Source organism: Myodes glareolus, chromosome 22 (genome assembly GCF_982192425.1).
Source record: "Myodes glareolus chromosome 22, mMyoGla1.1, whole genome shotgun sequence".
NCBI classification, from domain to species: Eukaryota; Metazoa; Chordata; class Mammalia; order Rodentia; family Cricetidae; genus Myodes; species Myodes glareolus.
Window position 1 is genome coordinate 2,203,117 of NC_142047.1, and position 144,179 is coordinate 2,347,295.

Consider the following 144,179-nt stretch of genomic DNA (forward strand, 5'->3'; position numbering starts at 1 on the left):
ACTCAACACTGAAGGCAGATTATACAGCTGTCCAGAGGCTTTTACCCTGAAGATAATAAATAACTTCTCAGTTTTAAGAAAGGTTATAATGATCACATCAGACTCTCCCTGGCCTCATTAGCTGTCTTGATGGGGGAATGGTTTGAAGGAATCAAGACCCAAGATAAGAAAATTGTGAGAAGTTGATGTGATGGCCCACAGGGTGGTCTTCATTTGAATAATGGCTGTAGGAGTGACTTGGTGAGATGTAAAGGGTAGAACTGATAATGTGTAATTGACTGAGTTAGAGGCGAGGCTAAGGGATGATGCTCTGTTTTGTGACTTGAGCAAGTGTCTGGGGGTAGAATTAAGGGACAATAGGAAAGGTCTGTCAAGGAAGTAGGACAAGGGGATGAATGAAGCTTTGGACATGTTAAGCTTGTTTGAGCTGCCTGTAAGATGTTCAAGCAGAAGGTTCACAATCAATTATGTCTGAAGTTTAAGAAAGACCCAGCCTGACAACACAGACTAGGGGATCAATAATTAGCTCATGATTATTAAAGCCAGGAGTAGACCATGCAAGCAGAAGTTTTAAGGAGGACCTTGCCACACCCCTTCGGGGACATTCTGAAGGTGCAGTGAAGTGTTTTTCCGTTGTCATTGGATTAGCAGTAGTAGACGGGTAGGAGACAGGGACTCTGGATGCACAGCCATACTAAAGATATTCCTACATAAAGAATAATTTTCTCATCCCAAAAGACTTTCTCACTGTTTATAGTCATTTGAGATGAATTGTTACATAACTTCATTGTGCAAATACCAGAGACAGTGAACTGAGATCGCAACAACATAACAAGACAACAGCACCTGATGGGACAGCCACTGTCACCGACCCATATTTAATTTTTCAATGTTCAACTCTTCATCAGATTCTCTAGAACTACAACTCCTGGGACAGAGATTTCTCTGTAAACATAGCTCACACTTAGTAATTCCAGGTGCTGAAATCTTGGCTTCCACTTCCTCATCTTCTCTTTTTGATATCTCACAAGCTGCTCAAAATTAAATTGTTTCATTAAAGTCCCTTTCCCTAATATCTAAATGCTCAGTGGTTCCCACCTATAAGAATAACAATTTGATGACACAACTTCCCTACCATCCTCAAATTTTCTTTTATTCTCACACTATATACTCAGATCATCCGGAAGTCCTCATGGCTGTTTCATCAAATACCTAAAGAATCAGACCACATCTCTCCAACTCAAGTCATCACCTATTCTGAGCCAAACCAACTCTCTGGAAGCTTAACACATATCTACAATAATAATAAATATTGTTTCATTCAAGATCTTGTCTCTCCCAGGACTTTAGATCAGTTCAGAATTTCAACTGTGACCATATTTCTAGGTCAAGTTTGTAATAAGAAGGGGAAGTAATCCAGAAAGTGCACAATGAGTAGAGAGATCCAAAAAAGTAACCTTCACTAAAGTCTCCAAACACCTGTGCCCTTCTAAGAGCATCTCTGAACTTTGGAACAGTCTCTGTTTAAGCCCCAGTCTTACTCCTGTTAACTTTTGACACTTGGCCTTGGTTTTATCTTCTAAACTAAAAAAGAACAGTGTTTCCCTTCCTTGCACACATGGTCTAAAGGTTGAGTTTAAACCCTAAACCTCCGTACTTCCTCCTGCTGTCTCATCTCTTCATCTTCTCATTGGAAAATATCCTTGTCCTTCATCTCTTCCTTCTGTGATATAGGCTTGACCTCTTTATGTAACCTCAGGGTACTCTTACAGCACAGACCCCAAAAGGCACATAAACTTCTGGGTGCTGCATGATGGTGCATGCCTGAGTGGGAGTGAAACCTGCTGGAGTCTTAGTCATTTGTCTGTCACCTCGTGCTCCTACAAAGGTTCAAGTGCTGGCCTAACAGCAATGTGTTCACAGAGCTCTGCAGAGAGGAGACTGAGCTAGCAGAAAAGGAAATGCAGGGAGCCATGGAGGAGACTGGAGGAGGAAGCTGTTACAGTGAGTGGAGGGGAGTTCATTGGAAACCTAGACTCAAAGCCCTGTAACCCATGTTCAGTTGAGGCCTCCTTACTTCTTACACATTTGAACTTAACCCAGGTTAGGAAATAAAGCACATTTCCTCCTATGTCCTTTACCATTAATTTGGATTAAACCAAAATCCTCTTTGTTCATATATAACATCCTTACATTTTTTTAATTTAAAAAAAAAATGTTTTCAGAAAATATGTTTGGATTATGTTTTCCCCTCCCTCAACTCCTTCCAGAACAACCCCCTCTTCATCCAACTTTATCTATGTTCACTATGTTCATTCTTTCCCCTCCTCTCTCTCTCTTTCTCTCTCTCTCTCTCTCTCTCTCTCTCTCTCTCTCTTTCTCTCTCTCTCTCTCTCTCTCTCACACACACACACACACACACACACACACACACACACACACACACACCAAAAACAAAACAAGATTCAGAACAAATAAACAATAAACCAATGAGACAAAAATGCTGTTTTGTTTACAAATTTTTACTTGACCTTGTTTTTTATTTGTCTGTGTTCCACTTGATTGTTTAGGTTTTCTCCTACTCCTACCCAACAGCCTTCAGGCAGGCTTCATAGCAACACTCCACGCTTGTTTCATTGTGTATCCACCATAGTACTGAACTAAGTGTCCCCAACATCCTCACCTCTTCTAATCAGTTGTAATAAGCTGAGATGAGGAGTACTGAACTGAAAGGTGCTGTTAAAATGCTCATTAGATGTCTGGGCTCCACAAAACATTAAGATATTCATTAAAACCTTGGCCCAGTGTAATTTACTGGATCAGTTAAGAACCACTCAGTATGTAAAGAAGGGCTAAAACGTGGGGCACACATTGTAGACTCCAGAAAGTCTCAAGAGAGAAGAAAGAGAGTGAGGATCGGGAATCTACACAAAAATTCACTGAGCTAAGACCTTGGCAGTGTGGCCCCTGATCTAATAATAATAAGGGAATGTGGGCTTGGATGCCAAATAAACTGAATTCTACTTCCAGTGCTGCCTGTTATTGATTCTGTGAGCTCTGGGGGGTGAATAACCCCAGGACCTCTGCTTCTACCAAAGGGTGTGTGTAGCTTACCTTTCACTAACCCAGGACCTTAGACATTATACAGCCTCACATGCTGCTAAATGGTTTAGAGACTGTGCCATGGAGAAAGGAGACTCTTTGAGCCTTAGACCCTGAATGAGAGAACCTGTGAGATACTAGCCTAACAGAGGCATGAAAGTAGGCTGAATTATTCTCTATCATATTTTAATATAGTTATAGATATATAGATAGATATGTGTGTGTGTGTGTGTGTGTAACATATATATATACATTTTAGTTAAAATCACCTGCCATTCAGCCTTCACCTAGAAGTTCTTTTCTAGATGGCACTCTCATAGAGTGAGAGTCATGGATTGCTGTAGGTAAGCTCTCCCTCACTCTGCATGGTAACCTGAAGGGAAGGTTATTTTACACACTCAAGCACCTTCATCTGGTTCCTTTTTCCAAGTAAACCAATAAAATGCCTGCATTTACTCACACACACCCTTCTGAGCAGCAGCAGTAAACAATTCATTGACTGCAGGAGCCAAGCACTGACTCTGGGAAGTGTGAATTTCTAGAAGACCTCACTTGCATGTGTCCTGCACTGAAACAGAGAATTTACAGCTCATGAGAGTACAAACAGTTTTTCAATTAGGCATAATTCTTTTTTCATCATGTTTAACTGGAGGCGTTTGGAAGAAGGAGCTCTGACTAGGTGGGAACGCAACATAGCAGTTACCGTTCAAGCAGTGAGATATGTTTGTTGTGTGTTCCCAAAAGCTTCTGAGTGCATAGTTTTACAATGCAAATGTCCTCGCTGATGACTAGTAGATGATTCCTCTTGCTTGAATAAATGGGCAGATTTTATGGCACCTTCTAAATGATCACTGTATATCTGCACTCACTGTTGTGTGTGAGAAGTCTGACAGTCTATGGCTCAATTGCCAGCCTCTGAATCCTCTTGATTCTCTCATTTAATGAAATTAAAATTTAATTTAATTTGATCCACCTCACCCTTTTAAAACAAGCTTTCACTCCTACTAGCTGGAACAAACAGATCTAGAAGCACAGCTTGTCTTCCACCTTAAACCAAAGAGTGGGGAAGGATAGAGCAGAGACAGACAGGAAGGCATTCCAGACCAGAAGCATGGTGTGGGAGCGTATCTGCTTGGAGAAAAGAGAAGAAACCAGAATGCATGGTGCCAAGGACTGGCTGGAATGCAGAGGGAGATAACATTAGAAATACAGGTTGTTGTCGAGTTGTTAAGAAACACATTTGCCCATCTATGTGGATTTTCCTTTCCTTTTTTCTTCATTTATTATGAGATCTATGGAGAACTATAGAAGATTTTGGAGGAAAGAAACTTATCACCTTGTGGTTTCTGTGCAAAAGACAGACAGAAGCACACACTAAAAGCTGTGGGAGTGCTTAGATGTGATCAGTTTCTTACTGAAAGGAATAGAAAGAATGTAACTCAGCCCAACATGGTTTGTGCCTTCCTGGGTGATGGGCATTGTATTGATGGCAAGTGTAGACAGGTGAATTGTATTGAGTTCTTACCCCTTGGAATCATAGTACAATAGAGATTCAAATTCAGCAAACACAAGTAGACATTTACACTCTCCATTAAAAGTGCTTTTACCACAAAGGACAGAACTCACAAATGACAATGCTGTAAAACAGATTCTCCCACTTCAGTTGCTACATAGAGCCAAGCAAAGACTTTCACATGCACCCCACTGGTCTTTTCCTAGTTCCATGGGCAGCTCCATTTGTTAGTATACCTAGGGAATGAATATCAAGTTTACCTAGCATACAGATCAAAATGAATTACAAGAAAAAAAACATAGGGGAAGGGTCTCCTCTACAGTCTTGCCTGTAAGCACTTTCATGCCCAATATTGCCTCGTGATATTCATCAGCTGGAATGCAGAATGCTTGCCTAGAATACAAAAGGCTGTGGGTTTGACCCCAGAATGACATAAACTGATGTGAACACAATTATAATCTCAGCATTCATGAGAGGAAGGAGGGAAGATCAGAAGGTCAAGGCCATCCTAGCTACAGGGTGAATTCAAGGCCAGTCTGAGGCACATGAGATCCTGCCTCAAGTTAAATCAGATTCTGTGCTATGAAGTAGAGATCATTTCCAAATTTATGGACAAAGACTGAACCATGGAATTGCAAAACTTATGCAATGAGTTTTGTACTTGTACTTGAGAAATAGACATAAATACACCCCTAACTAACTATATTTTGCATTAGAATGTATTTGTCTGAAGCTAAAGAGGCAGAAAAATAGCTGTAGAAACCTAGAGGAAGGATTCAAGCAGGGTTGTAAATGAGGTTCTACAATCAGAGAATGGAGCAAGGACCTGCTAAACAAACAGCAGAGCCTTTGACTCAGAGTCCTGAAATGTGAGCAGTTGTATTTTGGGGGAAAACAAGGAGCAGTTGGAAAATGCAGAGTAAGTTTCGAGAAACTAAGATCACAGCACTTATTACTCCTGATGTGTGTTTCAAGACCATCTACTTTTACATGTTTTGGGGGTCGCTTATGTGCACTATCATATCATCTGCAAATAATGAAAGTTTAACTTCATCCTTTTCAATTCGAATCCCCTTGATCCCCTTATGTTGTCTTATTGCTATTGCTAGAATTTCAAGCACTATATTGAAGAGGTATGGAGAGAGTGGACAACCTTGTCGTTTTCCTGATTTTAGTGGAAAGGCTTTGAGTTTCTCTTCATTCAATTTGATGGATAATTTTTCTAATGTGTTCTTGGATTCCGTTTGCCAGTATTTTATTGAGAATTTTCACGTCGATGTTCATGAGTGAGATTGGCCTGTAATTCTCTTTCTTGGTTGTGTCTTTGTGTGGTTTTGGTATCTAAGTAAGTTACAGTTACAGCTAAGTAACTGTAGCTTCATAAAAATAGTTTGGCAATGACTCTTCTGTTTCTATATTGTGGAATACATTAAGGAGTATAGGTATTAGCTCTTCCTGGAAGTTCTGGTAGAATTCTGCATTGAAACCATCTGGTCCTGGGCTTTTTTTGGTAGGGAGATTTTTGATAACAGCTTCTAATTCTTCGCAACTAACAGGTCTATTTTTAGAATGTTCACCTGTTCTTGGTTCAACTTTGGTATATGGTACTTATCTAAAAAAATGTCCATTTCTTTTACATTTTCCAACTTTGTGGCAAATAAACTTTCGTAGTAAGATCTAATGATTCTCTGAATTTCCTCTGTGTCTGTGGTTATGTCCCCCTTTTCATTTCTGATCCTACTAATGTGCAAGTTCTCTCTCCGCCATTTGATTAGTTTGGATAGGGATTTGTCGATCTTGTTGATTTTCTCCAAGAACCAGCTTTTTGTTTCATTGATTCTTTGGATTGTTTTCTGTGTTTCTATTTTGTTGATTTCAGCCCTCAGTTTGATTATTTCCAGTCTTCTACTCCTCCTGGGTAAATCAGATTCTTTTTTTTTCTAGAGCTTACAGGTGTGCTGTTAAGTCTCCAATGTGTGCTTTCTCCGTTTTCTTTAATTGGGCACTTAGTGCTATGAACTTTCCTCTTAGCACTGCTTTCATAGTGTCCCATAGGTTTGAATACGTTGTGTCTTTGTTTTCATTAAATTCAAGGAAGAGTTTAATTTCTTTCTTTATTTCTTCCTTGACCCAGGGGTGATTTAGTAGTTGACTGTTCAACTTCCATGAGTTTGTTGGCTTCCTGGGGGTGCCATTGTTGTTGAATTCTAATTTTAATCCATGGTGATCTGACAAGACACAGGTGGTTACTAATATTTTTTTTGTATCTGTGGAAGTTTGCTTTGTTACCGAGTATGTGGTCAATTTTCGAGAAGGTTCCATGAGCTTCAGAGAAGAAGGTATATTCTTTCCTATTTGGGTGGAGTGTCCTATAGATGTCTGTTAAGTCCATTTGATTCAGTACCTCCAATAAATCTCTTATTTCTCTGTTAGGTTTCTGTCTGATTGACCTGTCCATTGGTGAGAGAGGTGTGTTGAAGTCTCCTACTATTAGTGTGTGTGGTTTGATGACTGCCTTGAGTTCTAGAAGAGTTTCTTTTACATATGTGGGTGCCTTTATATTAGGGGCATAGATATTCAAGATTGAGACTTCTTCCTGATGAATTGTTCCTGTTATGAGTATGAAATGTCCATCTCCATCTCTTTTGATTGATTTTAGTTTGAAGTTGATTTTGTTAGATATTAGAATGGCCACACCCGCTTGTTTCTTAGATCCATTTGCTTGGAAAACCTTTTCCCAACCCTTTACTCTGAGTAGGTGTCTGTCTTTGTGGTTGAGGTGTGTTTCTTGTAAACAGCAGAATGTTGGATCTTGTTTTCATATCCAATCTCTAAGTTTGTGCCTCTTTATAGGTGAGTTGAGTCCATTGATATTAAGTGATATTAATGACCAGTGATTGATGACTCCGGTCATTTTTTTGGGTAGTAGAGTGTATGTGTTTTCCTTCTTTGAGTTGTGCTTGTGAAGGGTCGCTAGATGTCTGAGTTACTGTAGGCAGTGTTGGGAATGTTGGATTCCTTGGGTTGTGATTTTCCTTCTAATATTCTCTGTAAGGCTGGATTAGTAGCTACGTATTGCTTAAATTTGTTTTTATCATGGAATATTTTGTTTTCTCCGTTGATAGTGAACAATAGCTTGGCTGGGTATAGTAGTCTGGGCTTGCATCCATGGTCTCTTAGTTTCTGCAGTACCTCTATCCAGGAACTTCTGGCTTTCATGGTTTCCATAGAGAAGTCTGGTGTAAGTCTGATAGGTTTACCTTTATAAGTTACTTGACCTTTTTCCTTTGCAGCTCTCAATATCCTTTCTTTAGTCTGAATGCTTTGTGTTTTGATTATTATACGGCGAGGGGATTTTTTTTCTGATCCAGTCTATTCGGTGTTCTGTATGCTTCTTGAACCTTCATAGGAATATCGTTCTTTAGGATGGGAAAGTTTTCTTCTATAATTTTTTTGAGTATATTTTCTGGACCTTTGAATCGCAATTCTTCTCCTTCTTCTACTCCTATTATTCTTAGATTTGGTTTTTTATTGTGTTCCACAGTTCCTGAATGTTTTGTGATGAGAATTTGTTGGTTTTGCTGTTTTCTTTGGTCAGAGGGTTTAATTTCTCTATGGTGTCCTCAGAGTCTGAGATTCTTTCTTCTATCTCTTGTATTCTGTTGGTTATGCTTGTTTCTGAAATCTCTGTTCGTTTACCTAGATTTTCCATAGCCAGCCGGCCCTCGGATTGTGATTTCTTCATTGACACCATTTCAGTTTTCAAATCTTGAACTGTTTCTATTACCTGTTTGATTGTTTTTTCTTGGTTTCCCAGAATTTCATTTACAGATTTACTCATTTCTTCAAACTTTTTGGTATATTTCTCTTCCATTTCTTTATTCATTTTCTCAATCTTTTTGTTATACTTATCTTCCATTTCTTTATGGCAGATTTTCACCTCTTTTTAAGTTCCTCTATTATTTTCATAAAGATCTGCTTAGAGTCGATTTCTTCTATTTCTCCTGGAGTAGGGTGTTCAATTCTTCTAGTTTCGAGCTCCCTGGATTCTGGAGCTCGAAATTCTGGATTCTGGAGATGTCATGTTGCCTCTCAGGTTATTGGAGGAATTTTTGCATTGGTGCCTGCCCATCTCCTCCACTCTGGATGAAATTCCTCAGCACTTTCTGGATAGAACTCCTCAACACTCTCTGGGTAGGATTTCTCAGCACTCTCTGGATAGAGCTCCTCAGCACTCTCTGGGAAGAGCTCCTCAGCAGTGCAACAGGGATAGCTGGTCTTCCCAGGACCCAGGAGACAAAGGGCCAGCAGCAGTGGGGGGAGGGAGGGGTCCCGTGGAACACCGAAGACCCTGCAGCAGAAGCTGAGGGGGGAGGGGCTGTATTCTCTTCCCGGACAGGCAGGCCGCCCAGGCGAGCACCCACTCACCTCTCTGGGAAGAGCTCCTCAGCAGTGCAACAGGGCTAGCTGGTCTTCCCAGGACGTGGGAGACAAAGGGCCCCATGACAACTTTTATAAGTGAAAATATTTTATTGGGGTTGGCTAATGGTTTAGCTGTTTAGTTCATTATTATTGTGGGCAGGCAAATATGGTGCTGGAGAAGTAGCTAGAAGTTCTACATCTTGATCTACAGGCACCAGTAAGTGAATTGTCCAAATAGGCATGGCTTGAGCATATATGAGGCCAAAGATCACCTCCACAGTGACACATTTCCTCCAACAAGGCCATACCTACCCACATCTCCTAATAGTGTCATTCCATACACACTTAGCCTTCAAACACATGAATCTATGGTGACTATTACTATTCAAACCACCACAGGTATAATCATTATTTTCTTGCTGTGGCAAAAGAAACTTCGAGTAGGAAGAGTTTGGGGCTTTTGTTTTGAGGAGATATGGTCCATCATGGTAGAGCAGGCCTGATCACAGGGACTTGAGACAGCTGTTCATATAACATCTACAATTAGGAAGCAGACAAAGATGGAGGTTGGTTCATCAAGAAATTCCTCCTTTACATTCATCTTAGGACAGTAGTCAGAGGGGTGGTACTACCTACATTTAGGGTATGTCTTCCTTTCTCAGTTAAATCTCTATAGATCCCTCACAGGTGAAGCCAAAAGTTTATTTCCTAGGTGATACTAAATCCACCAGACTGAAAGCCAAGGTTAAGCATAATGTGATGGCAACTTCAATGAGTAGAAAGATTGTCACCTCTGATGTGTTAGCTATCTTCGCACTGTAATTGTTGCAAACTTGGAGCCAGTTGTAAACCTGTCACTGTCTCTTTTGTTATGATTTTCATGCTGACAACTTTTGTAGCCTTCATAAGTCCCATCTATAAACCTAGACAATATCTTCAAGAGGGAAATACTCAGTTCTACAAGCATTTCAGAAACCTAAATGGATACCCGTATTTTCTGACACCTTTCATATCTGGACATTGTTTCCTGTAGTTGCACATACAAATGCTCCTTCATAACCTAAAAAAAATAAAATAAAATGAGGCTCATCCCTCATAATAGATTGCTGTGTCTTTAATATTTTTTGAACAGGTGTGTAGTGACAAAAATTCATGGTGTGTTTAGAAATGCTTTAAAAGTCACACTGTTCAAAACAACATGTAACATATGAGCTGGTGAGTGTACATAGGTGGCGAAATGACAACCATGAATTTGTGAAAAAATATATCTATATGTTCTACAAATAATTCTAGAGCACCCAAGCTTATGAGAACCATTTTTTTAATAAAAGTTTTGTTGGTTCCAAATAGTGATTGACCACTGGGTTAAATATTTTACCTTTACAACCCTAGAGTGAAGGGTTTTCCCTAATTTTTGTGATGACACTCATGCTGTAAAGTTGAATGGACCTTCAGAGTAAGAGGACTTTATTTACAGAGTCCTCAAAGAGGAAACCACGACCTGTGTCTAATAAATAGGAAGAGCAGAGAAGCTCAAGCACAGACTGGAACACTGAGCAAATTTTTATCCAAGCCCTGCCCTGTGACTATCATGGTTTGGGAATTATTTTCTTCAAGAAGCTGAACCCTTACTCCTCTGCCTGAATGAAGCTAACTCCTACTGTTTTACTTCTGATCCTTTCCCAGTCCATATGCTCCACTTGGCACAAGATTCCTGCTTCCAATGTACAGGGTGATTTGTCTTTCTACAAAACAAATACAGTCAGAGAGGGAAGAGAACCAAGTGATAAATAATCTCAAACTGGAAAGCAACTGTGGAAGTTTGGAGCCAAGAGAGGAAAACAAAAACAAACCCCCAAGAAAACATAAAAGCTCAGGATGATTTATTTCATAATTTAAAACTCAAAATCGCCTTCGGGTGGTAGGACTTGTTTGCTCAGTTTTACCCTGGAGTGAGTCATATATAGCTAAGTTATATGCCCTCAGAAAAACCAGGGCTTTTCTAGTGGGAGCACTAAGATGCCGTTAAGCCCAGCACTGTGTGCTTGTGCCAAAATCAAATGTTCTTTGAAATTGAGAACAGCAGCAAGAAAGCCTCAGGGCTATACTAAGGTCCCCACAATCTCATCCAGGAGGTGGCAGAGAAAAAATAGCAGGAAGGAGAAAATCACTTTGGCCTTAGGAGCAGGGCACAAGAGAGATAAAGACAAAGTTCATAAATTGAAGGTTGGGTGGGCAATGGGGCAAAGGAGAAAGAAGATTCTTATGACACTGAATAGATTGAATTTTGTTTTCCAAGGGTCACAGACTGGGAGCAACCACAACAAACCTAAACATAAATCAGTTATTCACAGACACAACAGCACAGCATAACAAACAACCCCAAACATTAGGAACAAAGATATACTAGACAGCATTAATTTCTCTCTGTCTCTCTGTCTCTCTGACTCTCTGTCTCTGTCTCTGTGTGTGTGGGGGTGTGGATGTGGGTGTGTGTGTATGTGTGTGTTTACTTACAAATATTAAAGTCTATTTGGCTATTCTCAGCTGGTTTTTTTTATTATATCTTGGTAAGATAATGAGTCACTGGGGATTGCTGATTGACAAATCTTTTATTATCATCATTTGGAAGTTGTTTGCTATCAATGAAACAGAAGAGGTAAGAGGTTCCTGTGTCTGCTACTATCCAGCAGTGTTTCCTGGCCTTGTTCAGGCAGTGATGGCAAAATTCCCAGAAAATAGTGGAAACACAAAAAGTTGAGTCTGAAGGCTAGCCCAGACTCAAACAATGGAAAAATAGATCCTACCTCCTGACAAGAGAAGATGGGAAAATCAGTAGCAACAGACACAGGTGCAGAGAGAAATACAAAACTTGGGAGAAACGGAGCATTTTGCCATAAATCTCCCAGAACATCCCAACTGGAAATGTCTCAGAGAGGCAGATACCTTATCATTGGATCACAGGCTGGGGATGAAGAAGACAGGACCAACCATCTCACAAGAAAAGAATGAAAGAGTCCAAGTTGTCCGGTGATAAAGTGGACTGCCTCAGGAACCAATATTTTGATATAACAACTACTACTAATGTTCATTGAGCACTTGTTATATGAATCAGATAATGCTCCAGGGGTCCACGGAAACCCATCATCACAAGAATGAACTGTCAAGTAGGCATGCTGTGCTAAGAAGAGCCTGCCTAGCTGAGAACAAGGTATGCCGAACAGTCCAGGTGGGCCACCACTACCAGCTGCAGCGGGAAAATGTTTTTCTAATTCACATCAATCCAGGTGATGTAAAAACTAGCATTAACTGTCTACTTATGAGATTAGCATTATTCTGACTTTCATAGGAAAGAACACTATAAAGACAGAGAGTTTCTCTCAAAGATCCTGGAATACTCATGTTTTGAGTAAAACATAAATTTGCACTAAGGCCACTTAGTTCACAGGCCACACCATGGACCATGATGATCTGGCCTCATTTGATCCATAAGAGACCTATTTAAAAAAAGATGGCACTTCTATCTCCCAGATGAGAGATACACAGCTCAAAAGAAGTTGGAATTTGGTGAGAGAATTTAATGTACAAGCACAAATGGAAATTTAGTGTCCATTCACCTCAAAGGTGAAATAAGACAGGTAAGATCAGTCCTTGGTGTGCCAATCCCCAGTGGTTAAAAGTAAGAAAAAGCACACACATGGTTTCCCACATGAAAATAAAACAGGGAATGATCCAGACAGAACATTTTCTTTCCCCTTTTATTGTTCCCAATATCCAGGCTGGAGGCTTTTGAAGAGCTGCCATCTCACCAGGATGTTGTTCACTGACTATTGTATACACGGTCTCTGAACTGTAATCTCCTTCAGGACTTTTCAACCTGCTGTACTATTCTGTTGACCACCAATGGAATCCTATATAACAGCAGTTCTCAACCTTCCTGATGCTGTGACCCTTTGAAACAGTTTCTCGTGTTTGTGGTGACCCCAACTACACAATTATTTTCATTGCTACATCATAACTGTAATTTTGCTACTGTTGTGGTTTGTAATGCAAATACCCATGTTTTAAATAGTCTTAGGGGACCCCTGTGAAAGGGTCATTCAACCTCAAAGGGGTTATGAGCCACAACTTGAGAACCACTGCTGTAGAGAACAATTTAAAACAAAGTCCCTGGACCGTGAAGTAGCCTCCCCATGTGTGCAACCATCCCCCACAGCATCTGTGCCCAAAAAAACCATTACCCAGACTGTCTCTGGAGAGGTGAGTGTCTGGGTTCCCAGTTAGAGGGCTCTAATCTCTAGGCCCTAGCCCTGGCAGGCACATTCCATGACCCACCACTGCCCACCAAACACCGGAGACTCTGGGGCAGACTCTACACACATTCAATGGTTCTCCCACTGCATCTGTGATCACCAGAGTTGTATCTCTGACTGGTCCTAGAAAGAGCTTTTGCCCCGCCTACACCTGGAGGAAGCCTAGGACCATCAGTGTCTGCAAGAAACATGGACCTGACTGCACCTGGAGGAAGAGAAACCACCTGAGACACAGATCCCACCTTAATCAACCACAGGAAGAGGGAACCCCTGAAGCACAGGACCCACCTACATCCACTAGAGAAAGAGATGAGCAGATGGCAGTGTAAGAACACATTCAACAACATAAAGAGTAATATGGCACCACAGAACCTAGCATCCCTACAACAGGAAGACCAGAACACCCTAACCCAGAAGAAGAATAAAATGACTTTAAATATAACTTTATGAAAATGAAAGAAAATTTAAATTTTCTTTAAAAGAAAATTTTTAAGAATTTTCTTAAAAAGGAGATGAAAGATTCCCTTAAAGAAATGGGGGAAAAGAAATTAATAATTTCTTAATGGAAATGGAAGAAATTAATAATCTCTTAAAGCCAAGAAAACTATGACAAAACAGTCAAATAGGTGAAGTAAACAGTTCCAATAGTTCAAGACTTGAAAACTGAAATAGAGAAAATAAAGAAAACAAACTGAGGGAATTCTGGAAATGGAAAATCTGGGTAAACGAACGGGAACCTCAGATACAATCAAAACCAACAGATTACATGAGATGAAAAAAAGAATCTCAGGAGTGGAAGATTTGATAAAGTAAATCAAAGAAAATTTTAAATCCAGCAAATCCTTAACACAAAACATCCAGAAAATCTGGGATACCATGAAAGACCAAACCCAAGAATATCAGGGATGAAAGAAGAAGTTCATCTTAAAGGTAGAGAAAATATATTCAACAAAACCCTAGAAGAAAACTTTTCCAACCTAAAGAAGGATATGCCTAAGAAGGTACAAGAAGCTTAAAGAACACCAAATAGACTGGACCATAAAAAAGACCCCTTACCATATAATAATCAAAATGCTGAACATATAGAATAAAGAAAGATTATTAAGAGCTACAAAGAAAAATGGTAAAGTAACATATAAAAGCAGACCCATCAGAATAACACCTGATTTCTCAATAGAAACTGAAATCCAGACACTCCTGGTTGGATGTGTTACAGGCGCTAAGAAACACTGAGTAAATCCAAAGAATAAAAAAAACTGTACTCCACAAAATTTGACAATCTAAAAGAAATGGACAATTTTCTGGATAGATACCACACACCAAAACTAAACTAAAAACAGATAAACAATTTAAATATACATATAATCCCTAAGGAAAAAGTCATCCAAAGTCTCTCAATTTAAAAAAGCCAAAGGGTCCAAAGGTTTCAGCACAGGATTCTATCAGAACTTCAAAGAAAAACTAAGATCTATGGTCCTCAAATTATTCCACACAATAGAAGGAACACTGACAAACTTTTTATGAGGCTACAGTTACCCTGATACCCAAACCACATAAAAACTCAACTAAGAAAGAGAATTACAGACCAATCTTCCTCATGAACATTGATGCAAAAATACTCAATAAAATACTGGCAAACAGAGCCCAAGAATACATCAAAAAAATCATCTACCACAATCAAGTTGGTTTAATTCCAGAGATACAGAGATGGTTCAACATATGAAAATCTGTCAATATAATACACCATATAAATAAACTGAAAGAAAAAATAACATATGATCATCTCAGTAGATGCTGAAAAAGCCTTTGACAAAATCCAACACACCTTCATCATAAAGGTTTTAGAGAGATCAGGGATACAAAGAACATAACTAAGATATATATATATCCAACAGTCAATATTAAATCCAGTGGGGAGAAACCCAATGTGATTCCACAAAAATCAGGAACAAGAAAAGGTTGTCCACTCTCTCTATATCTATTCTATGTAGTACTCAAAGTTATAGCTAGAACAATAAAAACAACAAAAGGAAATCAAGGGGATACAAATTGAAAAGAAAGAAGTCAAACTTTCACTATTTGCAGATGATTTTGGACAGTATACATAAGTGACCCCAAAACTTCTACCTCAGAACTCCTACAACTGATAAACATCTTTAGCAATGAGGCAGGATACAAAATCAACTCAAAAAATCAGTAGCCCTCCTATATATAAATGATAAAAGGGCTGAGAAAGACATCGGAGAAGCATCACACTTTACAATAGCCACAAATAACATAAAATATCTTGGGGGTTATGCTAACCAAAGAAGTGAAAGACCTTGCAAAAAGAACTTTAAGTCTGTGAAGAAAGAAATTGTAGAAGATATCAGAAGATGGAGAGGTCTCCTATGATCTTGGATAGGTAGAACCAACATAATAAAAATGGCAATCCTACCTAAAGCAATTTACAGATTCAATGCAATCCCCATCAAAATCCCAACACAATTCTTCACAGACCTTGAAAGAACAATAATCAATTTCATAGGAAAAACAACAAAAAAAAAATTCAGGATAGCCAAAACAATCCTGTACAAGAAAGAAATCTTCAGAGATATCACCATCCCTGACTTCAATCTCTATTATAGAGGTATAGTAATAAAAACAGATTGATATTGGCGTAAAAACAGACAGATGAACCAATGGAATTGAACTGAAGACCCTAATAGTAATACAAATACCTATCAGCATCTGATTTTTGACAAAAAACCTGAAATTATACAATGGAAAAAAGCAAACATCTTCAACAAATGGTGTTGGCATAACTGGATATCAACATGTAGAAGAATGCAAATAGATCCATATCTATCCCTACTTACATAACTCAAGTCCAGATGGATCGAAGACCTCAATATAAATCTAATCACCTGAACCTAATTAAAGAGAAAGTGGGAAGTACTCTTGAACACAGGAGACCATTTCCTAAATATAACACCAGTCACACACACAGTGAGAACATCAACCAATAAATGGGACCTCTTGAAACTGAGAAGCTCCTATAAGACAAAAGACACAGTCAACAAGACAAAATGGCAGATACAGAATGGGAAAAGGTCTTCATTAACTACACATCAAACTGATCTCTAAACTAAAGAACTCAAGATACTAGGCATCAAAGTACCAAATAATTCAATAAAAAGGGAGGTATAGATCTAAACAGAGAATTCTCAACAGAAGAACTGAAAATGGCCAAAAGACACTTAAGGAATTGCTCAACATCCTTAGCCATTAGGGAAATGCAAATCAAAATGATTCTGAGATACCATCTTACACTTGTTAGCATGTCTAGGATCAAAAATACCAATGATAGTTTATGTTGGAGAGGACACAGAGTAAGGAGAACAATCCTCCATTGCTAGTGCAAGCTTGTACAGCCACTTTGGAAATCAGTATGATGGTTTCTCAGAAAATTAGGAATCAATCTACCTCAAGGTACAGCACTACCACTCTTGGGAATATATCCAAAAGAAGTACACTCATGCCCCAAGGACATTTGCTCAACTGTGTTCATAGGAGCATTATTTGTAATAGCCAGAACCTGGAAATAACCTAGATGCCCCACAACTGAAGAATGAATAAAGAAAATGTGTTCCACTTACACAATGAATTACTACTCAGAGGTAAAAATCAATGACATCTTGAAATTTGCATACAATTGGATAGAACTAGAAAAAAAGCATCCTAAATGAGGCAACCAGACCCAGAAGACAAACATGGTATTACTCTCACAGAAGTGGATATTAGACATAAAGCAAATGATAATCAGCCTTTACTCTATGACCCAGAGAAGCTAGGTAACAAGGACTTAAGAGAGACATACATGGATCCCTCCAGGAATGGGAATTAGACAAGAACTCCTAAGAAAACTGGGATTATGTAGAGGCAGAAGGAGATGGGGAGGGAGAAAGGGAAGGGAGGAGCAGAACATGAGGAAATGGGATGGTTGAAGTAGGGATAGGACAGAGAGGGAGAGCAAGGAAAACATATCGTGATTGAGGGAGCCATTATGGAGCTAGCAAGAAAACTGGCACTAAGAAAATTACCAGGAATCCACAAGAATGACCCCAGCTAAGACCCTAAGCAATAGTGGAGAGGTATCTAAACTGGCCTTCCCCTATAATCAAATTAATAACTACCTTAATTTTCATCTTAGAACCTTCATCCAGCAACTGATGGAAGCAGATGCTAAGCAATGGGCCGATATTCCAGAGGCCAGTCCAAGAGAAGGAGAAGCAATAATATGAGCAAAGGGGTCAAGACCTTAATGGGGACACCCATAGAAACCGCTAACCTGAGCTAGTGAGAGCTCACTGACTCTGGACTGACAGTGGGGAAAACTGCATAGGACCAAACTAAACCCACTGAATGCGGGTGACAGTTGTGTGACTTGAGCATTCTGTGAGGCCACTGACAGTGGAACCAGGATTTATTCCTAGTGCTTGAACTGGCTTTTTAGAGCCCATTCTTCTTGGATCAATACCTTGCTTAGCCTAGATATAGAGGAGAGGACCTCGGTCCTGCCTCAAAGTGACTTGTCAGACTGTGTTGACTCCCCTTTGGAAGCTTTACCCTCTCTGAAAAGTGGATGGGGCTGGGGTGGGGGAATGTTGGGTAGAGTGGGAGGAGGGATGGAGTGGGAACTGAGATCGTTATGTAAAATTAGAAAAGAATGCTTTTACAAAATTTAATTTATTTAAAAAAATGCCCATTTGACATGATGGCTCAGGTCATTAGGCTTCAGAGTAAGGGAAAAGGGACTTGCCCTAAAGCCTAATGACCTGAGCTCAATCCTCAGAATATATGTAAAGGTGGAAGGAGTGAACCAGAGCCACAATTTGTTGCCTGACCTCTACACAAGCACACTAAAAATGCCCTCCCACATCTCAATAGATAGATAGATAGATAGATAGATAGATAGATAGATAGATAGATAGATAGATAGATAGATAGATAGACAGATAGACAGACAGATAGATAGATAAATGTAGATATAGATTCCTCCCTTCTTCTCTCCTCCCTCCCCCCTCTCACCCATACACACACACACACACACACACACATCACATCACATACATAGACTAATAAAAATAAATAAACAAATGTTTCTACATGATGGAGTCTCCAACATGGACTTAGAAGGATCACTAGTAGAAAAGCAGGAAAGAGAATGAGTCACCAGAGGAAAATGCAGCTTGGAGGCACACACCACCCTGATTCTACTTCCAATCCTTCTTAAATCTGATACAACAGCCTAAAACTCTTGTGGATTTGGGTGTGTAACTCATTCCTCCTTAATCCTAGCAGAATACCCTGTTTTGCTTCCGCATATTTTAGCTGATCTACTCTGCCAAATACCTGCTTCTACACTAGGAGACATCACCCAGTGTAACCACCGACATTGCAGATCCCAGGCTGTCAACCAACTGCAACAGTGGTCGCTGTGCAGGCCAGGTGATTGCTGAGTTTGAGACCTTTATCTATAACTGGTTTTCTCAGTCAAAAAAATAGGAAAATTCCATCTCTCAGGACCATATTAAGAATCTAGTGACCCAGCTAAGCACTGGGATGAGTTCCCAGAGTCCACTAGAAGAGACAGAGGAACAATAATATGAGCAAAAGAGTCAAGACCATTATGGAGAAACCACAGAAACAGTTGACCTGAGCCAGTGTGAGCTGGAAAACATGCATAGGACAAAGTTAGTCTCTCTAAATATCGGTGACAGATGTGTGGCTTGGGCAGTTTGTGGGTCACTGACAGGACTTATCCCTAATTCATGGATTGGTTTTTGAAGCCCATCCCTGTGTAAGGATACCTTGGTCAGCCTAGGTACTGGGAAGGGAGGGCTTGGTCCTGTCTCAAATGATGTGATAGACTTTGTTGATTTCCCACGAGGGGTTTTACCCTCTCTGAGGAGCAGATGGGAGGAGGAAGAATATAGTGGGGTGGATGGGAGAAGGGGAGGGAGGCAAACTGCGATTGGTATGTAAAATAATAAAAGATTGTTTTAATAATAAAAGGAAGTTAACTGTCAAAAAAGAGAGAAAGAAAAGAATCTAGTGACCAAAATCAAAAAGCACAAAGTTTCATTTAAAAGAAATGTATTTTGAATGATGATGTTGATGACTATAGCTAATAATGATGCAGCTTACATTTCAAAATAGCTAAGAGATATTTAAACTGTTTACACCACAAAAAATAAGCATGTGAAGTGAAACTTGATTTAATTACTAGATAATCTGTGCATATATCAAAACACATTGTAAACACATAAATATATATAATTATTATTTGTCACTTAAAATTTAAGGAAATTTAAGGAATATCAGATGATATATTTAAAATGTGCTGGCGATTAGCAAACACTCTATTAATTTACATATGCAGTCTAGGCCCTCTCCAACCCCCAAACTGTCTATATCCACACTGAGATCTAGGCTTGTACCAACCATACACTCATTTTTTTTTTACTGGATGCTGAATGAACAGCTTCAAAATAATGTGTAAACCAAACAGGATGGCACACATGTGAGGTCTTAGCAGTGGGAGACAAAGACATAAAGGACAAGAGCTCAAGGCCAACCCTGTCACACAGTGAATTTGAGATTACCATGGAGATCCTGTCTTTAAAAAAAGAAAACCACAACTAAATACTAGTTCCCTGTTGCTGTGACACATTTTTCCCAGTCTCAATGGGTAACAAGGCCAAGTTTTCATAGTCTCTCTCTCTCTTAGGCTCGGGTATGACTCAGTAGGTAAGGGTGCCTACTCCAAAAGCATGAAGACCTGAATTCAAATCCACATCTCCCATATAAAATGCCATATAATATTAAGGCTGGGCATGCCTTAATATTAATGTCAGCATTGATGAGGTGGAGACAGGGGGATCCCAAGAACTCATGGGCCAGACAGTCTGTCTGAAACAGTAAGCTTCCAGTTCAGTGAGAAGCCCTGTCTCAAGGGAGTCAGACAAAGGGTGAGTAATATCATTCAACTCCTAATACACTATTCTGACTACCACATATGCACACACTGGTGTGTCCTCCTGCACACTCATAAGCATACACCAAACCTATCACACACACGCTCACGTGCGTGCGCGCGCGCACACACACACACATACCATTCCACACAAAGTAAATAAATTAAATGAAATCCTGACTCTTAATGCCATCTGGTCCACCAGGACATTTCATTGGTTCTGTTTTCAGAGTCTAACCAAACATCTCTCAGTCCTCCAAGGACCTCAAAATGACTAGCTCACCAGTGTATCTTCCCCAGGTTGACTGTGTCCCTCCAAAGATCTTATTTGTGAAACCTCATCTCCCATGCTACACTATCAGGAAGTATGTGTGGGTTCATAATTATACTGCAGCTGCAGGATCATTAATGATGAGAGTAGGTTTGTTATGAAAGTGAGTTCAGCCTTCTCTGCTTCCCTGCTGTCTTCTACCCTTCCTTCTTCCACCATGATAAAACAAAAAGTCTTCACCAGCTGCAAGTCTTTACTATGGGCTTTCTAGTTTCAAAATGGCAGAAAAAGTACTTCTATTCCTTATAAATTATCAAATATCTGTAATTTTATTACAATAATTTAAAACAGGCCAAGATATCTGGATTATTCAACAACCCTATCAACTGTCTCCCTTATTCCATGACTGCTGATATTTGAGAGAGAACCTCTCCAATTACAAATACTACCAGGGTCTGTCAGCTTCTCAAAAACATCTAGCAATCCATTTCACTCTGCATCAAAGCCAAGGTTCTGGCGATAGCCTTTCAGGTCCCATGTGCTGTGCCCACTCCTACTTTCTATCTCCAGCTCCCCTTTTTCTTTATTCCTCCCCAGCCACAGGAGTCTTGTTGCATCCCATGTGCACTCCACCTAAAAGCATTTACACGACCTGTTCTTTGGTTGCAAATATACATTCCCAGTTCACTTCCCCCTTCACCCGTTCATCACATGCCTTCTGAAGAAACAATCTTCCCCACATTCCATTTGCAACTATTGCTCTTACCTTCAGACCATACAACTGATTTTTGCTGTTGTTGTTGGTTTGGTTTGATTTTGGTTTTGAGATTTTGAAGATAGGGTTTCTCTGTGTATCTTTGGAACCTGTCCTAGAACTCACTCCATAGACTAGGCTTGCCTTGAACTCACAGAAATCCTCCCACCTCAGCCTCCCTAGTGCTGAGATTAAAGGCATGTACACCACAACTTGGCTTATAAAAAACTTGGGGGTTGTTTGGTTTTTAGAGACAGAATTTTTCTTTGGCCCTGCCTGACCTGAAACTTCTCTGTAGATCAGGCTGATCTTGGGCTCACAGAGATCTGAGCACTGGGATTAAAGCCTTGTGTTATCACACAGGGCTCCACCCAGCCTCTTTTATTATCTCTTGGAGGCCTATTATTTTCTGAAGAGGAAATGGATCTGAGGAAAAGAAAAGATAGGAAAGAGCTGCAAAGAGGAGAGGAAGGCAAAACTGTGATCAGGATGCAGTGTGTGAGAGAAGAATCTATTTATAATAAAAATAAAGCTTTTTGAAATATTTATCCCTGTCTAGCACATTACATAGTCACGTGTTATGCTTGTTATGTACTGTCCCTCTTGGGGATCTGTCTAGCCTTTTTCCTGATAAATCCCAAGTACTGGACACAGTGCTTATCATGAAACAGAGACAACACACACAGTTGCAGAAGGAAGGAAGGAACCGATGGAAATTATCAGCAATGTTCTGCTGAGCCCCTTACACTCAGGAAACAAGTTTCATTGTGTCTGGATCCACAATCCTTACCTCAGGTCTTAATATTGCTGAAATGCTCAGTGTAGGTTCACTGAGTGAAAAAAACTAAGAATCTTCATTCTTTGAAGGAGAGAGATGCTGAACATTGAGCTAATATAGGCTGCCTTAAAAGAAAAGGCCCCCAGTCATGTCTAGAAAGCAAAATTGCCTCAGACATGTAATTTAAAACCTGAGACACCTGGATATAATGTCTTCCTCAGGTAAATGGGGTCAAACATCAGGGCATTTTCACTCTACCAAATGGATATTCTGGGTCTGATGCTGATTCACAGACCCTTCTAGTCCTCTCAGATAGCCACCCTAGGGGAACAGGCCTAGTTCATATACATGCCTAGGGGAACAAGCTGACACAGTTGCCATCCAGAAGCTGATGACCTTACTTCAGGCAGGTAATCACCAACCACATCAGGGCCTCTCTTGAATCAGAGTTACCTTCCAAAATTCTATGCTAAATCACTTCCAGCGAAAGAAGCTACAATCTTATGACGTCCCTGAACCACATTCAGTCCTGTCGAATGTGGGTTCCATCTGAGCTCACAGGACCATCAGACTCCTCACACCACTTTACTGTGGTTAATTATGTTCACAACACAATGGGAAAGGACTGGCTTTGGTGTGAACTTCCAGTTAGCTAATTACTTACCATGTGGCCTTGAGCATGTCTGTTAGCCTGCTGCAGCTTGAATGTGGTATACTCCTTGTAGGCTCAGGTGTTCACCCACATAGTTCTCAGTTGGAGGTGCTACTTGGGGAAATCATGGAAATTTGTGGGTAGGAGGCAAGGTTGGTGAAGGTAGGTGACAGAGGATAGGGCCACTGACCTTTACACCCTATCCTAGATCCATCTCAAACTTTCTTCTTCCTGGTCAGCACCATGGAGGAACTCACCCCTGAAAATTGCTGCCAGCATGGACTGAGCTTCCCCAATCATCTACCTGACGGACTATATCTCCTAAAACATAAGTCAAAACAAAGCCCTCCCTCTACTAGGTATTCTATCACAGCAAAGAGAAAAGTAATTAAAACAACCTTTGCACAGGTCTAATTCCCTCTATAAACCAAGTATTGTAGTGTGAAGGAGCCTGCTTGTTCATCCCGGCCATCTAGTTAGCTTAAACCCAAAATAATCACACAGAAACTATATTAATTAAATCACTGCTTTGGCCCATCAGCTCTAGTTTCTTATTGGCTAACTCTTACAAATGAATTTAACACGTCTCCATTAATTTGTGTATCGCTATGTGGCAGTGGTTTACCAACAAAGTTTCAGCATTTCTGACTCTTGTTGTGGCTCTATGGCATCTCTCTGACTCCACCTTCCTCCTCCCAGCATTTATTTTAGTTTTCCCCATGTAACATGAAGGGGTCTGTTTGTTTGGGTATCTGTCCCACCCGGCCCCCCAGCTGTTTAGTCCCAGAGAAAAATCACGCAAGAGATCTCTGTAAGTTATAATGCTGATTGGCCCATTAGGTCAGGCTTCTTACTGGCTAACTCTCACATCTTGATTAGCACATTTTTCTGATCTATTTTAGCCATGTGGCTCAGTACCTTTTTCAGTGGGGCAGCTCACATCCTGCGGCTTCGATGATCTGGGCAGGAGTGGGAGGAATCAACTTCCTCCTCCCCAGAATTCTCCTGCTCTCCTTGCATCATTTCCACTTCCTATCTGGTTTTCCCACCTATACCTCCTGCCTGGCCAATCAGCATTTATTTAAAACATGATTGACAGAATACAGAGAATTCTCCTGTATCACTTCCCCCTCTTTTTTAAAAAAAACAAAGGAAAATATCCATAGTCCATTTTTGGGGGGAATGTGGGCATAGTATTCTAGGCTTCTTCCAGCTGGTTGGGGATGCTGATAATCTTATGGGGACCTAAAGAAAATTTAGAGTTATGATCAAGTCCTGACTGAAGCATCCTGTGAGTCTTGATCATCTCAGGCAGCAGTCTTGAACCTGTTCTGGATGAAGAACTCAGACATCTGGGCCATTTGTTTCTACCAGAGATTTCTCAGGTAGTCTCCCTTGGTCAAAGATGATTTTTCTTAACTCTGAATAAATCCAGAGCCTCTCATTTTCTGTGGAAACAAAAGCAAAATCTCTTCTCCAAAGTAACATACCTTTTGACTTCAACTTTGAAGCCAAGGTATTTTCAAAATACCTTTCTTGGATTGATTCTGCAGCATTTATAAGCAAGTATCTTTTAGCAGCTGTTGCTCCTTCCTCAGCATTTAAACAATTCAAAGAGAACATAATAGCATACAGTATCAAGATTCCTTGTGTATTTTCCATCTTTACGTGGCTCTATTTTAACCTCTATTTCTTTCATTTTTACTTTTAATTTTTGGCTCTTTGAGACAGGTTCTCTGCATTATCTTTGTCCTGGAACTCCCTCTGTAGACCAAGCTATCCTTGAACTCCCAGAGATCCGTCTGTCTCTGCCTCCCCAGTGCTGGGATTAAAGGTGTCTGCCACCACACCTTGAATTTACAGAGGTCTGTCTGCCTCTGCCTCCCAAGCCTTGGGATTAAAGGTATGTACCACCACATCCAACTACTCTCTTTCTTTCTTTCTTTTTTAAGGACTTTAAACCATTTAGAGGTTTTTTTTTCTTTGAATCTCTCTTTACTGTCTCTCTCCCTCTCTCTTTCTGACCACGTGTGTCTTTAATTTGCTAAGGAATATGGAGAAGACAACACTCAAAAGCTCCTATGGTGTTTCAAGGTCCTTGCCAGGAAGCAAGCTGCAACATTGTATCCATTGGGACGCCCGCTTGAAATAGTCAGAGTTTTCCCTGGCAGGACTGCCCAGAAAGCCGGCATTTTAAAACAGCGCAGCTTTGTTCCTGCTACGGCTGAAAACTGAAGTGCTTTAGTCTAGTCTTTCCCAAGCTTTCTCAGGCTTTTTGTAGATGCAGTTATCCATGTGGGCGCCATTCTGTAATATGAGGGGGCCTACTTGTTGGGGGTTTTCTGTCCCGTCTGGCCCCCCAGATGTTTAGTCCCAGAGAAAAATCACACTGAGATCTCTATAAGTTATAATGCTGATTGGCCCTTTAGGTTAGGTTTCTTATTAGTTAACTCTCACATCTTGATTAACACATTTTTCTGATCTATTTTAGCCATGTGGCTCAGTACCTTTTTCAGTGGGGCAGCTCACATCCTGCGGCTTCAGTGATCTGGGCAGGAGTGGGAGGAATCAACTTTCTCCTCCCCAGAATTCTCCTGCTCTCCTTGCATCATTTCCACTTCCTATCTGGTTTTCCCACCTATACCTCCTGCCTGGCCAATCAGTGTTTATTTAAAACATGATTGACAGAATACAGAGAATTCTCCCGTACCATCCCCACCTAGTTCTGTTCCTGTACAGCTCTGCTATAGGTCCAAAGCAGTTCCTTTATTAACCAATGAAAAAAACACATAGACAGAAGGACCTCCGACACCAAAGTATGATAAAATCTGGCATACATCATATCTACACATAGTAGGTAGATCGATGCACTTTGACTAGTAAACCTGGAGTTCTCCAGTATGAAGGCTTTCTCTATATTCTTTCAATTATGCTTTTTTTGAGATCTCCAGGATCTCAAAACACAAGCATTTAAGCACTATACCTAGCCTAGAATACAAGAGTTCACAGTTCATTAATAAACCATCATGAGGTCATGCAATGAGGGAGTGAATAAGCACTCTGAGAACACAAAACAGGAAATTACTATACTTAGGGACTGGGAAGATGACAAGCAGAATGTGACTTATGTATAGTTTTGATTGGTAATTTTGTTGGTGGTCAGATGAGGGGGCCAGGAAGAAGGATATCCAAGGTGTCCTGAGATAATATGATGTTTTATAGCCTTCATGATTATAACTCTTCAACCTTCAGCACTGAAATCCAATAAAGATTCTAAGTAAATAAGTGTTAAGTAAATAAATATGTTTTAAGGGGTCCACATTCTCATCATGGTCTTTCTATCTCCAGCATTTCAGAAGTTTGTTTTGATTCACAACCAACTTTTTGATACTAACGAGAGTCTTGAATGGGAGTTCCTTATGACTGTTTTCTCAAGTGTGTGGAACAACTGATAAGATTTAGGAAGACTCACTGCAAACCAGAGATGATGTGTTTGCATGAACAATGAGTTCCATGGTTTCTGGGACGATGGTGCTGTTTTATCCACACATATGGCCTCAAAACCTTGCTGCTTTAATGTCTCCTTCTCTGACCAACCCAATCTGGAAAGGTAAAGTTTAAGAGTTAGAGAGAAAAGCTAGAGAAACACATAAACTGACTTTAATGGGAGAGAGGCTAAAAGGAACACTCCCTGGCCTCCAATATCACAAGGACCTCCAGTTAAATAAGCTGGCCTTTGGAGGAGATGTGCCTGTGACCAGTAAGTGGCAGAACTAGAGCTTTAAATAATAGGCCAAATTATAAAATCCCTAAAATTTTTATGTTGAAGTTTTAACCCTCAAAATAATGACATTTCGGTACCGTCATGAGAGTTGAGTCCCTAGGCCACAAGTGAGGCCTCTATAATAAGACCAGAACACAGCTTTTGCATTACAAACATAGACACACACACAAATGCACATACGCACACACACACTAGCACACATGCAGCACATGCTCTAGAGTTTCTTAATTTGATTAAACTTGTTTTCCCACTAAAATCAAGAATGTACTGAAACCCGTGCTGGAGATGTAAAAGCTGTCTACTGAATACAACACAGGCCTCCTGTATATACATAACCAACCAACAAATAAAATCATCATCTTGGTAATGCCATTTTCAAGGTCAAGCTACATTTCCTGGTATTGAAAATGCCACTCTTCATGTACATAGACTAATCCTAGATTGGAGATAAGTTATGCAATATGTGACCTGCCAGTGTTGGGGTTTGTAGATGACAAATTTAAGTTTATTATTCTTTAGATGCTGTCTGTCAGAACTTCTTCTGCCACTCAAATGTCATCCAGGGAGAACTATCAGACGAAAGAATCAGGAGAGGACAGGACTAGACTTAATTTTTATTCATTGATAAATTGTGAAAAGAGGGAGTGGTTTGCATAGCTAGAGGTTAAGGAAAGAATCATCATTTAATAGCCACCTATGAGTCTTTGGGATGACATCATGAGGCACAAACGTCTATGTATGAAATGCCAACTGCCTCTCCATGCTGACCGTCTACACATGATGATGACTGTTCACACTGATCATCTACACATGACATGATGACTGTCCACGCTGACCATCTACACATGAAATGATGACTGTCCACGCTGACCATCTACACATGATGATGACTCTCCACGCTGACGGTCTACACATGAAATGATGACTGTACACTCTGAACATCTACACATGAAATGATGACTGTCCATGCTGACCATCTACACATGAAATGATGACTGTCCATGCTGACCATCTACACATGAAATGATGACTGTCCACACTGACCATCTACACAAGATGATGACTGTCCACGCTGATGGTCTACACATGAAATGATGACTGTCCATGCTGACCATCTACACATGAAATGATGACTGTCCACGCTGACCATCTACACATGATGATGACTCTCCACGCTGACGGTCTACACATGAAATGATGACTGTACACTCTGACCATCTACACATGATGATGACTGTCCGCGCTGGTCATCTGCACATGAAATGATGACTGTCTACGCTGACCAAAAGCAGTAAATGATGACAGAAGGAAAGTCAAAGTCCTGTCCTCCTAGGGGTGAACATTTTCATCTGGATTAAGAGGGCGAGGAACCTCATACAACTATGTTTGTAGGAAATAAATTATATTTAAATGACTTTTACTTCATGTCATTGTTCCTTGGATGTCATACACAGGTATCCTTTTCAGGAATGGTCAAGGAGCACCTTAATCATAAATGTTCTGTTTACAATATTCCCATTCTGAAAGTCATGTACCACTGACCCCAGCCTTTGAAAAACAGTTGGGTGTTGGGTACAGCTTGGAAAGAGAGCACATATCTCAGATGCTGAGGTCTTTGGTTCAGTCCTCAGCACCAACACATAGCAACAAAAGTCAATCAGAACTCTATTGGTATCTGGTACCAAAGAGCAAAAGATGCCAAACAAGGAGGGCAAAGGCCACACACTACCATCTACAAACAACAGTCAAAGAGGGATACTGATGCCTGTGATTTCACTGTTACATTATGTGATACCTCAAAAGACATCAGCTCTGATGCCTCAATCTTATGACTTCACCCTAACAATTCTAGGACTCAAACAGGTAATGATCTTCATTTCCTTTAGTCTGGTTCATTTATTTACAACTATCAGGTCTATCAATACACATAAATAAATAAATAAATAAATAAATAAATAAATAATCTTAAATATTGATGAAAGCCAGGCCTGGGGTAAAAGGAATGGGATAGCTTTTCCCCCAACATGATCTTCTCAAGGCATCTCCAGTCAACAGACTTTCAATCAGAGGGGAAAAAAATGATAAAGTTAAGAAGATGTAGTCATTTTTTAAATAAACTTTAATCACTTTTATTATTTTTATAGGATAAAGGCATGTGTAGTATGTGGCGCTCAGAGGACAATTAAGGTCACCAGGCTTGTGGTGGTTTCCATTCCCCACTGGGCCATCTCTCTGGCTCTCAATCTTATTATTACCTAAGAAGTATAAAAGGAACACCCATGAATTCTAGTCTAGTCTAGCCTTTCAGTGTAACTGTCCACATGCCTACACTTTGCTGCAAAAAGTACTGGGAGAACACCAGCACATGTGTTGGCTACAATGACCGTCTTCTACTTTGGTTACCTGTTAATTAATATTTTAACTTAGTAATACATTAATCATTGTTTGTGCTCCATTATATTAACATACAATTATTAAAATGCTGCTTTGGGGCAAGTCTGACTGAATATGCTCTAGCATTTATTCTTGGACCCTGGGCAAGTTAACCTCTGTAGAATCTGGAAATAGTAAGACTACTCACCTTTTAAGAATGTTACAAGAATTCCAGGAAGTAGTTGAGTTCAGTGCCCAGGATTGCTGTCTGTTACTACATAATTATAGGAAGGAGAAAATGTTCTCCACATTAGAGCTGGAGATAGAGATTCCTCTAACTGTGCAAGCAGAGTCTGACGTGTTTCCATGGTCTGCAAACAAAAGGAATGAATCAGCTTTTCTTTCTTTCAGAAGCTAGCTGTGCCTATCTTCTGGTTTCCATTTATTTATCAACTGCAGTGAGATGGCTGCTGTGTAACATTTCCATCCCCTCCACTTTTCTGAGTGCTTTGGAAGGAAAACAGACAAAAAACTGCAAGGTGCAACCCCTGACTGTTCTGCACTGTAACTAGATTCTAAGTAAACAAGCATACCCCACTTGCTGGATGGGTGCCAAAGAGCCATTGGAAGAAAGACAGAAGTATCACCAAAAGAATAAACACCAACCCACAACTAAATAAATAAATAAGACTGTCAACCCTTCATGAGCACCAGCTTGCATCAGCAAATGCATAATCAGAGTGTTCAAATGAAAACATTTTTTGTCATCTCATTTTGGATTTTTATGATGAATTTTATGATACCTGAGGCTGCCTACAGGAGACCAGGATGACACCCCTCTGATTAATGGAGCTAAGGATCTTCTTTGAGAGGTTCAAATTGCTTGAAAATTCAATCCATTAATTAACAAAAAACCCTAGCTGCCTGGGCTGGTCTAGGCCTTATGGAAAACTGTGGAGTTAGCCTCATAGGAAGATCCATACTGGAACCTGTGGAACTTTAACCTGTGGATAAGGTTATGAGTGGGAATTGTTCGAGAGAGGAGGCTCTGGTTGTTTTGAGCACCTCTCCTTGCTAAGCACTTTAAATGGAATTTTATTTGTTTAAGCCTCAAGAAACTGTACAAGATAGTTTTCTTCCCTATTTTAGAGAGGACACTGAGGTCCTGAAAAGTGAAGTGAAATACCCAAATGCTTAGTTGGCGATAGGGTAGAGGCAGAAATAAGATTCACCTCTGCTTGCCTTCCAAACCTAAGACAGGTTTTTTAATTGCCTTTATGCAATTTTGATATGAATTGGACTCAGTCCTGGAGAAGCTTATGAGAGATCAAACAAATCACCTGAAACACTGAGACAATCCCAGGAAGCACCGTGGCAATAGATAGTGCAGGCAATAGAGACCAGCTAATCCCTGAGAAGGGACACTACAAGGCACCTCAGGAAGTAGGTACCAAAGGCAAAGTTAAAGACAATTTATGTTATTCTGAGGCACGAGACTGTTGAGAAGGTGAGGATTTGACTGAGTTGAGGTGAGTAGAGAAGGAGGAATGCATGAGCTGAATGGAAGAGACCCAAGAAAATCACATGAGGAAGTGACACTTTCTCTCCACATACAAGAATGTTTCTTTACCTTACCATGGCCGCTGACTTTCTGTCCTTCCTCCTTCCATCATCCTTTACCTCCTGGCTTTCCCTCCACTTCTGCTCCATGCTTTTGCCTACCCCAAAGCTTTCTTTTGGAAAGTCTACCCAACTCATACCATCCTTTATTCAAGGTCAGTAGAAGGAACTGACCTTGACAGTAGCTTGGAACCCTCTGTACCATTCATTCATTCATTGAACAGGTATCCATATACCAGTTGGTCTATAAATGACAGGTAATCTTGGAGATACTGGGGGCTTAGTGTTGGTCAATTTCTAAGCCTTCCCTGTTGGATCTTACAATATAGCTGGAGAAGACAGAAAGCAAACAAGTGTATAAACAAATAGTCTCCTATGACACATGGTAGTACAGACAACAAAGAGGAATTAAGCCAGGGAATAGAGGCTGGAGTGAATAAGTGGGACAACTTTAGACCCAGTGTCCAGGGAAGACTTCTCTAATGAGAAGTGAAGTAGTGACCTATGTGGACATTACAGAAATTTACCCCACCAGATCACTAACCCTACATCAGACACAGGTATGATCTCCAAAATATACAAAGAACTCAAGAAATTGGTCATCAAAAGAACAACTAATCCAATAAAAAATTGGAGTACAGACCTAAACAGAGAACTCTTGACAGAAGAATCTAAAATGGATGAAAGACACTTAAGGAAATGTTCAACATCCTTTGCCAGCAGAGAAAAGCAAATCAAAACAACGCTGAGATTCCATCTTACACCTGTAAGAATGGTCAAGATCAAAAACACTGATGACAACTTAGGCTGGAGAGGTTTGGGGTAAAGGGAACACTCCTACATTGCTGGTGGGAATACAAGCTGGTACAACCCCTTTGAATATCAGTGTGGCGATTTCTCAGAAAATTAGGAAACAACCTTCCCCAAGACCCAGCAATACCACCTTTGGGTATATATCCAAAGGATGCTCAATATTGTCACAAAGACATGAGCTCAACTATGTTCATAGCAGCATCGTTTGTCATAGCCAGAAACTGAAAACAACATAAATGCCCTTTGACCAAAGAATGAATAAGGAAAATGTAGCATTACACAGCAGAAAAAAAATGACATCTTGAATTTTTCAAGCAAATGGATGGAACTAGTAAACATCATTTTGAGTGAGGTAACCCAGACCCAGAAAGACAATTATCACATGTACTCACTCATAAGTAGTTTTTAAACATAAAACAAAGAAAACCAGCTCACAAATCACAATCCTAGAGAACCTAGACAACAATGAGGACTCTAGGAGAGACTTACATAGATCTAATTTACATGGGAAATAAAAAAAGACAAGATCTCCAGAGTAAATCAGGAGCATGGGAACTTTGGAAGAGGGTTGAAGAGGGGAGGGGAGAGGCATAAAGGGGAGCAGAGAAAAAATGTAGACCTCAGGAAGCAGAGGCAGGTGGATCTCTGTGAGTTCGAGGCCAGCCTGATCTACAAGAGCCAGTTCCAGGACAGAGTCAAAGGTATAGAGAAACCTTGTCTCAAAAAACAAAACAATCAAAAAAACAAAAATAATTTTAAAAGGAATTCTACAAAAAATATATATATAAAAGAAACAGTAAGGAGGTGGCACACCTGGAGGAAGTGGGGAAAAATGATGGCTGGAAGCACAAGGGCTTTGCTGTCCTGAATCAGAATGTATAAGTCTCTGCTTTTCATATCATCTCAACACTCTTCAGGGAGTTTGTCTTGCATGCCCTACTGTGCACCAAGTCGTACTCTAATCTAAAGTAAATAGTTCTATCCTCAACCAGCCTGCAACCCAATAAGGCTAAGGGTCTCAGTTTCTTCAGCAATGTCTCATTAGTGTTCACTCACCCAATGGCCCTCTCAAGAGACAAATTTGGAGGACTCTGGTGCAAAGCATGTGAGACACTTAATAGTGTCCTCCTGTGGTTATAAGAAGAAGAGACAGTCTTGGTGGGTGTAGGGCATAGTATCAGGTATCCATCACCACATCCTGTAGTTCAGTCTGCAGGAGTCAGCCATCACAGTATCCTGTACCCATCAGACCTAATCTACAGGATTTCAGCAGTCTCCTGTAAGGGGCTGGACCCTGTGTGTATGCCATATTCAGATTCTAATCATATTCCACTACTTCAAAGTGCCTGTTAATCATGAGGAAGAGTACCTGCATTGGGGCCTGGACTCCAGGAAATTGCTAAGATACAGGTAAGAAGTTAAGAAGCTAAGATTAGGGAAAGTGGTGTGCTAAACAGAAGTGAGTTTCCCATCCCAACAGGCAGATGAAGGAAAAACTGACTCAGTGTCCTGGTTTGCTCCTTATCTCAGGTACATCTTATCCAAAATGTGAGGGTGTTACAATGACAGAGATATTGTTCTTTCCAGATTTATTCAGGTCTAAGAAGAACATCTGCCCATCAGGGATTTAGACTATGTTGGGTTCTGGCTCCTTTAGAAATTTAGGGACTATACTATAGCCTCAGACCAAAAGTTTGTTTAGGCAAGACTAAGATACCACTCCCTTGTCAACTGGATCTTTCACATAATCTATTCCTGTTTATCTCTATGAGTTGTTAGAAGACCCTGTTCAGCAGATCTGGGAAGTGGTAGTGGGCTATCCCTCATATTCAACCAATTCTGAGCCTGCAAAGCAATGTGAAACTTCCCTCATGATCCCAGTCCTCACCTCAGTCTCCCAGTCTCCCAATCACAAAGCTCATTTTTGTGCCTTCTTGGCTCTCAGATTGCTGCCAAGTCCCAGAGAAAGCAAGAGTGAATGTGGATTCTGGCAGGAATCAGGGGTCTCTCCTCCATGTCTTCTGGTAGCAGTCACCCCAGAACTATGCAGAACTGCTCTGGCTCCCAACCCCTAGCCTCTGTGTGCTTAGAAAGCAAGATAGAGAAGACACCACTGGACTCCTAACTTAGTTGTCTCATTTTCAGACTGGAAAATTGAGGTTTAAGGAAGGTCATGGGGGGGTTGTGGCATTTTACTTGGTTTGACCTTTAGAAAACCAAAGTTGATTGTATTTGCAGTTATCTCCTGACTTCCAGAATTTATTTTAATCACCATGTTGATACTTTCTTCTTTGGTAAATTTTTCAATAATAATATTCTGGATCATTGCCATGAAGATGGTTCTGCACAGTTCTAAATTGGCAAGAGCTTAGAATAGGTGGTGATAGCAGAGGTGTCCCTGGTAGTTGTCCTTCTTTTCAGGAAGTACTCATTTGACTCCCTGTCCTCTAAAGGCCAAGTTCCTACTAGGGCATCTCATGAAACAGAGAACTATCATCAGAAATGAAACAGTAAGGTAGTCTAGGAGCCCTCATGCACAGGAGATGCCATGTGAGTTGAGTCCTGAATGATATAAATGAGGCAGCCAAGAGGAGACCTGTGACAAAAAGACACTAAGAAGATGGCCCTTCAAATACAAAAGTCCTGGGTCAGAAGCAGATCATACACATTCAAGAATACAATAAAGGTATCCAATATAAGTGTCATTGTTGTAACCCAATAGTGGTTATTTTTCACTGCAACCTGTCCTGTGACCTTCATAAATGACCACTGAAAATTCCTCAAGGACGTGGTTCTTCACTGATCCATGATTATATGTGTTGTCCCATGAATCCCAATGTAAAGTTAAATCATACTCTAAGTATAAAAATAAATATATGGAGGAGTCAGCAGAAGAGCTCTTTGACCATATTTGCATCTGGCGCCCATCACTCTGAAGCACACAGAGTACACAATTGAGTGCAGTGGGCATGTGAGAGAAAGCAGGGCCTTGCATGAATTTCAGGTACACAAGTAGAAATGTGTGAATGGATTCAGGATTGATTTTCATGGCCTAAAGAATGAGAGAAGACAGAAATGGAGTAGTTGAGTGCACCTTCTCTGAGTCTGCACCTCCAGGACAGAAGGTTTCCCCAAACTCATATCTTCAGCATCCCTCTGGGTTTGCTATTTGGATCTCCTGTGACAAACCTGATTTCCTGACTTGTGAACAGAAGTTCCCTCTCTAGTTACTTAAAGCTGCAGAAATGAGTCTGGTTGGTTCATTTTGATTACATGGAACTGTAATGTCTTTAGCTTAGGTTATGTGATTAGCTAGCTCCCAGAAACTTATGGAATTAAAAGATTTTAGCAAAGGAAGGATGAATGCTTAGCAACAACAGATGCCAACTGTTAATGGCACATCATTGCAATTAAGATGAAATACAAGCCCTTTCACATGAAAGACAATAGCCCTTACCATCAGGCACTGGTACTGCCCTGCTGTATCCTGTGCAATTGTCACAAACTGGTCCCTGGTGGTACTGAACATCCTGCTGTCTGCATCCTGCCTTGCTTGATGCTTCCAGTGTGTATCTCTAACAAGTGCTTCTACAAGCTTCTTAACCCAAACACTACTGCAGTCAGCTCAAAGTTGACTTTTGATGAGAAAGTTCTTCCTGATGCTCTGGCATCCATGTACACGACACTTCCACTTCTCATCCATCAGAAGCATCTTTCATCTGTGTAACCAACATGAGAACCTCAAGAACATGATCATGCCACTTCCTAAATACAAACCCAGTAGCACAGACACTGAGAGAAACAATTGATAATTGGGAACCCCCCCAAAACTGAAAAGTTTCTGTAAACCAAAGGGCATGTTCAACAAAACCAAAAAAAGGAGTCTACAGAATGGGAAAATGTCTTCACCAACCCCACATCAGACAGAGTGCTGATCTTCAAAATATACAAAGAACTCAAGAAATTGGACACCAAAAAAACACATAATCCAGTAAAAAAAATGGGGTACAGACCTAAACAGAGAACTCTCAACAGAGGAATCTAAAATGGCTGAAAGACACTTAAGGAAATATTCACCATCCTTAGTCATCAGAGAAATGAAAATCAAAACAACTCTGAGATTCCATTTTACACCTATAAGGATGGCCAAGATCAAAAACACTGATAACAATTTATGCTGGAGAAGATGTGGGTAAAAGGAATACTCCTCCATTGCTGGTGGAAGTGCAAGCTGGTACAGCCCCTTTGGCAATCAGTATTGCAAGTGTTCAGAAAAGTATAAAACAATCTTCTTCCGGTAATACCACTTTTGGGTATATACCCAAAGAATGCTCAATTATACCAAAGGACATGTGCTCAACTGTCCCGCGCTACCGTCTCGCCAGCAAGAACCACACGGAACACTAGGATCCTTCTGCAGAATAGCTTTATGTCTCTTGGGAGCAGAGCATAAGCCAACACGGCCGTGGGGACCCAGATAAGATGGAACCCATCCCTTATAAAGGAAACAGACCCTGCCCTGGATGTGTCATTCCCGGATTGGCTGACTGCTCCCAGTCCCAGGTGAAACCTCGGGAGTAGGCAGGGACGCAGCGGTAGAGAGTTACAAAGCACGTGCGCTGAGATTAAAGGCGTGTGCCGCCACACCTTGGGGTCACAGAGGTCAATCTCTACCTTTGTTCCTAGAAGCAATGGAGAATGTGGTCCGGCCCTCCACATATCCCCCTTTTTTTACTTCTTTGCAGAAAGGCAACTCCCTAGGAAGGTAAAGATAGAGGTCGCACTTCCCAAAATGAAAACATAAAAATGGGCTTACACGGAATCTGTCCCTAGGCTCATGACACCTGGAACCTATCCGGCCTGCCCTCTGCCATTTTTCTGGGAAAGGGAATATACAGCAGAAAACCCTTAAGCAGAGCGACTTATCTCTCAGAGAGGGCCATTCTCTGTGCGATGCTCTTCAGCTCGACAACCTTCAGGGCTAGCTAAGCCAAGCACTCCACCCTGTGCAATGGACCACAGTCCTAGGGGTGCAGGAGCTGGTTGGCCTAAACCCTACTGCTTTAGATAACCACACATCAGTAGAGGCCCCCTGTTTCAGGGCAGCCAGCGCTTGTGCAATAACCACTTTGTCCCTACAATTTTAGGATTTGAGTCAGCAGACCATCCATAGGAAAAACACTAATCCATAGCATAGGACTGTTCCAAAACATTTCCACCCCCACCCATTCTTTGAAGTAGGGGAATGAGAGACACGGCCCAGGACTGAAGTCCTACGGCCAAGCTTATAAATCATCTCTAGGACAGTAGGGAGGGGGCCCAAAATCTTATTGGTTGTAAAAAATCGGGGAGACACAGCCATCCTATGGTTGACTAGTAACAACTTCAGGAAGGCTGAGAGTGTCCTCCATCGGTGCTCTGTCATCCATCCGCAAAATGGCAGGAGGAACAGCAGCCAGGTCCTCAGGCGAATCCGTGTGTTGTGGATCACTCTTCACTGTTCGGGTCAATCGCTCTGGCAGCCAGAATGGGCTTTCTTGATCCTGTGGGAAAACACAAACAGCTCCCCTGGATCTCAATAAGATGGGATCCGGGCCTTTCCATTCATTAGAAAGCACACTTACAGCTGTATTGGCTATCTGGCGGTAGGCACCGTAAGGGTAGTTTGTCTGGGCAGCGGCATAGTGCCCTCGCCCAGTCAAGAGGTCAAATGTCCATTGCTGTTGTTCTGGAGTTAAGGCCTGAGCGTTAGCTCTGGCCTGTTCCTGGGCTGCCTCGTGCCACAGCGCTTTCCATTCCAAATATTGACCCATGCTGATGAGCGATGCTTTTGCAACTGCTTCCCAGTCCGCTGGAGTCATGGCAGACAAGGCCAATCTATCCAACTGGGCTAAGGTAAAATTAGCAGTCACTCCATACTTTCTGACTGACTCTGCTAATTCTTTGATTTGATTGTACTCCACAGGTGCATGTAATCGCCCGTTTTCCCCTTCATAAACGGGGAAAGCCAAGTGTAGCTTTCTCTTGACCTTATCAGGGATAAATGAAAAGGTCTTTGGCCCAAGGCTTTCCTCATAAGGAGGCGCCGAAGGGGCAATTGAGGGAAGATGTAGCCTATAATGAGGCGGATGGACCGTTTGGGATAACCTCATGGCCCTGCCGTTGGCTAATTCTACTTCCTCCTCTGTATCCATTTCTCCTTCCTCTTCTCCTGCAGAAGACTTTTGGCCTTGTGGGCCAATATTCTCCCCCATTTCTACTTCCTTAGAATTCTTGGAGGGTCCTTTTTCCTTAATTTTTTCTCTCACGCGCGCGTCTAACCTCCCACTGCATTCAGTTTCTGATATTCTGTCCTGAATTTCCTCCGCCCTTGCAACAACCGCTTGGCAAGATTCATCTTTTAAGCAATTTTTGATGGAAAATAAGAGAATTGCTAAGATAAGCATCAAGGCCTGTATGAAACCTTCCCAATGCGGAGACAAGTCGAGCTCAAAACCGAAAAATCCAGGAACAGACATTACCTCTCTGATATGCAGACCCTGCAGTTCTGAATCCTTCCTGAATCCAAAGTGAATCCAAGAGATCCCCGTCGGTGCGGTGGTCAAGATTCCTCGGCGTCCCGGGTTTCGGCACCAGATGTCCCGCGCTACCGTCTCGCCAGCAAGAACCACACGGAACACTAGGATCCTTCTGCAGAATAGCTTTATGTCTCTTGGGAGCAGAGCATAAGCCAACACGGCCGTGGGGACCCAGATAAGATGGAACCCATCCCTTATAAAGGAAACAGACCCTGCCCTGGACGTGTCATTCCCGGATTGGCTGACTGCTCCCAGTCCCAGGTGAAACCTCGGGAGTAGGCAGGGACGCAGCGGTAGAGAGTTACAAAGCACGTGCGCTGAGATTAAAGGCGTGTGCCGCCACACCTTGGGGTCACAGAGGTCAATCTCTACCTTTGTTCCTAGAAGCAATGGAGAATGTGGTCCGGCCCTCCACACTCAACTATGTTCATCGAAGCATTGTTTGTCATAGCCAGAACCTGGAATCAACCTAAATGCCTTTTGACCAAAGAATGGATAAGAAAAATGTGGTACATTTACACAATGAAGTACTACACAGCAGAAAAAATAATGACATCTTGAGATTTGCAGGCAAATAGATGGATGTAGAAAACATCATTTTGAATGTGAGGTAACCCAGATACAGAAAGACAAATATCATATTTACTCACTCATAAGTGGCTTTTAGACATAAAGCAATGAAAACCAGTCTAGAAATCACAATCCCAGAGTACCTAGACAACAATGAGGACCCTAAAAGAAACATACATGGATCCAATTTACATGGGAAGTAGAAAAAGATAAGATCTCCTGAGTAAATTGGGAGCATGGAAACTTTAGGAGAGGGTAGAAGGGAAGGAGAGAGGAAGGAAGGGGAGCAGAATAAAAATGTATAACTCAATAGAATCAATAAAAAAACTTTAAGAAAAAGAAAATGGTCATGCCTTTCATCTCTGTTCCCACCAATATTTTATGTAGCTTTATTGCCACAATAGTAAATAGGAAAAATTAGAGCCTGGTCAAATTTCTATTTACAGGAAAAAGGGTAAATAAATCTTGAAATATTCATTAAAGGGAATGGAACACCAGAGGCCAAAACAGTAAGATGGCAGTACCTTTGTGAAAGGAATGCATCTCAAAAACATATAAGGGCACAATCTGTAGAAAGTTACATAAAACACAATGTTAACCACCTTTGAAAACAACATCTTGCTTATGGATGCATAAATATAGAGTGCAAGTCTATAAATGTTCATGGAAAAGTTGAACTATGCTCAAAAGAGTGGTTATGCCTGGTGCAGAAAGGAGACTTCAGATGGAGAAGGCATACAGTGTGGTAGGGTGTCCCGTGCCACCGTCTCGCCTGTAAGAACCACGTGGGACACAGGATCCTTCTGCAGAAAAGCTTTATGTCTCTTGGGAGCTAGAGCATAAGCCACATGGCGGAGACCCAGATAAGATGGAACCCATCCCTTATATAGGAAACAGACCCTGCTTCGGACGTGTCATTCTTGGATTGGTCAACTGCTCCCAGTCCCAGGTGATACCTTGGGAGTAGTGGAAAAATACCAACACGTGTGAGCTTTCTAGCTCACCTGGCGGTGCAGCGCCATCTAAGGTGGAGAGTGTGGTTGCAGCCTTCTACATCTCCCCCTAATTTACTTCTTTGCAGAAAGGCAACTCCCTAGGAAGGTAAAGATAGAGGTCGCACTTCCCAAAGTAGAAACATTAAAATGGGCTTACACGGAATCTGTCCCTAGGCTCATGACACCTGGAACCTATCCGGCCTGCCCTCTGCCAATTTTCTGGGAAAGGGAACATACGGCAGGAAACCCTTATGCAGAGCAACTTATCTCTCAGAGAGGGCCATTCTCTGTGCGATGCTCTTCAGCTCGACAACCTTTAGGGCTAGCTAAGCCAAGCACTCCACCCTGTGCAATGGACCACAGTCCTAGGGGTGCAGGAGCTGGTTGGCTTAAACCTTACTGCTTTAACATAGATAACCACATATCAAAAGAGGCTCCCTGTTTTAGGGCAGCCAGCGCTGTGCAAAAACCACTTTGTCCCTAAGACTTTGGGATTTGAGTCAGCAGACCATCCAGAGGAGGAACACTATTCCATAGCGTAGGACCGTTCCAAAACATTTCCACCCCCACCCATTCTTTGAAGTAGGGGATGAAGGACACAATCCAGGACTGGAATCCTTTGGCCAGGCTTATGTCCACTCACGTGGAGTTGATTGTCATGATGGACCATCTCAAGGAGGACAGCAAATCATCAAAATTCTCCTGTAAGATACAAAGACAATTCTCGGGACAAGTTAGCCACTTTTATAAAGTTCTCATATGGTACACTGGTCACACATAAGGCTGGAGTTTTCCATTCACAGCCCAATTGGGCAAGCTGCCATAAGCTATCCACCTGTTCTTGCATTAGGTCAATTATTTGATTAAGAACCATTATTTCACCTCTAATAGATGTATCTATGGTAGCCTGCTGATCTAGGGCTGTAGCCACTGTGGTCGATAACTGATTGAGGGTCTTTGTTTTTTATGATATAGGCCGTGCTGCCCCAGTGGCACCTAGGAAAAACCCAGGCCCTGTTTGTTGATATAAGGTTTAAGATTTATTGGCTCCCATATTTCTTGCCGGTATGGTGGCCTTGGGTTCCAGAGCCCGCCCGCCATCCAAGGGCTGTGTGCGGCTGCACGGCTCCCATGTGTCCCAGGCCAGGAAGTGGCGGCTCCACCCCCAGGCGCCCCTGCCTTCCCCGCGGGGCTAGCCTAGTTCTCTGAGGCTGTGTTGGTGGCGGAGTGTGGCGGGAGCCGACACCCAGACCGAGGCGGCACAGGCAGGTCCGCGCCAGAGCCGCTGCGGCTCAAGGGGCCGATGGGAGAGGAGGCGAACAGGGCCGCTTTCCTACTAGCCAACTCTCAACACCTGTGCCACAGCAAAAGCGGCTGTAAACTCTCACAGATCCAGCCAACGACCCAATCACCCCGAAATCCAAGGGCCCTTCGCATCCATCTCCCTGTGGAACCCGAAACACCAGACAAGCCAAGCGTACACATAGCAATCTTTCAGGAGGACTTGAGTTCTTGAAAATGTTAAGCAGTTCTTAAAAACTTAAGTCGCACTATGTAGATATAATACGGTACTGCCTGTTTACTGCGTCTAAACCTTAATTGCGCTTTTATTATGATAAATACGACCAGCCCTGCCTGAAGTCAGCATCGTTTAGCATAGCCAAATGGAATCAGAGCCATTTTTGCCTCAGAGACCCTCACAGTTTTAGGTACATTGTAAGTCTTCTGGCCCGGCTGCCTGTGGCACCGCTGTGACATCCTCCAGGCCAGGCACCAACCGAGCCGCACCAATTGAGCCCGCGCAACGTGCTCCCCACCATAGCCACAGAGCAAAGCTCTGCTCCAGCCGCCCTCCAGCCCCAGCTGCACCCACTCTGCGCCCAAACCTGTGTACGGAGCAAAGCGGAACTCAGAGAAGCAGGCTTGCAGATCTGCGATCACTGAAAGGACCTCATTTAATCTTTTAGGGAATTTGGGCGTCGTTAGTCTCTTTGGCTGCTTCCTGCTGTTATTGGGCCGCTGAATTTCAGGGGTATACACTACAACATTTCAGGAGGTCTCGGTGATTCAAACCACGTGGATCTCAAGCACATACTTAGGCTCCCATCCTCTGTGGAGGCGAAAACAGAACCTCTCCTCCAAAACATCATATTCTTAAGCCCATGTTTTAAATTTAAACTACCTTTTTTAGCAGTTCCTAAATTCAAATATCTTTCTCCTGTCCAGTACATAAAAAACAACATGAACAACATAACATAAAGCTTTTGACCTAGTAAATCAGCCTTCTCCCCCATTTTTACTTTTTTAAAAATCACTGGGGGTCCTTTTTAACTTATTTTCTTTTCTGTCTCCCCCATTCTTTACCGGAGGGTCATTTTTAACTTATCTGGGTGCGCGCACAACCTCCCACTGCTGCTCAGTTTCTGATATGCTCTCTGGACTTTAGAGCGTACCTCTCTGAGTATGCATGCCTGCAGTTCTGAATCCTTCTTGTGTCCAAGGGGTCTCCTGGCGGTGCAAAGTTCTTCTTCTTCCTCCCGGGTATGGCACCAGATGTCCCACGCTACCGTCTCACCTGTAAGAACCACGCGGGACACAGGATCCTTCTGCAGAAAAGCTTTATGTCTCTTGGGAGCTAGAGCATAAGCCACATGGCGGAGACCCAGATAAGATGGAACCCATCCCTTATATAGGAAACAGACCCTGCTTCGGACGTGTCATTCTTGGATTGGTCAACTGCTCCCAGTCCCAGGTGATACCTTGGGAGTAGTGGAAAAATACCAACACGTGTGAGCTTTCTAGCTCACCTGGCGGTGCAGTGCCATCTAAGGTGGAGAGTGTGGTTGCAGCCTTCTACAGTAGGGAATGTGAAATGTATCTGCAATGCTTTGCCTTCCTGAAGTTCTGCATAGTAAACATAGGGATTTTTTCATACCAAGATTTGTACAGTGGTGTTAGTAAGCACATGTAGCTAAATTCTATTTAAATTTAAATTAATTAGAATAGACTATAATTAAAAGTTTAGTTACTTGGTCACACAAAATACAATTCATGTGCTCAAATAGACTAGTGAGATTTATAGACTTCCTTAGGGATGGAACAGATTATATGACAGTTTCATCACCACAGAACATTCTAGATGATGGTCCTGATCCATACTTTTGCACAGTTGAATATTTTATGGCAAAAAGTTTGAGGCTAATTTGACTAAAGCTTCTAGTACAAAATAACCCAGAAAGTCATATTAAACGTAATTGTAAAATCTCTGCTCTGTATAGTGCTGTTTTTTAATTAAGGAAGGTAGCATCTACTATGAGGATCACTCACACCATAAAAGCATAGAAACATGAGTTTTCAATTAACAAACACAGAGATAAGGAATGAAAGTATATGGTGAGGCTAGGAATGTCTGACATTCTATACACATGAAGCTGAATGCAGAAAACTAATTCCTTATCTCGCACTTTATATAAAAATCAATTCAATGGATTAGAGACTTAAACTTAAGACCTAATATTATAAAACAGATACAAGAAAACATTAGGGTAAAATTCTGTGACCTGGGATTTAACAATTACTTTTGGGTGTGATCTCAAAAACAGGAATAAGAAAAACAGAAAAAGACAAGTGAAATAGCATCCCACTCAAAAGCTTCTGCATAGCAGATTAGAGGCACGGCCTCTCGAGAGGGAGAATATGATAAGGAACTAATATGTAGAATACAGAAGAGCCTCCCATAATGACATAGTAAGAAACAGTCTGTTGAAAAAAAATAAACAATGAACCTTAAAAGGTATTTCCCCGAGGAAAACATACAAATGAAATGTGAACATACAAACAGTCATGTGAAAAGATATTCAGCATCAGCAATCATCAGGCAATTCAAATAAAGAAAACAATTCCCAAGTCTGTTATAGTGACAACTATCAAAACAAAAGAAGAAAACAAATATTGACAAGGCTGTGGAGGAGATGGATATTTACTCACTGTTGATGGGAAATGGCATGTAGTAAAATGGTCTAGCAGATCACTAAACACTAGAAACCCAGTTCCCATTTGTTACAGCAACCTCATTCCTATGTGTGGAAATGACACCAGTACATTAAGAGACAGCTGCATTCTTATGTTCCTTGTAGCACAACAGTGAAGAAATGGTCAACTGAAAGATCTATCAATGAATTAATGGAATTGATCCCTTAGTGGAATGACTCCATTAATGATTAATAGAATCTCCTCTGTGTGTGTGTGTGTGTGTGTGTGTGTGTGAGAGAGAGAGAGAGAGAGAGAGAGAGAGAGAGAGAGAGAGAGAGAGAGAGGAGAGAGAGAGAGAGAACCTTGTAAAAAAAAGAAATCCTACCATTTATGACATCATAGATCAACCTGAAAGACATGTGGGATGGTTGTTAGCTGGAACTCAGAGAAGAAGCTATTACTCCAAAGAAACAAAATTTTAGACACAAGAGAAATAAGTTCATGAGACCTGTTGTATACACAGTGACTACAACTAATAACCATGTGTTGTCTACTTTAAATGACTTGAAGATTAACTGCAAAAAAAAACAATAAATGAATCTAAGTCAATGAATGCCTGTAAGTTAAATAAGTTAGCCATTCCAACACATATATATGCCAAAGTGCCATGATGTATGCCATAAATCTATTAAAATTTTATTATAAGCTCTAGAAAAAAAGAAAATTAACAAGGAAATACTCCTTTCCTTAGCATCATCAGACCAGAGCTGAGATCAGGGAGAAGCAGAATTGAAGAGCTGATGTCTTAAAAAGTGCATGCACTCTCTCACTCTCTCTCTCTCTCTCTCTCTCTCTCTCTCTCTCTCACACACACACACACACACACACACACACACACACACCCCTTGGGAAGGAGCATTAATGAATAGAAATTCTGAAGAAAATGTATCAGAATCACAGGAAGTTCCTTAGCTAAATACAGTGCTACTTCCATTTTATGATGAAGAGGACTGATCTGTGATGGCGAGCATCACAGGAGATATAAGGATGGCAATGACCATTTACCAAGTGCTTGAAAAATGCAGGACACAAAAGAGAGGCAGTTGAGAATTACAGTGTCCTTGAATCCTCAGAATTAACCCTATTGACAAAATCTGGATTTCAAAGTTTATAGTCTTCCTCCAATATCGTACCGCCCCTGTAGAGTTTATGCCACAGAAGAGACATGACATAAACAAAAGTGACCCTGTTCCTATTTAAGCAAACACCAAGTTCCAAACAAATGAATGGATCCCACTTGGTGTTCTGAGTTCTCACTGAATGGCAAACATTGACAAAGCTTTTTTATATATTCTCCCAGTGAATGATGCAAAGATGGAGACTATTGTTTCCCTGTTTTACAGGTAAGTACACTGAGACTCAAAAAGATGAAACAAGGCGTGCAATAATCCCAGTGAAGTTAGGAGTCCAGATCTGCTGGAGCCTCCTGTGGATGCTGGCACTGAAAACACTGGTTCATTGAGCTGAGATTCATTTTTTTTCTTTTTGTGGTTTTTCGAGTCAGGGTTTCTCTGTAGTTTTGGAGCCTGTCCTGTAACTAGCTCTTGTAGTGCAGGCTGGCCTCGAATTCACAGAGAGATCTGCCTTCCTCTGCCTCCAGAGTGCTGGGATTAAAGGCGTGCACCACGACCCGCCGGCTTAAACTGAGTCTTAACATGTGAATTTAAAACCTGTAGACCATCCTTTAGATTCCAGTCTCAACTATTATTTCTTTTTTATTATTTATTAAAAATTTCCACCTCCTCCCATTTCCCTCCCCCTCTCCCCATTCCCGTCTCCCTTCCTCTCCAGTTCTAAGAGCAGTCAGGGTTCCCTGCCCTGTGGGAAGTTCAAGGTTCTCCCCACTCCATCCAGGTCTAGGAAGGTGAGCATTCAAACAGACTAGGCTCCCACAAAGCCAATCCATGCAGTAGAATCAAAACCCAGTGCCATTGTCCTTGGCTTCTCAGTCAGCCCTCACTGTCAGCCACATTCAGAGAGTCCAGTTTGATTACATGCTCATTCAATCCCAGTTCAGGTGGCCTAGAGATGGCTCAGAGGTTAAGAGCCCTGGCTGATCTTCAGGAGGTCCTGAGTTCAATTCCCAGAAACCACATGGTGGCTCACAACCATCTGCAATGAGGTCTTGTGTCCTCTCCTGGCCTGCAGGCATACAAGGAGGCTGAACACTGTGTACACAATAAATAAATAAATAAATAAATCTTTAAAAAAATAAAAAAAATGAAACCTGTAGACCCAAGGGCTCCTCCTCAGAGTTCTAATTCATCTAACAGGGAATGGACTTAAGATCCAAAGTTGCTTTGAGCTTCTTCCCATGCAAAACTACAGTTTGAGATTTAGGACCATTTATGAAGAAGTGTCACACCCATGGGGTCAGATCCAAAGATCAAATCCTCTCCCACATCCAACAACAGCAACCTAGGACTTTGAAAAACAATTCAGAAAGTGCTGAAAAATTTCAAAGTTGATTTTTAGTAATTTGGGGAGAGCAAGATAGGTCTCCCAGGTGCAAAGCTATTTCCTTTTACTCTTTCACACTCACTTGAAAGGAGCATTACTGATGAGTTAGATCACCTGTACGACCATGGACAAATCATTTAACCCTATAGAAAAGGATTCTGAAACAAACGCCCCTGTGATCAAAGTTCCTGTAATGCTGTAACAGTCAATGTTCACTAATGTCTTGGCGCTTTTGCTCCATGTTTGACACTCTTTCAGAGTGACAATAAGCATTAAAAACGTGTTTCATCTCTAAGATGTTTATGTTAATATATTTTCATATTTTTTATAAGTATTTAACTGAATTCTGTATTTTGTGAAGTACAAATACTCTGTTTCTACTTAAAACATCTTTGCTGACTCAAATTATCAAGTAACAAAATCATGCGTGCAATTATTAATAATTAAGATACATGGTGCTACATTTAATAAGGACAAGGATCTCTTTGTTATATCCTCTTACATATGAATTATTCTCTGGGAAAACTTTACTTCTCTGTTGAGTTTTGTAATACCAGGTTTTTACTAGCTTCTAGATCCTCAAATTCTCATGCCTAGGATCAGTGACATCAACTTCATCATAAGTAAGTTGGGAGAAGGTTATAAGAATAAATCTATGAATTAATGAAGCATTCAGAAGCTTCTGAAAGAAGAGTTTCATGGAGTTAAAAATGGTTAGGGCAGAGTAGATATTAAATAGTTGGAACAGAAATACAGAAAAATAATGTCTGGTCCATGAAAACATGATGACCCCCCACACACCATGGCAGCTTTCATGACCTACTTTACTGGACTCAAAAGCCCTGATAGTAAGGAATTGTGGGCAGGTTATAGTCCTTCTCAGTGAATTGGATTTAAAATACAGAATAAGGAAAAGAGACACCATCTGCAAAGGTTTTCTGCTCAGGAAGGTGTGTCTACCATGTAATAAGGCCATTAGAAGAATTTGCGCCAAGGGGACCTCACTGGAGTCATGCTGAGAAGAGGGTTTCCTGAAGACACTGGCACTGAGTGATGCAGAAGCAAAAGGCCAAGGCCAGGAAAAGAAGACACTGGAGAATATTCCATTCTTAGAATGTGTGGACAACCTCTGACAAAAGGAATTTGATTTTTGTTGTGATGAGAGAGGATCACTAAAGGCTCTATGGGTCCGTATGCGGTTCTCAAAGGAGATTGGGAAAAGGTGAGAGTGGACAGTCACCAATGGCAGTCAGAAAATGACAGTGTGGGTTGTATGAACAGTTAGAGTAAAGGGAGGCACTAAATACATTGAAGAAAGGATTTGAATAGACTTCATTATGTTTTAGAAATAAAATCCTGATTGATGTGGAGTTAGTTTTCTCCAGGTAAATAAGCTAGAGGTGACTGGAATATTACAGCCAAGAAATGATGAAAAAAAATAATCAAGTCATAGTAGTGGAATAGAAATTAAAGATGCTCCAAAAGGAGAGTTCATAGAACATAGTGACAGATTGTACGTGGAGCTAAAAGAAGAGAGGGCTGTGGATGATTGCTGTATTTTGTGCGTGCTTTACAGGTTAATCAGTAGCATCACTGAAATGAGAAATGTAAATGGCAATATCAATTTGGCAAGAGACATGAGCTAATTTTTTGATGTGTTGCACTTTAGATACCCATAATGCTCACAGGTGTTGGTTATTAATAATCAGTTCGTTTTATACATCTGCAACTCACAAGTGTGACTATGTAAAAAGTAAAAGAATCAATGAGACATCAGCATGGAGATGGGGGCAGAATGCACAAGGATAGGATCACCTCAATAGGAATGCTGAAAACCTGACCCTCAGGCTCCTCTGTTGATGGTATTTGGAGGGTATCCTATGGGAGAAATTGAGGTTGGATGAAGTCACAAGATTGGAGTCCTAATAATGGGATTAGTGGCTTATAAAACAGAGACCTGAGCACTCACAGCCTTATTCTATCTTACAGTGTCATATCCTCTGACATTCTTGTGAGATTTGACTGTTCTTCACCAGATGCAGTCGTGATGCTTGTGGACTTTTCAGCCACTAAAGAGTAGAAAATAATCTAGGTTCTTTATAAATAATCTTACCTCAGGTATTCTGCTATAACAGCAAAAATGGACTAATATGTTTTACAAAATAAGAGTAATCTGATTGACCAGAGTCCAAAACACTAATTGGCAATTTAAAGTGGGTGTCATCACAGGATATTAAGAAATAATGCACACGGGTATTTCCAAGTTTCCTAGCTCTCTGCAGTCAAAAGACTTGACTAAAATAACTGTTTCTCAGACCCTGTGCTGCTCTCAGGTAATCAGATGGACTTAACTAATTTATGCTTCAGTAGTAAACATTCTAAAACATCAAAGAGGTCTCTCAAAGCATTTATTTCAGAGTTATGCAGCATGTCTGTTGCATCAGCTGAAATTTCTGTTCCATATAACTGTAGGACCCGAGTTTCACACTGAATTATGTGAAGAATGTTATATGGCCTCACTTCAGAGGGTTAATATGGTGAAGTCCTATTATGTTACTATAAGAAAGAACTAGATTTAAGTAGGTGTTATGAGAACTTCTTCAGCCTTTATGATACTAGCCCACTTTGGGTGTGATCTCTTATGTATAAGTATATATCAAAAGCATGTATGAACCTTTTTTTCTGATGGATTCAGTTCCAGGTCTCAGTGTATGCAAAGGACTGTAGATCACTACCCTTACTGTGAGTTTATCCCCAAATAAATAAACCTTTGTTATATTCCATTCTGGACTATTGTGGAATTTTTTGATACAACTACAATTTGGTGCCCAAACATCCAATCCCATATAGGTCTGCCAGGTCCTCTAACACAAGGTAATGCAGAAATTGATCAATTATTTATTAGAATGTACTGAAGGCTTCAGAATTTCACAAGAAAATATCATGTTCATAGCAAAGGTTTAAAAAAATGACTTTTCCATCACATGGCAACAAACTAAGGATATTGTAAGAAAATGTCCTACTTGTTCTTTATACCACCAAACACCACTACCTGCAGGAAGTGACCCAAAGGGTACTCAAAAGAACAAAATTTGGCAGATGAATGTATTCCATTTTGTAGAATTTTGAAAATTAAAATATGTATACCATACCATTTATAACTTCAGATTTTCAATGGGCAACTGTTTTGAGTTTAGAAAAGGTTGATTCAGTAATCACATATTTACTAGAAGTTATGGCCATCATAGGAATACCTGCACAAATAGAGACAGACAATGTTCCATCATATGTCTCTAAGTAAATTAAGCAGTGTTTTGCTTATTATAATATAAAGCATATTACAGGTATACCACACAATCCTACAGGTCAAGCAGTTAAGGAAAGATCAAATAAAACTATAAAAGATGTGTTAAACAAGCAGAAAGGGATGAAAAAGACCCTTGGAAATAGACTGTATAATGCATTATTAACTGAATTTTCTTAAGGCTAATGAGAAAGAAGCACTGACAGTAGAGAGACTTTGGATAATAGAAAAAAACTTCAGAATTTATTTTCCAATATATTTCAAGGATTGTTGACCTCAGAATGGAAACCAGGAGATGTGCTACATTGGCGAAGGGGGTTCACTCTTGCTTTCACAAGAGAAGCAAAGCTATGGATACCATCAAAATTAATCAAAATTTGGTTTGCAAAGAAATTTCTTAGTAAAGAGAAGTGACAGCTCATCCACAGAGATAACAATACTATAGGTTCTAAGAAAACCTCTTAAGGGTTGGGACAGGGTTCTGTTCTTATTTTTGCAAGAATATACCAATCTGAAATATCAAGAGACCTTGGGCAACTAGATGCCTAAAGAAGGAAAGTTAGCTATCCAGAAAGAATCACCAAGCAGAGAGAAATTTGACTTACAATACCAATATCCTCTGGAGGGTAAAATCTCACTATCTAAATGTATATATAATGATAGTGACAACTCATTAAAAATCAAAGCTGGCTTTGGAGTTGGATTGTGGTTTTTCCTCTAAATCCAAGCATGCTGTGAAAAGAAAAATTCAGAGGTTCTGTCTCATATTAGAAGCTACCTGGTATGGGACAGAAGGAAGATAAAATCTAGGGACTATGGCTAGCAAAACTTTTTTTAAAAAATTTTACTTCTCCCCATACCTATTTTTGACTTTATGGTACCTTCTATATTTCTATAGAAATTCAAACTTTCTCTTTTGATATGGATAATGTTTAAGTTTTCCACAATGAACAATAAGTTTTCCTACAGTAATGTTTGAAGTCTGAAGGAAGAAGATGGGGCTCCACAACAACAATTCCACTTGGTTGATATGATGCCATATGCTAATAGCATCTCTCTAAGATCAGTTTTGTGTTACAAACTGCTCATGATGGTTCCAACTTGGCTAGTTGAGATGGTTTGCCTTCTTACAACATTCTGTCCTGAACTTCAAATAAGAACTTCATAAAAACCCTGCTGACTACTCACAGACTACTTGAAATTATACTCAACAGTAATCTTGAAACTTAACCAACATTTTAGTTTTTACAAGATTCCATAGAAATAACATTGCCCCCATGACTGCTGGAAGTAATTCTGGAAAATGACATTCCCTTGCCCAACAAAGTTTGTCCTCAGGGTAAGGGACATCTATTAGGAGTTGATTATAACTGGTATAGGGTTGGGGTAAAAATGAAGTAGGCTCAGTGGTCTCCCTTGGAAAAAGGGGTGGGATGAATGGGATGGGATAATAGGTAGCTTAGTGTGTCTACTTGTGAGTTATTAGTTTTAGACAACTTATATTGATATAGATTCTTGTATATTGATGTAAATTCAAATTATATTTGTTATATTGAATATACTTCTATTTTGGTTACAATATTTTTACACCTATGCAAAATTATTTTGTCATTTTGTATGCATGCATCTTTCTACTTCTGCTTAAGAGATTTGGTATATTGATGCAATTTCAGGATATACTTATCATATTGCACTGTACATTTCTACCTCTGATAAAGATACTTATATATATATATATATTGTTTACATTTTGAGGCCATTGTCCTCATTTGCTGCACAACTGCTTAAAGACTGCTTAATTTTCAATGTGAAGTCTTAGCTTTTAAGCTATATTAACAGTTATAGGTCAATAGTCACCCATGTTTATCACACTTATAGTTAGACTAGTCAGGTTCTTTAGATGCATAGAGATTGTATTCTGTATAGATAAAACTAGGGGGGATGGAGAATAACAGGAGAAGCAGAACCTCTGAATCAACTAACCAAGGTGCATATGAGCTCATGGAGATTGAAGCAGCAAGTACAGGGTCTACACGGGTCTTCACCAAGTCCTCTGTATATATATACTATAGCTATAGCATAGTAGTACACTTGTTTATGAGAATGAGTGTGTCTCAGACTCTTGTTTCTGCTCTTGGTTCTCTTTTATTCCTGTTGGATTACCATATCCAACTTTAATATGATAGTTTTTGTTTCAACTTACATTTTCTTTAGTCATGTTTGGTTGTCATCTTCTAGAAGCCTGTTCTTTTCTAATGAGAGATATAAAGAGGTGGATCCTATGGATTATGTAGAGGAACTGGGAGGCATATAGGGAGAGGAAACTATAATAAGAATATATTATATACAAGATAATCTATTTTTAATAAAAGAAAAGAATGAAAAATAAAAAAAACACTGTGGCCAGAAGTAACATATGAGAGGAAATGGTGTATTTGACTTATACTTTGTGGTCATAGTTCATCATTGAGGGAAGTCATAATCTTTACATACCCAATCCTTACACACATAATCAAAGTGGGGGAAAGACTGCCCTCCCATGATACAAGGAACAAACAAGCATAATTACTTCTTTATATCTCAAAACACCAAGTAACTGTGCTCTAAGTCAAATATACTGTCATCTGATCATTGAGTAGCAAGAAACCCAGTAGCCACACCTTTGGCCAAGCATCCTGTTATTTGTCCTTGAGGAGCAAGAATAGGTTTGAACTCCCTGACATTTAGTGAAGATAGAATGGATTCAAAACTGTGGGCTCTGACAATTCCCCCTATCTAAGTTATTTTTTAATATCTTATTCTTCTACCTTAGGACAGAGGACTATGCCTGCCTTAGGTTATCTTTTTCAATCTTCCAGATGTACCCATCATTGGTACACACATTCAATCATGCATGTCCTTTCTTAGACTGACTGGAGGTAAAAAGATCTTACCCATTGCTGACTACCACTCTCTGTTTATAAAGGGTTAAGGGAGGGTACATACTCAATGCCATGCACCTCTGAGCCAACTTTTCATTGAGACTTCACAATAATCATAGGAAAGCAAATAATTCCATGCCATATACATGAGCCTATGACTATAATATTCCATAATAAAGGAGTAAAGGATGACTATACAAATTGATCCAGGATATCTTCAGCGGTTATAGTTGCATACAAATCCAAATTTGTCTTTTTTTAGCCAAATCAAATCTAAGGACTGATTGGCATCATGTCAAATTCCTCTTATATGAAGAGTTCTAACTTTTTCCATCCATTAATACTTTCATAGTGAACAGAAGAGGCTACAAACAATAACAGGTCTGTACCATAATCCTAGTATGATTATTAACAATCAACACACATTGATTAAATTATAATTTTCAGGACTTAGATCCAATCAAGGGAAATGTTTTTATGGTAGGTGAGGTATGAGTCTTTTCCCTCTCATAAAACCCAATGTATTGCTGCTATCAACATTCAAATATATGTTTGAGTTATTCCAGTCCCCAAGTACTGAATACCAACAGCAAAACATTTTCCCCACTTCTCCTCAAAAGTTTGAGAGGGGTTTCTTCAGTACCTCCAATTTGGTTTTTTGACAAGTATACCAGATATTTCTGGATTCTAGTGACATTGTACTGAAGAGAAGCTTTAGTCACACATCACCTCCATAAGAATGTTTGATTATTCCAATGAGTCTCTTTCCCACAAAGGGGAAATTTCTGAGGCATGTGTTCTCTGGGCCTTCAATTTCAATATCAGATGAAGACTATACTGGCAAAAGTGACCTTCATGTCCCAAGACAAAGTATGGATAAAATGACCAATCACTCAATAAGTGTTCCTTGACCAGATCCAGAATAATTAAAACTCAAAAGATCTGGTAAATTGGTGCAGAAGGTGTCTCAAGAAGCTGGGAATCATTGATTGCAGTACCATTCACTAATGAAGAAATTGACAAATTATGGGCAGAAAGTGAACCCTGGAAAAGAGCCTGTAGTAATTTTGGGGAGAGAGATTAATAACAAATATCCCAAAAGCAAAAGAATTCAACTTATAAAAAGAACTAATTGTATCCTTCCTCACAGTGTATGGGAAACACCAATACCTAGAGGCCCTACATTCTATACTATTAAGAATAAATCAGATCAGGCAGGTTACAAATCAGAAAATTTCAGTAAAGTAGATCTAATCCCTTATGATTCTGTCAAAATTCAGAATTATATGCTATTCTCATGGTACCAATTGATTTTAAAGTATCTCTTAACATAGTTTCCAAATCGCAATGTGCAGAGTTATTTTGCAAATTGAAACAGCTGGATTTTTAACCAGATGATACATAATCAACTTTATTATTTATTCAATTACAAGTTATAATCAGGAATGGGAATCATCCCATCTACATAACACATATTCAATCCCATATGGATATGCCAGATCCTCTAGCACAAGGTAATACAGATAGCAATCAATAATAGATTGGAAATGTGCTAGAGGCCTCAGAATTTTATAAAAAAAACTATCATGTCAGTAGCAAAGGTTTAAAACAAAGACTTTTCCTTCATGTGGCAAGAAGCCAAGGAAATTATAAGGAAAATCCCTACTTGTTCTTTATACAACCAAACTCCACTACCTGCAGGAAGTAATTCAAAGGGTACTCAAAGGAGTGAAATCTAGTAGATAAATGTGTTTCATTTTATAGAATTTAGAAAACTAAAATATGTATACCATACCATTGATAACTATTCTGATTTTTCAATGGGCAACTGCTTTGGGTTCAGAAAAAGCTCTAAGAAAATAAAGGGGTTTTGCTTTGCTTCCACGGGAGAAAAAAACTATGGCTACTACCAAAATTCTTCTGCAACATTCGGGAATCCATCTTCAGCATAAAGGCATACATGACAGGCTTTCCAATGAAGCAGGAATTTTGAAGGACTTTTCTGCCTTATATTGACAAGGTTCTACAGTCACTCACGTTTGTGTTCTGCTTGCCCATTTAGGATAGAATTTTGTCAGAAGTCAAGGCAAGGGCATTATCTTGCCCAGTGACTTACTTTTGCCACAAAAAAAGTAAATACACTAGTTGGCCATAGAAGCTTGGAAGTAGTGATCCATGCCTTTAATCCCAGCACTAGAGAGAAATATAACACAGGAGAAGAAAGGTCTCAGGTCAGTCTTATTCTGAGTATTTGTGGAGGCAGGATCACCATTGTGGTCTCAGGTAGAGGTAAGACCCAGTGACTGGCTGCTTTGCCTTTCTAATCTTCAGGTTGGATTCCAGTATCTGTCTCTGGGTTTATATTATTCATGCTACACTCTTTCTGAGCCAATGATATATAGCACCGTTTATAAGATGCCTAGGGAAACTAGGATCACTACTCTTGTTAAGAATCTGATCGAGGGAATCAAGATCTCCCATAAACAACTTCAAATAGGGCCATAGCCATTGAATATTTCACAATAATTTCTAAAGATCATTCAAAGTTTTTAAGCTATCTTTCCTTTTCCAATTTCAGAGGCTTAGTTTCTTTAAGATGAAGCATATGTCCAAAATAATGGAAAGGGGGCTGTCTTTGCACTTTCTCGGGGGCAATAGCTAACCCTGCATAGGCAAGGCTCTGCTTAAACTGTTCATATGTTACAAACAAAACTCCTTCATTTTTATAGTCAAGTGAAATATCATTGATACAATGAATAATATTGTGGAACATATTATTCCATATAATAAATGTTCCAATAAACATGTGGAAGTTGATCTCTAATCTGTATAGCCTGAACCACAAATTTCTGACACAATGTAGCACTATTGGCTGTACGCTGAGCCAAACCTTCCAATGGTATTCCCCATGGGTTCCTTAAATTAACTGAAGGAATGCTAAATGCAAATCTTTGACAATCTTGGGGAGCCAAAGGGATAGTATGAAAACAATCTTTTAAATCTAAAATTATTTTACAGGCATCCTTTGGTGTGGCTGTAGGAGAAGGCAATCTAGGCTGCAAAGTTCTCATTAGCTGTATGGCCTCATTAACTTTTCTTAAATCTTGTAATAATCCCCATTTTCCAGATTTCTTTTTAATCAGGAAAATTCCAGGGGGAATTTGAGGGTACAATATGGTGACTATCTAGTTGTCCCTACACTAACTGTTGGGCAACTTTTATATCCTCATATGTTAGAGGCCACTGATTTACCCACACAGGCTCCTCAAGGTAGGCATATGGCCAGGGTCAAGTAGAGTAGGCCCGCCACTTGGAAGCCCTGGCCCAACACTGTACCACCAATGCAGAGAAGGGAAAAGGAGGTTTCTTCTCTCTCTCTCTCTCTCTCTCTCTCTCTCTCTCTCTGTGTGTGTGTGTGTGTGTGTGTGTGTGTGTGTGTGTGTGTGTGTGTGTGAAAATCTAAACTATCCCAGGTAAATCAAGGGCACACCTACTACACAAATTCCAAAATTTTCTGTACTTGTTTCTGTTCTACTTTAGCTCCTCTGGCTTTTAAAATATCTTCAAGCAAATGTACAAACAGCTGACTACTATAACCCTGCCCCATATTTACGATTTTGCCCCAAGTCATGCATTGGAATTCTACTTTATTATTACCTGAATGCTCATTTTCACCTGTGGTATCTTTCACTTTACCCCATTTTCAGGTCCAGTATACAGGCACTGTGAGGCCCTGTCTTCCCTGTTCCTCGAGGCCAAAGCACAGGATGCAAGAAATATTTATGTTAACCAGCTAAGCTTCCTGCTAAGTTCCGTGCTTGCTTCTGCTCTAGCCTGGTAAAATAGCCTAGGGCTCTATATCACTTTAAAATGGTAATTTCTCAACCTGCCTGGAAGGGCCCAGGCGCCAAGGTCCATCTTACCTGTCTGACACTGCCTTGCACCCTCGACCACCTGCCTGAGGAGAAGCTCTCACAGGCGCCAGTTTCCCCAGCCCCCTCTGGGTGGGAGGAGTTTTTCTTTACTGGGGCCAAAAGGTTTTTAACCCTGGATTAAGCTGAATAAATTGAGATTTCTCTTCTTGAGGATGACTCGAAACTCTGTCTGTGTTGTGTGCGTCTATGTTCTTTAACCCCTAGGACAATATGAACTCGTTGGAGGTGGGTGGCATGGAACGGCATCCCCCACAGGCATCATTTTTGGGTCTGGTCTGGCTTATTCACACATTCCTGAAAAAATGGAGTGAGGATTGAGGAAAGAAATAGACAAGAGACAGAAGATAGAGTCAGGAGGGCTCTCAGTGAATTCTGTATCTGCCTCATGTTTACTATTCATAGTCATTATATACCCCAATCTACAGGGGAGAGCAAAAGTCTTCCCTCCCATGATACAAGAAACAAATAAGTATAATTACCTCCTAACATTTCAAAACACCTAGTAACCATGCCCTATGTTCTTTGGCCATTAAGTATCAAGACATTTAACGGCGAATCAATCCCACACCAGTTATGTTTTAAGGGGTTATTTATTTTGGGGGGTAAAACTTACATACACCATAAACCGTCAGGAAGGGAGCCTAGTCGCTGGAGCAGGAGCCGGGAGCAGGAGCCGGGACCAAGCGCCGGAACCAAGAGGCCCGAGCCGAGATCTGTGGCTCTTTTTAAAAGAGAAATATACCACGCCCCAGTGGGCTGGTATTTCAGCGGCTATTGGCTGATGGAGCGGAAGGCCCTCCCGCAGCACCGTGGGCTCGTGCTTCAGCGACTATTGGCTGAAGCAGCAGAAGATGCTCCCGCAGCACCTCCCCCTTTTGTTTAAGTAAGAGAGTTCTAAGCCTACTACAAAATTATATACAGTAAGTACAAACCTACACAATTATATACAATAGGTATAACCTGATTAGTCTAACCATAAATATGACAGACATAGATGACTATTGATCTACAATTCTTAACATGCATCTAAATTAAAGACTAAGAGAATAAACAACTGTTCAATAAATGAGGACAATGACCTCCAAATGTAAACAATAAATATCAATACATAAACAATATGTGAGTATGTTAATCAGAGGTAGAAATGTACACTGCAATATGGTATACATATATCAATACAATATATATCAATACATAAAAAATGTTTTAAACAGGTAGAAGCATGCATACATACAATATTCAATATATGCCGATGTAATTATCTATAAACAATAACTCACAAATACCATTATTATCTATCCAATTATTCCCCCTTTTTTTTAAAAGATCCCTGAGCTTATAAAATTCCTTTCCCAACTCTCAACCATATACTAATTATAATCAATACCTAAATATCGTTCCTAAACCTGAGGACAAACTTTGCTGAGAGAGGGGACATCGTCCTCTAGAATTACTTCCAGCTGTCATGGGGGTGAGGTTCTTTCTGGAGGATCCTGTGAAAGTAAAATGATGGTTAAACTTCAAGATCAATGTCTTTTAAAATTGCAAACAGTCTCTGAGTATTTTATGGAGGTCTGGCCAGAATGTTGTACAAGATGTGCACCATTTCAGCTAACCAAGTTGGAATCATCTGTGCAGCTGATACCCGAAACAGTATTTGTAATAGCACTATCAGTATCATGATGTCATATCAACCGAGTGGAGTTGTTGTTATAGGGGTCCCATCTTCTTCCTGGAAACTTCAAATGTCAGTGCAGAAAGAATTCATTGTCATTGTGGAAAACTTCAACATTAATTATATAGACATATACAAACATATATTCAATGAAAGGTATAATAGACATATTCAATGAAAAGTATGATAGATATGAAGAAAAGCAAAGATGTTTTCTAAACTCATATTTCTTTCTGTCTCATATCATGGATCTTGACATAAGACAGAAACTCCAGAAACTCTGGGTTTTTCTCCTAACAACAGATGGACCGAGCCAAGAGTCCAACTCCAAAACCAGCTCGATAAATTCAGAAATATGATTTAGTATATTCCAGAGCTTCATACTCACAGAACCTATTCAGTTTTCTTGATAATCCATATTGGGTAGTTATTTTTCCATCTGTCAGTATTCAAACATCCAGGGTCCTTTGAATTTTTCAAAGACGAGCGTTTTCCTGTGGAGACAAGAACAAAACCCCTTCCCCAACGCAGCACATCTCCTGGCTTCCACTGTGAGGTCAGCACATCCTTGAAATAAATTGGTTGATTTAATTCAGCAGACTTTTCCAATATCCAATGTCTTTCTGCAGCCGTTGTCCCCTTCTCATTGGCATTGAGAAAATTCAAGGTTAATAAAGCATTATGTAACCTATTCCTGGGGGTATTTTCCACCCCTTTCTGTTTGTTCAACATATCTTTTATAGTTCAATTTGATCTTTCTATAACTGCTTGACCTGTAGGATTGTATGGTATACCTGTAACATGCTTAATATTAAAATAAGCAAAAAATCGTTTTATTTTCCTAGAAACATAAGCTGGACCATTATCCGTCTTTATCTGTGTAGGTATACCCAAGATGGCCATAACTTCTAATAAATGAGTGATTACTGAATCAGCTTTTTCTGAGCTTAAAGCAGTTGCCCATTGGAAACCTGAGTACGTGTCAATGGTGTGATGTACATATTTTAATTTGCCAAATTCTGGAAAGTGAAACACATCCATCTGCCAAATTTCATTCCTTTTAATACCCTTTGGATTAGTCCCTGCAGGCAATGGTGTTTGGTTATAAATAGAGCAAGTAGGGCATTTCTTTACAATCTCCTTAGCTTGTTGCCATGTAATAGAAAACTCTTTTTTCAAGCCTTTGCTATTGACATAATATTTTTTATGAAATTCAGATGCCTGCAGCACACTACCAATCAATAATTGATCAATATCTGCATTACCTTGTGTTAGAGGACCTGGCAGACCCGTATGGGATTGGATATGCATTATATACATAGGGCAGAGCCTGTTCCTGATCATGTCTTGTACCTGGATAAACAATGAGGTCAATTCTGTATCATCAGATATAAATTCAGCAGTTTCAATATGCAAGATAACTCTTTCTGCATATTGTGAGTCAGTAATTATATTAAGAGGTTTTTTAAAATCCCTAAGCACCATAAGGATGGCATATAATTCTGCCTTCTGGACAGAATCATAAGGACTTTGTTCCACTTTACTCAATTCTTCTGATTTGTAACCTGCTTTCCCTGATTTATTAGCATCGGTATAAAATATATGGGCTCCGGTTATTGGAGCATCACGGACAATTCGAGGGAGGATCCAAGAAGTTCTCTTTATAAAGTTAAGTCTCTTGTTTTTTGGGTAATTGTTATTGATTTCTCCCAAAAAATTAGCACAAGTTCTTTGCCATGGTTCATTGTCTTCCCACAACTTTTTTTTTTATCTCATCAGCAGTGAAAGGCACTATAATTTCTGCTGGGTCTATACCTGCTAATTGACGAAGTCTCAATTTTCCTTTTATAATCAATTCAGAGACATTTTCCACATAAGTTTTTAATTTTTTACTTGGTTTGTGTGGTAAAAAGATCCACTATAAATAGTATCTTCCCTCTGCATTAAAATTCCCGTAGGAGAATTCTGAAAGTCAATATGACCAGAATGCAACTAAGATTTGGATCCACCCTATCTACATGTGCCTCCTGTAATTTTTCCTCAACCACCGTCAGTTCTTTTTCTGCTTCAGCTGTTAACTCTCTGGGACTATTCAAATCTTTGTCACCATCTAAGGTTTTGTTTAAATGAATAATTAGATCAGGTGTTATCCCAACATCTGGTCATAGACAGGAAATGTCTCCTAATAATCTTTAAAAGTCATTAAGAGTTCGTAACCAGTCTCTCCTGATTTGTGCCTTTTGAGTCTTAATTCTTTGTAAACCTATTTTATAACCTAAATAATTAGCAGAATCTCCTCTCTGAATTTTTTTCAGGAACAATTTGCAATCCCCATTTAGGTAATATGTTTACTTCTTCAAACAGCCTTTCTAAGGTGTCTTTGTTTTGATCAGATATCAGGATATCATCCATATAGTGGTATATTATGGACTTAGGAAATTGTTTGTGTATAATTTTCAATGGTTGGCTTACAAAATATTGGCACAGGGTGGGAGAGTTTAACATTCCCTGTGGGAGGACGGTCCACTGGTACCTCCTTGTAGGCTGAGAGTTATTATAGGTAGGCACTGTGAAGGCAAACTTTTCTCTATCTTTTTCTTGTAATGGTATAGTGAAAAAACAATCTTTCAGATCAATAACTATAAGAGGCCATCCCTTTGGTAACAGGGAGGGCAGAGGAATTCCAGATTGCAGAGGGCCCACAGGTTGAATGACCTTGTTGATAGCTCTAAGATCTGTCACCATTCTCCATTTACCAGATTTTTTCTTAACAACAAATACAGGAGAGTTCCAAAGGCTGGTAGATTCTTCTATATGTCCAGCATCTAATTGCTCTTGTACCAGCTGTTCTAAAGCCTGTAACTTTTCCTCAGCTAAAGGCCACTGTTTAGTCCATATTGGTTTCTCAGTCAACCATTGTAGAGGCATAGCTGTTGGCACCTCTGAAGGGCCATCAATTGTGTTGTGTTCTTGTATAGCTCTAATGGCTGGTTTCCACCATCTGTAATATCTTGTAATATTGTCCGTAGAAATATAGGCTCTGGAAGCAGCAGGAATATTAATTTGGGTATTCCATTGTTGCAATAGGTCATGGCCTCATAAATTCACTGCAATATTTGCTACATACAGCCTTAGTTTTCCTATTTGTCCGTCTGGACCTATACAATTGACCCATCTTGTGCTTTGTCTTACTCGAGATAGGGTTCCAATTCCTAAGAACTGAATATCTACCTCCTGAAGAGGCCAATGCGGATGCCAAGATTCTGGAGTAATGATACTTACATCCGCACCTGTGTCCAGTAACCCAGTAATAAATTTGCCATTTACACACACTCTTAGCTGTGGTCTTTGTTCATTTATAGAAGTCTGCCAGAATATTTGTTTACTTTGTCCTCTTAGATTTCTTAATTCATTCACCACATTTAACTCATCCTTCAGGCCATTATTGCTTTTAACAGTAGGCATGGGGCAATCTAATTTCCCTGAAGAGGCATGTTCTCTGCAGTGATTGGAAATGACTGGACCACATTTGCCATGGGGGCCTTCGAGAGGCCCCCTATTGAGCTTCCTGATGGCAATGGGTTGCCCTGTTTATCTCTTGTTGACCTACACTCATTCGTCCAATGCCTGCTCTTTCCACATCTCCTACATAAACCTGAAGGCTCAGTCCTCCTATTCCTGTTATTCCTAGAAGAGGCATTATTCCTGGAATTCCATTGTCTGCAGTCCCTTTTCATGTGTCCCATTTTGCCACAATGAAAGCATTTTGTAATCTGATGTCTCCTTTTACCTTTGGAAATTGCTTCTTGCACCCATGTTTCATTGCCATAATCAAATGTATCAACATTCATTGTATGTAAAACCCAATCATCCAAAGGCGCTGATCTGAACTTTAAAGGCCCCAAGATCCTTTTGCATTCTACATTGGCATTCTCATAAGCCAAAGACTCAATTACTATATTTCTTGCTTCTGGATCAGGTATCCCTATTTGTACAGCCTTAGTTAGTCATTGTAAAAAGTCACTAAAGGGTTCTCTCTGATCCTGTTTGACCCTGACATACGATTCTACTCTCTGACCTGAGTCTTGAACCCTGTCCCAGGTCCTTAAAGCTGCTGTAGCATATATGGATAAAATGTTTTCATCATAAAGAGCATGTTCCTGAGGATCAGAGTAAAGTCCTTCCCCTAGAATTTGATCTAGAGAAACCTCAATTCCTTTCACTGATTCTTGTTGTTGTAAAAGTCTGGCCTCTTGTTTGAATAGGCATTTGAAATGCCATAAAGGTCCGTTTTCTAGGACAGCTGACATAAGCTGGTTCCAATCTTGAGGGGTGGCCCTGCTGCTCAGAGCCCAGGATTTTAACATCTCCCTAACAAAGGATGAATGTAGTCCATAATTCACAATTGCTTGTTTAAATTCTTTCAGATCATTCATACGTATGTTCTTTAATGACCTTAGGGTTTTTGGAGCCGGTTATCTTTTCTGATGTTATTACTGGAAAGGCAGGTATAACTCTATGTAGACTGAGAGTTTTTTGAGGTGAATGTTGCCTTTCTACCTTTTGCTCCTGTTCATCAGAGTCTATGATTTTCTCAATCTTAGTAAATCTGCTCACCATTGCCTTCTGAATCTCCTGTCCAGTATTACGCTCCAAAACCTTCATTAACGATTCTAAGGCATGGAGCTTGTCCGTCAGAGACACCATTTCCTCCGTGGACACAATCACCTTCATTGATAATTCTAAGGCGTGGAGCTTGTCCATTAGAGATACCATATCCTCCTTGGGCATAATCCTCATGGCATGTACTGTGCCTTCTTGTATGAAAATCCTGTCAATTAATCTATCATACCCTTTTGATAAAGTCCGATTTTCACATTCAATGGTTATAATCCTCTCAGCTAATGTTTCAGCACTTACAGTCATGGACTGGAGGTTACAAGCCATTTTGGTTGTCCCCTCCTCCAGAGCAGTGAAGCTCCCTTCTAAAGAAGCAATATCAGACTGTACCTTCTTGATATTTTGGTCAGTCGACCGAGTCATATCAGACAAAGATCTAGTTTCCTCCTTGAGAACTCCAAACTCTGATCTAGTTTCCTCCTTGAAATCTCCAAACTCTTTTTTGAGGAGGTTGGTATCAGTCTGAATTGTTCTTAAAGTTTTAATCTCTGCCCTCAGCATTGTAGATTCAGTCTGTAAGGACTGTATCTTTCTTATAAAATAGTCAAACACCAAAAAAAGCAACAGATCCCAGGAATAACAAAGTAAGAGGAATATCAGAGACATTCTTCAGAATATCCTCCATAGCGCAATTTAAAAAACCATTGAACTTTTGGATAGTAGTATTTTCTGACATTTTCAATCAAAAGAAATTGTACTTGTATGTATGTATGTATGTATGTATGTATGTATGTATGTATTTTCAACCGAAAAGAAAAATCTTACCTGTAATGACTGTTGCCTGCCAGTAGGAGGTGGGGCGCACCTGAATCCACGTGGCAATGCCATCGATTCAGGAAGTAAACTCTAGAATATATACACTCAAATCCAGAGGTTAAATTCACAGATCACAAAAGGTCAGAGAGCTTCTAGTGGCAAATAAACAAGGCAGTCTGGCCTACCCTGGCTGGGCTCTCCTGCCCTGCCGCTCTGTTCAACCCAATGCAGAGGGTCGTGACACAGCCACTGCACTGTTGCTAATGAGGCCTAGTGCTTTGGGCCCCATGTCCCTGCGCTGGGATTAAGGGTCAAGCTGCTTGCAGCACTCCCAATCAGTTATGGCGGATGGCAGGGGTTTCAAACAGCTTGCTGGAACTTCAAAGGGAACTTGCGCTGTGAGCTCTTTGACTCACATTGCAAGGAAAAATTTAAAAATCCGTGCAGAACAGGGCAAAGTAGGCCGGCAAAGACTGTCCAGACCTGTGTATCCTGGGAGGCGTGGAGGTTATGGCTGAGGGAGGGCTCGTGCCAAGCCTAGCTGGCCAAGCCGAGCTGGCAGCAGGTAGCCAAGTCAGAGGCCGAGCTGAGGGTAGGGGGGTGGGGGGAATGGGGTGGTTCTTAAACCAAACGCTGGGCGCCAAATAACGGCGAATCAATCCCACACCAGTTATGTTTTAAGGGGTTATTTATTTTGGGGGGTAAAACTTACATACACCATAAACCGTCAGGAAGGGAGCCTAGTCGCTGGAGCAGGAGCCGGGACCAAGCGCCGGAACCAAGAGGCCCGAGCCGAGATCTGTGGCTCTTTTTAAAAGAGAAATATACCACGCCCCAGTGGGCTGGTATTTCAGCAGCTATTGACTGACGGAGCGGAAGGCCCTCCCACAGCACCATGGGCTCGTGCTTCAGCGACTATTGGCTGAAGCAGCAGAAGATGCTCCGCAGCAGACATTCAGTAGCCACACCTTTGGCCAAACATCCTGTTATTTGTCCTTGAGGAGCAATAATAGGTTTCAACTCTCTGACCTTTAGTCAAAATAGAATGGATTCAAAACTGTGGCCTCCAACAGGCCAGGAACAATTTTCCCCAAGAACACATTCTCAGTGACCTATTTCTCCTAGCTAGACCCTACCCCAAAGACTCCCAGGACCTCCAAAAATAGCACTACCATGTGAGGATGAAGCTCCATTACATAAACCTCTCCAAGGGGCAATACTGTAGCTAATCTAGACCAGAGAGGAAAGATAGGAGTCATCTATGCTCAAACTTGAAGCAATCAGGTCAAACCAAGTTTGTCCAACGTGTGCACTATGGTAAATACACACTGACTTGCTCATAGTGAAGTGACATTTTCCCCACATCCTTCCTTCTTCAGGCAGTTCATTGAATGGGGATGGATAACAGAGAAATGTTCAGGTGCATCTGGGTCCTCAGACCATTTAACATCATGTACCAATAAAATTTCACCTATCTTCCCAGAGGAAAGCTGTAATAAAACCAGTATTGTACAAATAGACAAATAAGAGCCTGGGTAGAGTTAGCTAGAAACTGGAGAGTCAAGTGAGACTGAAATAATGAAACAAAGGAAGGCCATGAGGAATGGAGAGTTTCTGTGACTTCAAATGACCATAAGACATGTAATGAGATCTTTAGTTGCAATCACTTGGAAGTCATGTTTTCATGAAACTTTGGGGAGATCTGGGAGATAATCTTTGTATTCATATCCAGAGGGGATAGAGGGCCAGAGAAAGAAGAGTTTAGGCTGTAAAAGACAGAGGTGAGGCATAAAGGAGCTGACGGCAGACACCTCTTCTAAGGAGTTCTTTAAATATTGTATACATTCATACATGTATACAATGAAATATGATCATATCTACTCCATTTTCCCCTCAAATAAGCCCACATTCCCTTTATTACATCCCCTTCCCAACTTTATATCCTCCTTTTTAAAATAACACACTAATATAAGATGAGAGAAGACAGCTCTCAAGTCAGTCTCATTCTGAGGATTCATGGAGGAAAGATTGTCAATTTGGATTGAGGTATAGGCAGCAGCCAATGACTGGCTACTTTGCTTTTCTGATCTTCAGGTTGAATCTCAATATCTGTCTTTGGGTTCTTATTAGTCATGCTACAGTGAACAACTTAGAAATTAAAAAGTGAGGTCACATATAGACAGGTTGCAAAATGGAAGCCTGGGACATTAGTGACAGAGCCAAGCTGGAGTATAGTATCACTCATAATCACGACCAATTCCAAGTGGCTCATCCTCCCAACATTCAGACAACTCTCGAGTTGTGCCTAAGAACCACTGAAATTGGCTCATGGGGAATTTTCCTTCTATGCAGCATGGAAAAGGCACAGAATTTCTGATATGCTGAGTAACACACGGAAACAGGGTAATTGAAGGGCAAACACTGTGGGATGAGTGTGGGAGTTAACTACCAGAAGAGTGATTGAAACATTTATTTCAGGTCCAGAAAACAATTAAAGACCATGACACAGGCTTATTAACCAAAGATCCAGGTGGCCACAGGATTGTAACACATGGTAATTTGCCAAGAGCCTCTTTGAACCCCCATAGTAGGCTCACAGCATCTTACCCCACTACAGCAGTGGAGGCAACAATACTCTGTTCTTCGACGTATAAAAAATAAATATTTATTGATTCTTATTTTTTAAGATAATTCTTACATGTCTTACTCAATTTCTTTTTCTTTTAACATTTCTGGATATGGGGATCAATATATTGTCTTAGAAAGGCTACCAACGTGAAGATGAATCTTGTATCATTGTATAATCTTTCAGTCACTGAAGAAGATTCTATGCATTAAAAGTTCTCTTAGTGATGTAGGAGAAAGCACACTTGGACTATTATAGCACAAATTAAAGACAGATACTTCTGAACATGGTTGCATTGGTAGGAAGTGATCCATGTTTGCCTGAAGACTTGTTCTTTACCTTCCATCCTCACTCCATCTACTTTTGTTCCTCTCATTAAGCACTTCTATCCTCCTCACTTTCCATTTTTTCATTTATCCTTTACTTTTACAGTTTCACTTGTATTAAATGTGATCTTGTACATGTCTCTCTTTATTTCATCCTAAATTGCTACTGTGAGATTTGCCTGCTTGTAACTTTATGGTTGATTACTACAAATTAAATACAACCTTCATCCCTCCCTCCTCCTTTTCATTCCCTCCCCCCTCTTTCCCTCTGTCTCTAACCCTCTTCTTCCCCCTCACTTTCTCTCTCTCTCCTCTCTGCCCTCAGGAGTCTTCTGTTGTTGAGGCCACCCTCACTACCTAGCTGAGGATGACTTTGAAATTCTGAAGTCCTCCTGCCTCCAGCTCTCCAGGGCTGGAATTTCAGGCAGTACCATCCTGCCTGGTGTGTGCTGTGCTGAAATTCAAACCCAATATTTTATAGATGCTAAGCAAGCAATCTACCAACTGAGACACATCTGCAGCCCCCATGCTACACCTCTTTTTTGCTAGTGTTGTTTTTAAAACAAAGACCCAAAGTCAAATCTTAAGGACAGCAACACAGTTGACTACACATTTTTCTATGATGAAAATGGAAAGGACTGCGGAAGCTGGAGCACTTTTCTGTCTAGCTTTCTTCCAATCTTGTCAGCAGCACTGGTTGCACATGTTTTCAAAAGTTGCCTTTGTTCTGTTTTCCCAGGCCGCAGCCAGCATCTGTTTGCATACTGGATTTCCAGGAGAAACATCTTATCTGTCAGTTCAGGATGTTTTCGACTTATCTTTAAAAGAAAAGGAAACTATTAAAGAGACACGGACCACAAAATGGCAGGCATCTGCTTTAATTTTCTTTCAAACTCTTCCTAGCCAGGTAGCCTGGAGGAGGCCAGCTGGAGGGCTGATTTTCAGAACCATCTGCAGGCAGATGCAGAAGACAGCTGCTGCAGGCCCACACCCCTCCTGCCTGCTGCCGGTATGATCAGCTGTCCACTTCTTTCCCCATCCACTGGTGTGTTCACTTTAATTTAGATAAATGCATTTTAAAATAAAACACTCTAAGACAAGAATTATTTGTGCCTAAAAGAGACTTGCAGAAAATTAAATCTTGTGAAAGACATCACTGAGGAACCTCTGTGTCTGTATGTCTGGCTGAGTCCCTCCCCCTAAACTTAACTAGAAATGTCCTAGTCCAAAATTCCCAAGTGTTGGGCAGTAGAACTTACTGTCCCCATACACAGATACACATAAATATAAGTATATACATTCCTCTCTCTTCTACTGCCTCAACTTCCAGGGTGCCACAGGACTCAGCCACTCAGTGTGGGTACAAAGTACTTACGAATCTGCCACAGGATAGGGTTTTGTTGACTGAGGTTTCTGTCCCCCCTGGTCCCGCAGTCATTCTGTCCCAAAGAAAGACACAGAGGTCTATATTAATTATGAACTGGTTGATCTATTAGCTCATGTTTCTTATTAACTTTTATAACTAACATTAGCCCATAATTCTTATCTGTGCTAGCCACATTGTAGGAGGAGGGCCCACTTATTCACTCTGGCCACCCGGCTAGCTTAGCCCCAAAATAACCACAAAGAAACTGTATTATTTAAATCACTGTTTAGTCCATTAGCTCTAGTTTCTTATTGACTAATTCTTACATCTTAATTTAATCCATTTCTATTAGTCTGTATAACACCATGAGGTCGTGGCCTACCAACAAATTTCTGGCATGTCTGACTCAGGCAGAGTCTCCATAGAGTCTCCCTCACTATGCCTTCTTCTTCCCAGCATTCAGTTCAGTTTTCTCTACCTACCTAAGTTCTGCCCTATTAACAGGCCAAGATAGTTTCTTTATTCATTAATGGTAATCACAGCACACAGAGGTGACTCCCACATCATCACATGGCTTGGTACCTTATATCAGCAAGGTGTTCTCATCTTGCTTCCTCTGTATCTGAATGATGACTGCACACTGTTCATTTCTTCTTCCCAGAATTCTCCTCTTCTGATTACCCCACCTATAGGATTTGAGGTGGATTATATACTATACAGATACCTGAACCAGGCAGCATCTCTCTCAACTCCTTGCAAGAAAGCCCCTGAATTCAGTGTCAAAGTGAAGAACTGTTGAGTGATTGTTTGTTTAGTATCTGGTGAACTAGGAGAACATAAGAAAGGAGACATTAATGTTAATCAAAGGAAGTGTGTAAAATATTATGAGGAAATACATATTCTAAATTTTAAAGGATAGGTAAAATTTAGCATAAAATTTACAGTTCATATATGAATAGCATGCCATGAGTGACTAACATTTGGCTATTCATACTCAATAAACCAATGACACTGCAGATGTTTGACCCTCAGAATGGTAGAATTTTCATTTTTTTCCCAAATCTCTTAGAGAATCTATGTAGACAGTAAATTTACAGGTATGACTTTATGGAAAAGTCTGGAGTTCCATGATACAAAAGGTAGCATGACAACAGCATGGCAGGCCAACTAGGTGACTTACAATTAAAATTCAATCTCTCAAAAAATAACCACTTCTTTCTGATTGTATCAGGATCTACTATTACAAGTAACAGAGTACCTTAATTCAAGCTGAACAAAATAAGGAAAATGTGAATTTTATCTTCTGGAGGAAGTGAGGCAGTGTCAACTTCAATGTTGTTCTTCCAAAGGCTCAGTAATACCATCTGGAGTCCATAATTCTGCTTTGCCACTGTTGATGCTATCTTCATCCTGAGGTGAGGGCTGCCTAGACTTAAAAATGTTTCCTTCCTTGTGTGTTATTGATTTCCATGAGCTGATATCAACACTGGCAATGGGTTGTGATGGCCAGAATAACTTTAGACCAATGATTTTTAGTAAATGGATGTCCGATAGATATTTTTCCATCTACAGACCCAGAGAGGCTAGATCTCTGGATCTAGGATCTCCCTGGGAAAGGGAAATAGAATAGATCTCCTGGGTGAACTAGGAGTGAGTAGAGTTAGGAACATGAGGGATTGGGCTAAGGGATGGATGGAGGAGGAGAGTACTGAAAGCGATGAGTTGAAAGGGAGCATTTCAAGGTCAGGTAGAAACCTGAGGCAAGAGAAACTCCCACAAATCTACAAGGACTCTTAGCAATAGTGGGTACATAGCCTGAGCTGGCCATCTCCTGTGATCAGATTGGTGACTCTCCCAATTGTCATCAGAGAGAGCATTCATCCAGCAACTAAGGTAAACAGATGCAGAGACCCACAGTCAAACATTAGGCCAAGTTCAGGGAATCCTGCTGAAGAGAGGAGAAAAAGGATTCTAAGAGCCAGTGGGGTCACGGACATTACAAGAAAAGTCACAGAAATAACATACTTAGCTCATATGAACTCACAGAGTCTGAACCAACAACCAGGGAGAATGCATGGGACTGACCTAGGCACTCTACATATATGTGACAGTTGTGCAGCTTGGTCAACTTATGGAACTCCTAACAATGGGTAACAGGGGATATCACTACTGCTTTGACTTTGGCTGGCTCTTAGGACACTGTTTCTCATACTAGATTGCCTTGCCAAGACTTAATACAAGAGGAGGTGCTTAGTCTTAATGGAACTTGATATGCTATGCTTTGTAGAAAGGGATGGCTGCCCCTTTCTGAACAGAAACAGGGGAAGAATAGATTGAGGGGGAGGGGTAGAGGAGAGGTGGGAAAGGAATGAGAGGAGAAGAGGGAATGAAAACTGCAGTCAGGATATAAAACATATAACTTAAAGGAAAGAAGGAAAGAAGATTGTTCCAACATGAAAGATATAGGAAAATAGCTAGATAAGAAGATAATGGTTAGACAATAAATAGGACATGAAAAATTATTGATTGATAGATAGTAGGTGATAGATAGGTAATATATATATAAGTAGGTAGATAAGAGATAGGTATGATAGATAATATGTAAGTAGGTAGAAAATAGATTTAGATAAATGGATACTGATAAATACATAGGTTGATATATATACATATATATATGTGATAAATGCATAAGTAAATAGAAGAAAAATGTAAAAGTAAACAAACAGTAGACAGACAGGTTGATCTCACAAAAAATAATAGAAAATGACCAGACCATTAACTGTGAAGTAGGTCAAGCTTGGGGTAAATTCTCATTTCACTGTATCACTGCCCACAAGCACATTTTTGTTTTCATCTCTGCTTTACCAGTACAAAAACTGAATAACTCACTTGAGATCCCACAAGGCATGCCCAAGATCTCATCCATTTATTTAACTCTAAAATACTGCAACATGTAATCTTAATTCTCTCTACCCTCTACTATTGTGTTTCATATTGATAATATTTTAAGGGGAAGCCTGTTTTATCAACACAGGTGCACAGTTATATAGCATGCTCACACAGAACACACATACACACATGCATACACATGCTAACCTTTTTGCAAAGATTCTCAGAGTTCTACTTTCTCCTTTGTCATATATGTGTATTTTGACATTCCCTTTGTAATTACATGCTACAGTTGGAAGTGTATTTTCCCTCTTAGCAACACAGTGTTGCTTTTTATGATTCTATAATCATTATGATCATGTTGTAACAACCATGTACTGCTTTCACAAGTAAACTTTTCCAACATGGGAAGTTAGTCTCAATGCAACATACCACGGACAACACTACCTAGCAATTCCTGACTCACCAGGAATTCTTTACATTTTTTTCATTAGATTATTTCTTCATTTTCTATCCTGATTAGGAGAAATATTGAGCCATCAGATAAGATATAGCTCTAGACATGCCAAACAACTTTCCGCTGCTACACACATTGCCTAAGTGTGCTGTTCACAAACCTAAGATCTTGGTCCAGTGAATGGCCTCTAAATTTTACTGTTCAGCAGAGATAAATGGCAAAATCCATTTTTTGATAGCCAGATAAATCAAACACTTTCTGTTTGTTTAATTTCTACTTCCATTTCCTCTGTTCACACATTTTAAGAGCTATAGATGGTGAACATTGAGGAGTAGATTCAGAAAGCACTGGGATATAGGCCCATTTCACGAGAAGACATGTGTAAAGGGAAAACTGATTCCCTAATAACCTGGGCTTCTAAGTTCTGGGAACATGTTTTCAGCACCCAGCAGTAAAGACAGAGGTGTGAGGCTCTTTTGGGAGATAGTAAAGGAAATGTTTTTACTGATGTTTACTTGGTTCATTTCAGACAGTAAATTCATTTCTTAGCTCAGTTTTACTTTGTGAAATAAATTACTAGAGTTGTGTCAGTCAGACACATGAACCAATTGAAATTAAACTTAAAACATACTAATAACTTGATGCATTTACTTGACTCTTAAATATTCTGTGTCCCAATCAGCCCAAAGCCTAGACACACAAAAATGTACATGTGCACATGCACACATGCACACACACAACACACACACAACACGTACACATACACACACATGCACACACACAACACATATACACACACATACACACACATACACACACATACACATACACACACATACACACACATACACACACATACACATACACACACATACACACACACATACACACACATACACACACACACACATACACACACATACACATACACACACACGCTGTCATACTGCATTGTATATTAAGTATAGAACCTATAGGGATATTCTAACCAACTATGAACAGATAGGGAACGATGTCAGCAGGCAAATAACCACAAGAAAAAATTAGCATTTTCCTTCAACAGTTCTTTAGCTCTAACCATGAGTTTTTCTTGGAGACATCTGAGAAAATAAAAGAACCAAAGTCGTGGGAACTATCCCAGCTTTCCAACTACTGCTTATATTCTCCAGCGAGGAACTCAACTGGATGGCTCCACGGAAAGTAAAAATAACAAGGCATCCACTACCAACATCAGGGGAAAATTCAGACAGAAAGAGTGCCTGGAGTTCCCAGCTGTGGTCTTTAAAAGCAAACTCAGCTCCATTCAGTTCTAAGTAGTTGATAATGAACAAGGACCCAGACATTTCCACACAGATTATACAGACATGTATACTGACACTGTCAATACAAGTTTAAACAGAATTTTAAGTGATGTGTTCACACTGTGCTAGGTCATTCTCATAGTGAGACTCACCCTCAGAACACTCTGACAACAGACTGGAGGGTAATTGACCCCTGCCTCAAGTCTAACTGATTCCAAGGCCTGAGAGTGCTCTGCCTTGTGCTGTTGTAGCAGCTATCGGATCGCTATCTTGTTTTGCAGTGCTTTTCCTCACGCCATCTTTCTAGATTCCCACTCAATGAGCACTCTCGGCATGGTGGCTGCTATGTGCAGTGATGGTGGAGAGATCAGATGCTTAAAATAAATCCCACACTAGCTCAAAACTGAGAGAGAGAGAGATACTTCTTTAGTGGAAAATTTACAAATCAGGATTCTCTGCTTGAACGGTGGATGGAGATGTGGATCTAAACCACACAAGCAAATGGGAGCCAGGGGGAAGGAGAGAAGGGCCAAATGCGATTCAGCATCTGGGTAAATAGTATATGAGGCCACATCCCAGTAGGTGGGTAATTACTAACTATAAACCTTCCTGCAGCACCTCCTCCTTTTGTTTAAATAACATAGTTCTAAACCTAATACAAACTTATATACAATAAGAATAAATATCCTAGTCTAGCTAGCTTAAGTCTTGTATAATAAATAATGTGGTCAAGTCATGAGAGAAAAGTAACTACACTTATCTAGTCTTGAACCCCATCGAAGATTCAAGAAGGGAAGTAATGTTACCTAAGTAAGTGGGAAGTATAATCAAACAACTTCCAAAACATGCAATAAATCACAGAGACAACTGGCTACCTGTACAATCACCCAAAGTCACATTTGTAATGTTGAAGCAACCAACTTTGGCTAAGGCCTAGAATAACTGACAGATTATTTTCAAATGCAAGAAATTTTTCAAAACCGTCTTACCCTGTCTTGGCAAGACTGGACAGTCCTGCTTATCCATTTTCGGATACTACATATTTTGTCACTGGTTGAGGTATAAGCAATCCTTGTCCAAATGCCAGTTTTGCCAAGAAGAAAACAAGCTACAAATAGAGTGTCTTTGGTGCTTAACATTCCCTTAGGAAAAGATCAGTGCTGCCAGGAGCAACTGTGTCTCACTTCAACAGAACTCTAAGTGATTTAAATGCCATTTTCTACAACTCCTGAAAGTAGTTGAAGATTATCTATCTATGTAGAATATAATCTCTATGTATCTAAAGAACCTGATTAGTCTAACTGTAAGTATGACTATTGATCTTAATACTTATAAGTATTATAATACTTAATACTTATAATACTTAATACTTATAAGTATTCTTAATACTTATATAAATTAAAGACTAAGACAATAAACAACTGTGCAATAAATGAGGATAATTTCCAAATATAAACAATGTATAAGTATCTTAATCAGAGGTAGAAATGTACACAGCAATATAGTAAATATATATATACATATATATATATATCAATACATAAAAATGTTTTAAACAGAGGTAGAAGCATGAATGCATACAATATTCAACATAATTTAACTTTGTATTAATATACAAGAATCTATACCAATATAATTGTCTATAAATAATAACTCACAAATACCAATCTATTATCCCATCCAATTTCCCCCTTTTTTTGAGAGAGATCCCTGAGTCTATAAAATTATTCCCCCGATCCTCAACCGTATACTAACTAAAATCAACCCTAAATGATGTTCCTAACATAGTGAAAGTAAAATGATGGTTAAGTTTCAAGATTAATCTCTGGTATAATTGTAAATAGTCTCTGAGTATTTTGTCGAGGTCTGGCCAGAATGTTATGAAAATGTGCACCATTTTAGCTAACCAAGTTGGAACCATCTTGTGCAGCTGGTACCCAAAACAGGTCTTGTAGTAGTGCTATAAGCATCACAATGTCTTATCAATCAGGTGGAATTGCTGTTGTGGGGCCCCATCTTCTTCCTGGAAACTTCAAAGATTACTGCAAGAAAATTTATTGTTCATAGTGGAAAATTTAAGCATTATTTATATAGACATATACAGACATATAAATTCAATGAAGGGTCTGATAAAGACAAAAATAGATATGAAGAAAAATAAAGATTTTTTTAAATTATTTTTTCTTTATGTCCCATATTATAGCTCCTGACATGAGACAGAAACTCTGGGCTTTTCTCTTAACAACAGGCTTGGAATTAGAGAGGGACCAGTTACAGACTCTTAATGACTCTCAAAGAATGTTAGAAAACATTTCCAGTCTATGATCGGCTATTGGGATAACACCTGTTCTAATAATTCATTTAAACAAAACCTTAGATGCTGATAAAGATTTGAATAGTCCCAGAGAAATAACAGCTGAAGCAGAAAAGGAACTGACAATGGTTGAGGAAAAATTACAGGAGGCTCATGTGGATAGGGTGAATCCAAATCTTATTTGTATTCTAGTCATACTGTCTTCCAGAATTTCTCCTAAGGGAATTTTAATGCAGAGGGAAGATATTATTTTAGAATGGATTTTTTACCACATAAACAAAGTAAAAAATTAAACACTTATGTGGAAAAAGTCTCTGAATTAATTATGAACAGTAAATTGAGACCCTGCAGAAATTATAGTGCCTTTCACTACTGATGAAATTAAAAAGTTATGGGAAGACAATGAACCATGGCAAAGAGCTATTTTTTGTGCAAATTTCTTGGGAGAAATTAATAGCAACTATCCCAAAAGCGATAGAGCTAACCTTATAAATAGAACTTCTTGGATTCTTCCTCGAATTGTACATGATGCTGCAATAACTGGAACCTGTACATTTTATACTGATACTAATAAATCAGGGAAGGCAGGTTACAAATCAGACAAATTGAGTGTGGGGAAACAAAGCCCTTATAATTCTGTCAACAAGGCAGAATTATATGCCATTCTTATGGTACTAAGAGATTTTAAAGAACCTCTTAATATAGTTACTAACATACAATATGCATATTGAAATCACTAAATTTATATCAGATGACACAAAATTGACTTCATTGTTTATCCATGTGCAAGACATAATCAGGAATAGGCTTTGTCTGATGTACATAAAACACATCCAATCCCATATGGGTCTGCCAGGTTGTCTAGTACAAGGTAATGCAGAAAATGATCAATTATTGATTGGAAGCATGTTGCAGGCCTCAGAATTTCATAAAATACATCATGTCAATAACAAAGGTTTAATGAAAGAGTTTTCTATTACATGACAACAAGCTAAGGAGACTATAAAGAGATATCCAGCTAGCTCAGTCAGTAGAGCATGGGACTCTTAATCCTAGGGTCACAGGTTCAAGCCCCACTTTGGGTGCCAAATGATAATGGAAGTTACAAAATAATCCTACACTAGCTCCCAAACAGCACTTCTACTTGCACTTAGGCTGCCTCACTGCAAACTCTGTTTTGTAGGGGATTTTATAAATAAATAAATAAATAAATAAATAAATGAATAAAACATTCAGACAAAAGCAAATCTGTCCAGGCCATGGAAGTACTAAGTCTCCAGCCTGGTGGGCATGTAGATTAAACCCACGTTGGGTGCCAAGTGATGGTGAAGAGATTGGACGCTTAAAAGAAACCCCACACTAGCTCAGAACTGAGAGAGAAATAGTTATTTAGGGGGAAACTTACAAATCAGGATTCTCTGCTTGAATGGTAAATGGAGATGGAATTCAAACAATCCAAATGAGTAAATGGGAGCCAGAGGGAAGGAGAGAAGGGCCAGACATGCTTCAGCATTTGGGTAAATAGTATATGAGGCCACGCCCCAGTAGGTGGGTAATTGCTAGCTGTAAACCTTCCTGCAGCAGTGCAGGACATTGTTCTGGAAACCAGAAGAGGACACCGAGAGTTTCCAGTTCAAATGAAAAACAGGCCATTACTCCCACACAATACCTCAGTCATAGGTTTCACCTCAGGTGAAAGACTAATATTTTGGCCATCTTGGGCACATAGGTCCATCTACCAAGTATATTCCTGGTTCATATAAGACTGAAGATAGTAATGAATGCCTACAGCCACTGGAGAACACAAGATGGCACATTCATGCCAATCAAATGAATCCTGAATGGAGTACTAAGAATATCTGCTATCATCCATTAGTCCTTAAAGTATTGTGATGGTAGCTAGGGATGTCGTTGAAAGGGTGTCCCTGTAAGAACCACCCCATTTTCCATGTGATCTTGGATAAGCAACTCTCCTTCTCTAATCCCCCTAGCCTCTTCTTATGTGAGTTGTAAAAATCTTCTCTCTCTCTCTCTCTCTCTCTCTCTCTCTCTCTCTCTCTCTCTTTGCATTTCTGAATCCTAAATTCCCATGGCGATTACAACTTGGAAAATAGATAAGTCTTGATCATGTTGGAGTTAGTATATTTGGTAGAAAATACAAGAGTATAGTGTGAAGAGAGACATGGAGTAATGGCCACAGGCTAAAGACGGTGAAGACCTCCTATCTTGGGCATTTGAGACCCCAAAACCCACTCCCAGTGACACACTTCCTCCAACAAGGCCACATCTACTCCAACAAGGTCTCACCTCCTAATGTCACTCCCTAAGCATTCTAATATGAGTCTGTGGGGGCCATTGTTTTTCAAACCACCACATTCTATAAGCTAGGGTCTGAACTCAGATCATCAACAGTCACATAAAATCAGGGGTAGCAGCACATCTTTTTATGATTTAAAAAATGCTGGCGTGCCCCAGGCAGCAGCTGTAGGCAGGCAGTGGACTCTAGTCCCAGGGCAGAGACGACTGTGGGGGCCATGTGAGCAGGCAGGGAGCTCACAGAGCAGCGGGAGCCCAGCGGATCTCCAGCTGCTTGCTCCAAGGTCCCCGGCAGGGCGGGTTGCTCGCGATGCAGTGAGCCAGCAAAGACAATTTGTGGTGGGTCCGGGAGACAGGAGACATAGACAGACTCAACATGTTAAATATTTATTCAGGGGGTTATGAAGGGGAAAGGGAGTAGGGGGCAGAGAGTGAAAGGGAGAAGGAGAGGGAGAGAGAGAGAGAGAGAGAGAGAGAGAACCAGAGAGACACGCGCACACACCAAGATGGCGGGGCGAGGGGGGTCCCCTGGAGTGGGTGTGGCTTGTCCCTTAAAGGGTCAAAAGAATAACACATCTCCCATGCTAGCCACAGAGAAGAGAGTAAGTGCATGGGCTCTAAGTTCAGTGAGAAAGTTAGTCTCCAAACATAAGGTAGAGAGCAACTAAAGAAGACACCTTGTGTTGCCCTCTGACCTCCATACACAATGACACACCCACGCAAGAATGTCAGAAGACTGACAGATTACTGAAAGATAGATTGAGGAAAGTGTCAGACGAGCCTCTACACCGACACAAATAATTCCAATCAGACCAAATTAGACCGAATAAAAGATGCCCACATTTAATGCAATGCTCCCAGGTGGCACCAGGAAAGCATGACAAGGGAGAGAGAGCAGAAAAGACCACGCAAGACCTGGAGACCACATGTTCCTTTCTGGGTGGCAGCCTAAATAGCTTGTGAGGGTGGTCCTGACCTTCCTTGGGGAGGGGTCAGCTCTTGGCAGGCTTTCCTGGAGGTGGAGTAAGGAACAAGTCAACTCCCAGGGGGAAGGGACTTGAAATGGAGCTTCCTGCTCCATTCCTGCTCCAAGGGTGGGTGCCAGGGACTGGGGTGACACTTTCAATCAATCAGAAAGTGGCCAGAGAAGTGTGAGGAAAAAGCAAGGAAACTAAGGTGTCAGAACCCATCCCTGGTCAAAAGGGAGTGTACAATAATGTCAAGAAATAAGCAGCTAAAGACAAAAGAGATCCTAGGGCTAGGGTGACAAGGAAATGATTGGCAGCCCCTTTCCCCATGCAAGGACAGTTTTTGATCCCACTGACCCCCATTCATTCTTGTGGCAGAAGAGTCTTCCCTAGGGAAATCTGACAAGGTGGAGGATGGGAGTAGATGTAGGAGGCTTGAGGAAGGTGCTGGGATCATCCATTTGATTAATTAGATTAATAGAATCTAATAAACCAGTACTCTATTCCCCTCCCCAACAAGTTTGGAACTAAAGCTAATGGTAAAGAACATTCCATGTGCTCCTATTAGTTGAAACCTCATTATCATGTTTTGCCTTGCAATGCAGCCCTTCACTTAATGAAATAGAATGTTGGAGCAAACTGTCTGCTTGAGAAGTGGGATTCGATAGTGGTGGCTGAGTTTCTGGATTTGAGGATTATTTTTTTCACATTTTATTCTTCTCCTTCCTTCCCCACCCTAACGCTGGAAATGGGGGGAGACTGAGGTAAAACAAGCAAAAGTAAAGGAGAAAAAAAAGACAGGACTTGAAAGAGCCCTCAAACCCAAATAACAAAAACAGCAATCACTGTATTTCAAAGCCAGCACAAATTAGACTCAATGCCCTCTGAAGTCAAATGGAAATCGTAATTCTTCAAGTCTTTGCAGCTCAGGCATGTAATAGGCTTGGCAAGGAATCAAGAAAAACAGGGACCAAGCTTCAGTGTGTCTCAAGAAATATAAAGCTGTTAGATGTGGAGAAGCTAGATTCCTGCACAGCCCAGGGTGGGACAGCTGTCTGGTCAGGTCACACTGGTCTGGTACTATTACTCCAGGGCCTGGACCTCCTGGAGAGTGGAGAGCCCAAGGCCAGGAGCTGCCCAACAGCCTTCTTTAGAGAAACCAACAGCAGTGTGGGGAGGCTGACTGCAAAATCACGTGAGAGGACGGATCCTGTTTAGGAACTCTGCTGGACATTCCCCTTCACTTCTCTCATCAGTCTTCAGGCTGCCAGCTTCTCAGAAGCTGGGGCTTTGGGGGGCTGCCACTGCCACAGTAGGAAAAGGTGAGAGTCTGGATTTGAACCTGATACTGCTCACTGCAAAGCTTGTGTTTGCTCATCTACCGTGGGGTTACTAAGCTTTCTGTGAAGTGTCAGATGGCAAATGATCAGTTTTTTGAGCCCCGAATCCTTTTTGACTGTGTTGCTCTAGCCCAAAAGTGTCTTAGAGCCACATGCAATATGCAATCAGATGAGCGTGACCATGTTTCAATAAAACTTCATTTACAAAAATAAGCAGTGGGCTTATTTTGTCTCACAAGTATAATTCAGTGATTCTTACACACATACATATGTATGCATACATAGGCACATATACTTTTTAATTTTAGCAAATGAAGAAGAATATTGGTCTAAAGAGATGATTCATAGAATAAATTATTTACTGTGCAAATATGAGGACCTGCCCAAGTTCCCACAACACCTACATAAAAATTGTATGGGATGTGAAGCCATAGGGCTTATCAGGAACTGAGAGAAGTAGATCCTGAGGTCTCACTGGCCAGTCAGTCTAGACAAGACACTGAGTTCTAATTGTAGTGAATCATCCTGTCTGAGAAAATAAAGTGGAAAATGATGGCACACATTTCCACATTGAGCATAAACACATGTACAAATATGTCACACATACACATATGTACATATACACACATTCATGTATATGCGCACATTCATATATATACATATACACACATGTATGCATATATAAACACATCTACACACATACAGATACACATACACTCATATAGACATACATATGTACACATACAAATATATATATATACACATATAAATACAGAAATATATACCAAGACATGTATACACACACACAAGGTATATGGTAGTTTGCTAGCATAGGAACCACAATATGTAAGAAGAGTTAAAGCACAAGTTTTATGTTAGACAGTCCTGAATAGAGGTCTGACATTGCTTCCTACCCTGAATATCCAAGTCAAAATCTTTTTTTCTCTTTTATTTCATTCTTTTTTTAATTTATTAAATTTTTTAAAAAATACCAATCCAAGTTCCTACTCCCTCCCCTCCTCCCAATCCCTCCACACCCTCCCATCCCATCCCCTTCCAATCCTAAAAAAAAAGGTAAGGCACATTTCTTTGTGTAAGTTCCAAGGCCCTCCTTATCATATCTAGACTGGGCAAGGTATGCATCCAAAGAGAACAGGATCTCAAAAAGCCAATACATGCAGTTGGGATAAATCCTGGTGTGACTGCCAGTGACCCCTCAGTCTGCCCCAGCAATTCAGCTGTCAACAACATTCATAAAGACTAGTTTGGTCCTATACTTGCTCTTTCCGAGTCCAGATGGAGTTAGTGAGCTTCTATTAGCTCAGGCAAACTGTTTCAGTAGGTGAACCCATCAGGGTTTTGACCTCTTCACTCATTTCTTCCACTCTTCAACTGGACTATGGGAGCTCGGTCCAGTGCTCCAATGTGGGTCTCTGCCTCTGTTTCCGTCAGTTGCTGGATGAAGGTTTTATGGTGATATTTAAGATGTTTATCAGTCTAGCTAAAGAGCAAGTCAAGATCAGGCGCCCTCTCCTCTATTGTTTAAGGTCCTATCCAGGGTCATCCTTGTGGACTCCTGGGAATTTCTCTAGAACCAGGTTTCTTCTAACCCAATAATGGCTCCCTCAATCAAGATATCTCTTTCCTTGCTCTCATCTCTGTCCTTCCTTCATCTCAACTATCCTGTTCCCTCAAGTTCTGTTCAATCCTCCCCTTCTCCCTTTCTTTACCCCTTCTACCCTCCCTTCTCTGCCCTACCCCATGGTCCAAATTTTGTCAGGCAATCTTGTCTGTTTCCAATTTCCACGTGGATCTATACATGTTTTTCTGTCTGTTCACATTATTACTTAATTTCTCTAGGATCATAAACTATAGGCTCAATGTCCTTTGTTTATACCTAGTATTCACTTATGAGTTAGTACATACCATATTCATCTTTTTGTGTCTGGGTTATCTCACTCAGGGTAGTGTTTTCTATTTCTATCCATTTGCATGCAAAATTCAAAATGTCATTGTTTTTTACTACTGAGTAGTACTAAATGTGTAAATGTGCCACATTTTCTTTATCCATTCTTCACTTTAGGGGCATCTAGGTTGTTTCCAGGTTCTGGCTATTACAAATAATGCTGACATGAACATAATTGAACAAATGCTTTTGTAGTATAATTGAACATCCTGTGGGTATATGCCCAAGAGTGGTATTACTAAATCCTCAGATAGATTGATTCCCAATTTTCTAAGAAACTGCCATACTGATTTCCAAAGTGGTTGTACAAGTTTGCATTCCCACAAGCAATGGATGAGTGTCCCCCTTACTCCACATCCTCTCCAGGATAAGCTATCATTGGTGTTTTTAATCTTACCCATTCTGACAGGTATAAGATGGTATCTCAGAGTTCTTTTAATTTGCATTTCCCTGATAGCTAAGGATGTTGAACATTTTCTTAAGTAGCTTTTGGCCATTTGAGATTCTTCTGTTGAGTATTTTCTGTTTAGTTCCATGCACCCTTTTTAATTGGGTTATTTAAAATGTTAATGTCTAATTTTTTTCAGTTCTTTATATATTTTGGAGATCAGTCCTTTATCTGTGGGGTTGGTGAAGATATTTTCCCATTCAGTAGGCTGCCTTTTTGTCTTATTGACTGTGTTCTTTGCTTTACAGAAAGCTTCACAGTTTCAGGAAATCCTATTTATTCATTATTGACTTAGTGTCTGTGCTACTGGGGTTTTATTTAGGAAGTAGTTTCCTGTGCTCATGCATTGAAAACTACTTCCCACTTTACTGTCAGGTTCAGTCTGGACAGATTTATATTGAGGTCTTTAATCCATTTGGACTTGAGTTTTGTGCATGGCAATAGATATGGATCTATTTTCATTCTTCTGTATTTTGACATTTAGTTATGCCAGCACCATTTGTTGAAGATACTTTCTTTTTTCCATCATATAATTTTAGCTTCTTTGTCAAAAATCAGTTGTTCATAGGTGTGTGAATTAATATCCAGATCTTCAATTTGATTCCACTGGTCAACCTGTCTGTTTTTATGCCAAGACCAAGTTGTTTTCATTGTTGTAGCTCTGTATTAGAGCTTGATGTCAGGGATGGTGATGCCTTCGTAAGTCCCTTTATGTACAAGATTGTTTTGGCTATTCTAGGATTTTTGTTTTTCCATATGAATTTGATTATTGTTCTTTCAAGGTTTGTGGAGAATTTTGTTGGGATTTTGATGGGGGTTGCAGTGAATCTATAGATTGCTTTTGGTAGGATTGCCATTTTACTAAGTTGATCCTATCCATTCATGGCCATGGGAGATCTTTCCATTTTCTGATATCTTCTTCAATTTCTTTCTTCAAAGAATTAATGTTCTTGTCAAATAGGTCTTTCACTTCTTTGGTTAGTGTTACTCCAACATACTTCATGTTATTTGTGGCTATTATGAAAGGTGATGTTTATCTGATTTCCCTCTCAGCTTCTTTATCATTTGTGAATAAGAGGGTTACTTATTTTTTTTTTGAGTGGATCTTGTATCCTGCCACATCAATGAAGGTATTTATCAGCTGTAGGAATTTTTTGGTAGAGTTTTGGGGGTCACTTATATATACTATCATATCATCTGCAAATAACAAAAGTTTGACTTCTTCCTTTCCCATTTTAATCCCCTTGATCTCCTTTTGTTGTTTTATTGCTATTGTTAAAATTTCAAGAACTAAGTTGAAGGGATATGGAGAGAGTGGACAGCCTTGTCTTGTTCCTGATTTTAGTGGAATTGCTTTGTGTTTCTCTTCATTTAATTTTATTTTGGCTATCTGCTTGCTGCATATTGCTTTTATTATATTTAGATATATTCCTTGTACCCTGATATTGCCAAGATATTTAACATGAAGGGATATTGGATTTTGTCAAAGGCTTTTTCAGCATCTAATGAAATGATCATATGCTTTTCCTTTCAGTTTATTTATATGATGGAATACATTGATAGATTTTAATATGTTGAACCAGCCCTTCATCTCTAGGATGAAGCCTACTTAATCATGATGGATAATTTTTTTGATGTGTTCCTGGATTCAATTTGCCAGTATTTTATTAAGTATTTTTGCATCCATGTTCTTGAGTGAGATTGGTCTATTATTCTCTTTCTTGATTGAGTCTTTCTCTAGTTTTGGTATCAGAGTAACTGTATCCTCATAAAAAGAGTTTAGCAAAGTTCCTTTTGCTTCTGTTATGTGGAACACTTCAAGGAGTATTAGTATTAGCTCTTCTTGGAAGTTCTGGTAGAATTCTGCACTAAAACCATCTGTCCCTGGGCTTTGTTTGTTTGGGAGGTTTTGGATGCCAGGTCAAGATCTTTAAACTATTTCAGCTTCTATCACCTTTTGTATTAAATAAAGATAAAGCCAAATCTGGCTTCAGTATTAGTATAAGAATTAAATTAGAGCATTTATTTTCTTAATGTAAATATTGAATTATGCTAAACATTTACTAAATACTATCAGCATCTATTTCAATGGATACTCAATCATCAATAATTCCATAAGACACAGTTTATCACCTACATAGTATGACTTGGAACTAAAGGCTCATAAGCCTGAGGGTAAGGCCAGTGATCATGCAGCTGAAGATCAGAGCTGGATCAAAAATTGAGTTATGTGAATATAAAGATTTTATTTCATCCTTCTGATGACATAAAGACAAGTCCAAAGACATGTAAAGACAGTATAAACAAAAAAACCCATAATATCTAACACCAAAGCATGCATATCTGATATACCACAGGGTTACCTAGACTGAGAATTGATATTGTCAACTTGACAGCAGCAAGGAGAGAAACCTTGGGTATGATGTAAAGGATTATCTAAATTAGGTAAATTGGCATAGAAAGACTCACCACAACTGTGGGTGGTACAGTTTCACAAGCTGGAATTTTAGACTAAATAAAAAATATAGAGCAAGTTGAGCACTAGCAGTCATTGTTCTCTGCCTCCTGACTGTGGAAGCCATGTGAGCAGTCACCTCAACCGCCTGCCTCCTGACTGTGGAAGTCATGTGAGCAGTCACCTCAACCGCCTGCCTCCTGACTGTGGAAGTCATGTGAGCAGTCACCTCAACCACCTGCCTCCTGACTGTGGAAGTCATGTGAACAATCACCTAACCGCTTGCCTCCTAACTGAGGATGCCACATGAACAGCTATCTCAAGCTCCTGGCTCCAGAACTTCCTGGCTATGAGGGACTGTAAATCAAACCAAACATTTTCTTTGTTACCTTGTTTTGTGGTAATCTTTTATCACATTTGGATAAAGCCACCTACAAACTGCTAAGAGGCATTACTCAGAGCTCTTGCCAGTTTGGGGGTCAGACTTATAAGACAATTTTGGGGAGACTTCATTTTGACATCCTTAAAAATTCAGCCTCCATGTGAAAATTGATTTCTTTGAAGTACTCAGATTCAAGGCTTGAAGACACAGAGATGTTCTGACTTCCTTTGACCACTAGAGCAGGCAAAGGGAGATAGCTTTTGTTTTCTTTCCCAGGGAGACAGCAAGGCCACCCTGAAGTTCTAATCTTAGTTAGTTCCCTAGTAAGCAAAGCAAATTGCCAGAAAACTCTAGCAGGAAAGCTTTAAGGTCTTAATTTAGAAAAACAGTAAATAAATAGACTTTGAAAAATCACTGCTTTGTTTACATTCTGGACAGGTGCCTCATTCTTCATGTCTTTGGGGTGTATATTAGATTTCCATAGCTACTTCAACAAATTACTATCAAATAGGTGATTTATGAAGAGAAAAACATATTTCTCACAACTCTTGAACTATAAAACTAGGGGTCAGAGAGACTGTGCTCTGCTAGGGAGACCCCATTTCTTGTTCTGTGAGCTTCTGGTGGTGCATTGGTATTCTTAGGCCATGGCTATATCTATTACAGTCTCTGTCTTCATCTTCACAGTATGTCCTATTTTCCGATGGGTATGCTCGTCATTGGCCTTAGAGTCCAAATGGTACATGGTGACCTTTTCCTAAATATTCATATACTAGGGGATGAGGCATTAGAACATAGACATGCATTTTATGAGTTATAGGAGACTTAATCAGTTCACTGCAGAACCAAGGAGATGAGCTGGGGAGATGGCCCTGCAGGTGAAGTACTTGTCATGCAAGGGATACCTACCTAGTACAGAGCTCTGAAATATAGCAGCAGGCATCTCTAACCCCAAGTCTCCTACATTGAGATGGAGGACAGAGGCGGAAGCATCCCCAGAAGCCCATGGTGTAGTGAGCATGGTTTACACAGAGGCAAACCACAAGAGACACTGCCTCAAAAAAAATGGCAATACAGAAAGTTATCCTCTGACCTCTGAATGAGTATCAAGGCATATGTGGCATAGAGTGAGAGGGGGTGGGGTGCAGGGAATGAATCAGAAATGTTTTCTAATGCCAGAGAACTCCTGAGTGTCAGAACAGGACTTTACTCTCTTTCATTTTTCCTCTGAGGAATCAAGCAACTTGATTATAAGTTATGTGCTCAAAGGAGCAGAGCTGAGCCTGCAATCTTGGAGGAGGAGAGCGCCGCTTATTGGTTCCCAACTGTTTAGCCCCGAAATAATCACATAGAAGCTGTATTAATTAAATCACTGCTTGGCCCATTAGCTCTAGCTTCTTATTGGCTGACTCTTACATATTAATTTAACCCATTTCTATTAATCTGTATATTGCCACGTGGCTGTGGCTTACTGGCTAAGTTTTGGCATCTATCTCCTGCAGGACTACATAATTTCTCTCTGAATCTGCCTTTCTTTATCTCAGCATTCTGTTTAGTTTTCCCCACCTAGATATATTCCCCATATATCTCTGCTATAGGCCCAAAGCAGTTCCTGTACTAACCAATGATATTCACAGCATACAGAGGGAACCCCACACCACCTCCCCTTTTCTGTTTAAATGAAAAGGAAGGCTTTATCATCAGCATAGTAAAATTACCTATAAAAAACAGTTACAAGTAAGAATTACAGTTATAATATTTATATCTACTTTATCTTTTATCATAACTAAGAAAAACTATAACCATCAATTCTTTAACTCCATCAAAGACTCCAGAAGGATATATTATTACCTAAGTAAACTGGAAGTGCATTATAAGCTACTTCCAGAACTCTAGTACTGACAGAGACATCTCACAGCCTGGACAGTCACCCAAAGTTCTGTACTATTGGGGAATTCATCTTTAGCCTACAGGCCCATAGTATCCAGCAGACATTTCTATGAAGCAGGAAATTTCAAAGACATTTTCACCCATATTGGCAGTTTGACAGTCACTTTATTCTGTGTCCTGCAGAATGTCTGGCAGATTCCTTCATGAAGCAGGAACTGTTAAGGATTTTCATCAGTCATTTCTCTGTAGGTCTTGCATGTTCAGTTTATCAAGCAGTCCAGGCAAGAGCAGTTTCTTGCCCAAATGACTAAGAAACACCATAAGGAGACTCTTCAATACCCATCTTCGTCTTGAAGTGGATTGGTGTTGCCAGGAACAGATGTGTCTCGTTGTCATGAAAAGTCCTAGTTCTTAAAACATTTTAAATACTATATTCTGTAGTCTTTGAAAGGTTTGAACAATACCTATCTATCTGAAATGCATCTCTGTACATCCAGAAAATCTAACTAAAATGACTACAAGCTTGACAATTATAGATGATTATCTATTAACCTGTATTTCTTAATTATATATTATATTTATTTTTAAATGATCTGGATGGATGCAATACCTTAATCAAGATCAGAAATACATATACACAGTATAACAAAATTGACCTTAAATTTGTATTTATAAACCAAGACACATATGAATGCAAATCTCTATAGCATATTCAAGCATTTATAAACAATATTTGGGAACATGGGCATAGTTTTCTCCATACTGCTTCCTGCAGTATGTTTGGGGGTATTCATAGCAACCTCTCAGAGGCTCTTGGTCCATCAAACCACATTAGTCTGGAAGCAATCCATAGGTTCTCGTCCTCTGAGGAAACAAAAGAAGAACCTCTTTTCCAAAGCAACATATACTCAGACTCAAATTTTAAATTCAAGATACCTTTGAAACATATATGTTGGTTTACCTTAGCAGCCCCAAGAATCAAATGTCTCTCTGCAGTCAAAAATTCAAAGATACAATAATATACATAATTCAGACTCTCTGCAAATTTCCCATCTTTACATGGCTTGTTTTTACTCTATTACTTTATCTACAAGTTTAATGTTTATTTTATCTTTACTTCTTCAATCTTATGACTGTCTTACTCTGTTTCTTTAAAGACTTTGTTTTATTTAAAAAAAAACCATTTACTTCTTTTTGTAAATCTCTGTACTCTTTTTCTTCTCTCTCCCAAGCCTACACATATTAATTCAACACTGTGACCCATTTAGGGGTCTTTTATATCTGAATCTATCCTATTGTGTATTGTAATTCTTTACTGTCCAAGAGCACTTCTTAAAATACTAAGCCCTTCTTATAAACTTAAGTGGTTGCATTGCTAAAGGAAATACGGCAGTGCCTGCTTGCCCTGCCCTGTCCAGTATGGTAAAGCTGTTTGCTGCCTCTGAGCGCCATGTTCCTAGCCCCGTTTCTAGGCATGCTGCCATTAAGCATGTTGTAGCAATCTGCTCACAGACGGGCTCTACAGCCAGACCTCCAGAAAGAGTGAGAGTTTGCACAGGCAGTACAGTACAGAAAGCCAGCATTTCTAAATGGCACAGCTTTTTTTCTGCTATTGCTGAATCAGTAAGATCTCTCTTAAAGAAGCCACAGTATGCTGCCAGCAAGCAAAGCCCACTCGGGAAAATAAATGTAGCTAAACTTTGGGGTCTTTTTAGTGTCTAGTATTCCTTTCCAAGTCAACTCAAGTTTTTAAGTGGATTTTAGTTGGCCATGTGGGAGCCAATTTATAGAAGGAGAGAGCTGCTTGGTGGTTTCTGACGGCTTAGCCCTGAAATAACCATAGAAGCTGTATTAATTAAATCACTGCTTGGCCAATTAGCTCTAGCTTCTTGTTGGCTAACTCTTACATATTAATTTAACCCATTTCTATTAATCTGTATATTGCCACGTGGCTGTGGCTTACTGGCTAAGTTTTGGCATCTGTCTCCAGCAGGGCTACTGACTCTGCCCTTCTTTGTCCCAGCATTCTGTTTAGCTTTCCCCACCTAGCTCTGTTCCCCTATAACTCTGCTATAGGCCCAAAGAAGTTCCTTTATTAACCAATGATATTCATGGCATACAGAGGGGAATCCCACATTACAATCTAACCCTTCAAGACCACTATTTCTCCTTGTATTTTTCTATTCTTCCCTATTTTGAAGTAAACACACTTCTGAGTCTCTACCCACTGTGTTTCTGCCTGGTCTGATTGGATCAACATCAGCCAGACCCAGGAGATTGGAATTTTACAAATCATACCACATTGTCATGGAGAGTACATCTTTCAGAGAATATAATCTTGGTTAATGTCATTAATTTTGCTTTATCCACCCTCTCTGCTCTGATGCCAGCTTTGAGGCTTTCAACTGGGCATTGGAAAGTGATGACTTGAACCCGAGTATTGTGATTCAGGGTAAAAGGGCATCTGACCCTTTGTTTTCCATGGAGGAATTTACCAGCAGAGACAGTGGCAAAAATAAAATTAAACAAGAGAGGGCCTGGACTGTCAAACCCCTGAAGCTTTACAGAAAATTGATGGTGTGTGTATTCTGTTGCAAATGCTTTGAGAGCATATACAAATGGGAAAAATAAAGGATCCATCAATAAATACCTAAGAACCTGTTATGCATTCTTGACCATAAAAGTGGAGCTGCAAGTTTAGTTAGCATTTCTTTGTTCATCTACCAGCCATGCTAACAGTTTGGCCTGAAGGAAATTAAAATTATCACACTAGTACAAAAATCTCCACCAAGAACTGCAAAAGGAATGCGTCCCTACAAAAGCCATTATTTGACCACACTACCAGGAACATGCTCATTGGGATTATTGGCTGGAAAATCTCAACAAGGCCTTAAGAGTTACTCTTGAAACAGCTGTACTCTTCCCATGTCACTAGTGTATGTAGTATATTTTGACGACTGAGATCACAGAGAAATTTTCATTGTATGCAGTGAAGTACTTAATGAAATCACATACTTAATGGATAGTATGTGTATGACATGATAAATTTCCTCAATTTAAGTTTTAGTTGTATGGTAAATACATGATCACCTAAGAAATAGCAATAAAAAGAATTCAGAGTGATTAATACAGAGCCAGATGTTTAGAAACTTCACGTATATGGTGACCATTACTATTAAGCATCCTGATAGATTCTTAACCCAGCAGTAGTCCAGAGCCAGGGCACCCTGGGGTTTGTAGGTCACAGGGGAATACCTTCTTGTAGTTATGGCAAAAACTTGATGAAAGCAACTTAAAGAGGAAGGGTATATTCTGACTCACAAATTAAGGGCACATCCATCATGATGTCCCCATCAGCTGAGGGAGCTGGTCACATCGAATCCTAGTCAGAAAGCAGAGAGAGGTGAACCATGGTGCTCAGCTCACTTTTATTATTTTTATTCAGTCCAGGATCCCAACCCACAGAATGGTGCAGTACACATTTAGGAGTTTGTATATCTCCTTTAACTTGATCTAGAAAATCCCTCATTGCCATGCCAGAGACTTGTTTCCATAGTGATTCTAAATCCATTCAAGTTGGCAATTGAAATTGATCTTCATTTCCTTCTATCTTTGGTAATTCCACCAAAAACTTTTTCAAATTCTTGACACAAAAATGAAGACAGACTCCAAATGAGAGCTCAGGAACTGCATTAATATGCACATGTGTGTGAGTTTGGATACCGGCTGCAGAAATATCAATCAATCATTTAGTGTCAAGGTCATGGTAATGGACCTCAAAGATATCCATTGCTAAGTCCTGGAATATATGACTATGTTACCACACATGACAAAAATTATTCTACAGGTATGAGTAAGTTAGGGAGAATGTTTTCAAGTGTGTTAATGGGCCAGTGCAATAACACTTAAAAGTAGATCCTTAAAAGAAGAAAGAAATTGAATGCAAGTAATGCAACTGAGAAAGTGTCTCTGAACAGGAAAATGAGGGCCAGAAATAAAAAACAGTGAAATATATAGGATCTAGAATTATAAAGATCCTACAACATCCATCAGGAAGGCAGACCTGTAGATACTCTGGTTTCAGTCAAAGAAAACCTGAGTCAAACTTCTAGGCCACAGAACTCTAATCTAGTAAACTGCTGCTATTTTTTAAGGTACTCTTTATGTGGCTGTAGTAAACTAATACACTCAAAAAAAGATATAGGAAATAAGATCTAGAAGAAATGATCATCAAGACAAACCATGAGTAGTGAGAGTTTAAAGAAGTAGAAGAGGCAAGCCATGCCAGTTAGAAGGGAAGATAAGAGGCCCACCTGTCCTAATGCCCTCAGTTCAGATCCAAAAAACCCAAACTGCTGACATGGCTTCCTGCACCACCACCTGCCCCTGCTGACATCCCCTGGTGCCCACACGTATGGATCTCCACTGCTCAGGCACAGGTCACACCAGTCAGAAGGTGTAAGCTGTGTGCACCAGAAAAAACAGGTGAACTCAGACAGAAACTCACTGCTCAAGCAGAGGCCACACCAGCTGCCAGAACTCTGGCTCCCAACTCTGACAGAGACACCTTGTAGAACCAGAGACTACACTAAAAACCAGAACCTCAGATAGGTGACCTACCCCGTGGACCTCCTCCATACTCTCAGTGCCTCCCTCCCCACACACATTATCTCCAATCCTCACTTTCCTCCTAATCACCTTGTTCCACAACCCAACTCAGGAAGGGATCCCCTGCTGGAACAAAGGCCAAGCAAGCCATCAGAAGTCTAGCTACTAACTCTGACAGAGACTCCCTGATGAAACAGAGGTCATGCTGATCATCAAAATTCCAAGTCGCAAAGACCAGAAGACCCAAGAGAAAACAAAAACCAAGGACCAAAAAAATGCATCAAATAGAGACAAACTCAGAAATTGGAACCTAGATGTATAATCATCCTAAACCTAGATTCCTAGGTGCAAGAACACAATCAACAAAAGGCAAGGCAAGATGGCACTATCAGAGCCAGTTATCCTAATGCAACAAGTCCGGGACAGTACACAACTGAAGCACAGAGAATGACCTTAAAACCAATTTTCTTAAAACCTCTATCAAAGATGAAAGAGGCCCTTAAAGATGAAATAAATAAATCCCTTATTTTAAAAATTCCAGAAAATGCAAACAAACAATGGAAGGAAGTGAATAACAACCTTAAAGAAGTCAAGCCAGCCCAGACTATTATACCCAGTAAAACTTTCAATCACCATAGATGGAAAAAGCAAGATATTCTGTGACAAAGTCAAATTAAATAATATATCCACAAATCCAGAACTAAAGAAAGTACTAGAAAGAAAACTCAAACCTGAACTAAAGAGAGTAACTGCATGTGTGAAAACCCAGAAAATAAATAATCTCACACCAGTGAAAGCAAAAGAAGGGACACACACACACACAGAGAGAGAATCACCATCAGACAATAACAAAATAACAGGAATTAACAATCATTGACCATTAATATCTCTCAAAAATAATGGATTCAATTCCCTAATAAAAAGACATGGGCTAACAGAATAAATCCAAAAACAGGATCCATCCTTCTGCTGCATACAAAAAACATCCTTCAACATCAAAGATAGATATTACCTCAGAGTAAAGGGTTGGAAAAAGGTTTTCCAAGCACATGGACCCAATAAGCAAGCTGGCATAGCTATTTTAATATCTAACTAAATAGACTACAGACAAAAAATAATCAAAAGAGAAGGAGGAAGGACATTTCATACACATCAAAGGAAAAATCCAGCAAGATGACGACACTTCAATTCTTAATATCTATCTGCAAACATTTTAAAAGAAACTTTACTAAAGCTTAAATCACGCAATCAAACCTCAAACATTAATTGTAGTGGCATTTCAATGGTATTTTAATAAAGACTGCCTGAAGATATGAGAGTAAAACAGCCCCACTGGCCATCCTTACAGACCAGGTTATGGTAACACACACCTTTAATCCCAGTAGCCACAATGATATACGCCTTTAACCCAGTATCCACACTCACACACACATTTAACCCAGAAGCCACACCAGTTTCCATAGAAATCAGGTGGTGCATGCCATTAATTATCCCCATTAATATAAAATGGGGATGAGGGCAGTGGACACAGTCTCATTCTTAGATTCCTGGACACAGAATTGCCATTTCAGTCTGAGGTTGAGGTAAGAGCCAGTGGCTGGCTGTTTTACTTTTTGGTTCTTCAGGTTGAACCCAAATTTCTGACCCTGAGTTTTTATCAATCATGCTTCAATTAATAGTGGCATATTTCAATATCTCACTCTCACCAATTGAAAGGTCATCCAGACAAGAATTAAACAGAGAATAATGGAACTAAGAGATGTTATAAACCAAATGGACCTAACAGATATCTACAGAACATTTCATTCAAACACAAGAGACTATACTTTCTTCTTAGAACCTCACAGAACTTTCTCCAAAATTGACCACATACTTAATCACAAAACAAATCTCAATAGATAAAAGAAAATTGGAATAACCCTTTGTGTCCTATCAGACTACCAAGGATTAATTCTATATTTCAGAAGCAACAGGAAGCCTACAAACTTATGGAAACTGATCAAATCTCTACTAAATGACTACTGGGTCCAGAAGAAAAAAAAAGAAAGAAATTAAAAACTTACAGGATTTCAGTGAAAATGAATTCACAGCATACCCAAACTTATGGAACAGAATGAAAGCAGTACTAAGAGGAAAGTTCATAGCACTAAGTGCATTCATTAAAAAAAATTAGAGGTATCTTATACTAGCAACTTAACAGTATAGCTGAAGTATCTAGGACAAAACAAAAACAAACACACCCAAGATGGCAGAAAATAATCAAACTGAGAGCTGAAATCAATAAAATAGAAGCAAGGAGAACAATAAAAAAGAAACAATGAATCAAAGACTTGGTTTTTTAAGAAAACCAATGAGACAGAAAACCTTTATCCAAACTAAATAAAAGACAGAGAGTGAATATCCAAATTAACAAAGACACAAACTAAAGAGAGACATAACAGACCCCAAAGAAATCCAAAGAATCATTAGGTATTACTTTAAAAACCTCTACTTGACAAAACTGGAAAATCTAAAAGAAATGAACAATTTTCTTGATAGATACCTCTTATAAAAGTTAAATCAAGATCAGCTAAACAATTCAAAAAGCCTATATGCCTAAGGAAATAGAAGCAGTCATTAAAAGTGCAGAATTTGACCAGACTCCCAAAGAAGAGCCAATACCAATATTCCTCTGTGTAGGAGATCCTTTTGTCTCTGTGTTTCATTGGTTAATAAAGGAATTGCCTTGGTCTGCTGATAGGGCAGAGCTTAGGTAGGCAGGGAAGACAGAACTGAATGCTGGGAGGAAGAAGGGTGGAGTCGAGAGAAGCCATGGATCGTCCTTCTGAGACTGACACTGGTTAGAATCTTTGCCGGTAAGCCACTGCCATGTGGCAATATACAAATTAATAGAAGTGGGTTAAATTAATATAAGAGTTAGCCAATAAAAAGCTAGAGCTAATGGACCTAGCAACGTTTTAATTAATACAATTTCTGTGTGATTATTTTAGTTCTGGGTGGCCAGGACAAAAAAGTGGGCACTCCTCCAACACTCCTCAAATTGTTCCACACAAAAGAAACAAAAGGAATATTGCCAAACTCTTTTTTACAATGCTATATTTACCCTGATACTCAGACCACGCAAAGATTCAACAAAGAAGTAAAGTTATAGACCAATCTCCCTCATGAACACTGATGCAAAAATACTCAATACAATACTTGCAAACAGAATCCAAAAACACATCAAAAGGATCCTCCACTGTGACCAAGTAGGCTTCATCCCAGAGATGCAGGAATGGTGAAACATGCTAAAATCTGGCAATGCAATCCCCTATATAAACAGAATGAAAGAAAAGAATACACATTCATTTCATTAGATGTTTAAAAAGGCTTTGACAAAATCCAACACTCCTTCATGATAAAAGTCTTGGGGAAATTAAGGATACAAGGGACATACCTAAACATAATAAAGGCAATATATAACAAGCAAACAGCCAACAGCAAATTAAATGGAGGGAAACTCAAAGCAATTCCACTAAAATCAGGAACAAGAAAAGGCTGTCCACTCTCTCCTTTTCTATTCAATATAATACTTGAGATTCTAGCTAGAACAATAAGACAACTAAGTGAGATTAAAGGACTAAAAACTAAAAAAGAAGAAGTCAAATTACCACTACTTGCAGATGATATGACGGTGTACACAACTAATGCCAAAAACTCTACCAGGAAACTCATATATCTGATGAAGATCTTCAGCAAAATGACTGGATACAAGATTAATTTAAAAAATCAGTAGTCCTTTTATATACAAATGATAAGCAGGCTGAGAAAGAAATCAGGGGAAAGGGATGCAATCTGGAGTTGTTGGGGGGCTTTAAGAAGTGTTAGTAGGTGGTAGGTGGTATTTTGCCTGGGGTCTCACTCATAGGTGAAAATTAGCTCTAAAAATAAAGGATAACTATGCTACAATCCACAGACACAGAGTAGGCAACAAGGAGGGATCAAGGTGAGCATTGATCTCCCTGGGAATGAAAAAGAAAAGAGAATTTATGAAAGGACTGAAGGTAGGTGAGGATGGGAACATTAGTGATCAGGTTGCCTGGGGTTGGGGAGGGAGTGCTGAAAGAGATTACTGGAAAATGGGGACATTTGGGGCTCAGATAGAAACCTGGCCCAAGGGAAACTCCCAGGAATCTACAAGGATATCTCCAGCTAAGAAGAGTAGCAATAACAAATACGTAGCCTGAATGAGCCATTTCCTGTGACCAAGCAAGACTTCAAGTGGACAGAGAGGGAAATCGACCCAGCCACATAACCTTGAACCTACAATGAGTGTGTCCTACTTATGGGATGTGCTGGGGTGAGCATGGTCCTAGAGTTTGGGGTAGTGGTCAAAAAATGACTGTTCTAGCCTAAAACACAGGCCAGGAGAGTAAGCCCACCCCTGACATTGCCTGGAGCACCAGGACCCACAGGCTGGATTACACAGAGACTTAGGATAGAACCAAACATGACTAGAGGGAAAAATTGTCAATGTACTGATGTCTGATGACACTCTACTACACTCATAGATTGGTACCTAGTCCAGTTGTCATCAGAGAGGCTACAACCAGCAACTTATAGAAACAGATGCAGAAATACACAGGCAAACATTAGACAGAGCTCAGAAAATCCTGAAGAAGAGGGGGGAAAAGGATTGTACTAGTCAGAGGGATGAAGGACACCACAGGAAAACCCACAGAATCAACTAATATAGGCTCATAGGGGCTCACAGAGACTGAACCAACAACCAGAGAGCATGGGGCTGACCCAAGCACTCTGCATATATGTTACAGTTGTATAACTTGGTGCTCTTGTGGAATTCCTAACACAGGGATCAGGGGTTGTCTCTGAGTCTTTCACTGGCATTTGGAAACCTCGTCCTCATACTATGTCACTTTTCTCATCCTTAATACATGAGAGGTGCTTAGTCTTATTAAAACTTGGTATGCCATGTTTTGTTGATAACCATGGATCCTGACCTTTACTAAACAGAAACAAAGGAGGAGTGGATGGGGCGGGGTATAGGAACAGATGGGAGGGAGGAAGTAGAAAGGGGTTGGAAACTGTGGTCAGGATATAAAATAAATAAATAAAAATTTTAAGTAAAATAAAATACCTGACTTAAAAAGAGAAAAAAGAAAATCAGGTAAACAATAACCTTCACAATAGTGGCAAACAGTATAAAATATCTTGGACTAACTCTAACCAAGCAAGTGAAAGAGCTGTATGACAAGGACTTCAAGTCTTTGCAGAAAGAAATTGGAGATGATATCGGAAGATGGAAGATCTCCCATGCTCATGGTTTAGTGATATTACCACAGCAAAAAAAAAAAAAATGCCATCTTACAAAAATCAGTCTACAGATTCAATGCGATCCCCATAAAATTTCAATATAATTCTTTATAGTCCTCGAAAGAACAATACTCAACTTCATTTGTAAAAACAAAGCAACAACAACAAAAAATCCCAGGATAGTTAAGATAATCCTGAACAATAAAAGAACTTTAATCTTAGAATTTAGGGAGGCATAAGCAGAAGGATCTTTGAGTTTGAGGCCAGCCTAGTGTACAGAGTGAGTTCTAGGACAACCAGGGAAACACAGAGAAAGCCTATCTCAAACAAACAAAAACAAAAACAAAAAAAACAAGAACTTTCAGAGGTATCACCATCCCTGATTTCAAGCTGTACTACAGATCTATAGTAGTAAAAACCACATGATATTGATATAAAAACAGACAGTTTGATCAATATAATCAAATCAAAGATCCACCCATAAATCCACACCCTATTGACTCCTGATTTTTGATATAGAAGCCAGAAATGCACGATGTAAAAAAGAAAACATCTTCAACAAATATGGTTCTGGTCTAACTGGAAGTCAACATGTAGAGAAATGTTAATAGGTCTACCACCCTGCATAAAACTCAAGTCCAAGTGGATCAAAGGCCTCAACATAAAACCAGATTCACTGTACCTGATAGAAGAGAAAGAGGGAAATAACCTTGAACATATTGGCACAGGAGATAATTTCCTGAACCAATACCATAAACACTAAGATCAACAATTAATAAATGGAACTTCATAAAATTGAAAACCATCCTTAAGGCAAAGGACACCACTACTAGGAGAAAACAGCAGTTGATGGAATGGGAAAAGTTTCAACCAGTCACATATCTGGCAAAGGGATAATATCTAAAATACATAAAGAACTCAAAAAACTAGATATCAACAAACCAAATAATCAAATTTAAGAATGAGGTAGAAATCTAAATAGGGAATTCTCAACAAAGGAATCTCACACAGTTGAGAAATACTTAAAGAAATGTTTAACATCCTAAGCCATCAGGGAAATGCAAATCCAAATGACTCTGAGATTCCATCTTACACCTATCAGAATGGTTAAGATCAAAAGCATAAGTGACAACTCATGGTGGAGTGGTCATGGAACATGGCAAACATACCATTACTGATGGGAATGCAAACATGTATAGCACTATGGAAATCAGTATAGTGATTTCTCAGAAAACTGGGAGCCAGTCTCAAGATCCAGCAATATCACTCCTGGGCATGTGACCGAATGATGTTCCGCCATATCATAAAGACACTTGTTCACCACTGTTGTCAGCAGCTTTATCCATAATAGCCAGCTACTGAAAACAGTCCAGGTGTCCCTCAATCAAAACACTGATTAAGAAAATGTGGCACATTCACACACTGGAGTATTACTCAGCAGTTTAAAAACAATGACATCATGAGATTAGCAAGCAAATGGACAGAACTAGAAAAAAAAATCATCCTAAGTGAGGCAACCCAGACCCAGAAAGACAAACATGGTATATATTCACATATAAGTGAATATTAGTTGCAAAGTAAAGGATAATCATGTTACAGTCCACAGACCCTAAGTGGTTAAGTAACAAAAAGGGCCCAAGAGAGGATACATGAATCTCCCTGCAAAGGGCAAATACAGTAGATTTTTGAGGGTGGGCTTAGGGTGGGTGCCAGCAGAAATAGTAGGAATCATGTAGGGGTTGGGAGGGAAGAGAGTACTGGGAGAGAAAAAAGGAATTGGACTGGTGGGGAGGGGGGATTCTAGGAACCAGGTAGAAATTTACTGCAATGGAAATTCCCTGGAAGTTACAAATGTGACTCTAGTAAAGACTCCTAGTAATGGGGGAACATGGAGCCAGTCATATTCTGTAACCAGGCAAGGCTTCCATTGGAGGGATTGAGACACCAAACCAGCAACAAAACCTTCAAACAATTTGTCCTGCCTGCAAAATGTGCTGGGGTAAAGGTGCAGAACTTGTGGTCCAGCCTGACACCCAGGCCACAAGAGGGAGCCCACACCTGGCACTGCATGGAGGGCCAGGACCCAGAGTCTGGATAACCCAGAGACTTAGGAAAGAATAAAACATGACTGGCAAAGGGAGCAAGAAAGAGAGAGAGAGAGAGAGAGAGAGAGAGAGAGAGAGAGAGAGAGAGACAGAGAGAGACAGAGACAGAGACAGAGACAGACAGAGACAGAGAGACACACACACACACAAAGAGAGAGATCTAAAAATTAGGCAGGGAATCCAGTAGAAGAGGGGGAGGAAGGATTATAGAAGCCACAAGGGTCAAGGATACTTCAAGAACACAGGTCACAGAATCGATTAACTGGACTTACAGGGGCTCAAAAAGACTCTATTGGTCTGATCAAGGTCCTTTGAATATATGTTATAGTTGTGTAGCTGAGTGTTCTTGTGGGATGCCTAACAGTGAGAGTAGGGTTGTCTCTGAGTCTTTTGCCTGATTTTGGAACCCTTTTCCTCCTACTGGGTTGCCTCATTCAGTCTTGATGGAAGAGTTTGTGCCCAGTCTTATTATAACTTATTATGCCATATTTGGTTGATATGTCTGGGCTGTCTCCTCTTTTCTGAAGGGATAAGGAGGAAGAGTGAATCTGAGGAAGAGGAAAAGTGTTCAGGAAGATGGAAGAGAAGAGGGAGGGAAAACTGCAATTGGGATGTAATATATAAAAGAAGAAAAAAATGAAATGGGGGGAAGAAGTAGAAGAAATCAAGAACTGGAGGACCAAAAGAGATAAGAAAAGAACAAAGTCCTGATTCTTTTCTGCCTGGATACTAACCACACTCCTGTTTCCAGCTTCACCACCAATGATAAAATGCAATTGTCTCCAAGGTGATAGTTCTTAAAGAGACAGAATCACATCACTCTCTAGTTTTGAATTCTTTCTCAACTCCCTATGACAATAAAGTCTAAAACTGCTTATCCATAGTCTGCTCTTAGACACTTCTCAAAGACTGTGCCCTAATCTCTCCATAGTCCCAAACACATCCATCATTGCAGGCATGCTGGCTCACCAAGAAGCCATTCAGCAATAGGATGCTTGCAGAACTCATATGCCCTTATCTGAAGATGCTCGTCTACAGTCTTAGTCTCCCACAGGTCAGTCTTTATTCCTTGCAGTAATCCTTATGACCCAGTTTACAGCCTCCTCTGGGGTATCCTCTCATTCTGGGCACTTTGTGTCACCCAGTTGTCAGTAGTAGTATCTCAAGTCCACGCCTTAGGTAAGTGTGAGATTCCAAATGTAAGCTAGGTCAAGGTTATCACTGAGGGCCAAAATTAAGACATAACTGGCCTATAGATACCAGACAGGCACAACACAAGAAGAGATGTTGTCTCAACCCTTTTAGCAGTAATTTGTGTGGCCTTAGAAACATGCTGTTCATTTTGCCATGGATGGATGTGGATTATTTAAATTGTTGATCCTGTCTCTCAGGTACCTGACTTTGAATTCCATTGAAATGCAGTTAGTTTAATATTTAAATAGGCATGGGTACTCGATGGCTGATTATAGCATGCAGAGAGTGAAAAGGCAAGGTGAATAGTAGCAGCCAAATATCAAAGCAAAAGTAAGGATGGGTTAGCAATTCTGAAAGCCATGATGTTAAAAGCAGTAACAAAAAGCACATGTAAGACCCTTGCATTAGTCATTCTGCTATAAAAGGAGCCTCTCTCCTGAACAAAACAGCCAATGCTGAAGTGCGAACCAAGAAGGGGCAAGAAGGTCTGGGGCATCTGGTAGTGTCAGGAAGCAAAGATGTGAAATACACAAGTGAATAGGCACACATACACACACACATGTGTATGCATATATACACATTAACACACATGCTTACACCTATAACTTGAAAAGATAAAGTCCTCTTGGCATTGTAAGTAGTACATGTATGAGTTGCTTAAAACTCCCTCTTTTCTGAAGCTCTGAACAGTAGAAAATTGAAAGGAAAGGCACACACACACACACACACTCGAAGACAGAGACACCTCAGGTAAGTTATGGGGGAGATTGTCTCCCTCTCCTGGGAGTCTTCTGCCACAGATTTTGAAGTGCAATCTCCCAAATGCTCATGTCAGAACTAATTCCTTTATCCCTACATTCAATTGGGACAGTAACTTTTCTTATTTTTATGAGAGATTGGCTGTGAAACCAATGTAGTTATTGTTTCCAAGGTTCTGGGAGAAAGTTAAGCTCTGTAAATGAGAGAAGACAGGAGTGAAATCTGAGAAGGCTCACATCTCTTTCACACAAATAACTCATGCCATTATCTTAGTTTCGCAAGTCAGAACTTGTTCTGTAAATAATTCACAGTAATAGACCATGAGTCAGCTGTGAGAGGGAGTAGTAAATTATTTACAGGAGTGGTGGAATATGAAGCCTAACACAATCTGTATGGAGATTTAGAGCTACATTAGGAATACATGAAACCAGGCCATATATGAAGAAAGGAGTACTATGAACAAATTCAAGTCTTATATAGCTAAGACCTTTTGGGCATGGCCTCTGGGATGGTAATGATGTTAAAAGCTGAGTTCAAGGAACGAAAAATATCCCTCAAGTAATGGTTGGTTGTATTCCTAAACCCCATGTAAGGTACATATAACTTCAACACATATAATGGATGTGTCTCTCCTTTGGTGATATGGGGAGAAGAAAGAGACTGATTTGTGCACTAAGTTGGGGTTCATTTTATATTCAAAATAATGTACTAATTATAGAATATTTAATAACTTATAATTTCACTATATAATACTTAAGTCTGTGGTATTCTTTCTTTGATTTAATTTATGCCATACAATTTCACAATGGTGGCAATTTTATTGCCCAGGTATCATCAGGGACCTTAATAATATGTATTAGTAACTTTTCTATTGATCTAATAAAATACCATAACCCAAAGTGACTCATAGAAGCATTTATCCTAGCTTACAGTTTCAGAAGAATAAGAATCTGTCACAACAGAAAGGCGTGGCAGTCAAAGCAGAAAGCAGATTGATCACATCCAACTACAAGTATAAAGCAAGAGAGAGAAAACTGGAGATGACCTTAGGCTTTAAACTCTCAAAGCCCACCATTAGTTGTGTACTTCCTCCAGCAAAGCTGCTCTCCTACAGCCCTTCCAAACAGTACCACTGGGGACCAAGTTTTAGAATTCCTGCACCTATGGGGAACATTCAAACCACCATAGTATATATGAGACAGTGGTTGCTGAGAAGTGTAATTATTTCGTCTGTGATCACATAGCTAGAAGGAGAAAACCTGGAACAGAAACTGAGGTCTACCTTCACAGTCATATTTTCTCATCTTGTCAAAAAAAAAAAAAAACCTCACCAGTTAGTTTCTGTCAGTTTCAACATGTACAGTTTTGGTCTTTCTCCTTGCCTACAGAAAGAGCCAGACCTGGGCTTCAGAAGGGAAGCAGCATTGGCTCTGGGTGAGATGGAGCTGTGCTAGAGTCCATGCATCCTTGTCAAATAGATGTCTGACACAAGCCACGTTCCTCAACTGTGCTAAGCCTGTGTCCTTGCTAATTCATGCCACAGATGACTATTGAGCGACTGTCTTGGCCTAGCTGTTGATAAAAGTGAAGAAACAAGCATAAACATGCCTTTATCTACAGAGCTGATGTTCCAGTGCTTATGTTGGGAAGGTCACTCAGAACAGAGTGAGAGACCCACATCAAAGTAATTAAGAAGACTGTATAGCAAATTAGAAGGTGCTGGACTTGAGGGAGACAAACAAAGAGGGGGCGTGCAGGCAAGGCTACTTTTCAAGTTGGTGACCAAAGAAGGTCTCATGAGGATGAAGATATTTAAACAGAAACTTAAAGTAGGCCTACTCAAATTGTGCAGGTATCTGGTAGTGGAGGAAAAGCTCCAGACAAAGGGGAAAGCAAGGACAAAATACAGAAGGTGATAAGATTTTGTCTTGTGTGTTTGTGGTTGGAATAAAGGCAGAAAGAGAGGGATAAAGAAAAAATCTCATTTGGGTAAAATGGGAGCCATGGGAGGATGATGAGAGGAAGACTAGGCTTGACTAGGCTACCAAAGCTGCTCTGCAGTGGATGGAGCTTTGAGAGACAAACCTTGTCTCCCATCAAGCATGTAATGGTAGTGCTCTGTTGTGATCATAAGCAGAGAATGGCAAGAGCAAGAGTCTTGCTGATAAGAACTGTTTGATTGCTGTGGGAACTCCTTCAGCCAACAGCCTTAAGATACCAGCTACTTGGGCATAGTCTCTTACACTATAAATGCAGCTGTAAAGTTTACACACACACTCTCTCTCCAAACTGCTGGGTTCGATTCCTGTTCTCTGTTCATGAAGAGGACTGTAACCTGTGAGTCTACCCCTAAATAAATATTCATTTATTACACTCAATTCTAAGTGTGGGAATACTTTATAGTAGCCATCTTCAGTTTATGTCTGTGCGGCACTTGTTATTAACAGAACACAGTAAATCATAGTTCTTATTACATAGATAGCTTCTTAGGAATAGTAGCCTGTTTTCACCATAATTCCAACCCCAGTGACCTATAAAGAGTATTTATCATTAAAGTGATGAAACTTTTAGAAAACAGGGCATACATCTTGAGATTTACTTAGTGTACTTCCATATGTAAGTATCACACATACACACATACACACACACACACACACACACACACACACACACATACACACACAACCTTCTTTCTGAAGGAAAACATACCAGAAAATGTAAACATCTCTTGCTTGCTTTAAGCAATAAATTTCTTTACATTTAGAACTGCAATGCTAAAAATAAGTAAGCATCTCACTGCACCTCCTTCTTGTGGAGACTAGTGACTTTACTGATTCTAATTTACAAAACTGCTTACTGAAGTGATTTCTGGCTCTTTTTCTAAAATATTTTAATTTTAATTTTACCTGAATTTTTGGTTTTGTTGATGACCATTTTAACACTAGACATTTCATGAAACTGATGATTCTCAAGTTATTTTTCTTGGATTTTGGGTTGCTCTCAAATATAGTACTCATTCCTTTAATCAACAACATTCACTTACCATGCAATACCACCCAGTATATTGGCTACTGAACATACAAAGGAAAAGAAACACAACTCCTAACTTTAGGACACTTACAGTGAGTAAGGAGAAAGAGAAAAATTCACCAGACAAGGAATGTGAGTCATACCTTTCCAGCTTGTTCAAGACTTTGTGTGTATAAAATAAAGCCAAAGAAATGAGTCAGCATCTGCAGAGGTGCTGGCACTTGATGCCAAATTGTGGAGAAGAATTCAGAAGAAGAAACACCAAAATTCAGGTATTTTCCAGGCAAAAAAAAAATCAAGGAGAAGAAGAGAAGTCTTCCAGGAGAAGGGATGGGTGTGCAAGAAAGAACAGTAAAGAAATGAGGGCTTCTGTCCTGTGGAGATGTCTACCAGTATTCCAAACAGGGAAAGGAGATCACTCCTTAGGAGTAACCCAGACTTGTTTCTCAGGTTGAATGATTACCTAACCATACACCAGGTGCTGAGCTTTACACATGCTGGCTGCTAGGAGCTCATAGATGACTGAGGCTGGGGGACTTCCTTTTAGAGACTCATGGTCATGTTGAGTATGATAGAAGTCTAGCAGTCTAGTGACTGTTTTCTGTTTGATAAATTAGAGATAGCTTCTTCCATCTCAGCTTGTCACTAGGTAACTAATTTTTTTCCTTAAAGCCTTCATTCCCTCTATCTTCTAAACATACTTATATCATGAGAAAATATGGGGCTAGAGAGATGACTTAAGGCTAAGAGTACTGGTCACTCTTCCATGGAACCCAAGTTCATATCCTAGCACCCATGTTGAAAAGTACATTATAACCTTGAAGTCCAGTTCCAGAGCATCTAGTGACATTTTCTGACCTCTGAATGAGTATTCAATCTCAATCTCTCTCCTTCTCTCTTTCACACAAAAAGAGATAGACAGAGAGAGATAAACAGAGAGGCAGAGAGAAAAAATAAGTATCTTTAAAAGCATGCGAAAATTCTTAAATGTCACCATAAAACCTTCATCTAGGAACTGTTGGAAACAGAGGCAGAGACCCACAGTGGAGCACTGGGTTGAGCTTCTAAAATCCAGTTGAAGAGTGGGAGGAGTGAGAATATGAGCAAATAGGTCAAGACCATGATGGGGACACCTGAAACCGTTTACCTGAGCTAATATGGAAACTCACCAACTCTAGTCAGACAGAGACAGAACCAGCATAGGATCAAACTAGACATTCTGAATGTGAGTGACAGTTGTATGGCTAGGGCAGACTGTGGGACCACTGACAGTAGCACCAGGATTTATTCCTACTGATTGTACTGGAGATTTGGGAACCCATTCTCTTTGAATAGATAACTTACTCAGCCTAGATATAGTAGGGAAGGCCTTGGACTTTCCTCCAAAGCAATATGCCTTACCCTCTCTGAAGAGTGAATGGGTATGGGGTGGGGGGAAGGTGGAAGGTATGGGAGGAAGGGAGGCAGTGGGAACTGGGATTGGTATGTAAAATAAAAAGAGAGTTTGATTTCTTTTAAAAACTATAAAAAGGAATAAAAACATGAAAAAAATATTTGAAATTGTCTAATTGTCCAACCTCAGGTCCAATACTTGATAGACACTGAACAATTATTGGTTATGTATTTTACTTGGAGAAGAATTTCCATTCTTAATTGCAAGTTAAGAGAATGACTCAGTGTACTCTAATGTTGGGAAGAGGCTTGTCAATGATCCTATTAACTCTTCTCTTTTATCCATCCAGTCTGTTTTGTAGAAGAAAGGGCATATGAGATTAAAATGTTATCAGTACTAGACTATAATATGATAACTAATCCAGAAGATGGCATAGCAGAATGTCCATGTTTGTTTACCAGATGCCCTAGGATCTAGTAGATACAATGCCTAACCCTAAACAGAACTGTCAAAATAACTGTTGAATTTTCTTGTGCTCTACATTAAGCAACCTTATAAAGCTGCATAGTTCTAAAATTGAACAATTCATGTCCAAAAGAAAGAGCACAATAAGATTCTGTGATTTAAGAAGCTTAGGTGGGCTAATTCTGTATACGAACTGACATTTGACAGTGTGATTTCTACCACGAAATGATGTGGAATATCTTTCTATACACTGCAAATATATGTTGCTTTTATTGGTTGACGAATAAAGATGTTTTGGTCTATGGTAATGCATAATAAAGCTAAATAGGAAATCCAAGCATAAATATGGGGAGAAAGAAGATTGAGTCAAGAGAGATGCCAGCAGTTTCTGGAGAAATAAGATGCCAGAACAATACTGGAAAACCACAGGCAATGTGGTGATACACAAATAATAGAAATTAGTTAATTTAAAAGCAAGAGTCAGCCACTAATAAGTCTAAGCCATTAGTCAAACAATTCTAATTAATATTAAGCCTCTGAGTGGTTATTTTATAAGTGACTGCAGGACTGGGTGAGACCCAGAAAAGCCTCTGGCTACATTTGATGACCAACATGGGTCAGAAATTTCCACATAAGACCTAAGAAAGCTTTAAAACAATGGGGGTTCTAGAATACATCAACAAAGCCAAAACCAGCTTCCTAGTTGTGTCTTTCCTGCAGGCCACAGTACAAAGGTGCTGTTTCAGGTAGACTTCGCACAGCATGGTAGATTCCTGCCATGGTAAACAGAGGCATTTCAAACCACACAGGACACTGGGTGGCAGATTTACCATTTACTCATACGGGCAAAAAAGGTTTATGGGCCAGCTGCATGCTACCTGATGGCAGCATTGGGGGATTAAGTATTACACTTCTGGGTACCTCCACCATGCTGGGAAGCCAAATGAGGTGGATTCAACAGCAAAAGCCTCTTCTTTGGTCCTAGTCAAGCCCACTTAGAAGTTTAAAGCAGTAATCAGAAAAATATTACAGATAAACAATAAAGACAGATACAGACAAAAAGAAATCTTTAAACAGGTCACAGAATGTTTGAAAAATGTACATAGGCTTGGTAAAAAGAAAATAAAAGGTATGGACAGTTATAGAAAAAATAATTTAAAAAAATAAAATGAAGTCTTTAAAGAGATAGTAAAGGTAAAAAAAACAGCCACATACAGATGGAAAATACACAGGGAGTCTGTATTCTGTATAGTATTGTATTGATTTTATTTTAATTTTTTTTCGGTTGCTAAAAAGCAAAGGACAACTGCTTAGAGATATAAGACTAAAAGAGATATTGATAAAATATACCAACCTAAATATTTTTAAACTGCCTTAACTTTAAAACAAAAGGTGAAAAAATCTATTTGTAAAATAAAACTTAAAAGAGACATTGCTTTGAAGAAGCAGCTCTGGTTTTGTTTCCATAGAAGATAAGAAGCTGTGCAATTTTTCCAAGCTAATATTGTTTGATTAAGTAAGACTCCCTGAGGTCTCCAAAAGAAACAATGGCCAAGGTGACACACCACCCACAACAGTTTCAAAGATACTGACTGAGTTGGACCAACCCCACAAAATACCCCAATCAGGACTTGACCATAATTCTAAATTTTCTCAGGAACCCCATAAAATTACTATTGCCACCAATCAACAAAAATTGAGCATAGTATAGAAAACTATGATAAAATTCCTAAATTATTGTTTATAAATATTTGTTTTTATTTAAAGGAGTTGGTTATGAATGATTAATGGTAATAGTCAATCTCTTTCTAAAACAAAAGGTGGATATGATATAGAAATTAATATTTTACTTTGGTAAGGATTTTAGCTTATTGATACAAATTTAAAGTCAATTTAGTTAGCTATATGTATATTCTACTATAGTATATATTTATATATGTATGTATCTATGTATATATTTAAGGTATTATGCTTATATGACTCATTTTAAATGTAATACATAGTTAAGAAATACAACTTGATAGTCATCTATAGTATTCAAACTTATAGTCATGATAGTTAGGTTTTCTATATATGCAAAGATATATTTCAGATGGGATAGGTAATCTTCAAACACTTTAAAGGCCTAAAGAATATGGCATTTATAATGGTTTAAGAACTTAGACTTTTCTTGATGGTGAGAGACATCAGTTCCTAGCAACACCAATCACTTCAAGAGGATAATGGGTATCAAAGAAATTCCTTATAAAGTTTGCTTTCAATGTGGCAAGACTAGCCATTTGGATAAGAAATTGCTCTTGCCTAGACTATTGACAATATGCTATATAAAGTGGATGTACAGGAACCACAAAAATGATTGCTAAACTTGACAAAACAAGGTAGGACAGTTCTCCAGCATTTCTAATTCATGGAAGAGTCTGCCAGACATTCTGTAAGACACAGGAAAAGACAACTGATGAATTTTTCCAAAATAGGTGAGACAGTCCTTCAGATTTCCTGCTTTACTGAGAAATCTGCTAGACATTTTAGGTCTACAGGCTTAAGATAGATGCCCCCAAATACAGAACTTTGGGTGCCTTTTCAGGCCCACCAGATATCTCTGTCATTTCTAGAGTTTTAGAAGTTGCTTACAATGCATTTCCTGTTTACTTAGGTAATATTATATCCTTCTAGCCTCTTTGATGGAGTTGAGGACTAAATAGTTATAATTATAGTTTTCTTCAGTTATGATAAAAGATAAATTAGATATCAAACATTAGACTCACAAAGACAGAATACATTATTTTCTTTAATTTTGCTAAATACAAATAGATTGTCATTGTAACTTTTTTGATACCTATATGATATTTGTTACATATAATTTTACAATGTTAAAGCCAAAACCTTCCTTTTTAATTAGACAGAAAGGGGCAAATGATGTGGGATATCTTGCAGTACATTGTGGATATGTGTTGCTTTATTAGTTAATGAATAAAGCTACCTTGACATATAGCAGAGAAGAAGATAGGTAGGCAGGAAATACAAGCAGAGATACAGGGAGAAAGAATGCAGAGTTGAGAGAGATACCAGCAGTTGCTGAAGGAGTAAGATAAGAGAAGATTACCAATAAGTCACAGGCCATGTGATAATATTCAGATTAATAGAAATGAGTTAACTTAACTATAAGAGCTAGTTAGTAATAAACCATCAACCAACAATTATAATTAATATCAAGTCTCTGAGTGATTATTTTATAAGCAGCTGTGGGACCAGGAAGGAAACAGAAAAGCCTCCAGATACATTCAAACATTAAGATACCATCTTGTGGGCAAGGGTTAGAGTCATCCATGAAACCCCCCAAAAATGTGCAGAGTCATAGAACAAGTAGCATGGAGGTGGATCATATCCCATTCCAGTTCTGAAGTTCCTTCAATGGCTGCTTACTTGAGAGTATTCTCTAATAATGAGTTATTTAGCATAGTGCATTTTGGTTCAAGACCATGAACTGTGTGCTTCAGCATTCACTATGCTAGTAAACAGGATAAACGTCCAGTCTAGATTTCTCAGCTGGATGTTTGTGATTTAACTTGAGAAGCGTGCTTACTTTTGGCAACATCCATTACTTCCTCTAGGTGGTGTTGGAGGTTAGTCACAGGGCTGTCCTTCATTCCCATTACCTCAGTTCCCAGCACTGAAGGACAAAGCTTAGCAGAAAGTTGAGAAATCTGCAGTTCTTTAATAAGTAAAATATGAATCTTAAGCAGAAGTCCACCAAGACAGACGTTTTCCTTTGGTTGTTGAGTATAAATGATCCACAGAATGGATCTATGTACTTCTCATGAGAGGTTAGAAATTTCTTGGCATATGTTGGTTCCTTTCCTTTCTACCAGGTGGTGTTCCAACAAATATTGTCACTCAAGTAACTATGCAACAGCCTTTGAGTAAGTGCCCTTCTGTAATTTAACCAGTGGTTCCATCTCCAGTGAACAACAACAACAAAAAAGAAACTCCTGGTTTTAGTTCTATGACTAATTCTACAGTACACAGCCTAATATGACTTCCTGGTCCTTTATCAAAAGTACAGCACAAGACAAAAAAATTGCCAGCATCCCAAGTCATCCATCAAATACCAATGTGGCAAGAATAGGTGTGTAGGAAGGATGTATGATCTCCTTCTAGGATTTCTCCCAACTTGATTCCCTCCTGTGACCTATATTTTCAAGTGAGAAGTGAATTGCCCTTCTTATGGAAAGTAAAAAGGAATGGAGGGAGCATCCTGAGAAAAAAAAATGAGATAAAGAAAGAAAAGAGAGAGGGGGATGCATATACCTTGCTATGGTAATCACCCTCCAGTGGCCTTTGCAACAGTTCAAACTGTTCAAAAATGTCAGAGCCATCTAATTATCAATTACCAAGCTGTCAAACCACAAAAGCTAAACATTCCCTCCCTGGCTACCTGTAGTAAGAAAAAAGAGAGAGAGTTTCAGCAGTCTAGTGCCAGAGCCCCTCTATCATGGAATTCAAGATAGAAGCCATTAACTTGGTTAAGACAACAGGCAGCCTTACATTTCCACACTCCTAACAGTAGTGAGAATTGGAAAAGAAGGTACTGGCATCCCAGAATTCAAGCAAGCTTTACTCTTGTCCTTCACCTTCATGACAAAGTCAGAAAGAGTGTCACAGAAGAAATGCTGGGTCTGGATCACATGGGCCTGGATTCAAAGCTTACTCCTATAAAAGAGTAATGGGAAGTTGAAGTAGATCTTCACTTAGGGCTACTATGCAGAATCCATCCTGGTCCTTTCTTTTCAGCAGAAAATTCAAAAGGTGCATGGGAAACATATGGAAATAGTTTAGTGTATCAATAATGGGAACTCTGATAGACAGAGATTTGAGGTAGTGGGTGTCCTGCAAATATTCACACTAGCTCCAAACCATCAGAACTGCTTCAAACCCTCACAACCTCCAGACATCATGGTAGACAATTCTATACACGAAACTGAGCTGAGAAGCTTTTTGAGTTCTACATAGAACCACCAAATAGTATTCACCCTGTGTTTGCTGTAAACTAGCTTGAAAAACAATCTCCATGTGAATTGAGAGAACGGTGATTTGGTTTACGTAGTTTCCTAGCACCAACAGCTATCCTCATGTTATCCCCCATGGCAGGATGGCCAGCAGCATCTGAGTGGTTCTGATCAAACAATATCCCTGAACATGAGACCTTCAAATTCATGGTGATTTTGTGGCACAAATACGTTACTACTTCTTATCTACTGCTGTAGAGTCAACTGGTACATTTTTATATTATTAAAAATTAAAGTCATTAGTATATTATTTGACTGTATTTTTACTTTTGTTCTCCCTTAGCTTATAATTAAGGGATATATGTTATTTTGGATTTTATGTTGAAGTAGGTATAATATCTATAAATTTCATAAGAAGTAACATAGTAAAATATTTATAATATGAAAATGTATACAATTCAATTTCTTTAGAAACAGACATAAGATGGCCGTGTACAAGAAGAAACACTGGAACATTTCCTTGACATCAACTGCAGAGGACCAAAGAAGTATACAGTTTCTGAAGAAGGCTCTGTAACTCAGTCTTGACATTAACCTCAGCTCATCTTTCAAGGAATGCTGATGATTGGATGGTCCCTGAGAGTACTCTTGGCTTGAGGCAAGATTCCAAGCCCCTCTATACCCACACGTGATGGTCATTAGATGTAGGATAACCCTATGATAGGCATTCACTTAGTTGAGGATGTGAACATATGATGAGAAGAATTCTAGAAGACTCAGCAGAGTGTTCTGTACATGCCTCAGGGACTTAATCCTGAAGTAAAAGAAGGCCTCTATCCTGAAGTAAAAGAAGAAAGGTGTGATAGCACATCACAACATCCACTAGAGTTCACCCTTGTTCAGTCCTGATGCACAGGCTTCATATATTGAATTTCAGAAGCAGCCACCATGAAACTACAGTAGGCCTCTTCTGGAAAAAAAATCAAAGAAGTTGTGATAACAAAACTATTTCTCAAAGTTCTGAGAAATCTGAAAAGATTTAAGACCTGGATGCCATCAAGGCAGACTTTAGCCTGAGACCTCTTCTCTCATGGGTAGGGCAGCTCCCATCCCACAGTGTGCTCTTCTTTGTGCATGTTGAAAGATTATGGGATTTATGGGGAGGGTTTTTAGTAAGCTCTTGAGTATCTTTTCTATATGACCACTAACCCTGTCAGACTTGGGACCCACCTCTATGGCATTATCTAAACCTAAGTATTCACTGAATGCTCCATCTCCAAAAACGCCAATACAGAGCTTCAACAAATTATTGTTGAAGGGGGAATTATAACACCCAACCCACAATATTACATTTTTATTGAGACTCTTCAGAAACTGTGTAGAGAGATGGCTCAGTGGGTAAAATGCTTCCAATACAAATGAGAGGACTGTATTTGTAGAATGCAGGTAAAGCCAGACATGATAATGCTAACTAGCACAACATATTTATAATCATCACTCCTATGCAGAGACTGGATACTCCCTTGAGACTTGAATGCAAGCTTTCCCAGCAGACCCAGCAGCAAAAATGAATTTCCTGACTCAAGCAAGGTATAAAAGTAAAAACTGATGCCTAAGTTTATCCTCTGGCCTTCACATGCCTTCCTACACACACACAGAGAGAGAGACAGACAGACAGACAGACAGACAGACAGAGACAGAGAGAGAGAGAGAGAGAGAGAGAGAGAGAGAGAGAGAGAGAGAAACTCAAGTTTTTGTAAATCTCAAGATAAGGAAAACCAGCCCACAAAGTCTTCTCTAGAGTTGATGTGTTGTTCGCCAATTTGTTGTAAAAAAGGCAGCTTGTTTGTCCCTGGTTGTTCAGTTCCCACACACACACACACACACACACACACACACACACGCGCACACAGAAACTATATTATTTGCAATACTGTTTGTAGTGAGGAGCTACAGGCAGAACTGCTTTTCATCCTGCATGGCTCCCGCATGGCTAGCTTAGCCCCGGAAATAACAACACACAAATTGTATTCATTTAAACACTGCCTGGCCCATTATCTCTAGAGAGTTAGCTACTGGCTAACTCTCACATCTTGAATAACCCATTTCTAATAATCTGTGTAGCACCATGAGGTGGTGGCTTACCAGGAAGGATTCAGCATGTCTGGCTGGCTCCCTGGTGCCTGCCTCATTCCCTCTTCCCAGCATTCTCTTCTGTTTACTCTGCCTATCTAATTCTCTGTCCTATTAAAGGGCCAAGGCAGTCTCTTTATTAACCAATGAAAATAACACATAGACAGAAGACCCATCTACATCATTTCCCTTTTTCTATTTAAACAAAAAAGAAAGGCTTTCACTTTAATATAGTAAAATTACATATAACAAAACAGCTATCGAGTAAGAATTACAGTTACAATATTTATATCTATTTTATCTTTATCATAATAATGGAAAACTATAACTAACCATTCTTCAACTCCATCAAAGACTCCAGAAGGATATAATATTACCTAAGTAAACAAGAAGTAAAGCAACTTCCAAAACTCTAGAAATGACAGAGACATCTTGCTACCTGGACAGTCACCCAAAGTTCCTCTGTATCGTTGGGGTATCCATCTTCAGCCTACAGGCCCATAGTATCCAGAGACATTTCCATGAAGCAGGAAATTTCAAAGGCAGTTCAGTCTCTATCTGCTGTGTCCTGCAATATGTCTCGCAGACGCTTTCATGAATCAGGAACCACGAAAGATCATCTCACCTTTAGGCAAATTCAGCAGTCCTCTCTCTGTGGGTTCTCTGTGTCCAGTTTTTACGACAGTCCAGGCAAGAGCAGTTTCTTGACCAAATGGCTAATTAACTCCATAAGGAGTCTCTTCGATGCCCATTTTCCTCTTGAAGTAGATTAGTGCTGCCAAGAGCAGAAGTGTCTCATTGTCATGAAAAGCCCTAAGTTATTAAAACATTAAATGCCATGTTCTGTAGTCTTTGAAAGATATGAAGAATGCCTATCTTCAAAATATCTATCTTTAATGCTGGGAAGAGGGAATGAGGCAGACGCCATGGAGCCAGCCAGACATGCTGAATCCTTCCCGGTAAGCCACCACCTCGTGGTGCTACACAGATTATTAGAAATGGGTTAATCAAGATGTGAGAGTTAGCCAGTAACTAACTCGCTAGAGATAATGGGCCAGGCAGTGTTTAAATGAATACAATTTGTGTGTTGTTATTTCTGGGGCTAAGCTAGCTGTGCGGGAGCTGTGCAGGATGAAAAGTAGGTCTACCTGTAACTGTTCACTACAGATGGCACCCACGTGGATAACTGCATCCACAGAAAGCCTGAAAAAGCTTGGGAAAGAATAGAGTAAAGCATGTTTTGTTGGTAGCAGCAATTTCTCAGGTCTGCTCTGCTTGCTAGAGGCAAGCAAGCACTCTCATCTAAGAGAGGCTTCCTGACTCAGCTTTAGCTGCAAAACCTTGCAACTCTTTTAAAAGGTCCTGCCAGAAAACACTTAAATGGTGTTGATGAAAAGCTGAATGCATGCTTTTCAGTTTTCAGCCGTAGCAGGAAAAAAGCTGCACTGTTTTAAAATGCCAGCTTTCTGGGCTGTCCTGTCAGGACAAACTCTGACTCTTGGAGGCAGGCAGTCCAACTGAGTGTGGTCTGTAAGCAGAATGTTTCATCTTGCTTGCTGACAGGGACCTTGAAACACTGTAGAGTTGTGACAATAAAAATGGCTCTGGCGGTACCTTTGTCACAAGGCTGGAAAGCTAAGGAATGGGCTGGATCTAGCCATCAAAGCCACAGCTTTCATTCTCTTCTTAAAGACTCATGTGGTCAGAAAAAGAGAGGTATACAGTAAAGAGAGATTCAAAGACGAATAAAACCTCTAAATGTTTTACAGTGTGTTAAAAATATATGCAGGCTAAAGGTTAAAGTTCTTAGAAGTAAAAAAGAAAAAAAGGGAGTAGTTGGGTGTGGTGGTACACACCTTTAATCCCAATGCCTGGGAGACAGAGGTAGATAGACCTCTGTAACTTCAAGAGGCAAAGGTAGATTGACCTTGTGACTTCAAGGTGTGGTAGAACACACCTTTAATCCCAGCACTGGGGAGGCAGAGACAGACAGATCTCTGTGAGTTCAAGGACAGCCTGGTCTACAGAGTTATTCCAGGACAAAGATATACAGAGAACCTGTCTCAAAAAGTAAAAGTTAAAAATAAAAGAAATAGAGGTTAAAATAAAGCCACATAAAGATGGAAAATACACAGAGAATCTTGATACTGTATGCTATTATGCTCTCTTTGAATTGTTTGAATGCTGAAGAAGGAGCAACAGCTGCTAAAAGATATTTGTTTATAAATGCTGCTGAACTAATCCAAGATAGATATGTTGAAAATACCTTGGCTTCAAAACTGAAGTCAAAAAGTATGCCACTTTGGAGAAGAGATTTTGCTTTTGTTTCCACAGAAAATGAGAGGCTGTGGATTCATTCTGAGATAAGAAAAATACAGTATGACCAAGGGAGACCACCTGAGAAATCTCTGGTAGGAACAGATGGCCCAGATGTCTGAGTTCTACATCCAGAATGGATTCAAGATGCCGCCTGAGATGATCGAGACTCTCAGGATACTACAGTCAGGACTTGGTTATAACTAAATTTTCTTTAGGTCCCCATAAGATTATCAGCACCCCCAACCAGCAGGAAGTAACCTGAAATACTATACCCACATTCCCAACAAATGGACTATGGGTATTTTCTTTTGTTTAAAAAAAAAAAAAGAGGGAAATGGTGCGGGAGAATTGTCTGTATTCTGTCAGTCATGTATTTTAGTAAAATGCTGATTGGCCAGGCAGGAAGTATAGGCAGGTCAACCAGACAGGAAGTAGAGACAAGGCAATGAGAATAGGAGAAGACTAGGGAGTAGGAAACTCACTCCACCATTCCTGCCCAGACCACCGAAGAGGCAACATGTGAGCTGCCCAGCTAGAAAAGGTACTGAGCCATGTGGCTAATGTAGATAAGGATAATGGGGTAATATATGTTATAAGATCTAATAAATAGCCAGAGCTAAGGGTCAATCAGTTTATAATCTTAAGGAGTCCTGTGTGTGATTTTCTTGGGTACTTGCTGGTTGTGGGGTACCAGGCAGGACAGAAACCCCAACAAGCCATCCCCTCATGTTACAACTGTTTGGACCATTAACTCTAGCTTCTAATTGGCTAACTCTTACATCTTAATATAACCCATTTCTAGTAATCTGTGTATCACCACATGGTTGTGGTTTACCGGGTAAAGTTTCAGTGTCTGTCTCCAGCAGGACTACATGACTTCTCTTGACTCTGCCTTCCTTCTCCCAGCATTCAATTTATTTTCCCCTGCCTACCTATATTCTGCCCTGAGCAGACCTAAGACAGTTTCTTTATTAACCAATGGTATTCACAGCATACAGAGGGGAATCCCACATCACTTCCACTTTTCTGTTTAAATAAAAAGGAAGGTTTTAACTTTAACATGGTAAAATTACATATAACAAAATAGTTATCAAACAAGGATTACATTTATAATATTTTTATCTACTTTATCTTTTGTCATAACTAACAAAGAACTGTAACTATAACTATATATTTTTCAACTCTATCAAAGACTCTAGAAGATAATATTAGCTAAGTAAACGGGAAGTGCATTGTAAGCAACTACCAAAACTCTAGAAAAGACAGAGACATCTTGCCATCAGAGACATTCATGCCAGAAACTTGCCAGTAGGCCACAATCCTCATGGGAAAATATAAAATAATAGAAATCAGTTAAATTAAGATGTAATATACCATAAGAAGCTAGAGCTGTTAGGCCAAGCAGCCTCATACTACAATGGTGATATATCAAATAAGTAGCATTGACTGTAAATGGAATCAGGTTGTGATAAAGACCTAGATTAACCTCCATATTTAGGTAGTAGCCCAGTTATAACCACCACCTCAGCTACCATGACTGTTCTGTTATGACATTTATTGTATGTCTATAACAAGCTCAATGACCCCAACTGGCTAAATCATTCTGTCTATATGTATTCATAACAGCTATAGACAATAGATAAGAAAAACCCCATTCAAGGCTACTAGAGTTCTTGTCATATAGTAAATATTTAAAAGCATAATTCTCAAGAGGAAACACATTATCAGTGCAACCCACAAAGTCCTGTCAAGCATTGTACCCTCTCTCTAAGAAAGAAAAAGACAAAATGCAATCATTTGTTCTTTATTTTGAAAAGGGTATCTTCTACCTTCCAAATCATTCAATTCTTAAGAAGTTCAATGACAGTGAGAGTGTCTTGAAACATAGCTGGGTTGTTTAAGTTGGTTGCCCTGGCCTTCAACATACTCACCAGCTCTTGATTATCAAGAGTTAAGGTTTAAGTAAGAACTATTTTCCATAAACTGAAGTACTAAGGCATTGGTGCCCAGCTGATATCACTGTTTCAAAAGATTGGATCATGAGAGACCCCATTTATTTAATTAATCTATTAATGAATTCAAACTCTAATGGCATTATTAGAGGTGGTAGGCACTAGGGGGTGTGGTTTAGTTAGATAAAGTTGTCACTACAAAGATTACTTTATAGGGTATAGTTGTTCTCAGCCCTTCTGGTTTTCTCACAGGAATCCTCTCTGTGCTTCACGGGGTGAGCAGATTCTATCACTGTGATATTCTGCTTTACCTTGGCCCAAAACAATGGAGTCATAACAAAAGCTCTGAAACCTTGAGACAAAATAAATGCACTCCTTCAAGTTGCTTTCCTTGAGGGCTTCATCGTAGTAAGGAGAAACCAGCACAGTGTAGTTGATTGACCTCAGGTTCTTCTGCATAGTCGACAATGTGATGTTCTGTAGGGACCTTCATCTAAGTCATCTTGTAATTCCACTCCTTCCCCCAGTGCTTGGCCTGGGCATGACAAACTTGCCTGTAATAAGAATATAATCTCCTCCTGGATTCTACTTTGCTTTTAATCAATCCCCATCCTCAACCATCACTTCTTTCCTACAGGGGATAAAAGTTGAATCTTCCCATGTTGCATCACCAATAGGTGATGACTGGTCCCCTTCACCCTATCTAGAAGTATAAATGGAGTGTTGAGCTGTCATTCTAAGTCAATGAAATATAAAATAAGCATACTCTGAGGAATACTGTAAAGATAAAATAAGTATACATTGAGGAGTACTCATGCCTGGCCCATAAAATGCTTGTGCCATTGATTCTTCACAAAGATCCCTAGAAGTCAACATTTTCATTTCTAATCTACAAAATGGAAGCTGGAGCTCAGAAAGACCAGGTGAAAAACTAAAGGTCACAAGAGTCCCAGAGCTAAGAACAGCAAGGGCCTTTGAGTACAGGGCTGCAGCCTTTGAAATTTGAACCTATGCAGACAATTTAGGACTAGCTTCCCAGTGGTACATTTCAATAGGCCATGAAGAATGAATGGGACTACAATAGACAAAGACTCTATAGATGAAGGATTCACAGCAGATGCAAATCAAAAAGCACAAAAGATCTGGAAAGAGCATAGTGTGACATTTAGATAAGGCATAAAAAAGTGACAAAAACTTTATATGTTACTTGACCTTTTTCCTTTGCACCTCTTAATATTCCTTCTTTACTCTGTAGGTTTAGTGTTTGGATTATTATGTGGTGAGGAAACTTTTTTTTGATCCAGTCTATTTGGTGTTCTGTAAGCTTCTTGTATCTTCATAGGCATGTCTTTCTTTAGGTTAGGAAAGTTTTCTTCTATGATTTTGCTAAATATATTTTCTGTGCTTTTGAGTTGAACTTCTCCTTCTTCTATATCTATTATTCTTAAGTTTGGCCTTTTCACGGTGTCCCATATTGCCTGGATATTTTGGGTTAGCTTTTGTTAGATTTAATGTTTTCTTTGACTGATGAGTCTTTTTCCTCTATTGTATCTTCAGCACTTGAGATTCTCCCTTCTGTCTCTTGTATTCTGTTCATACTTGCGTTTGTGGTTCCTGATCATTTTCTCATGATTTCTGTTTCTATAATTCCCTCAGCTTCTGTTTTCTTTATTGTCTCTATTTCAGTTTTCAAGTCTTGAATGTGTTTGATTGCTTTTTTTTATTTCTTTAAGGGATTTTCTGTTGAATCAAAAACCCAGATATTAATCCACACACCTTCGAACACCTGATTTTTGACAAAGAAACAAAAAATATCAGATGGAAAAAAAGCATATTTAACAAATCGTGCTGGCATAACTGAATACCAACATGTAAAAAATGAAAATAGACCCATATTAATCACCATGCACAAAACTCAAGTCTAAATGGATCAATGACCTCAACATAAAGCCAGCCACACTGAATCTTATAGAAAAGAAAGTGGGAAGTACACTTGAACAAATTGGCACAAGAGACCACTTCCTAAATAAAACCCCAGCAGCACAGACACAGAGAGAAACAATTACTAAATGGGACCTCCTGAAACTGAAAAGCTTCTGTGAAGCAGAGGACATGGTCAACAAGACAAAACAACAGCCTACAGAATGGGAAAAGATCTTCACTAACCCCACATCATACAGAGGTCTGAACTCCAAAATTTACAAAAAACTCAAGAACAAAGAACATCAAAAGAACAAATAATCCAATAAAAAATGGAGAACAGATATAAACAGAGAACTCTCAACAAAGGAATCTAAAATGGCTGAAAGACACTTAAGGGAATGTTCAACATCCTTAGTCATCAAAGAAATATAAATCAGAACAACTCTGAGAATCCATCTTACACCTGTAAGAATAGCCAAGATCAAAAATACTGATGAAAACTTATGCTGGAGAGGTTGTGGGGTAAAGGGAACACTCCTGCATTGCTGGTGGGAATGCAATCTGGTACAGCTCCTTTGGATGTCAGTGTGGTGATTTCTCAGAAAATTAGGAAATAACCTTCCTCAGGACCGAGTAATACCACTTTTGGGTACATACCCAAAGGATGCTCAATTGTGCCACAAAGACATGTTCTCAGCTATGTTCATAGCAGCATCGTTTGTCATAGCCAGAAACTGGAAGCAACATAAATGCCCTTTGACCGAAAAATGGATAAGGAAAATGTGGTACATTTACACAATGGAGTACTATACAGCAGAAAAAAATAATGACATCTTGAATTTTGTAGGTAAATGGATGGAGCTAGAAAACATCATTTTGAGTGAGATTACCCAGACACAGAAAGACAATTATCACATGTACTCACTCATAAGTGGTTTTTAGACATAAAGCAAAGAGAAACAGTCCAAAAATCACAATCCCAGGCAGTGGACAGCAGGTCCAAGACCACATCAGGCCATGAAGGCAGCCAGTGCCAGGTCGGAGCCCCCAAGTAGTCCATGGGCCATGAGGGCCTGCAGGTCCTAGGCAGGGAGCCACATGGCAGGTAAGAGACTGAGATGGCATAGGCACATCATGCTGAATGAGATTGGGTATTTATTTAGTGGGTTATGAAAGGGAAGGGAAGAGGGAGGTAGAAGAGGTATGAGAAAAGAAACAAAGAGATAATGAAAGAGGGGAAAAGAGAGATAATCAGAGAGGGGGGAGAGGAGAGGAGCCACAGCAGCAGCTACCTCTTTGGGAGAGAGACAGAAAGGAAGAGACTCGCAGGCTGGAAGAGGAATAAAGATATGCCTGCCTCAGTGGTAAACAGGGGAGGGAGTGAGCAAGGCTTGTCTCTTAAAGGGACAAGACAAACCATTACATTCCCATATCATTTTTATAATTAAAAGGCAGGAGGTTAGGCACAACAGGTTAAAGGAATTGGAGCAGCAGACTCTCAAGACTGTTTCCTGCTTACTTGTGGGTGTCGTGTTGGGAGGGAACATGAGAACGCTGGGTGCTAATCACATCCGGGGTTAGCTGGTCTCTTTGCTCCTGTCTGGTGTTTGTGGTATAGAAATGTCTGGTGTCTCTTACACATGTTTAAGGTGGATTCTTCAATTCAGCTCTCTGAAACTCACAAGAATTCTTTGGGTTTGTGAAAACAAGTTTCAGATATATGCATTGTATAAACAATGACATATTTATGTCAGAATGACATGACAGATGTTTTTGGCACAATAAAAAGTATTTTTAAGTCTATGGAAGGAAGAATGAGAAAGAAATTTGATTAATTTATATTTATCCTCACATCTTTATAACATGCAGGTACATACCTTAAAAACTTGTATTTTAGTGGGATTGGCCATCTCTTGGGTATATTCCCAAAAGTGGAACTGCTGGTTCCTGAGGGAGGTTGACTCCCAGTTTCCTGAGAAACCACCACACTGATTTCCACAGTGGTTGCACGAGTTTGCATTCCCACCAACAATGGATGAGTGTACCCCTTACTCCACATCCTCTCCAGCACAGGCTATCATTGGTGTTTTTGATTTTAGCTATTCTGACAGGTGTAAGATGGTATCTCAAAGTTATTCTGATTTGCATTTCCCTGATTGCTAAGGAGGTTGAACATGACCTTAAATGTCTTTTGGCCATTTGAACTTCTTCTGTTGAGAAATCTCTGTTCAGTTCAGTGCCTCATTTTTTTAATTGGGTTAATTAGAGTTTGAATGTCTAGTTTCTTGAGTTCTTTATACATTTTGGAGATCAGACCTTTGTGTGATGCGGGGTTGGTGAAGATCTTCTCCCAGTCAGCAGGTTGCCTTTTGTCTTAATGACAGTGTCCTTTGCTTTACAGAAGCTTCTCAGTTTCAGGAGATCCCATTTATTCATTGTCGCTCTTATTGTCTGTGCTACTAGAGTTCTATGTAGCAGGTGGTCTCCTGTGCCCATGTGTTACAGACTACTTCCCACTTTCTCTTCTATCAGGTTCAGTGTGGTCAGATTAATATTGAGGTTTTTAACCCATTTGGATTTGAGTTTTGTGCATGGTAATAGATATGGATCTATTTTCATTCTTCTATAGGTTGACATCCAGTTATGCAAGCACCATTTGTTAAAGATGCTTTCTTTCTTCCATTGTATAATTTTAGCTCCTTTGTCGAAAATCAGGAGTTCATAGGTTTGTGAATTAATATCTGGGTCTTCGATTCGATTCCATTTGTCAACATCTCTGTTTTTATGCCAATTGTCTGAACTGGCCTTATAATATAGCCACACTGATGCATATCTTGCATATCACCATAGAACCTTTATCCGGCGATGGATGGAGATAGAGACAGAGACCCACAATGGAGCACTGGACTGAGCTCCCAAGGTCCAAATGAGGAGCAGAAGAAGAGAGAACATGAGCAAGGAAGTCAGGACTGAGAGGGGTGCGTCCACCCACTGAGATGGTGGGACAGATCTAATGGGAGCTCACCAAGGCCAGCTAGACTGGGACTGATGGAGCATATGATCAAACCGGACTCTCTGAATGTGGCTGACAATGAGGGCTGACTGAGAAGCCAAGGACAATGGCACTGGGATTTGTTTCTACTGCATGGACTGTCTTTGTGGGAGCCTAGTCTGCTTGAATGATCACATTCCTAGACCTGGAAGGAGGGAGGAGGATTTAGGACTTCACACAGGGCAGGGAACCCTGACTGCTCTTTGGACTGGGGAGGGAGGGGGAGGGGGAAGGAGGAAGGGGAAGGGAAATGGGAGGAGGGGAGGAGGTGGAAATTTTTAATAAATAAATAAATAACTTGTATTTTACTGAAATTTGTTTGGTGAGGTTATCCTTTTAAACTGATAAACCCTCTCAGCTGTCAAACTGCATCAGAGATCTTTGAGAAGAATAAAATTTTACTTGAGTTATTAATTTAAAAACGACCCTCCTCCATGGCCACTGAGGGTTGTATTTGCCTTTTGCTGTTTAGCACAGGGCCTGCCAGGCTCCAGAACATCCTATGGGCTAAGAAATTTGTAAGAAGAGAAGCCTACCTTGACCTGAACAACGAGGCTGTTGATTCCAGTGATTCTGTCCATGTCTGGAGATCTTCAGTTTAGATGAAAGGCAGTTTTACCAAATGGTCAGCGCTTGGCAGTTGAAGTGTTATGGATGAACATTGTTTTGTGCCCATTTGTCTTCTGTCTTCTTTGGGAGAAATGGAGTGCTGCTGCTAGGAGCCAACCTGCCTCTTTTTATCATGAAAAATTTTTAATAATTAAATATTTAAATGCTATATTCCCCAGATCTCTGAGAAGTTGAGGGCTGTTTACTGGGTATAGATGAGTTATGACTACAGTATAGAATTTCCCTGGAGATCTGAGTCCGAGCTTGACTGTACTGGCTCTTAACTTAACAGATAAGATTTATACTGGTAAAAATACAGGAAGAAGAAAAAGACAGTTTACAATAGAAGGTGAATGACAGAACTGACAATAGTAGAGAATAGCTTAATATATTTAAAATCAGGGTTGGATTAAATATACTGTATGTTTGTAAGAGACTTACATGTATGCACACTGTAGTCTGGAATGAGATACAGTGAACAGATAATTATAACATTTAAGAGTAAACATAGGTGTATTTAAGTTACAAATATGCACAAACACATACATATATATACACACAATGAACAGGAATTGTGTGAAGTAGATACTCTTGACGGTCCCTACCAAAAGGCATGCCACTGCACAAAATACACATGGAACAGATTCAGCAATGGGGAACCAGGCAGGGAATACTTCAGTAAAGATGGCAGAACTTGGTCACCTGACCTGGCCCTCAATTAAGATGGTGGCGAAGTCACCTGACCTCAGTTAAGATGATGGTAAGGTCACCTGACTTCAGTAAAGATGGCAGCAATCACATGTTGTATGGAAAAGCCATGATTTTTGAGCTGTGGGGGTTTTTTAAACATAATAACAAGAGAGACCTAGAGACGTTATCTGCCCGTTTGTCAAGCTGCCATGCCATATGCCATGGTGGAGAGCAAAGGCTGGAATTGAAAACAGCTGCCTCGTGGATCTGACCAATCCACAGGATCAGCATTAGTGGTGGCAGGGACAGTTTGAGGAAAAGCAGAGCTGACGGGACACTGGCAGAGTATTCACAGGCAGGTGGCTGATAGTTTGAGGGTTTATACCATAGCTGAAAACATGAAAACCCATGAAAAACACCACAGAGCCTATAGAAGAGTGTCCTCTCTATATAGGCTGGGTTTGAAATGGTGGCAAACACCACAGGGCCTGTAGAAGAGCGTCCTCTCTCTACAGGTGGGGTGTTGAAGCCTGACTGGCTCCAGTCCAAGTGACTCAGAAGCCAGAGAGGCTGGAGGCTGCTCCGAGCAGTCTCTCACAGTGGGGTCCACTTCTGAGTGAAAGAAAAGAAAACAAAAACAAATACAAAAATCCCGGGGGCCCTGGGCCCCCAAATTTATTGCACCACACTCTGTGTGCAAGGTCTAGCATGAGAGGACCAATCCTGAGTCATTCAGTCATGTTTTTAGCTACAGAAAGCAACCAGAGATAAATATCAGTGAAGGGCTCAACGGTAGCCATTAAGGCTGTGGTTGGGGCCTGGAAGGGGAAAACTCACCACGGAAGCTGCTAGTGTGTACAGAGCTCAGTGTTCAGGCAGATAGAATGCAAAGCTGTCATAAAGAAACCTGGTTCCAGAGCCCAGGGTTCCATGTTTCCTCAGCCAGAGGGAATGTGGAAAGCCTGGCCAAGTTAAGTCATAAGCACCAATGTAATAGTTTAAATAAAACGCTACAGGTTACCAAGTGACTGCAGCAGGCAGTGGGTGTTATGGTTTAAATAAAATGCTGCAGTTCCCAGAGGGGCACAATGGCAGAAATGCCACAGGTCCCTGAGTGGTGGTAAGCAATAGGCAGCAGGTCCTGAGACCATGGTGGGCCACAAAGGCAGCCTCTCCCAGGTAGGGAGTTCCCTAGTGACCTGTGGGCCCTGAGGATCAATGGGTCCTAGGCATGGAGCCATATGGAGGGTGAGAAACCAAGAAAGGTAGGCATGCCATGCAGAAAGAGGTTGGATATTTATTTAGTGGGTTATGGAAGAGAAGGGTAGAGGAAGGGAGAAAGAGAATGAGGAGAGAGAGAGAGAGAGAGAGAAAGAGAACCAGGGAGAGAGAAAGAGAAAACCAGAGAGGGGGGAAAAGAGAAACCATGGCAGCAGCTAATTCTTTGGGAGAGAGACTGAAAGGAAGAGACTCATGGACTGGAAACACAACAAAGATCTACCTGCCTTGGCAGTGGAGGAGGGGAGGGAGTGGGCAGGGCTTGTCTCTTAAAGGAACAGAACAGACCATTACACTTGATACTAAAAGTTTGTGTGGTCCCTTCATGGGTCCCCTGAATTATGGCAGATTCTAAACATCATAAGTCACAGTACAAGAAGACTGTGGTGTCTTTTCATCTTTTAATGTAGTGACATGGAAAGTTCCAGAGAAGGGCACAGAAACCATTCAAACAATCTTTGGGGTTAGCATGAAGAAAGGCAATGCAGCTACTGTGGCTTCATGGGTCTCGCAGGTGTTTGAAAAGTTCCATTAGTGCAGTTATGTGTACAGAAATGTTCAGTCGTGGCTCTCAATTTACCTAATATATGCTGTGAGCCAGAAAACCACTCATGCTCCTGGTGAGATCCAAGACATTGTAACAGATGGCAGTGTCCAGGCTTGGGAATAAGTTGCCTGTTTCAGCCAATAATACTAGCCAGAAATGTGGGGAGGTCATCACTGGTAGGAAAATTAGACTGGTGTCCTTGGGCTTCTTTGAACCATGGAACTCAAACAGCAGCTATTATTTCCAACCATGGGCTTTTGAGGCCTTAGCAATCTCTTGTGAGTATGAGGCAGAAGTCCAATAAGTACCACTGACAATCACAGCCTTGCTCAGTAGACTCAGACAGGGGAGGGAGTGGTAATTAACATAGCACATGTGCTGATAACCAGGCACACAGCATCGATGAAGAAAAATGAAAACAGCTTTGTAGAAAGACAGAAAACACTTCAACTTTCTGGCTTAGATGCCAAGTTCTTTGTTCACCCTACAGACTCAAAAGAACAGTGAGTAGCTCTATTCATAGCAGGAAGAAACAGGTCAAAGAAACAAGACACTAGGACTGAAATGCACCTCAAACTACTTCATTCTTTTTCAAAGCTTTAAGCACTTTTGGAAGCCCTACCTTCTATAGCTCACAGCTTGAAAAACCAGTAAAAAACACATGTATGTCACAAGAAGATGACTAATATCACCTGAGTAAAGTTGCAATGGGTAGGTTAGCCCAATATTGTATGGTAGAAGTATTTAACACATTTTCTTGCATCATGCATCCACTGTATAGCTAGGAGACAAGGATATAGAGAAGTCATGCTGGAACTGGGCTGAGAGCGTCCTCCCTGCCAGCTAGCTCTCCTATTGCCAAAAGATGCTGGGTAGGCTTCTGGGGGAAGAAGTAGTAAGAACCAGCAAATGAGTTGTAATTGGACTGGGATAAATAAAGCAACTGATGCTCAGCTCCCATGACCACACAAGTGAAAGGCAGAATTTTATGAGAGCTGTTAGAAATTCAGCAGAAATAGCCTACACCAGACCAGATAAAGGTCATAAGAACAGCAACAGCCTCATGTTAATGGACATGGCGTGGTGTGTGTATCTTTATCCAAAATCTAATGAGCAGAGGAAAGGAAGAAGCTCTTCTGGACTTGTGTTTTAGTGATGTGCTGAAAATGCCTCTTAACAACCATGAATTTCAATTTGGCTTAGTAATCCTGTCAAAAGCAGAACCCAATAGGAGAATAAACAGTACATCAGACTGCAACACACTTTAGAAGAATTTGAGGACATTTTCTTGAGGATGGTCAAAAAATGGCCAATTGTGAATGCCTTGGCTGACTCAGAATCCACCCATTCCCAGAAGAGCAAGGCTGTCAGTAACAAAGAGAATGTTTAGTCTGGATGCAAACCCAAAAATCTACAAAGGCAGGGAGAGTGTAAAGGCTGGTGATGCTGAGGGGATAATTCTTTACTGTTATTAACGTTATCAACACCACTGTTTTACAATCCCGCATGAGCCAGTATATTCCAAATCATGTGGGTACAAGACTGAAAAATACAGAACCTGGGCAGTTTCCTTTCAATTCCAGTTTGGTGCCTGCTGGCATCTAGGAGTCTAGTTTCTTTTACTTTCCCCATAAAGTTGTCCCAATCTCACTCTTTCCCCAGACAAGGTGCTCTCTTCTAGTCTGGCTAAGGCATAGGTTACAGGCAAACATAGAATATCCAAAGAGCAAGTTAGCTAGCTATTCTAGCCATGTTGAAAAGCTCTGTGTTTGATTGAGAGGCCTTGCCTCATTGAACAAGGTAAAAGAAGTATGGGGGATGATTTAAGGCATCAAACTCCCATCTCCATGTGCATACGGCCACATACATGTGTATGTAAACACACACACACAATAAAGGGGATGAAAAGATTAATTTTTACTAAGTACCTTTAATGCATAAAACTTAAAATCTACTTCTTACTGGCTTTATTTTCTTTAATTATCCAAGTTGCCCTGTGTGGTGAAGCAGTAATATCCCAGCTAACAGAACCTTTTCAGAGGAAATAATTTATATTAGCATTGCATTTCCTAATTTTAGGGTACTAGCTTGGAAACCAACTATTTTTCTCTTTGGAAAAAAAAAAACATGTTTTATGAGAAAGTAGTCATAAAGATTGAGAAGGAAGGAAGACTAGGAAATTGTTTCTTCTAGAAAAAAGAGAAAGGTTAAATAACAAGCACTGACTGAACTGGATGGCACCAAACAGTTTCAGTAGCGTCTACTTCGGAGAAAGAGAGAGAGAGAGAGAGAGAGAGAGAGAGAGAGAGAGAGAGAGAGAGAAGAGAATGAGAGAATATGAAAGGTAAGAAACTGGGGCATAGCCCAGAGGTCTGGGAGAACAGGGCTCAGAAGTATTCCCAGGAAGCAGTTAGAAGACAGTCGGCTGTTTACACATCTTTGTAGAGAAACTAAAGAGACTCCTTTGAAGTTGAAAGTCAAAGGCCAACTCCACAGGTGGGTGTTGGATCTGAACCAATAGAAAAGTAAGTACCAGATAAAAGAATTGGATGAGAATAAACAAATGATCAGAATTCAGACACTTTCAGGGAGAAGAGCCAAAATCACAGGTAACCATGTGACTACAGCTAATTAGATTTCTCCAGTGTTTCTGCACATGAGGTCAATATACAAAAATTGAATTTCCATGTTTAGATTTATAAGAAACTGCCAAGATACTTTCTAGTGTAGTTGAGTGGCTCCCCATCAATAATGGTTACAAAGTTATTTCTCTGCATCCTGGATGCATTTGATGCTATTGCTCTTTGTGCAAAGCCATTCCCAGAGGTATTTGGTGACATTCTGCTGAAGTTTTCATGTTTCCCTTATGGGAGAATGTTGAAAGGCAACTTATGTGCTTATTCTCTCGCAGTCTCTCTCTGTCTCTGTCTCTGTCTCTGTCTTTCTCTCTCTCTCTGTGTGTGTGTGTGTGTGTGTGTGTGTGTCTCCTTTCATCCTTTTCCTAATTGCTTCCTTGATTCCTTTGTTTTCCAATGTTCTTCATGGATACTAGCCTTCTCCTGGATGTGCCCTTTCTGAGTATTCTCCTACTCTTCATTTTTTCCCTTTATCTTCTCATCAACTCTGTGCAGAGCTCTCTTTTTCATTTTGATGAGGCCTAGTCTATAAAGATTTTTCTCCCATGTTTTTCTCAAAGCTTTATGCTTTAATACTTAACTCTCTAATATATTTTGAGTTAACTTTGTATAAAACATGAGGCTTTGGCCTCTGTATTAGTCAGAATACATCAGGGAAAAAGAACCAATAGAAAATGTAAAGGACTAAATGTGGTACATTTACACAATGGAGTACTACACAGCAGAAAAAAATAATGACATCTTGAATGTTGCAGGAAAATGCATGGAGTTAGAAAACATTGTTCTTGAGGGAGGTATCCCAGATACATAAAGACAATTATCACATGTACTCATTCATAGGTGGTTTTTAAATATAAAGCCTACAAATCACAATCCCAGAGAACTTAGACAACAATGAGGACAATAAGAGAGACTTACATAGATCTAACTTACATGGGAATTAGAAAAAGACAAGATCTTCTGAGTAAATTGGGAGCATGGGGATCTTGGGGGAGGATTGAAGTAGGGAGAGAAGAGGCAAGAGGGGAGCAGAGAAAAATGTAGAGCTCAATAAAAATCAATAAAAATACGTAAAAAATAAAAAGAGAAAAAAGAAATAAAATGTAAAGGAGCATTTTATTTTAGACTGGCTTACATGACAGTGAGCTAAATAGTACCACAACTACCATCTATGGACTGAAGAGCTAAGGAAACCAATAGCTATTTGGTCTAAGAAGTCCAAGATCTCAGAATGAAAGAGAAGCCAATACTGCAGCCCTGATCCAAGGACAAAGACATGAAAGCCCTTGAAAATCACTAATGTAATTCCATATCCAAGAGTGAAGAATGTGAACTCTAATATCCCTCATCAACAACTAACACCATTGAAAAGAGTCAAGTGTTAAAGAAAGCTGTGAGATAAAGCATCCTCTTCACACCTTCTCAATCTCCCAAGGTCTCTAGTCTACTGTGAGACCATTACATTCAGGGTGAGTCTTTTCACTCAGTTCCCCCATGGAAACACCCTCACAGACCTGCCCATTGATACCCTTTGACAATTTTCTGAATATCTCTCAATCCAGTCAAGTTGACCACTAAAATTGGCCACCAAAGACTAAAGGCATGTGCTATAAGAAAGCCACTTGTTTGTTCCCAGCTGCTCAACCCCAAAATAATCACACAGAAACCATACTATTTGCAATACTGTTTGATCAATGGCTTAAGCATATTTCTGCTAACTTGTATCTTAAATTAACCTTCCTCTATAAATCTGTGTATTGTGATGAGGATGTGGCTCACCAGGTAAAGTTCTGGCATCTGTCACCTGCAAGGCTACATGGCTTCTCTCAGACTCTGATTTCTTTCTCTCAGCATTCAGTTTAGTTCCACCCCTAGCTAAATTATGCATTGCTATAGGCCAGAGTAGTTTCTTTATTCATTAACTAATAAAAGCAACACATAGACAGAAGGACTTCCCACACCAGGTTTCAGAGTTGCTTTGGTTATGTTTTATTTTATTTTTCTATGGATAGCCAACAGAGTTAGCATGTCCTCTTTAAAAGACTACCATCCCCCAATGAACTGGAAGATAGAGAAAGGAACCAAAACAGATAAAACAATTTTAAGGAGTGAAAAAAAGTAAAAGAACTCACTTCACTCAGTTTCAAGATGTGGTGTGTAGCTACAGTAGACAAAGCACCGATGTCCTTGCAGAGGGAAAGACACACAGATCGATGGGATGTAATCAATGGAATTGTCATACATAAATCTGACCAGTCAATTCTCCACAAAGGTACAAAAATAATCCAATGACAACAAAATAAAATGAGCCTGAACCCAAATTCACAATTCTCTACAAAGATTAAGTCCAAATTTAAATAGAAAACCTTAGACTGTAGAACACAGAGATATTCTTCTGCTTTTAGGATGTGGCTGGAAGCTCATGAACATGGCATCAAAATCAAAATACACACAAGGAAAAGTTGGTCAAGTTGGTCTCATAAAAATCAAAATTAAAAATCTATGTTTGCAATTTGATTCTGGTATTAGCAAAGTTTGGTTCAGGGAAGAGGCAAAGAATTGACCATCCAGGAAGGACAACAGACCAAAATGAGGAAAACAAAAGAAAAATATTGTATTAGAACAGTCTTGTGTCTCTTCATGGAATGGGAGAGGAAACCAAGAGTTGGGAGTCCAATGAAATGTGATTAGAACTAAGGGGGTCTAAGTTAGGCATTTTATCAGTCCCCAGGATTCTCCTGTTTTTTTTTTATAGTCTCATCCAGATGTTTGTCCTTCTATTATGAGTCTACTAACTTTTCTTTCTATTTTCTATTTGCCACCTGTTGCCTTGAAGACACTGGCATTTTGAAAACCTGTATGTACATATGAAATTGATACAATTAATATATTTACTTGCCTATTGTGAAAAGAAAGTGCAACCACAAAGTAGATAAATGACTAAGGGTGTTTCTTAAGCCCAGCTATCTCTGGGTATGAAAATGGGCTTTCTGAGCCTCCATCAAGAGGCCAGGTGCTCCAAGTAACAGATGTGATTAATCCCTGATGGGCAGCTCTCTAGAAGTAGCACCTGAGTTAGAAAGCCATTCAGTGTCTGCCCAGGCAACAGTCAGATCTCAGAATGAACACACACACACATACACACACACAGACACACACACAATATATAATCAAGTTGTCTTCTCACTCTCATTAAATGTACCTGAAACTGAAGCCTAGGCAGGAAGGTTATTCCCTAAACTGACAAGTAGAACATAGCAGAGTTGGAGATGTAATCTGGACCTCTAATCTAATCCTGAATCTCATGGATTCTCAGAGATAAACTGATCACTTCAAAGGTATTTGGTTTGGTTTCATTGAAAATTGAAGAGATAATTAGTTAAGTTGACAACAGGCTTTCTTTGGGGGTTGAAAGAGGCAAATGTATCTGTGTAATACAAGCACACACACTAATTGTATGATGTTCCACTCAGAATACTCATGTGAAATTCAGGAGAAGCCTGAGGGAGTAAAGTTCTGAGTGAATGTGTGTTGTTGACAGGGACAGCAAGCTAAGAGTCCCGACTGGCTGACCCCAGTTTTCTGTCAACATACCTGTTTGTTTATCTTTTCTTCATTCCCTTACTACCCTAGTCAGATCAAGTCCCTGAATGCTGTAAGGAGCCATCAGAACGTCACCATGGTACTGTTGTATTTTGCATAACTGAGCCTTGGTTCCCTAGCCTATCTCGAAACTCTGGGGCTTCAGCAAAATGGTATCAACCAATCAGCATCCGAGCCTCTCCACCCTAGAAAAGTGGCTGCCTTTGGGCCCCTCTCTCTCTCTCTCTCTCTCTCTCTCTCTCTCTCACTTCCTGCTCTCTCACCCTCTCTCTCTCACCCTCTCTCTCACCCTCTCTCCCTTGCTCTCCCTCCCTCTCTCTCTCCCTCTCTCATCCCCTGCTTCCCCCTTCAACCGAGGGCTCCAATAAAGACGTGATTTGGGAAGAATTCTCAATTACGTGGTCGTCCCTACTTGCTGGACAAGGAGGGCGTTTCACAACTGGTGCCGGAAAACCTGTGAACCCTGAGATTGGACACCAGAGAGAGAGCCGAGTTTTCAGAACCTGACATGCCAAAGCAGTGAGTGACGTCAGTGAAATCCTCCAGGTAAGGGAGGAAAAAGAATAGGCCTAAAAGAAAAGAGGAAAAATCAAAGGAAAAGGATCCAAAGTAGGTAACAAAAGGGGGGAAGAAAAACCCCATAAGTTCAGTGCAGGAGGAGCTTGAGAAAACAGCAGCCAGATAAGAGCCACAGAGCTTTTTGAGGTGATTTTGCCTAATTTTGATAAGAGAGCTCAGTCTCTGGCTCTCACATACAGAAAACTTTAATTTTGGTTGAGGAAAACAGGCTGGCAAGCACAACTTGCGTGGAAAGTGGAGAGGGGAGCCCAGCTGATGGCTAGAGACTGGCTGGCGACTCTTAGGAGTGCAGGTGGCCGCCGGGCCCTGCCTATGAGCTGCGATGCCTGACTGGGGACACGGAAGTGGTGGGCGAGCTAAACTCCTGGCTGACTCCAGTGTCTCCCGGGCGGGGACTTCGTGAGATAAACACAGGGCGTTGGGGTGTGATGCAGATTGGGTGGCTGGGTGGACCCCACGGGACTGCGCGGGAATTGCCACCTCAGCAGCATCTGAGGGAAGTGCCGTGCACCGGCAGGATTTGCTGGAGTCAGCAGAGGCATCTGCGGAAAGCCACGTCTCCATAGTAACATGGGTGGCGCATTCAGGGTGCACGGAGCACAGTACCGAAAAACTGGCGTGCCTGCGAGACAGGCAGGGCCCGGGGCAGGGCCATGCCTTTGTCGGGCCATGCCGAATGACCAGAGGCAGGCTGCACGTCCTTGACTAAAACAGCAACAGCCAGGGCGAGTTTCGTTTCCAAGGGAACTAACTCCACGCAGCTACACAGACCAGGAAAGCGCCTATGGCATTTGACAAGGTCCATAAGACCAAAGCGCGCCATAGCTGGAGAGCCGCTTCAACAGGTTGCCTGTATCCTAGGCAACAAAGGCAGACCAATAGCCTGGGGCAACGGATGGGACAAACAATGCTACTGGAGATTTTCCATCTGAATATTGAGCTGGAGACATGGCTCAGAAGTTAAGAGCTCTGACTACTGTTCCAAAGATTGTGAGTTCGATTCCCAGCGACCACATGGCAACTCACAACTATCTGGTTTTAAATCTAATGTTTCTCCTTTTTAAAGAAAGGTTGTTTACATATTTTTAGAGGGCTCCAGGCTAGAAACAGGAAAACGGTTTTCTCATATTTTTGGAGCAATAAGCACAACTATACCAGATTTAAAACAGTTTATTTTAAAACTTAAATCTCGACAGTTTTAAATTGGAGATTATAATAGATTCAAAGATTCCTTAATTATACAGGATTTTAGGTCTGTATTTTCTCATAAGGGTAATAATTATTTTATTTAAAAGTCTAAATTTTCATCTTAAATTTGATGGACATTTACATTAAATTCATAGATTATTTTCAATAATATTGTCAATTTGGCTATATTGGCACTGTCTCCTCAAGAAAATAGGAGATCTCTCCATTATCTAATGGCTTAAATTTCTTATAAGGTTAAAAGTTCTTGTTATACATGTTTTTTAATTTATATAAAGTTACTTAAAAAATATTTTATGGCATTTATGACTATCTCATTTATCAGGCATGTTAAAGAAATACATTTGGGTTATTTTCAGATTCTATATTGATAAAATAATTCTGCTATAAACATGGTTAAACACATGTCCTTGTGACACGGTTATAATTCATGCCACCCCACTAACAGGGGAAAGGGTAACTCATGGAAAAATGCATTGCTTAGAGGCCTGGGCAACTTGGGAAAAGCCAAGTCGTCTAAAAACCGACAATGGCCCAGCATATGCCTCACAGGGCTTTAAAGTCTTTTGCAAGCAATTACAAGTTAAACATACCACTGGCCTACCATACAATCTGCAGAGCCAGGATATTGTAAAAAGGGCAAATAAAGATTTAAAGAAAATTTTGCAAAAACAAAAAAGGGGGAATAGCAGTAACAGTTTCCCCCAGAGAAAGGATTTCTCTTGCATTCTCTACACTTAATTTTTAATTCAAAATATTGCTGGAAAAACAGCAGCAGACAGGCATGCCCTGTTTGAAAGCTCTACGGAGCAAGATTTGGTCATGTGGAAAGATGTATTGATTAACAAATGGTGTGGGCCGGATCCGGTAATTACCAGTTCCAGGCGGAGCTAATTCTAAAAGATGTTTTGGGGCTTGCCATTCAGCCCAATTCAAAGACCTGCTACAATGGTGCAGGCCAATAAAAAAGATGTTTTAAGGTTGGTCATTCAGTCCAATTCTAAGGCCTGCTACAATGGCACAGACAAACAAGATTTACTCTTTGGAGCAGAGACCTGCAGGTCTCTAAGTTCAAAACCAGCATACTTCCAGTACTGACTGTGCTGAATTTTTACACTGAGTTTTTTAGTACTCTTAAATGTTAATTTGGGAGAAGAGTTTTGTTTATGTTTTTTCTAGGAATGCTGACATACATCTGGGTGCCAGCAAGACTGACCAAAAAGGTAAAGGATGCTACAAAGGATGAAGATTCGTACAGAGGCAGCAGAGATGACTCCCTGGGTGGTGTCAAGAGCAGCTGTTTCACATTATCACCTTGAGCAACACCCTGTGCAGCCTCTTACCTTTGAGCAATTTTCTGATTGACTCTATTCTGCTTTTTCCTTCCTTAGGAATGGGTGGGAGCAGAGATTTTTTGGCAGGCTGTCTAGGTGGATGTGCGGTATGTCTTTGATTGGTGTGCCATCTGCTAGCCCAAATGAGGAGGGACAAGGTCATTGTGGCACAGGCCTTGGCTGCCTTGGAATGTGGATCCTCACCCCAAGTTTGGCTTTCAGCCTTTTAAGAGCTCGTAGGCAAAAGCCATGCGTAGCCTTTGCACTCTCTAGGGACCAGATAGTCCCACTGCACAGAGGAAGGTATACATAGGCGAGGGTGTATGGATACAGCCCTTGTACTCCCAGGGAAAAATCTATCCCATTGCACGGGAAGGGTGTATCTTGTTTTTTTATTTCCCTCGATCGATCTACACATCATGAGGTGGGGACCAGATTGGGAAATAGTTTTGCCTTATTGCTCTTAAAAACAAAAAAGGAGGAGCTGTAAGGAGCCGTCAGAACGTCACCATGGTACTGGCATCCTGCAGCTTGGTGGTAGACGGATCCTTTTGATATGGCCATGCGGGCCGGAGCGCCTTGGGCTTGTATTTTGCATAACTGAGCCTTGGTTCCCTAGCCTATCTCGAAACTCCGGGGCTTCAGCAAAATGGTATCAACCAATCAGCATCTGAACCTCTCCACCCTAGAAAAGCAGCTGCCTTTGGACCCCTCTCTCTCTCTCTCTCTCTCTCTCTCTCTCTCTCTCACTTCCTGCTCTCTCACCCTCTCTCACCCTCTCTCTCACCCTCTCTCTCTTGCTCTCCCTCCCTCTCTCTCTCTCTCCCTCTTTCATCCCCCGCTTCCCCCTTCAACCGAGGGTTCCAATAAAGATGTGATTTGGGAAGAATTCTCGATTACGTGGTCGTCCCTACTTGCTGGACAAGGGGGGGCGTCTCACAGAATGCCATGCCAGAAATCACCAATTTTCATTGTCAATAACATACACAGAAGATGACATACACATAATCTCACCACCAGTTGAGGAGGTGTTGGCATTTGAAAGCTGATGGGAGAATGAATATCAGTTCTTTATAATGTGACCCACAGTATAGATCAACCACATTCCAGAGCAGGTCACATTCCCAAAAGAAGTGAGGAAACACAAACTGAAATTGATAAAAAAAAAAAGAAAAGAAAAGAAAGAAACTCAAGCTTAAATGGCTACAGAGGTGTGGGTAAAGAGGTTAGGTCTGGTAGGAGTTGGAGGACAGAGAGATGAGTATAATCCAAATATATTTTATGAAATTCTCAGAGTAAACAACTCTTTTTCATCTAAGGAAACATAAAATGTCTCTGTGACAAAATGATGTTATATTTCCCCTCTGTACGCTTAGGTTATCATTAGTTAATAAAGGAACTGCTTTGGGCCTATAGCAGGGTTATAGGGGAACAGAGCTAGGCAGGGAAAACTAAAGTGGATGCTGGGAGAAAGAAGGCAGAATCAGAGAAAAGCCATGTAGCCCTGCTGGAGCCAGGCAGAACTTTAGCCAGTAAGTCACAGTCACATGGCGATACACAGATTAGTAGAAATGGGTTAAATTAATATGTAAGAGTTAGCCAATAAGAAATTAGAACTAATGGGTCAAGCAGTGATTTCTGTGTGATTATTTCTGGGCTAAGTGGCCGGGAACCAAGAAGCGGCCCCCTCCTTAATACAACAAAACCCACAAAATATTGATACATAGGATGAAGAATGTCCTACATATATGAAGAGGCATATGTTCATGGATGAGAGGCCCAGGGTAGTAAAGATGTAAGCTCACTTTGCATTGATGTGTGAATATTATACAAATTCAGTCAAAATCCCAAAATCACTTTATTAAAGGGTAAGTTGATTCAAGATAGCATAGATAAATACAGTAGAATGACCTTTGTTCAAACAATTTCAAAAAGGAAGTAAATATATTATCTGAATTTTGGACTTCTTATAGAGCTATGGTGATTTAGGCAAAGCATATGTGTAGAAGAGTAGACACATATATTGCTGAGACAAAATAAGCATTGAGAAATACACCCATACAACATGACATTTGATTATTAATAAATACATAAGGGCCATTAAATACTACTTTAACTACATATTCATATTCAAAATGTCTTGATTCACACATTGAACTATACCCCAAAATTAACTCAGAATCACAGATCTACATATAAAATATGACATCAAAATAATTTAGAGAGAAATATATGTGAGGTGGCTGCAGCAAAGATTCTTTTTTTGATATTTAAATTTTTTATTGGTTCTTGATACTGGCATGAAGACAATTTGGAATTTAGGGGTTTTTTTATTAATTTATAAAAGTTTCCACTTCCGCCCCTCCTCCCAATACCCTCCCACTCCCCCCCCACTCCCTCTCCTCCTTCTTCTTCAGCCCTAAGAGCAGTCAGGGTTTCCTGCCCTGTGGGAAGTTCAAGTTCCTCCCCCCTCCCTCCAGATCTAGGAAGGTGAGCATCCAAACAGACTAGGATCCCAAAAAGGCAGTACATGCAGAGGAAACAAGTCCCAGTGCCATTACCAATGGCTTCTCAGACAGTCCCCATGCCAGCTACATTCAGAAAATCCGGCCACATTCAGAGAATCCAGCCACATTCAGAGAATCTGGTTTGATCACGTGCTCGTTCAGTCCCAGTCCAGCTGACCTTGGTGAGCTCTCATTAGATCAGTCCCCTTGTATCAGTGGGTGAATGCACTCCTCACGGTCCTGCCTTCCTTATTCATGTTCTCCCTTCTTTTGCTCCTCATTTGGACCTTGGGGGCTCAGTTCAGTGCTCCAATGTGGGTCTCTGTCTCAATCTCCATCCATCATCAGGTGAAAGTTCCCTCTGATCCTGCCTTCCTTGCTCACATTCTACCTCCTTTTGCTTCTCATTTGGACCTAGGGAGTTAAGTCCAGTGTTCCAATGTGAGTCTCTGTCTCTATCTCCATCCATCGCCAGATGAAGGTTCTAAGGTGATATGCAAAATATTCATCAGTATGGTTATGGGCCAAGGCCAGTTCAGGCACCCTCTCCTCTGTTGTCCAGAGAGCAATCTGGGGATCTCTCCTTGGACCTGGGAACCCCTCTAGAATCAAGACTCTTGTAAACCCTAAAATGGCTCCCTTAGTTGAGATATATACTTCCCTGCTCCCATATTTATCCTTCTTCCCTCCCCCCATCCCAATCCCCCAAGCTTTCCCCAATCCTGCCCTATTCCCTTCCTCTAACCCTCTCCCCTTCCGTCCACCCCTCCACCCCCATGCTCCCAAGATTGCCTGGCACTCTTGTCTACTTCCAATATTCAGGAGGATAGCTACATAATTTTCTTCAGGTTCACATTCTTATTTAGCTTCTCTAGGATCACAAATAATAGACTCAAAGATCTTTAATTATGGCTAGAATCCACTTAGGAGTGAGTACATACCATATTCCTCTTTTTGTGTCTGGGTTACCTCACTCAGTAAAGAGTTTTCTTTTTCCATCCATTTGCATGCAAAATTCAAGATGTCATTGTTTTTTACCACTGAGTAAAACTCTAATGTATGTATGTTCCACACCATCTTTAACCATTCTTCTATTGAGGGGCACCTAGGTTGTTTCCAGGTTCTGGCTATTACAAATAGTGCTGCTATGAACATAGTTGAACAAATTGCAGCAAAGATTCTTAAATATGACATCAAAACATGAGCTGCAAAATTATTAAATATATGCATTTTATAGTTCTGATATACAATTAGATTAGAAAACATTATTTTGCAAAAGACATTAATGAAAAATACAAGATGTCCTACAGGGGTAGAATGGACCAAAGTGTTTACAAATCAAAGCTGTGATGAGAATGTTGATGATGAACACATAAGAACTCTTAAAGCTGCTTAATTTTCTGACAAAAAAATATAATTCAAAAATATGAAAAAGACCAAAATAAACATCTCACCAAAAATATTCAGTATTTCAACCAAGAAGGCAATTCAAAACCATAGAAGCTATGAACCATAAACCATAGAACCATATGGTAGAACCATAACCATAACCATAGAACCATTAAGCATAAAGCTGCTTAATTTTCTGACAAAAAAATATAATTCAAAAATATGAAAAAGACCAAAATAAACATCTCACCAAAAATATTCAGTATTTCAACCAAGAAGGCAATTCAAAACCATAGAAGCTGTGAACCATAAACCATAGAACCATATGGTAGAACCATAACCATAACCATAGAAACATTAAGCATAAAGCTGCTTAATTTTCTGACAAAAAAATATAATTCAAAAATATGAAAAAGACCAAAATAAACATCTCACCAAAAATATTCAGTATTTCAACCAAGAAGGCAATTCAAAACCATAGAAGCTATGAACCATAAACCATAGAACCATATGGTAGAACCATAACCATAACCATAGAAACATTAAGCATAAAGCTGCTTAATTTTCTGACAAAAAAATATAATTCAAAAATATGAAAAAGACCAAAATAAACATCTCACCAAAAATATTCAGTATTTCAACCAAGAAGGCAATTCAAAACCATAGATATCAGCATATATCTTTTAGCATATATATATATATCAGCATATATCTTTGTGTGTGTGTGTCCCCGTGCGGGGGGGGGTGTGGGTGGGTGGGTCGTCTGGTGATAATTTCAAAAAACAAGACCTCTTAAACATTCCTGATGAAAATACAGAACTGGCAGTTTCCTATACACCTCTCTTCCTATTGTATTGCCAATATAATATTACTTAGCATAGTTTTTATTAAGTCTTCATACTCAATATTTATTATAATCATCAAAATTGATCTTGTGTCTTTCACAAATTGAAGTAAAGTCCCAATTATGAACTCTTTGAATACTGCTTTTGGTTTCGGCTCTGTTCTTTCATATTAGCTATATGTTAACCTTTTTATTCTTTTGGAGTTCATCATAGTCAATCAAACATCTTTTATTTCTCTTGTACATTTTAATCTAAATAATTTCCTCAGTGGTAGCTCCAGATTATCAATTTTCTTTCTAGTTGAGCCTGATCTGATGATTAGTTCAAATATTTTTTCATCTATGATAATGTTTTACATGTTTAGAAAAATTCATTCTTTTCAAATATTCTACAACTTTAACTTTAAAAATACCTCTTTTTATCATATAGACAACATACACAAAGAAAGAAAGAAAATTACAAAACTATAATTAACCAAATCAAAGGTTACAGAAGTTATAGGTCCATCTCAATGTACATTGTCAAGAAAGTACTTTCCAAACTGGGAAAACAGCGGAACATTCTCTTTAAACAGACAACATATGATATAAGAGAGCTGGTGAGATGCAAACACAGTATGTACTCACTAAGCAGTGGGTATTAGACATAAAGTAAAGGACAACAAGCCCACAGTCCACAACCCCAGAGAGGCCAGAAAACAAGGAGGACCCTAGGAGAGACATACATGGATGCCCCAGGAAGGGGAGATAGATAAGATCTCCTGAGTAAAGAGAGTGGGGAAAGGGGTGAGTGAAAGGAAAGCGGGGAGGGGATAAGAAGAAGAGGAGGAGAACATGAGGGATTGGTCAAGTTGGAGGAAGGACAGAGAGGAAAAGCAAGGAAAGAGATATCTTTATAGAGGGAACTATTCTGGGATTAGTGAGAAACCTGAGCTCCTGAAGTCCAGTCATACAGCAGGAGGAACAATAATATGAGCAAAGGGGTCAAGATCATGATGGGGAAACTTATCACCTGACCAAAGCTAGTGGAAGCTCGCTGACTCTGGACTGACAGCTGGGGAAACTCTTTATAACTTAACTAGGTCCTCTGAATGTGAGTGACATAGGCAGTTTGTGGGGCCATTGGCCATGCATTATCCCTAATGCATGAACTGGCTTTTTAGAGCCCATTCCCTATGGAGGGATACCTTCCTAAGTCTAGATACAGGGAGGAGGACTTGGCCCTGCCTCAAGTGATATGACAGACTTTGTTGACTCCCCATGAAAGGCTTCACCCTCTCTGAGAAATGGACTGGGCATGGGGTGGGGGAAAGGTGGGAAGAGCAGGAGAAGAGGAGAAAATGGGAACTGGGATTGGTATGTAAAATAAACAAGATTGTTTTCTAAAAAATAAAATTTAAATTTAAAAAATGAAATAATCCACTTATGAGTGAGTACATGTGATAATTGTCTTTCTGTGTCTGGGTTACATCAGTCAAAATAATGTTTTTTAGCTCCATCCATTTTCCTGCAAAATTCAAGACATCATTATTTTTTTCTGCTATGTAGTACTCCATTGTGTAAACATACCACATTTTTTTTATCCATTCTTTGGTCGGGGGTATTTAGATTGTTTCCGGTTTTGGCTATGACAAGCAATGCTGCTGTGAACATAGTTGAGCACATGTCCTTGTGGCACAATTGAGCATCCTTTGCATAGATACCCAAAAGTGGTATTACTGGATCTTGAGGAAAGCAAAAAAAAAAAAAAGAACAGCCTACAAATCACAACCCCAAAGAACTTAGACAACAATGAGGACACTGAGAGACTTACATAGATCTAATCTACATAAAAAGTAGATTAGATCTTCTCAGTAAATTGGGAGCATGGGAACCTTAGGGGAGTATTGAAGTAGGGAGAGGAGAAGCAGGGGGCAGCAGAGAAAAATGTACAGTTCAATAAAAATCAAGTGAAAAAATTAAAAAATAAGAAAAAGGAAAAGGAAAAAAAATGTAATAGCCAGAGGCACCAAGGCAATAACATAAGCCAAAAAGCTAAGATCCTTCATTCCTTAATACTATAAGCACTGGCACCAAATTTGCAAGAAAAGATGAGACTTTAAAATTTGCCCAGGAAAAGATGAAACTTTAAACTTTAAACAAAGATGAGACTCTCTTTCTTTAAACTTGGGGCACTTATTTGGGTTTCTAGACTACCCCAAAGGCCTAATATGAAGGACTCCTTCCTCTAGGATGCCAGCAGTGAGGAGCTGGCAAGAACCCTGGCAAGTCAAAGTCAGTATCCAGAACTTTGCCTGGCATTTTCTGACAGTGAATGTTAGCTTTGTACACATGTATAAAACATTAGATACTGGTTATTTTAATTCCTCTGGCTATCCTTATAGCAGGAAATGGATAAATACATAACTAATATATAACTCTGATATCTTTGAATATATTGTTAACATATTTTATGTTATTTAAATATGTACTCAACTGTAAAGTCACAAAATTGGGTTTATAACATAATAATAAAGTTTCAAGAAATAAGAGAGTTGCTATTATAGTTTCTTCTTTTTATCTTGTTAAATGGAGCCAGTGTTAAATGGAGCACAGGTACCACTCAGTGTAAGACAAAATGATAAAAATGATACAAAAGTCAATAAAAACTAAGGTTAATTGCTTAAAATTTTTTGTATGTGTTACAATAATCTTGCTGTGCTTGAGTCTACAGCCTATATTCTTTTGTGATATATATATATATTACATATTAAGTAATTTATCAAAAATAGATGTTATATATATTTTTTAAAGAGTGCTTGCTGCTCTTGCAGAGTAACCAGGATTGGTTTTTAGCACACACACAGTGGCTCACAACCATCTCAAATATTTTGGAGAATCAGAGCCCTCTCCTGGCTTTCACAGGCAGCAGGCGTGCACACAGTGCACTTAAATATATGTAGGCAAAACACTCATACACAAATTCTTTTCCATGGATGTGCAAGCTCCTGCCTTGACTTCCTCACAATGATGGACTGTGACCTGTAGTTATAAGCTTAATAAATCCTTTTGCTAAGTTGATTTTGTCCAGGTATGTTGTCCCAATAGCAGAACCTAAAATTAAGATATCACCTTACACAGATAAGCACAATTTCCTCACACAGATTTGTACTAAAGACATAAACACTTGAAGATCATAGAATTAGAAACTATTTCATTTCCAGTTAACTTTCTCAAAAAGAAAAGGGTATGTATTTTATCTTCACACAGTTATTAAAATCCAATATCCTTAACTTTAAAAAAGGATTGTCTCTCCATAGTTTTTGGTTACCTCTTCTTTTTGACCCCAGAGATTCTTTATAGTCTCCTTAGAAATGGCCTGCAAAGGTATATTTGATGTATTTAACCCAACAGACAAAATGAACTATAGTCTAAGTTTTCAGACTAATTTCTTAATTTGCTACAAACATCAAGGGAAAACTGTAAAATATGAAATTATTTAGCAAATTCACTAACCACTTGTTAGCTTTTCTTAAAAAGAAACAAAAGGACACACAAAAAGTATATAGTATCTTATCACTTTGTATATGAATGTATAATTTGCCTACAATGGGAGCTAAAGAAATGAAGGAAATTTATTTTCTTTAAAACTTTGCATGTTCAAAAATTTTACCAGCACATTCAATTGAAATTAGTGATAGGTTTCATAAATGTTTTCCCAGTCACCTATACCATATGTTCACCATCCTGAGTCTTCTCCTTTCTCCCTCCTCTCTCAAGTCCCCTTCCCTTTCCCAAATCACCCCTTTCCTTTAATTTCCTACACACACACACACACACACACACACACACACACACACACACACACACATCTAGGATCCACTGTGACATTTCTCATCTTGAGTTTGGTTGTTTCACTTAACATGATGATCTCTAGTTCCATCTATTTTCCTGGAAATGACATTATTTCATTCTCCTTCATGGTTGAATAAAACTCCATCATGATGTGGTGGTTTGGTTGAGAATAGTCCCCATATGCTCATAGATTTGAGTACTTAGTCACCAGGGAGTAGTAGTATTTGAAAGGAGTAGGAGGTACGGCCTTGTTGAAGAAAATACGTCACTAGGGGCTCACTTTGAGGTTTCAAAAAGCCCATTTTAAGCCCAGAGTCTCTCTCTCTCTCTCTCTCTCTCTCTCTCTCTCTCTCTCTCTCTCTCTCTCTCTCTCTCTCTCCCCTGCCCGGAGATTCAGATGTAGAACTTCAGCTACTTCTCCATCACTATATTTGTCTGCCTTGATGATAATGAAGTTAACTTCTCAAACATAAGCCCAAATTAAATGTTTTCTTTTTTAACAGTTGCCATGGTCCTGGTGTCTCTTCAAGGGAAAGAATGCGGACTAAGACAATGTATATACACCACATTATCTTTATCTGTTCATCTCTCAGTAAACACCTAGACTGATTCCATAGCTCAACTGTTATGAATATTTAATGGTTTGTATAATGTAAATATGTTGAAAAGCTTTACATAAATTTAGCTTTAAAAGGGGGCATCTTTATAGAACCTGATGCATGTATGGAGTGAGAAACGGAGAACTCCCATAACCTTTAATATAGCTGACAATGTAGACCACAGCTCATGTGTCAGGAAGAATGAAAGATAAGCATTTATTTACCAGTGCTCTTTTAGAGCACGCACGTCATTTATAAAAATGTCTTACTGTGTATTTGGCACACATATATTTCAGAACCCTCCCCACAAATCTTAATACAGGAAATTGGGGTACTTTGTTCCGTGGAGGAATGGCAATTTGAATCTGAGCGGCCCTGCAGTGAAGTTCTTGCAGGTTAAATAGGTCTCTCAATTGCTTGGATGTGGATTAGAAAACTGCAGCTCTTAAACTTTGCTGTGAATGAAAATCAACCAGGGTGCTACTGAAAACTTCACCTGTGAGAAAGAAAGTGTAGGGTCAGAAAGTAGTTCAGTTGTGGGCAGCGCTGGGGCACACAGGCATCACTAGGAGAGGAAACCAGGGAGAACGTGAAGCCAGCAAACTGTTCTCTTGCTTTGCCTTGCCTTGCTTGTTTTGTTTGTAGCAGGGTCTCATGATGTGACACACTCTGGCCTCAAGCTCATGATGATTCTCTCCTCTTGACCTCCGGAGTGCTAGGATGACAGGTGTGCACACCCGCATGAGGCTTGTGTTCCAGTATTTGAACCATAGTGAAGAATTCAGACGTTCATACTAAATAGGTTGATTCTTTCCAGTTAATTCTTTACACTTTACTGCAATAAAACTTAAAGTAACAAATAAGGCATGGTGACAAATGTCTATAATCCTAGAATTTGGAAGCTAGAGA

The 144,179-nt window shown here is 39.9% G+C and overlaps 1 protein-coding gene across 1 annotated transcript; it reads right to left on the bottom strand.

Annotated features, from left to right (window-relative positions):
- Nucleotides 1-35,867: 35,867 nt before the first annotated feature.
- LOC148118380 (uncharacterized) lies at nt 35,868-117,099 on the bottom strand. The gene is made up of 3 exons (XM_087900619.1): nt 116,952-117,099; nt 37,935-38,407; nt 35,868-36,956 (listed from the first exon to the last, which is right to left on the bottom strand). Exons 1-3 carry the CDS (start codon nt 117,097-117,099, stop codon nt 36,777-36,779), a joined length of 801 nt encoding a protein of 266 aa, XP_087756745.1. The 3' UTR covers nt 35,868-36,776.
- Nucleotides 117,100-144,179: the final 27,080 nt, after the last annotated feature.

Excerpts from the sequence above, each read along its gene's own strand:
- LOC148118380 (XM_087900619.1), bottom strand. The coding sequence starts at position 117,099 with ATGCAGAAGAACCTGAGGTCAATCAACTACACTGTGCTGGTTTCTCCT. Across the intron at positions 38,408-116,951 it reads CTCCATTGTTTTGGGCCAAG|TGTGGAGGGCCGGACCACAT; the intron begins GTAAAGCAGAAT and ends AACATAGTTGAG. Across the intron at positions 36,957-37,934 it reads AGGGTCTGCATATCAGAGAG|GATCAAGAAAGCCCATTCTG; the intron begins GTAATGTCTGTT and ends GTTTTCCCACAG.